The following is a 122,676-nucleotide window of genomic DNA, read 5'->3' as shown; positions in this document are numbered from 1 at the left end:
AACCTGACCAACATGGTAAAATCCCACCTCTCAAAAAAATACAAAATTTAGCCGGCCATGGTGGCACACACCTATAGTCCCAGCTACTCAGGAGGCTGAGGCAGGAGAATCACTTGAACCCGGGAGGCAGAAGCTGCAGTGAGCCAAGATCATGCTGCTGCACCCCAGCCTGGGCACCAGAGTGAGACTCTGTCTCAAAAAAAAAAAAAAATTAGGAACCATTTTAGGCTGTTTATGCGTATTGTCAAATTGTTTTCAAGGAAAAGGTGCAATAAGTTTATATTCTCAGAGGTAGTACAACTCGGTATCTGTCATCAGCAAGGTCTGGGCTCAAATCCTACCTTTACAAATTACTAGTTGAGTGACCCTGGGCAAGTTACTTAATTTTCCTGAGCCATGGCTTCCTCGTCTGGAAATGAGACAAATGTTACTTATGGTTTTGTGTAAACAAAAAAATAAGATATTTGACTACATATGTACTTGAATACATAGGCCAAGTATTTAGTATAGTTCTTGACATATGACAGGTATTTAAATGTTTGTTTCTATTATTCTTGCCACTAGCAGAAGAGAATGTCAGCCTCATAGCAGATTCATCAGCACTGGATATATACATGCTCCTCCAACATACACTTAATACGATGGTAGCATGATCATAGGATAACCACTATAGACCCGCCCTTGGATATATAACATAATATATACCACATATATATTATATATAATATAATATTTTAAATAATTATATCATTTTAATAATTTTAATATTAAAATATGTTTTCATATAATATTTAATAGTAAAAATATAAAGTGCTGACTTAAAAGGTAGAATGTTGTCTTGTTTTAATTTTCATTTCTTTGATTTCTTGTTCTAGTGAACTTTTTAATTTTCATATTAATTTTTATTTCTAAGACCACTTTATTGAGATATGATTGAGATACAAAAATCTGTACATATTTAATGCGTACAGCTGGATTCTGGATTAATTTTTATTTTTAAGGCCACTTTATTGAGGTATGATTGAGATACAAAAGTCTGTACATATTTAACATGTACAGCTGGATTCTGGAGCTCTCCTATAGCTATTTTTATCTGTGGATGGTGGTTCAGTTGGAGGTGGATGGACGGCGGGGACCTCCTATTTTACCATCTTGTTGACCTCATCACTCCCTACTTACTCATCTTTTTATTACTTCTTCTCTGTACTCTGTTTGTTTATTTATTTATTTATTTGTTTATTTATTTATTCGTTTATTTATTTTGAGACGGAGTCTCGCTCTGTCACCCAGGCTGGAGTGCAGTGGCCGGATCTCAGCTCACTGCAAGCTCTGCCTGCCGGGTTTACGCCATTCTCCTGCCTCAGCCTCCCGAGTAGCTGGGACCACAGGTGCCCGCCACCTCGCCCGGCTAGTTTTTTTGTATTTTTCAGTAGAGACGGGGTTTCACCAGGTTAGCCAGGATGGTCTCGATCTCCTGACCTTGTGATCCGCCCGTCTCGGCCTCCCAATCTCTACTCTGTTTATATTCTTTGTCTATGCCTGTACAAGAGTTCTTCATTAGAAATGTAAATCTTTTCTCATACTTGTTGCACCTATATCCTCAATATTTTACTTTTCCATTTTATTTGTTAGACATTATTTTGACATACAGAGTTTAACATTTTATGTAATCAAGTATTTCCTGTTGTAATTACTTCAATAGATTTTTAAAAACCTTTATGAAATAATTCACTATTTCAATATTCAATTATTTGCTCATTCACTGGTTATTTTAGTGTTATCGAGGCCATTGATGTTATGTACAGAAAAGTGCACTGATCATTCGTTCACAGCCTGATGAATTTCCATGAAATGGACATACTTATTGTATTCGTTTGCTAAGGCTTCCATAACAAAGTGCCACAAACTGTATGGCTTGGGTAACAGAAATTTATTGTTTCACAGTTCTGGAGGCCAGAAGTCCAAGATCAAGGCATCAGGAGGGTTAGTTTCTTCTGAGGGTTACAGGGTCCTTTTCATGCCTCTCTCCCACCTGCTAGTAGTTTGCTGGTCATCACTGGCCCTCTTTGGCTTGTGGATGTGTTGCCTCACTCTGTGCCTTCATGTTCACAGGCCGTGCTCTCTTATATGCATGCCTCTGCCCACATTTTTCCTTTATATAAAGACACCAGTCATATTGGATTATGTCTCACCCTAATGACCTCATCTCAATTTGATTATCTCTGTAAAGACCCTATTTCCCAATAAAGTCACATTCTGAGGTACTGGGGGTTAGGGCTTCAGCATGAATTTTTGGGGAGAAACAATACAATCCATAACATTCATGAAACTAGGACATAGATCAAGACAGAATAGTACCAGCTTTCTACAAGCCCCCCTCACATGCCCTTCAGCTGTCCCTCCTTGCCTAGGTTACCACTCTCTTGATTTCTCACACTATAGGTCACCTTGTCCTTGAACTTCCCATAGATGGAATCACATATACAAATTCTTTTGTGTCTGACTTTTCTACCTGAAACTTATTTCTATGAGATCCATTTGTGTTATTACATTGTTGCGTGCAGCAATAGTTCATTCTTTTTCATTTCTACGTAGTATTTAACAGAGGAAAAATAATACAATGTATTCATGTTATTGCTGATAGACATTCAGGTTATTTCTAGTTTTTAACTCTTATGAATATGTTGCTATGAAAATCCTAGTGCATATCTTTTGGTGAGGACATGATCGCATCTCTGTTGTTTGTGTATGGAGAGTAGAATTTCTGGGTCATAGAATATATATATATGTTTAATGTTAGTAGATGATACCTAATGGTTTTCCAAAGTGGCTTCTAACCATATATGAGAGTTTTGGTGTTCCACAACCTCACTGGTACTTTGTGTTATTTACACAAATATGTTTTTGATAAGAAGGTGATGATGACGATGATGATGATGATGATGATGATGATGATAGCTTCTCATTGCTACTTTTATCATAAAAACTAGGCATTTGGCTGGTCATTTTTTCTCTAGCTACTCATTTAATCTTTTAAATTACACTTTAATGAAACTAATAGCTTTGTTTTACAGACAACAAAACTAAGCATAAATGAGGTTAACTAATTTGCCCAAAGTAACAGTAAGTAACAATTCAGGGTTTGAATCCAAATTTGTCTGATTGTTAATCCCAGACACTTTCTAGTACAGATAAAATGTAAATTTGGTTGCCATAAAAAAGAAGGGGACGTTCTAGCCTTCATGGGTAGCATGAGGGGATTGGTGTGTCTCTTGCAAAGGAGCCAGCTTGGTAGTAAGAAGTGAACATAGCTCCAAATCTCCACCTCAAGGCTAGTTTGTGCCACACTATTTTGGGACATTAATCATGAACATTTATTATTAGGGTAAGTTCTAAACATTGCCCAATGAATGATTATTGTTAAGACTGTCTCTAGGAAGAGATTGATGTAGTTCATATTCTAAAATAGAGTGACAGAAGCCAGTTTTGGGGTATAGAGTTAGAGCTAGGGCTCAAGTCTGAAGCCAGGGAAAGAATCAGTAGTAGCAGGTGTGTGCTGCTAGTCTCATGACTGATATGGATCGGCACTCTGTAGCCCTTCAGGCTTCACCTTCCCAGTTCTGGTCTCTGGGTAATATCAGGAACATTTGCCCTTAGTATATTGTACTTAGAAAAGCTTTATTTCTATTATAATAGAAATAAATGTCTATTATTCCCATGTCATAGTTGTGGGAATTGAGCCTTGGTGAGGTTAAGATAACTGGGTGAGGATACAGTAAAGGAAAAAGGCAGTATAATAATGGGTTTCCTCCAGGTACACAAGGCTGGTTCAACATTTAAAAGTCAATTAATGTAATTAATATAATTAATTACATCAACAGGCTAAAGAAATAAAATCACATGATCATATTAATAGATGTAGAAAAAGTATTTGACAAAATGCTTTTATCATGCCCTCTTTTATCATGCCCTCTGCTTGCTTGACTCTGGGTAGTAGGGTAGATATCAGTGGGGAAAAATATTTCAGGGTACAGGGAAAAAAAAACCCCCCATATTGCCAAATAATCACCCATCTGCCAAAGATACTCAGTAGAAGCAAGTATTGGGAGGCTGCTTCAAATCAGGCAGTATGCTGGTACTTCCAAATATATCATCTTAGTCTTCACAATGACCCTGAAAAAGAAATAAATGTCTGTTATTCCCATGTTATAGTTGTGGAAATTGAGCCTTGGTGAGGTTAAGATAACTGGCTGAGGTTATAATAAAGGAAGAAAGCAATATAATAATGGGTTTGCTCCAGGTACACAAGGCTGGTTCAACATTTAAAAGTCAATTAATGTAATTAATTACATCAACAGGTTAAAGAATTAAAATCACATGATCATATTAATAGATGTAGAAAAAGCATTTGACAAAATCCAACACCATTCATAATAAAAACTCTCAGTAAACTAGGAACAGAAGGAAACTTCATCAACTTGATAAATAATAACTACAATAAACCTACAGCCAACATCATATTTAATGGTGAGAAAATAGAAGCTTTCCCACTAAGATCAAGAACAAGGCAAGGATGTCCTCTCTCACCATCTCTTTTCAATATTGTACTGGAAGTTCTAGCTAATGCAATAAGACAAGAAAAGGAAATAAAAGGTATACAGATTGAGAAAAAAGAAATAAAACTACCTTTCTTTACAGATGACATGATTATGTAGAAAACTCAAAAGAATCAACAAAAAACTTCAAACTAATAAATGATCATAACAAAGGTGTAAAATACAAGATTAATACATAAAAGTCAATTTGTTTCCTATAAGTAAACAATGACCAAGTAGAATTTGAAATTACACAATACTATTTACATTAGCACCCAAGAAGACATAGTTGTAAATCTAACAATTTTTCAACAAATGGTGCTGAAACTGGACATCTGTATGCAGATTTAAAAAAGGAATCTAGACACAGATCTCACACAATTCACAAAAATTAACTTAAAACTTGAACGTAACCAAGATATCCTTCAGTAGATGAACAGATAAACAAACTGTGGTCACCCAATGGGACATTACTCAGTGTTAAAAACATATGAGCTATCAAGTCATGAATAGACATGGATATTAAATGCATGTTACTAAGTGAAAGAAGCCAGTTCAAAAAGACTACATACTATATGATTCCAATTACATGACATTTTGAAAAAGGAAAAACTATGGCGTAGACAACATAAAGATCAGTGGTTGCCAAGAGCTGGAGGAGGTGGGTGGGAAGGGATAAATAAACAGAGCACAGAGGATATTTAGAGCAGTGAAAATACTCTGTGTGATACTCTAACAATGGATTTGGGTCATTTTGCATTTGTTCAAACCCGTAGAATGTACAACACCAAAAGTGAACCCTAGTATAAGCTATGAACTCTGGATGGTGGTGATGCGTCAGTGTAGGTTCATTAATTGTAACAAATACACTCCTGTAGTGGGGGGTGTTGATAATAGGGGAGGCAGTGCAGGTGTGGGGGTGAGGAGAAATGAGGTATTTCTGTACTTTTCTCTCAATTTTGCTGTGAACCTAAAACTACTCTAAAAACATTAGGTCTTTAATTTCTTGAAAATCAAGATAAAATTAAAGGAGCATTGATTTTTATATCTTAAGCACAAGCATGAGATTATCAACACAAAGTTTTAGATCTTTGACCTATTGGATGGCATCCTCATTTTGTGTACATTCATTTTATTTTAAAAATACCTTTTCAAAGCCTTTGACAAAATTCAACAGCCTTTCATGCTAAAAACTCTCAATAAATTAGGTATTGATAGGACGTATCTCAGAATAATAAGAGCTACTTATGACAAACCCACAGCCAGTATCATACTGAATGGGCAAAAACTGGAAGCATTCCCTTTGAAAACTGGCACAAGACAGGGATGCCCTCTCTCACCACTCCTATTCAACATAGTGTTGGAAGTTCTGGCCAGGACAATCAGGCAGGAGAAAGAAATAATGGGTATTCGATTAGGAAAAAAGGAAGTCAAATTGTCCCTGTTTGCAGATGACATGACTGTATATTTAGAAAACCCCATTGTCTCAGCCCAAAATCTCCTTAAGCTGATAAGCAACTTCAGCAAAGTCTCAGGATACAAAATCAATGTGCAAAAATCACAAGCATTCTTATACATCAATAACAGACAGAGAGCCAAATCATGCGTGAACTCCCATTCACAATTGCTTCAAAGAGAATAAAATACCTAGGAATCCAACTTACAAGGGATGTGAAGGACCTCTTCAGGAAGAACTACAAACCACTGCTCAACGAAATAAAAGAGGACACAAATAAATGGAAGAACATTCCATGCTCATGGATAGAAAGAATTGATATCGTGAAAATGGCCATACTGCCCAAGGTAATTTACAGATTTAATGCCATCCCCATCAAGCTACCAATGACTTTCTTCACAGAATTGGAAAAAACTACTTTGAAGTTTGTATGGAACCAAAAAAGAACCCTCATTGCGAAGACAATCCTAAGCCAAAAGAACAAAGCTGGAGGCATCATGCTACCTGACTTCAAACTATACTACAAGGCTACAGTAACCAAAACAGCATGGTACTGGTACCAAAACAGAGATGTAGACCAATGGAACAGAATAGATCCCTCAGAAATAATACCACACATCTACAACCATCTGATCTTTGACCAACCTGACAAAAAAAAGAAATGGGAAAAGGATTCCCTATTCAATAAATGGTGCTGGGAAAACTGGCTAGCCATATGCAGAAAGCTGAAACTGGATCCCTTCCTTACATCTTATACAAAAATTAATTCAAGATGGATTAAAGACTTAAATGTTAGACCTAAAACCATAAAAACCCTAGAAGAAAACCTAGGCAATACCATTCAGGATATAGGCATGGGCAAGGACTTCATATCTAAAACACCAAAGCAATGGCAACAAAAGCCAAAATTGACAAATGGGATCTAATTAAACTAAAGAGCTTCTGCACAGCAAAAAAAAAAAAAAAAAAAAAAAAAAAAAAAAAAAAAAACTACCATCAGAGTGAACAGGCAACCTACAGAATGGGAGAAAAGTTTTGCAATCTACTCATCTACAAAGGGCTAATATCCAGAATCTACAAAGAACTCAAACAAATTTACAAGAAAAAAACAACCCCATCAAAAAATTGGGCAATGGATATGAACAGACACTTCTCAAAAGAAGACATCATCACTGGCCATCAGAGAAATGCAAATCAAAACTACAATGAGATACCATCTCATGCCAGTTAGAATGGCAATCATTAAAAAGTCAGGAAACAACAGGTGCTGGAGAGGATGTGGAGAAATAGGAACACTTTTTATACCTTTGGTGGGACTATAAACTGGTTCAGCCATTGTGGAAGACAGTGTGGCGACTCCTCAAGGATCTAGAACTAGAAATACCATTTGACCCAGCCATCCCATTACTGGGTATATACCCAAAAGATTATAAATCATGCTGCTATAAAGACACATGCACATGTATGTTTATTGCAGCACTATTCACAATAGCAAAGATTTGGAACCAACCCAAATGTCCATCAGTGATAGACTGGATTAAGAAAATGTGACACATATACACCATGGAATACTATGCAGCCATAAAAAAGGATGAGTTCATGTCCTTTGTAGGGACAGGGATGAAGCTGAAAATCCTTCTGAGCAAACTATTGCAGGGACAGAAAACCAAACACCACATGTTCTCACTCATAGGTGGAAATTGAACAATGAGAACACTTGGACACAGGAAGGGGAACATCACACACCAGGGCCTGTCATGGGGTGGGGGGAGGGGAGAGAAATAGCATTAGGAGATATACCTAATGTAAATGACGAGTTAATGGGTGCAGCACACCAACATGGCACATGTATACATATGTAACAAACCTGCATGTTGTGCACATGTACCCTAGAACTTAAAGTATAATAATAATAAAAAGAAATACGAAGAAGATTATATTTTTAAAAATACCTTTAAAAAAAAAATCAGAAATTCCCATTCTCATGGAACTTACTTCTAGCAGGATGGATGACAGAAACAATACATTTTTAAAAAGTGAAGAAAAACAAAAAATCAACACAATTGTTCCACTACAGCCAAAGATGTAAAAATAATTTGAACCTCTCTGAATTATGAATATATATTTAACGAATCTATAAGAGTACCTGCACACTTTTAGTTTTTAAAACAAGTAAGCCAATGAAAGGATATTAAATGTTTTCCCAGTGAACTGCTGAAAGCTTATTTTCTGGACAATTCAAACTTTAGAAAGCAGGTTCTGGTTTTGTGGATCAGCAGCCCTTATTAGGTGCCATGTAACAGGTGGCTCCAGGGACTCATGTCCTATAAAAATATCACATTGATGAGGTTCTAATCAGTTCAAATGTTGTCATCTTCTAGTTTGGTGCCAGTGTAGTTATTTTAAAAGTGCAAAGTTTCCATTTTTAATTGGTGTTCAGTTTGTCTCTTAAAACATTGGTTTGGTTTTAAGTTAAATGCAAGTTAAAATGAACAACCTGGGCTCTGTCCTGGCATCAACAAACTTGTGCATTATTTTTATCCTGTATATTATTCTGTTGTTAGTTTAATTGCCTGACCAAGTCACAGACCTAGGTGTTCCACGTGTGCATATGTTTTGCATACAATACAACCCAAGCATTGTAGCCAGAGCAGAACAAGAACCATGCGGGAGGGGGCAATGGGCTCACACTCACAGGGTACAATTCACAGTGGGGGCTGATCCTGCTCCAGGCAGCGCTGGATCTGGCCTGACTTCTCAACAGAGAAACAGCCAGTGAAGAGGGAAAACACAATACACTCAACTCCCCTGCTTCAGCTGCAAAGACTAAACCATCAGAGCTAGTCCCGAAAAACCCAAAGCCCTTCAAGTACTGCTTAGGAATCTTTCTTGAAGAACCAGCGGCCTCCCGTCCCCCCACCAGCCCTGTTCTGGGGAGCAAGGACAGGTTTGCAGTCTGAGGACTGGAATCCCCTCTCCCTGTGCCAGCACAGAAATGTGCTGCTAGCATTTGCAGAAACAAGTAAATGATGTGGTGTGTGCATCCTTAATCTCTCTTTTAATGTCTCCAACAATCTAGTGGTTAATTAGCAATTTGCTGCCCACCAATATGCAAATGAATAACAAGCAAAGGTTCTCTGCATCTGTAATTATTTTGCTGATTTACAAGCCTCTTTCCTCTCAGTGTAGGTTTTTCTGTGTGTGTGCATTCATGCATCAGGGATTTCATTATTTTTTGAAGCATAGTCTGTGCATTTGTATCCTTTAATACTTTCAGACTTCAGTGATCACAGTATTTTGAAAAAAAGAATATACATATATATGTGTGTGTGTGTGTATGTGTGTATGTGTGTGTGTATTATATATATATATATATACACACACACACACACACACACACACTTCCTTCCACCCCTCAACTCCAAATGCATTTGTCAGGGATTCTTTTCTTTGATAAAGAGTGGAGAGTAAGATTTATCAAGGGGCTGTAATCCAAATTGCAGAAAGTCAGAACGCAAGATTGAAAGATACACATTTTTGCTGCTGCCAAGTCCTTATCTGGAATCAGAGTCTAGTAATATTTTATTTTCTCCCAAGCAGCTCTGGTGAGTCGAGCCACGATCTGCGTTATCCATCTGCCTACTTTGGAGCGGGGTGTTGTACTATTTGGCGGCTTAAACGCTTTACGTTCTTGCCAGGGCATTAAGAAAGGCTCTCATGTTAAATTAAGTCAATTAATAAATGGAGACACATTAAGCAATCAATTTTGTCAGCCTATCTCCCCAGCATTAGGTATGGTTGGCTGTAATCACAAGATAAATGCAATGTGCTGATCTATGGTAATGTTCAATAATACATTCTCCGCCAGGCTCAATTCATCAGGGAGTTTCGGTAGGCAAGGCATTTGTTATTGGCTGTCTCTGCACCTCAAGGATAACATTTCTGTCCTTTTGATTGGCCGCCTCACTGCTGCAAGATTCTAACCGTCTTATTTTGATGATGAATATGAAGGCGCGCTAAGCCGGGCTGGCGCGGAGTGTCTCAGAGGCTGCGCTCCTTCCAGAGCCCAAGGACTCACAGCTTCCTCCGCTGCCTTCCCGGGCCAACAACCCCCCAAAAGTTGTGATGCTTTTCTTTACCCAGTGCTTTGGGGCTGTATTAGATCTCATTCATCTCCGATTTCAGCACTACAAAGCTAAACGGGTTTTCTCCGCTGCCGGGCAACTTGTCTGTGTCGTCAACCCCACTCACAACCTAAAGGTGAGTCTCTGTGTCATTTTATCTTCACCGGGCTCAGGTTCAAGTCGTTTCTCGGAGGCGGCAGCGACCCTCCGGCGAGCGCGTGCAGCCCTTTGCAAAGCCGGGTCGCGGGGGCTGGGACTGTGTCTGGAAGCCGGCGTGTTTGCCTCGGCTCACTCTCGCTCTCTAGGTGGCTGGGTGCTGTTAGTGACCGAGTGTTGTTTCCCCAACTGGCAGGAAAAATTGGATTGATGGTCTGGTGTCTTTCCCCGACGCTGTCAACCCGAGAGTGGCGTGGGGGGCAGAAGTGAGGGTGGTGGCGGGAACAAGGGGGCGTCCCTATCGCTCCCCCTAATATTTGTGGGCAAGTGCTCGGGAGACAGGATTTGAAGTTAGCCAAATTGCTCTCTGTCCCATGTGTTGGGAGAGGTGGTCAAACACGAGGATTTTAGACGCTACTGCGGGGTGAGGAATCCTGAAACAGGGACCTGGAGGTTGGTGGGGTTGGGGGAGGGTTATTTCTGCAAAGTGTTTGTACTTGTCCTCAGACGTGTGTGTGTGTGTGTGTGTGTGGTGTCGGAAGGATTTTGGCTTATTTCCTTCCTGCTGGTTAGATGCGCTCCTTGTACTGGAGCAGGATTTGCCTGGATTGTGTAATAATGTAATCAGCTCCGAGCTGCTGCCGCGGCTGCCTGGAGCTCCCTAGGCAGCTGGGTGCTGGGTTCCTCGTGGCTGCCTAGCTGCCCCGCGGCCTCTGCATTTGCACCCTCAGGTCAGTGCCCTTTTAGAGACCAGACAAAATATGAGGTCCGGCAGAGCCGCTAAACATCACAGCCAAGACTGACCGGGAAAGGAACGCTGGGCCACGGGCTAGTGGTAGGGAGGAGGGGAAGTCAGCGGAGTGGGGGCTGGGGAGACGGTGAAGCTGAACTCCCCGGATGGGAAACTCAGCACCTTGCCTCTCTCCTAACATAAAAGGTGGACTCGTTGGAAGTTCCTTTCCTGTCCTCCTGTGGAAGGCAGACAGGACTGAGTGCCGGGGGGAGGGGCCATGTCTGCAGCGCCCGTGCCCGACAGTCTCTGTGAGGATAGATCTGTCCCTCTGACCACTGCTGTTGGGGAGGAAGGGCACTGCCTGTTGTCCATTACTTTATAAACTCCTACAGTCAGACTATCCTCAGCTGGAGCGCCGCAGGTCAGCGCTGATGGGTACCCCCACTCCTAGAAGTTCCGCGGAAAGACAGCTGCCTGGAGCTGCTGGGGCTACATGCCAAGGCCAGTCCTGGTGGTGGAGCGATGGACTGTCCTGGGACCCCTATGGTGCACCTGACCTAGGATCTGACGCTCTCTGGTACCCCAGCTGTGACCAATACCATCGCATGCAACTGTTCACACCTGCTCTTGCTTGCGAGCTGTTTCCTCTCATTCCGCTATTTCTCCTCTTCTTGTATAATTTAGTTTTATAAATAAGAATTCACACCAGCATCCTTGGCAAAGCAAGTAGATAGCATACACATTAAAACATAATTCTGAATTCCATTTTATGGCCACTTTTGACTTTGCATTAGTTAGTTCCCTGGGGCAAGAAATTTTGTTTACTTCTGTTTTGTATTTTAATACCTTTAAAAATTGCTTATGAGACTTTAGCATTTCTGAAGTTTGAATTTATATGGTTCATTGACTGCAGCTGATGGTGGAGAATAGCCAGGTGTTAAGGTCTCTGTGTGGAGCCAGAGGAAACCACTTGTGTGTATTTCTCAATGATGTCTGCCTGGATATTGACAAATCATCTTGCCGCCCTGACCCAGGAGTTCAGAGTTAGGGTTGGAGGCCTTGAGTCAGCTCTGGCCAGCTGTGTGAAATTGAACCCCTCCTGCACCTCTTTGAGCCTTCCCTTCCTCACCTTTTAAATGGGCTTATGAACATCTGCCCTTTCTCCGCCTCAGCTTTTGAGACTGAAGAGAGGTATCAGAGGTGTTTCATAACTCTCCCCTAAAAATAATGTATGTTATTGTATATATAATTTGTAGAGTTCCAATAGCAAATTCAAAAGTTGTCGCTTAACACATTCAGGCAATTTAGAAATCATATAATCAGTAACATAAAAATGGATGACATGCTTTGAGAGGCCAGGGCTCACTTTTTCACTTACACGCTTATCTGGCTTTTCATTTCCCATAAAAAAACACTTAGGGACTTTTGCTCAGAGAAACATCACCCCAGATAAAGCAAGTTGAGTGCTGCTAATGTCCCCAGGATGTGGAATGCGGCACACAGGATTTGGAGAGGGCTCCAGGTAGGGAGAGACCTGGAGGGTGCAGGTGGCCCCCATCAGGTAAGTTGTACCCCCTTCTCAAACCTAAGGGCTAATAGTCATTTGCAGAGCTTTAAAAGGACTAACTCTATAGGAGCGTCATTGCCCCACTGCTTGTATTAAAAAGCACATGTAACCTCAAAAAAAATCTCTTTCTAAACACTAATTTCCATAAACAGACCACAGAAATATGCCTTGGATGTAATAAGCTGTGATCTATGTAATGAGGAGGAATGTCTTTTTAGAGGAAAAAAAAAATTCTGTGGCAATATTAACCCAGAATAGCTATTGATCTGCCGTGCTTCCCCATACTTTGTATGACAGGCCAGTACATGAAATGGTGACCAAGGACAGAGAGACTACAACCTTGCTTTCAATTTTCTGGGTTGCGTGTAGCTACAAAGAGGGCTGGGAGGCTTGTATTTTTCTTTGTGGAAGCATTTATGTGTTTTATCCTTTCCTGGGCTTTCCTGAGAATTCGAACCAACAGCATTTTAGAACCTGAGGCAAGTGCTGAGTTATAATCAAAATTCACTTACAAAGCAAAGAAAATTGTGTATTTGCCATGCTTCTATAGGTCACCTTCATTCTCAATCTTATTATGGTGATTACTCAGTAACCTGGGATTCCTTCAAGCAAGCTGATGCCTTTCCTTCTAAATGGAAGGCAGAGCCTTCCCGGGGACATCAGATCCTCTGGTTAAAGCCATTACACCCCTGAAGCTCACCCTAATTAAAAGGGACATTTAGAGTAGCCAGCCTTGAACATAGGAGACCTCAGCTTTCAGTGAGTGCCAGGCAGTGGAGTGCAAACAAGACCTTTTCCCTCAGTCTCAGTCTCTGTCTCTGAGGACCACTTGCACAGATTAGGGTTCCAAACGGTGCCCACCCTTCTTTCCACCCTGTGAAAAGTGACCGTCAAGGAGCCAGCTCTCTTGGCCGGCTGCCCTCTGCTTCCTCATTCACAGTGGTTATTGAAATGTGGCGAGCAGGCTTCAGGCTGGCGCTCATGAGGACGCCTGCTCCGGGTCCTGATTCAGCACTCCTCTCTCCCTCCTGTCCTTTGCTTGTTTCTAAACGAAGAAAGCCTTTCTCTCCTGGCTCCACTCCCACTGGCACTAGCTGCTTCTACAGTGTCCTGCCCTGGGCGGCCCTGCCTTGTTTTGCACCATCTGCAGAGGTGCCCTTTGAGGGGAGGATCGGTCAGTCCCTGTGCCCAGGTTTTTCCAGAGAAGGCTCTGTAGTGCTAGCCAGAGCCCTTCTGGCGTCGGTCATGAGCACTTCCCAAGCAGGCAGTAGCTAGGCTGAGGCTGGCTGAGTGGCTTCCTCCTCTTAACCACAGCCTTTGATAAACAAGTTTCTGAAAGAAGAATAGCAAAATGCTTTCTGGCAAAGTTCCATGAGGCCCTCTCTGATACCTCCACACTGTGCCTGCACCACCCCAGACAACCCCATTAACCTTGGGTTACAACAGAAACACACACACGAACACATGGAATGGGAGGGGCATATGGGACAATCGTGGTTTTAAGTGCCTGACAGATATGAAATCTAAAGCTAGGGCACTTCAGTACCATTTGTTGATGCATCCACGTGCCTTTCATTCTAAGACCGACCTGTGTGGATAAATGTGTATTGAGTGGCAGTGGGGAGGGTGGGAGCTGTAAGGAAGAGGAGGAGGCAGGACCAGGAAAGGAGAGATGTGAGATGTGTGCCCGCCTTTGCCATTTATGGGATAATCTTTGGAAACCCCGTGCTGCACCGGGCTTTGCTAACTCTGTTTCACACAGCACAGCAGGCGGCTGAATGAGAGGTAAAGACCTGAGCATTGTCTTTAGAGATTTAGAGGTGGCCTTTGGAGTGTTCTGCATGAATACCGACTTTAAAGCAGTTAAAGGCTTCCTACGAGATTGTTTAATAGCTGCTATGTGGGTTACTCAGTTCCTCTCCACACAGTCACCTCTGATGGTCCCATTCCCAGAGCTCTGGGCATTTCACAGTCTTCTTTCTCTGTCCAGCCTGGAGTCACTTTGCCAGAGGGGCTGGAGAAAAGGGTAAGGAAGGGGACCCCAAGCTGGTGGGGGTCACTGTGCAAGCGTTATTCTAAAGGCTTTGCAGCCGGAATAACGGAAGAGGCTTTGCAGCCCCTTCCGGCCCATGGGTTTCTGTGAATATTGTATGACACTCCACTCTGTGGGCTCAGAGCAGTCGTGCGGCTTTTCTGGTTAATAGTGATTGCAAATGAGGCTCCTGAGTCACATAACGGGGAGGCCCAGAGCCCGGAGCAGTAATTTGGTTAGCCGTGTGCCAGTGATTGAGTTGTAGGGGAGGCTGAAGCTGGCGGCTGTGATGAGGTGAGCCGATTACCTCTGTACTACATTTATCCAGCAGCCTCGAAGCAAATTTGGTGGAATTCTCTTCACCGTGATCCCTCAACCTGCAGGGACTGTTTGGGAAAATTAGAAAATAGATACTGAAAGCTTTCTTTGAAATCCACAGAGAGGTCTGAGTCATTTGGATGGCTTCCCTGGGGTAAGATGGATTATTTTCCTAGCAATTAACAACAAGAAAAAAAATTAACTGTCTGTGGAGATATCTTACCCTTAGCAAAGTCATCTTCATCCACTAGCTCTGTTCCTCCAAAGGGAAACAGTGACCTGGTTAGACACGAAATGTCCAGTGGAAGGAATCAACCCAAAGAATGGAGACCTTACTGACAAAATTGAGACTAGAAGTTAAGTCTTCTAGGTCGGGTGCGGTGGCTCACAGCGATAATCCCAGCACTTGGGAGGCCGAGGCAGGTGGATCACCTTAGGTCAGGAGTTTGAGATCAACCTGGCCAACATGGTAAAACCCGGTCTCTACTAAAAATACAAAAATTAACTGGGCGTAGTGGCGGGCACCTGTAGTCCCAGCTACTTGGGAGGCTGAGGCAGGAGAATCACTTGAACCCGGGAGGTGGAGGTTGCGGTGAGCCGAGATCGTGCCACTGTACTCCAGCCTGGGCAACAAGAGCGAAACTCCATCTCAAAAAAAAAAAAAAAAAGAAGTTAGGTCATCTAACATCAGATCTATATTCCTACACTGCCCCAGGTTGCCTTCAAATTATGCTAAGCTAAAAGTCCCTTCCTCCAGGTGCATGGTGTGAGAGGGAAAACTTGCAAGAGTCCCCTTCCTGTACGCTATCTCCCCTCCCAGGGCCAGCAGCATGACACCCTGGGCTGCACCACACACCTTCCCATCTCCCCTTTACCACAGCCACATTTTCTTCACGAATTAGAGCTTCTAAGTCATCATCCTTCCTTAATCCCTCACCCCTTCTATGAGTTTGGGCCATAATTTTGAAAGACACAATCTGAATGTTGAAATTGGGAAAGATGAAAGTCCCAAAAATATAACTATGGAAAAAAAATCCTTTAAATTTTAAGACCTTTATTTACATTTTTAAGAGAAACATACAAAATACAACAGAGTGTTTTATAGGCCACTTAACACCATAAAAGAGGCAGTAGTAACATACATATTTTTGCAAGCATAAACACTCAGATATACTAACAACTGTAGCATGGGGATAAGTTAAAAACAGACAAACTATATTCATAAAGAACTAGATCAAGAGGGAAATGTATAAATGCATATTACTATGGTTGGTAATTGTGTGCACCCAGCTTTGTAACTGTGGCCATCTGAAACACTGTGATGGACAACGTAAATCTTTTGATGGATGGCTCAAAAACCAGCGAGTCACCATTGCATGTGCAGTCACCCAAACCGCCGAGATCTCAAGAAATTGTATCTTTCACAAATGCAGATGTACAGAAAGGACAGCTGTTTATTCACTGAGGAAGTTTCAGCGTTTTTACACACACGCACAATGCCTACACACAAGGTCAACATTGTGATAATGCACTTTCCTGGAGTCAAATTTGCAGGAAAAAAAAAAATCCACAAAACAAAAGAGAACTCTCTAAAAGTCTTTACACAATGTATACATCTATTATTGGAGACAATACGAAGATTAAATACATAGCATAGTATATTGGCACTATGTGTGAAAGGGCAGAAGTAGTACATGATTAAATAATTTGGCAGGGGAGTTTTTTTTGTGTCTTTCACCTCCATTTTCACTTCTTCTAGAATCTTTAAAATAGTTGCCACACTTGTATTTGGAGAGTGGTTGTGGTCTACAAATTGTACAAGTGTATGCTGTCCACTTGAAAGTTTGGTTATTGCTGGGCCATTGCAATTAAGTGATTTTCTGCTATCATAGCACCAATGTAATTAGCTTTTAAACTTTTACCTTTCACCATTAAATAGCTTCATACACTTAACTAATCACAGCATTTTTGTGAGGGGTCAATTTCACAGATCTCTTCCATTGTGTTGTAAGGAATGTATAAGAATGAATGATATTCGGCTTCCCCAGTACCAAATCTGTATTAGTCAGGGTTCTCCAGAGAGCTAGAACCAATAAGATAAGTGTGTATATGGATATATGAGAGGGGATTTATTAGGGAAATTGGCTCACACGATTATGACTGCTTAGTAGTCCCACGACATGCCCATCTGCACGCTGGAGACCCTGGGATGCCGGTAGCATGGCTCACTCCAAGTCCGAAGGCCTTAGAACCAGGGAAGCCAATGGTTAACTCTCATTTAAATGTGGTTGCTGGTGTAAGTCCTGGAGTCCAAAGGCTGGTGAGCTTGGGGTTCTGATGTCCAAGGCAGCAGAAGAAAAATCTGTCCCGGCTCTCAGAGAGAGATCGATTTGTTTTCTGTATTTGTTTCTCCCAGCCATCAGCCAATGAGATGGTGCCCACCAACACTGAGAGCAGCTCTTCCCCCAGATAACCCACTCATACTCACACACTAACCTCCCCTCACAGAAACCTAACCCTCACAGAAACACCCAACATAATGCTTTACCAGATTTCTAGGTATTTTTAAATTCAGTCAACTTGACACCTAAAATTTAGTTCACAAGTCCACAACTTAGCACCCGTAAGCATCTCCTTAAATCATACTTAATTTCCACATAAGACAATAACAAGGTAATAGTTCTGCCTAACACAATACAACTAACATGGTGCAGTTATCCTGCACACAACCTAAATGTACGAATCCTTTCTCCAGATTTTGACTTTCAGAATTTTAACATTTGGGATTTTAATCTTTTGGGAATGAGATTTTTCAGGATTTTAGACTTTAGGGATTTTGATCTTTGGGGATTTCAACTTTCAGGATTATGATGTTTGTGATTGCATCTTTTGGGATTATGACCGGCACCAATTGTTAGCATTGTCATTATGATGAAAGCAGCTACTCAAAGCTGGCTTTGACTCCCTACACGCCCCACCTGGCTGTCTTTCTCCGCCTTCCCTTCCTCTCTGCAAACTTTGCTGCTTGCTGTTTCTTGGTATTTTGTGAGTTATCTTTGGCCTTGAAGAGAATTGTGAATAGAACAATTTTTTGCCTCATGTGAAAGTCAGATTTGTCCTTAATGTTTAGCTTCAAAGAAAGCATGGAACCCCGTTGGGCTCTGAGCCTGGAAGACAGGCTGGGTCTCAGGAAGACACTCATGCCTGCAGTGGGACAGGAGCTGAACGAACTGGGGCCTGTCATTCACAGAGCCGGGAGCCATGCAGATAAATCCCCTTCTCTGCTCATCCTGAAAACGTGCCCCTCATGACTTATGCATTCCTTCTTTTCATTAGCAGAGGCTCGAGTAAGCACGTGGGTAGGTGGCTCTGTGAGGGGTGTCTGATTTGAAGGGTATATATCTGCAGGCTCAGTGACACCACTCTGAGATTCAGCAGGGTAGAGAGACAGATGGAGGCAGAAATTGCATGTCCCTGTGAGGTTGTACATTTTCTCTCTGCCCTGCAGTTCGCTGCACCTTGAGGACATAGCTTCCCTCTGAGCGGGGCATGGATGACAAGGGGGATGATGCTCAGTCCAGGCTGCAGCCTCTGGAATCAAGGAAGGGCAAGACAGAACTCCTAGATCCCACTGTCATCAGAAAATTAAACATTAATGAGCTAAGCCCTAGGCCTGAGTTCCCTACACTCCAACTTGAGTTTCTACACACACACACACACACACACACACACACACACACACACACACACACACACAGAGAGAAATAATGGCAATTCTGAGATGCTCCCCTGTGTGGGCCCTGAGTGGTCTCTGAATAGAAGTGTAAGATCACAGAATTCAAAGCCCAGTGGGTGGGGAAAACTGGCCCCTAGCACAGTGGAAGAACAAATAGAGATAAACAAGACCCTTCTTCCCCACCCAGTCTGTAACCAACCAGCCTCAGGAAAGAGGTAAGTGGAGAAAGTGGTGTCGGGAAAGAAGAGAAATGTTTTAGCTGAGGACCTAAAGTATGAGTTTTGGAGTTAGATCTGGGTTTGAATCCAATGTTGCATTCCTTGGATAATATCTTTGGCCTCCCAGAGTCTGCATGTCCTCCCCTATAAAATGGTTGTTGTTGTAAAGATTAAATAATATGATGTACAGTCCGGGCACGGTGGTTCATGCCTATAATCCCAGCACTTTGGGAGACTGAAGCAGAAGGATTCTTAAGCCCAGGGGTTTGAGACCAGCCTGGGCAACATAGTGAGACCTCATGTCTCCAAAAATATAAATATTAGCAGAGCATGACGGCCCACACCTGTAGTGTCAGCTATTCAGCGTGGAGGAACTGAGGTGGGATGATCGCTTGAGCCCAGGAGGTCCAGGCTGTGGTGAGCCATGATTGCACCACTGCCCTCCAGCCTGGGTAGCAGTGCAAGACACTGTCTCAAAAAATATACATACGATTTACATAAAGTGTTCAGCACAGCACCTGGCATGTTATAATTACTCCATTAACAGTAGTTATCATCATTACTAGTAGATGAGTCCCGCAGAGATGTTACCTGGTGCACGAAATGTGACCCAAGTTCCTTTGCCTAAGTTTGGGTGACCAAACTTTTACTCCAACTGTATGTTGGAGGGAAGGGGGAAGGCACAGCAGTAAAATGACATACCTGTTGAGGACCATGCTTTTGAAGCGCACAGTGTTTAAGCTGAGAGCCAGAATAATGTTCTAGTTCAAGGACCCGGTCTAACAAATGTGGTTCAAGGGGATGAAGTGACTTGCCCCAGGTTCCCACGGATGAGGCTCCAACAGAGCTGGGGATGGCACTTTGGTTAAGGACATTGACTCTGTAATATGTCCCCATGACAGTGTTGGACCTCTTCCCAGAGGGGTCTTGTTCTCAGGACCTTGCCAAGGTATAAACCAGCTGGACAACAGCGGGGCATTACAAAGGCAAATGTTCCTCGTGTCTCTAGTGCTGGCACAAATATATAGTGAGAGACAGGGATGAGGCTCCAAGTGAAGTCACCAAACCCTTGCAGCCATCATCCCAGACCTTCAAACAGCAGGACGGATCCAAAGACTACATATTCAACTTGACTATGGCACCATCAGAAAACAGATCAGAAACAAACATCATGTTTTTACCAGAAGAACCGGGTCTTTGTGGATAATTTAGAATTGTGGTCTAACTGGAAATGTCAGTTTTACTTGCAAGATGCTATATCCTGTAATCATTTCTTGGCCCTTTAATGTATTTTTAATCAAGCATAAATCCATGATAAGAAGGGGAATGCACGTTGCAGAGCTGTTTTCAGCTGTGGCACCAGCACTCCAGCAAGGAGAGCGTAGCCTGAGAAAGGAAACGGTAGGCCCTGGCTCCCCAGGATGAAAAGTACATGATCTTCTGCAGAAGAGATGGGCCACTGCAGCCCATGCTTGGAGAGGGAGGGCAGGGTTAGCGTGGCATTAGGAAGGCCCCATAGAGATGAAACCAAATGCAGATCAGCAACACAGATTTTACAAGAGACTGGTCAGCAAGACTTGCCACCTGCCAGCTTCATAACCAGACTTCATGGCCCCTCGGATCTAACTGCTACGACTCTGCCAAGATGTGCCAGGGAGTCCAGGGCAAGTGGCCACTTGGAACTTTGGGTTCCCGCTGTGTACTTTAGGGATGTATGATGACTTATACTAGGCCAAGGCGGCTACACATCCTGAAACCCTGACAATAGTTTTCTACTGTATTAGTTACGCACACAATAAAAACAATAATGATAATAACCACAAAATGCTACATCGAGGAACTATGTTAAGTGCTATTACATTTAATCATCACTGGGAAGTAGTATATTATTATCATTCTCCGTTATACAGAATATCAAAACAGAAAAAGGTTGAAAAGCTTACTCAATGTCACCCAGCTCTTTGTGGCAGAACCTTTTTTAAAAATTAAAATTCTGTGCTTTAAAGCATGTCTTGATATGTCATCCCTCAGAGTTACTTTTCACGACAAACAACTGAGCCGACCTGCTTGGCCTTAGGATTAATATTGAGTATATTTCACTTTAAAACGCTGAGCCGGGACCCTGTCTTATTCATTCTGTGTGTATAAACGCACACAGAGATGCTCCGGCTCTGGGTGGGCCATCCTGGTAGCATCCTCTGTGCTTCTCTATGCTGCCTGGTGGGATGGAGTGCCTGTGGCCTGCAGCAGTCACTTGTTCCCTTCCTCCTGCTTGCTGGAATAACCTCCCAAATTTACCACTGCATCCAAATTCTTATCTCGGGCTCTGTTTTTGGGGAACCCAAATTAAGACTATGTGTATATTTTTTAACTGCCTAACATTTATTGAGCACTTACTAAGTGCCAAGCACTGTACTAAGTGATTTACCTGAATTGCCTTTTAAAAAATCCTCAGGATAATTCATTAGTCTATTTCCAGTTTACACATGAGGAAGCTGAGGCACAGAGAGATGAAGTAACCTCCCCAGAACCCATTCCATGAGCAGCAGAGTTTAGCTCGTGGTTTTGTTTGTTTGTTTGTTTGTTTGTTTTTGAGCCAGAGTTTCCCTCCGCCACCCAGGCTGGAGGGGAGTGGTGCAATCTCCACTCACTGCAACCTCCGCCTCCTAGGTTCAAGTGATTCTCACGCCTCAGCCTCCCGAGTAGCTGGGATTACAGGTGCACACCATCACTCCCGGCTAATTTTTGTATTTTTGGCAGAGATGGGGTTTCACCATGTTGGCAAGGCTGGTCTTGAACTCCTTACCTCAGGGGATCCACCCACCTCGGCCTCCCAAAGTGCTGGGATTACAGGCGTCGGCCACAGCACCCGGCCTAGCTCTTGCTTTTAACCTTGATGTTGAGCTAGCTCTCTTCCTGATCATAGAATTGGTTGTCTGGAAGCTTCTACAAAGAGCTAAGCCCTCCAAATTCAGGCTTGGTAAAAATTATGATTTTTGCTTGTTTGTTTGTTTTTTGAGATGGAGTCTCGCTCTGCTGCCCAGACTGGAGTGCGGTGGCGCAATCTCGGCTCACTGCAACCTCCACCTCCCGGGTTCAACTGATTCTCCTGCCTCAGCCTCCCGTGTAGCTGGGATCACAGGCGGGTGCCACCATGCCTGGCTAATTTTTTTTTTTTTAGTAGAGACGGAGTTTCACCATGTTAGCCAGGATGGTCTCGATCTCCTGACCTCATGATCTCCCTGCTTTGGCCTCCCAAAGTGCTGGGATTACAGGCGTGAGCCACCGCACCCAGCCTAAAAATTATGATTTGTATACAATATTTCTGGAAAATCTTTGCCACAACTTTATGTAAATGCCCAATTCAAAATTATCCTGTAGGAAAGGAAGTTTGTGCTCTATGACCATGTTTTTTTAAGAAATGAGTTATCTGGTGTAACAGGTGGACAAAAATGTCTGAAACTGGGACTGATCTCCAAATCTGGGCCATATGATTGTCTTGTCATTATCTAACAGTGGAAGCTGGTTGACCACATTGGAAATGCAAATGCTCTCTAAGCATCCACATACTATGAAACAGGCTGCTTTTTCTCTAAAAAAAAAAAAAAAAAAAAAAAAAGAAAGAAGTCTATTTATACAAAGCAAAAATGGCCTTTAAGAGAACGTGGCTTTTAGCATGTAACACCTGTTCTCTAAGAGATCCACAGGCCTTTTGAAATTTCCTTTCTCGTTAGCAGTCACACTCTATAACTAAATTTTTTTTTTCTAAAATCAAAGAGGAACGAAATTTTAATGACCATTTCCTACCTAATTTAACTCAGCTTCTACCTTGGTTTCTGGTAAATGCTTCCCCTTATGCCCTTCCAACATTTTCTTTTTCAAATACTGCTGTGAGAAGAACCGAGTGAAGGAGGCATCAGGGTGAGAGGTGGGTGTCTGGAAGGAAAGCGGGATGATGCCTCCAAGCCATGTGTCCAGGTCGAAAGCCAGAGAAAGGAGGCACTGTGTCCACACTGACCCTAGAAAGCGGGAGGAAAACACTCAGGCAGGGACCAAGGAGGGAAAATCACCAAAGGAGGTCTCAGAGCCACCTCATTAAACAGCACTGATATCTGGGAAAAGTCACCAAGGGGTGCAGAAGGCTCACAGGACAGACTGGAATGGAAGGAATGAAAAGGAAACCTGAGGAAAGGCCTCAGACATGTGCCAAAGTCACAATTCCCTGTCCTCCATGATGTCTGCTTGTCACAGTGTCCCCCAGGGTGGTGGCCTGGGGGCACTGGGGCAGGCGCTGGCACTGCAGGAACCTGACTGTTCTCTGCCACCCCCGTGCCCTGTGCGAGCCTCCCTGTAAGCAAGAGGGCTGATGAGCACATCAAGAAGCTGCCTCATTGAAGCCAAAGTGCTACATCTGTTTATGGTAATTAAATAAATGCCAGTTGGACCCTTCTCAGTGTGCTTACTGAAGCAAGTGCCAGAAACGCGCTGCTCTCCAAGAATCGGAGAGAAATTAGAAACAGAGAGGCGAGCTCCCAGGCACTTACCACCCACTCCTTGAAAAGACTTGGCCAAGGAGGTTTACTCAGAATCAAGAGGCTAAGCTTTCATTTGCAGTTCTGGCTTGCTTCCTTGTGTGGTCTTGAGCAAGTCGCTTAACCTTGGCTACTGAATCTGTCAGATGAGATGATGACACTTGCCCTTTACCTCCCTCCAAGGTGACCTTGGTGTGCAAAGATGAGTCTTTACAATTGAACTGATTTACAGGCTGCCTCTTTTCGAAAAAGTTTGAGGCAATTTACACCAAAATGTGGGGTGATGTGGTGAATACAATAGACATAAAATGGAGAATGCAAACAGGTTAATTTTATGAGTTTAACCCATTTATCGCGGGTGGCAGAAATTTAATAGAAAAGTCCACAGAGGTATTTTAAACACTTATCAATGTGTGGGAAACATCACGGACTTTGGACTAGGATGTGGCTTCAAATTTAGTTCTAATATTCATATCTATGAGATCCTTGGCAAGTTACTTCATCACCTTGAGCTTCGTTTACCTTACCTATAATAATACATACAATGTGAGGCTAAAGAAGAATTAATATGGTAAATATAAGCAAAAGCACCTAGACCAGAGCCTGGCACACAGTAGTGCTTTCATAAACATTGATTTCTTTTGGCCTGTATGCATTCCTTCTTCCCTCCCTCCCTCCTTCCCTCCCTCCCTTCCTTCCTTCCTTCCTTCCTTCCTTCCTTCCTTCCTTCCTTCCTTCCTTCCTTCCTTCCTTCCTTCCTTCCTTCCTTCCTTCCTTCCTTCCTTCTTGTCTTTCTCTTTCTTCCTTTCTCTTTATTTTTCTTTCTTTATTTTTCTTTCCCTCTCTTTCTCTCTCCTTCCTCCTTTCCTTCCTTTTTTTCATTCTTCTTCAAATTTAAATAAGGAAGTCCCCAAAAAGCTCCTCACATTGTTTGATGAGTGAGTTAGAGAAGAACCTCTGGGAATGAGAAACAGTTTGAAATTAGGAAAGGAAGTGAGCCTTGACATGCAGAGAAGGGACACATTTTCAAAATGAGTGATGACTCTATGAACGAATCCAAAGTCACCAGATGAGTCTCTTAAATTCTCTGAGTCTTATTTTATTGCTGGAGTGTAGAATTAATAAGTTTGGTTTCCTCCTTTGCCCACTGGATCTCTCCAAAAGATTTGGGAGTAGAAAAGGGAGAGCTGGGAAGATGTTTTCTCCACGTGAAGCTGAGGAGACGAGGGCCACTGTTATGGTGTCCCTAGGGGACACAAATCCAGCTAGACATGAAGCTTCAGTGGGAAACACGGGGCTGGCACTAGGGCGGCAGATGTCTACACATTTACCACTAACCAATTATAAAATAAAGATGACAAATGCAATTCTCTTTTACTCTCTGAGGTCACGTGGGTATGCCCAAGCAGGCAGGATGTGGTGTGTAAAAAGTGACCACTGGCAAATATTACAGGCAACTGGGGACATCCAGGAACGTCCAGGAACAGGAAGCAGGGTCACAGCCACAAGGTTATTGACTGAGGCAGGATTTCTTTTTTTCAACTTTTAAGTTTGGGGTACACGTGCAGGGTGCGAAGGTTTGTTTCATAGGGAAATGTGTCCCATGTTGGTTTACTGCGCAGATCATCCCATCACCCAGGTAGTAAACTCAGCATCCATTAGCTATTCTTCCTGAAGCTCTCCCTCCCCCCATCCCCTCACAGGTGGCCTGTGTGTGGTGTTCTCCCCTGCCATGTGTCCATGTGTTCTCATCAATAATCAGCTCCCACTTATAAGTGAAAACACGCTGTATTTGGTTTTCTGTTCCTGCATTAGTTTGCTGAGGATAATGGCTTCCAACTCCATCTATGTCCCTGCAAAGGACATGATCTTGTTCCTTTTTATAGCTGCATTGTATTCCATGGGGTATATGCTCTACATGTTCTTTACCCAGTCTATCACTAATGGGCAATAGCCATGTCTTTGCTATTGTAAATAGTGCTGCAGTGACCATATGCGTGCATGTGTCTTTATAATAAAATAACCTGGCAGGACTTTTCAAGACCTAGTCTCGCCTTCTCCTCCTTTCCTGATAACCCTTGACCCCCTCTGTCTGCCTCACTGGTTCTCACTGATTTTAAGCACAAAGCTCAGATTCTCCGCACAAAGCTCAGACTCTCCACGCTAGGCATTCACTTGCATATCCGTGTCCCTATCAGATGGTGAGTTCCCCAAGGGCTCTGTATCCCCAGGCCTGGTATAAATGACTGGCTTGTATAGTGGGTGCATAGTAGATGTAGGTCTAATTAATAAATAAAGGCTAAGAACTGCAAGAACAAGGCAAGGAAGTGGGAAAACTAAGCATGTTATCAATACAGAGGCTGAAGAACAGGGAAAGAATCAGGCATCTCCCAAAGCGTGCTCTAAGGCAGAAACATGATATTCAGAGAGCTGCCATGTACAAGACCAGAGCCTGAGGAGCAGTGAGACTTGGTCCCAAGCTCCGCAGATCCCTCCAGCCTATGGAGAGTGTTAAGTTTCTGAGCCAGACTGGGTCTGAGCTCACAGCTGGGGTCGAAGATATAGAAGGTTTAGCTTAATGCTAAGTGCTGGTCTCTGGAGTCACACTACCTGGGTTCAGCTACTGCCTCTACAGCTGCCAGCCATGTGACTTTGGACATGAGTTTTAGCTTTTTGGGGACCTCAGTTTTCTCATCTGTAAAATGGGGTAATAATAACTGCCTGCCTCCTCCGGTTGTTCTGAGGACTAAATGAGTTAATATAATAAAGTGCTTGGCACAGAATAAATGCTATACAGATGTTAGCTGCTATTATTACTATTGTTGTTGTTATTATTATCATTACTAGATGTGAGGAGGGAACCCTTAGTTCATAGGTCCTGATGCTGATGCAGTGAAAGGAGAGAAAAGAATCTAGTGTGTCCGGCTTCCATTTACTGGATTGTAGCTGCTCTAACTTTGACTGATTAGTAGTTGGTAATCTGAAGACTAGTTCTCTACATGCTATTGAGAAATACTTTAAGTTTCATTTTTGGAGAGCCTGGGAAATAGTCACTATCACAATAATACCAAAGGTTGACTTTTTTGAACAATGGGTTTGAAATTTGTTTGTGGGTATATTCAAATAAATCAGGGAGCTTTGTGGTTTGGGAGGCGGTGGGAGAGAATCAATCTTCCTCTTTCTGCCTTTCTAGTCTATCTTGTGGCCTCTCACACCTGCTGAAGGGAACAAAAGAACAGGAAAAGGCCCTTTAATAAAGAAAAGTTTCTATTTACTTGTCTTTAAACACACACTTATAAAGCACTTACTATGTGTTAGGCACGCACTGTTCTTTTTTTTTTTTTTTTTTTTGAGACGGAGTCTCGCTCTGTTGCCCAGGCTGGAGTGCAGTGGCTGGATCTCAGCTCACTGCCAGCTCCGCCTGCCAGGTTCACGCCATTCTCCTGCCTCAGCCTCCCAAGTAGCTGGGACTACAGGCGCCCACCACCTCGCCCGGCTAATTTTTGTATTTTTTAGTAGAGACGGGGTTTCACCGTGTTAGCCAGGATGGTCTTGATCTCCTGACCTCGTGATCCACCCGTCTCGGCCTCCCAAAGTGCTGGGATTACAGGCTTGAGCCACCGCGCCCGGCCGGCACACACTGTTCTAATTACTAATATTAACTTATTTGATCCTCAAATAACCCTGTGAAATAGAGCTATGATTATATAGATGAGGGATCTGAGGTCCAGAGAGGCTTAGCAATGAGTCCAAAGCCACACAGCAGCAAGTGGTGGAGTCAGGATTGTGAACTCAGGAGTTTCTCCTGCATCACCTCCAGAAGGCGTAAGATTAGGTACCGGCACAAGACGGTCAGCACACCTCTTCTGGCCCAGAGTAGGTCGGTTCGCGGGCCTGACTCTGGGTGGCCCAGCTTTGGAGGGGAGGTGTCATGTCCCACAGACACTGAGCTGGAAGCCCAACGGGACAGCCTCCAAGAGGACCGGGATGCTGCTCACCAGCCATGGACCCTGAGCTCCCAGGGAGCACTGCCCTGGAACTGAGGCCTCTCTGCTGCATCTTCCCGTTGGTTTCCTATTCCTTAGTCTCAGAAGGTGCTCACTTCTGAATTTCAGTGAAATTTGAGGCCCAGGGGATACTCTCCCTTTTTTCCAAGCAAAAAGAGAAAGCCCCAGGGAGCCCATCCATGTCAGTAAGCAGCTCTGTGTGATTGCTGGGCCTTCACAATTGGACAGCCTTTTCTTTCCCCCGATAGAGATAAATGTTGATAACTCAATGATGATAAAAATATTGTAAAGTGTCAAGCACAGCATGTTTAGTTACAAAAGCTAGGAATAATTGCTTCAGCTTTGCTGCTAAGAAAACCAGTTGTTGAGTCCAGGCTAATTCTAGTAAGAAATTGGCATTCAGGGATTAATTATTTGGAAGGTAATGACTGCTACAACCCAAACTAATGAGAACAGAAGGCAGTTTCCAATTAGAATTCCGGGAATGAGATAGGCTTTGCCAGGCTGAATGGTACAGAATGGAAGAGCTTTTTTTTCCCTTTTGTTGTTGTTGCTGTTGTTGTTTTTCCTTTTTGACCTCAGTATTGGTTGGGCAAAAAATAAGAAAGCATTTTGCAAGAACAGCTTCTGAGAAGACTAGCCAAAAGTCTGTGCAGATGCCTCGGGAAAACTCTTGATTGATTGTTAAAAGCCTGGCTGAGCTCCTCCTGGAGGCCCTGAGCAGGCTGGGGGCAAGCAGGCCAGGGTGAGTCATCACCATGGTAGGGAGAGGGAGCCAGCTCTGGGCATGGAATCAGACCTGTCCCTGCCGCTTACCAGCTCTGACCTTCTGCAGGTCACGTCCCCTTTCTGAGTCTGTCCCCCTGTTGCAAAACCCGAATGGATAGCAGCACTTACCCTGCCAATTGCAATGGTTTATCGCAAGGATCAAATGAGAAAATATCTGACAAGGTGCTCTGCAATCTAAATCACAATGTGCATAGACAGTATCATTTGGACGAACCACCCTCTTTCTGTTCCTTTTATTTGTGTGCTTAGCCCTGCCTTGTTCTGAAAAGGACTGCCTCTGTGTGTGTGTGTATGTTTGTGCGCACACGCGCGTGTGTGTGTATAATTTCTTACACACACTATGAGCGCCATGTAGAATAACTGTCATGGCAAGCAGTTGGTCAGTACCAAAAAAGACCCAGGGTGGTTGACTGGGTCCAGCTACACAATAGCCTGACGGCCCTGGGAGGGAGTTGATTCACTCTAAGAGAGTCTAAGATGTCTGACCTTTAGCGATGCCCTTGTCAGACCTGGATCATGGATAAGGGAGGAGAAATGAGGAAAAGAAGCGGGAGTAGCTTTTTCATTCAAGTGTTTATTTATTGAGCACCTACTATGAGCATACATTTATTGACACCTGCTGTGAAGAGTGGTGCTGTAATGGAGAGAAGAAAAGAATCCTTAGAAGATGCCCACTATAATGGGTACCTCATGGGAGAGGTCCCAAATTTGTCACCTGTTTCCCAGTTCCTATCCAGTTCCCCCCACCTCCGTCTCTGCTTTCTGGCTGTCGTTGGCAATGGGGACGCTGAACAGAATTTCCCTGAATTATTTCAACTACCCAGAAGGCACATGCATCAAAGTCCCACCACAAAATAAAGAGTCTTCAGATTGCCAACAGGACTTGGATGATCAGAGTACGTTCTGAGAGAGGATTTAGACTTGATGCTTTTAAGATAAATCAAAGTCAACAGAAAAATAGCAAGATGTGGGGGAATTGAAACCCTTGTGCCTTGCTGGTAAGAATGTAAAATGGTGCAGCTGCTATAAAAAAACAGTATGAAGCTTCCTCGAAAAAATTTAACATAGAATTACCATATGACCTAGAATTATACTTTGGGGCATATACCCAAAAGAATTGAAAATAAAAAGTCAAATGGTTGTTTATTGCAGCATTATTCACAATAGCCAAGAGGTGCAAACCGCCCAAGTGTCCATCAACAGAGGAATCAATAAACAAATGTGGCAGATACATAGATTGGGATATTATTCAGCCACAAAAAGGAATGACATTCTGACATCCCACATGAGTAAACCCTGAAAACATTATGTTCAATGAAATAAGCCAGACCCAAAAGGACAAATATTAGATGATTCCATTTACATGAAATTTCTCAAGTAGGCAAGTCCATAGAGACAGAAAGTAGATTAGCGGCTACCAGGGATGGGGGAATTGGAAACAAGGAGTTCCTGCGTCACGGCCACAGTGTCTCTCTGGGATGAGGAAAGGTTCTGAAAATAGATAGTGGCGACGGTCACACACATTGTGAATATAATTAATGCCACTGAATTGTACACTTCCACATGGCTAAAATGGAAGATTTTATTTTAGATATGTTTTACCACAATAAAAAATATATATACTTGGCTTAAATCAAAACAAACAAAAAGGCCAAGTCCCCAGGCAGAGTTGGGCATGGCAGGACCCTTGCCCACCTGGGTGGCCGCACCCCACACCTCTCTTCCCTCCTCCCTAGGCACTTCCAGCTGGCTCTCCCTAGCGCTCATCTGGCCCTCCCACTGCTGGTTTGGAAATGCTCTCCCGCCTTCCCAAAGTCCGTCTTCTCAGGCCACCCAACCAAGGTGGGGTTCCTTGGCTGTATGCTCTCAAGGACCCATGATCCTTCACTCCAGAATATGCAGCTTAGCAGTGGGATATCTGAATGGTGTCTGACTCCTCCATGAGACATGAATGCTGTGAAAACAGGGTTTTGGTTTCATCTCTCCACTATGGAGACACTGCCCATAGTAGGCCCTCAATAAATACATACCTGTTGGGTGAAGAGACACATGAAGGAATGAGCTGTTCCGTCTTCTCTCTCATGTCCCCTCCTTCCTCTTTACCCCATTATCCATTACCCACAGCACTCACGGCTGTCTGAAACAGTGTGATGTCTTCATTGCTTTATGTTTCTGTGGTGTCCCTGCCTTCTGATTAGAGTATAAACTGCTTGAGAGGAGGGACTATTTCTGCCTTGCCCACCGTAGCTTCCCCAGTCTAGAACAGTGCCTGGCATATTGGAGGGGCTCAACAAGTATCTACTGAGTGAATGCATAGCAGACCTTCATTAACTCCTTCCCCGATTATTTTCTACTCCATATCAGTGCCAGAGTTGTGGTCTACAAATATCGATTTGCACATGACCCCCTTCTACTGAAAGCCTCAGTGCCTCCCCCACTTCCTGGAGGTAATAAAATCTGTGTTCCTGTTGGTGCATACACTGGCCTCTGCTGGCACCCCCTCGTCACTGATCAGACCTTCTCACTGCTGGAAGGCTCAAGGCTCATTACAGAGACCATTCTTTTTTTTTTTTTTTTTTTTTTGAGGCAGAGTCTCGCTCTCTCTCCCAGGCTGTAATGCAGTGGCCCGATCTCAGCTCACTGCAACCTCCACCTCCTGGGTTCAAACGATTCTCTTGCCTCAGCCTTCCAAGTAGCTGGAACTACAGGCATGCACCACCATGCCCGGCCAATTTTTGTATTTTTGGTAGAGACGGGGTTTCGCCATGTTGGCCAGGCTGGTCTCAAGCTCCTAGCCTCAGGTGATCCGCCTGCCTCGGCCTCCCAAAGTTCTAGGATTACAGGTGTGAGCTACCATGCCCCACCAACATAGACCATTCTTAACTCATTCTGTGCTCTCTCCCCAAAACGCCCTCCTCTGCCTTTTTTTTAGTACTTTCTTACCTTCCAGGGCCACTCAGAGGTCCTCTCCTGCTGGGAGCCCTTCCTCAAACCTCCTATGTCTGTCTCTAACGTGATGTAAAACTGCTACCCAGCTGGGTTCTCCCATTAGACTGAGGCCCTGAAGAGCTGGGAGCAAGTTTAGTTCATCTCCATGCCTCAATGCCCGGCAGATGGTAAGCACCAGTGAAGAGGGCTTTAACCAACCCCAGCTCTTCAGAGTGAATTTGGAAATGAAGCAAGTTGCCTCTTGACTGAGATAAATGACCTCAGTGTTGTAAAACCACCCTTAGGCCAGGCAAGTGTGCACCCTAAGCTCTGCAGGACCCACTTGGCCTGCCTCGGGCTGTGCCCCCACCCCACGCCTTGAGGAATGTGCAGTCTCCCCTGAAGGTCCCCACTTGTAGCTCACACTTCCCTTGCTAGGCCTCTCTCTGGGTGCCCGGGGCTTGCTTGTCTTCTGTAGGTCTGTCCTCCTCCCAAGAGTGCACAGTGCCACCAGCATGCATGCCCCTGACAGGTATCCAGGCTCACTTTTTATAGAGACTTCAGACAGAACTTAGATGTACAGGCTCAGGTGGCCACATACATCAGGTGTGGGATGGAGCCAGGGATGGGAAGAGAAGCAGGTGGCTGCCCCTGGAGCTACAGCTGACTCTGTCCAAGGGACATATTCCAGAACTCTAAGGAGTCCGAGCCCTCTAATTCAAACCTGGCTTTCTCGTGTTATGAAGATGTTCATTTATCAAGATAGGAAGACAAATGGACTGTATTTAACAGCCTATTGGCTTAGTGTGTAACTCTGAAACATTTAGACAAATGGTTCATGCTTCTTTCTGTGACCCTTGCTCAGGGTCTCGCAAATGTTAGAGGCAGGCCTGCACCGCAGCCAGACAGGAACACTGCACCCCGGGACAGAAGGCTCCTGGGGTGTGGTTCATCATGGCCTCGAACCCAAGTGCCTCTGAAAACAAGATAATTGCTGCGCTAAATAGGAGTGAGATTTATTAGAAATTAGAAGCAATGCTTGGTCTTCTCAGAGGGAAAAAAATACAGAAAGGGAAACAAGCAAGACTGTTTTGCCTCAAACTAATTGATGGAGATAGATGTCAGAACAGGGGTTATCTCTGGAGGTGGGAGCGTGGGTCTGCCTGGGAAGCGGCATGAGAAAACCTTCTAGGATGTAGCAAGTGTTCTGTATCTTTTGAGACAGGGTCTTGCTCTGTTGCCCAGGCTGGAGTGCAGTGGTGTGATCATGGCTCACTGCAGCCTTGACCTTTTGAGCTCAAGCAATCCTCCAACTGTAGCCTCCCAAGTAGCTGGGACTAAAGGTTGACACCACCATGCCCGGATAATTTTTTTATTATTATTATTTGCAGAGACGAGGTCTTGCTATGTTGCCCAGGCTGGTCTCGAACTCCTGGGCTCAAGCAATCCTCCCACCTCAGCCTCCCAAAGTGCTGGGATTATAGGCGTGAGCCACTGCACCCAGCCACGTTCTATACCTTGATCTGGGTGGTGGTTACTGGGTCATGTATATGTTAAAATTCACCAAGCTGCACAGGTAAGATTAATGCATTTTACACACAAGCAGTTTTTGGAGTCAGTCAGCTTGCTGACTTTTGCTAGCTCTGCCCTTGAGCCAAGTTACTAATCCTTTGAAACCTCAATTTACTCCATGGCAAAGTGAGTAAAATCAACACATCTACCTCACAGCGCTGTGGTGCTGATGAAAGGTCTTGGTGCTCAATCAGAGGTAATTCTAGATTAACTATTATTAAATTAGTTATGTAAGGTATTGCTTATTAAAATGCTTTGAAACTTTGAAAAGGGTGGATTTTTTAAAATGCACTTTTTCTGCAAAAAAAAAAAAGAAAAACAGAGTTAATTCTGTTCAAAACTCTCCTCCCTTCTAACTATTCTGTCAGTACCACTTGTTTTCACTGACTGATTCCTTTTAAACCACATATGGGTCAGATGCTGACTTTTCTGCATGGTAAGCAGGTTTCCCCTTCACCATCAGGCATGACAATGAGACCGGAATTCAATCCTAGAGGAAACCAGAGCACACTGTTGAAAATGACTTATTGAAAGAGACCTTTATTGTCATGGACTTCACCTCGGGCCCCCCAAAAGAGGCTTCATCTGACTGCATTTGATTTCTTATGGAAATGTCCTGGCTCTAATCTAATTCCACATGGAAGCTCAGCCTGGATTGAGAGGAAATTTAGACTATCTTTCATTAGATGAGCTGGGATAGCAGTTTTTGAGTCTCACAAAATAGTGAATTATGCCTTCCTTATTATACTGTGGTTAAATTTTGCTGTTCCCAAAATGCAACTTCAAAAGAAGAAGTGGGCTTCGACACAGAATCCTAGCAGCTTTCAGAGTAGCATTCGTTCATTTGTCAAACCTTTACTTGGTGCCTGCTAAGGACAGGCACCATCGGGGTGAAGATCATTGGAATAAAGATCGCCACGCCCCTCAAAGAGTTTAGCTAGTTCATCTCTAAATGAGGCATCAGGACCATGAACTTCAGCCATGGAAGGGTATGAACCAGTCAGGGTTAAATACTCAAGAGGAGAAGGGCAGGAGAAGAAACCTGCACAGAGCACTCCCATAGGCCAGTCATGGGGGGGATGCTTTGCTTATGATATCTCATTTAGTCCTCCCAACAACCCAGCAAAGCAGTTATTATTATTCTCATTTTACAGATGAGAAAACTGAAGTTCAGAGGAGCTAAGACATGGCCGTTAAGTTGCTAAGTCCATTAGCGGATGTGGCACGGGCTACCTAATTTGTGGGGCCCAGTGAAAAGTGAAAAGTGGGCCTCCTTGCTAAAATGTAAGAATTTCACAGCAGTGACAGTAGTGCATTAAGTTGGGGCACTGTTGGAACTGCACGGATTGGATGTCCATGAAGCCAGTCTTCAGTGGAGATGCTACAAAGAATTATGGAAGCAGACAGGAAGGAAGAACCGAAGTTGACTAGAAAGATAAAATTAAAAGCTTTATTGGTAGAGGTGGCAGGGGCCTGGAAGGGGAATGTGGCTTTGGTATCATGTAGTCTGGACACAAGGCTACCCTGCTGACTGCTTTGACTGAATTAATCAGAGCCTGATGTAGCGGGGAGTTGAATGAAGTATCTCCTGAAGCCTATGGGACTCAGAAGTCTGTCCTGGGAGCAAACCACCTACACTGAGGGAGGAAAGGAATCCAGCTCTAGGGTTCATTTGTGGCTGTTTGGAACTTTCCCAACCCCCTCTGAGAACTCTGTGACCTCCTAGACTGGCTCCAGGCCTGGACTGGACATGTCTGTAGAGTTCCATATTAGTTAGAAATCAAATCAGTTATAAACAGCAGAATGGTCAAATAACTGGCTTGAACAAGTAGTGGTTCGTTTTTCTTACAAATCACAGCCCGGGGATAGATGGTGTCTAGCATGAGTCCAGGTGCTCAGAATGTCAGGATTGGCCTGTCTGCTCTTCTCTTGCCCTTTCTTTCGCATTCGCCGCCTCATATTTGTGAGACACTGGCTGCAGCTCCAGAGTCTCGACTGCATTCAAGACAAATGGAAGGGGAAAGAGTGACACTGTTTCATTTTATTAGAGAAGCAAAAGCTTTCTCAGGATCCTGTCCTCCAAAAGACAGCTCTTAAGTTTCACACACCAGAGCTGGGTCAGTCACACAGGCACCAGAACTGTCAAGAAGGGCCAGGGAAACAAAGAATAGTGATTGGCTCAGACCTAAGAGTGGCCACTTAGCTGCCATGAATGAAACTAAAGAGCTGTTCACCATGAAGAAAAAAGGAACTGGTGGTGGGCAGGCCATTAAAACCATGGTTTACTCGAGAGACTAATCTAGCCCGCTGAGTTCATCACAGTTAATGTGCACATCTCCCAGAGACAGTCCTAGGGGATCCCCAGGTCAGGGTTGGTCTGGGCGTCAATCTGGAGATGTTTGTCACCCCAGAATGTTGGAGGGGTGCCAGCCTCTGCAACCCACAGCCCTCAGCCCTCACATTATCTCTTTATTTTAGGGCACCCACAACTCACACGTAGAGTTTAGATCTTTCTGAACATGCCCTACCTTCCCTCCTGGACTCTAAACTCCTAGAGATTTTCATGTTCAATTTGAAGAAATATGTTTAACATGTCTACTATGCTAGGAGCTATGATTGAGCTATTAACGTGATAAAGGCTGCAACATGACAGGAGGCAAGTGATAAGATAAAGCATGGAGTGTAATAAATAATAAAGCCCCGAGAGTGCAAGGAGCGCTTGCAGAGAAGGCTATTGATTGATCCATCCACCCACCCACCCACCCACCCACCCACCCACCCACTCATCCATCCATCCATCCACCCACTGACCCATCCACTCATCCATCCATCCATCCACCCACTCACCCATCCATCCATCCAAGCATCCATCCATCCACCTACCCATCCACTCATCCATCCATCCATCCGTCCATTTAAATGTTTATTTAGCACCTACTATATGCCAAGCATCATCCTAGACTCTCAAGATGTATTAGTGAATGACATAAACAGGTCTGATCTCACAGGGTTTACAATCCAGTCCAGAGAAGAAGAAAATAATAGTAAGTAAATAAATACATCAAGTAATGTTAAATGCTTTACAGAGAATTAAAACAAGCTTCTATGGACTGAGTCATCCAGGAAAGCTTTCTTTAAAAAAAAGTCACATGAACTCACATTTGAATGAAAAGAACATGCACGGAACCAGCCGTACGAGGCTCAACGGAAAATGCCTTCCAGAAAGAGACTAAGGAGAAACCAGGAAACAAAGACAGAGGGCTGGGGTGTTGAGGGCCGGGAGAGGAAGGCAGAGATCTTTGAATGCTGAGAGACTTGGGTTTTGGTCTTCATGGTCAGGGGAGGGAGTCTTTGGAGGAAAGCTGTAACTCAGAGAACAAGGCCTAGGAAGCGAGGGAGCTGGGGAAGGGCCATCCTCCAAGACGGAGAAATGTCGCAGGCACAGAGGATGTAGCCAGAGCGTGTGTGATATGAGGGCCCAGACACAGGGAGTCTTTGAGAAGGGACCCTGCCCTAGATCCTCAGAAACTCTCTGGGAGGAGAGTGAACAGGAAAGGCATCATCAGGGTGTTAAGCTCAAGGACCACCTAAGGGAGAGGTGGCTGGAGACCTGTTAAAGGCTGTGGCAAAATCCAGAAAAGAAATCAAGAGGACTCACCACAGAAAAGGCTAGCAGGTGGGAAGCACAGAGCTGATCTGGGAGATAAGTGGGAAGCAGAAGTGTGACCCGGCCTGCATCGACAGGTACCTTACCTACTGTAGGTGTGCAATGATGCTCTTGAATGAACGAACAGCTGAGGAAGCTGCTCAGAGCTCAGGAAAGCAGTGACAGAAAGTATTGTCCCAAGGAACTTCTTGCTCACCAAGTTGTTTCCTAAGAGACACAGCGTTTTACATTTTTCCCTATGGTTACCTTCTGCAGAAAAGTGAGCTGGGAAAAGTGGATCCTCAGGAGGACTACTTCACAAAGCTGTGAAAAGGTCAGTTCAGATGTCACTCCCTCCAAGGTGACACTGAGCACACGCCCCAGGCAGGGCTGGGGGCTGCGCTCCTGGCTTGGGGGAAATCCGTTTTCTGGGGAAGAGTATGGTGTGAGGTCTTTTCTCCATCACCCACATTCCCATCTGTTAACGGAATGCTCCCAGAGTCGAGATAATGATTTAAAAGCTCTAATTCTGTTACATTCTGAATCCTGTCTGCCATCAAGGCTGATTGTAATGAGATTTGGCCAGGAGCTTGGCTCTTAGCTGGGGTCAATTTATCTTTGGGAGAAAGTGCTCCCATCAAAACGCCCAGGAATTATTAGCACTTAGAGGAAAGCTGAAGAGACCTATTAATGCAAGATGCCTAGGGAGTCCTGAAGTGTGAGGTGCAATTATATTTCTTATTTATTTCCCCCAGCTTCATGTTTAAGGGTGAAGAAAAGATGGGTAAGTAAGATCTCATGGAAATCGATAAATATGTATTAAGCACCTAGGATCCCATCATGCTGCCGTACGTTTGCATACCGCTTTTGCACTCACAGCGGTGAACACATCAGCACACGCGCTGGTTCTCTGTCACTTCTCAGCACAGCCCTGCAGAGTAGAGGATGCCTTCTTTTTTGGTTTTTGTTTTTTAATAAATGAGGAATAAGGCTCAGAGCAAATAAGTCCCCTTCTCTGATAAGCGATAGAGATTTAAACCTGGATTTTCCAATTCCGATGCGCTGCTTTAACAAATTATACCACAACACATTCTTTCTGTGCCAGGCTGTGTGTGTCTGGAGGTCCAAAGACATTTAGCACTGGTCTCTTTTCCAGCAGTGGTTTTCAACTCCACCTGCATGTTAGAATCATCTAGGGAGCTTTAAACCAAGGTGAAGGGCTAAAACTTGGGTCTCAACCCCAGATACTCTGCCTTCATTAGATGAGCTCAGGCCCAGAGCCTTCCAGCTTACAAAGGGGAGAAAATGGCCCGTGACAGGTGAGGGGTATGGAGGCTACCCCAGACCACTTTGGGTATTCTGTTATTGCTTTTGTTAATAGCAGCGCTTTATTGACAGCAGCAAGGGGCAGGTCCTGTGCCTGCTGTTGGCCTGACTACATTCTATCTGATTTATAACCCTTTGAGGCGGCTAACGTTACTGACACTCTTAGGGAATTCAATATGGCATTGTGGGACAAATAAAGGGTTTGGCACTAAAAGAAATTGACTTCAGAACCAAGTTCTGCCAGTTTTTACTTGTATAATTTTTTAACTTAAACTGAAGTTCACTTAAACCTAAGTCAGATTTGCCTAGTATGTAAAATGGGATATAAAAATTGCCCTAATTATAGAGTGGTGAAGATGAAACAGATGAGAATGTGTATTTGACCTTTGTAAGGCCTACAGTGTAGACTATTGGGTGCTATGTTCACTGTTTGGGTGATGGGTTTACTAGAAACCCAAACCTCAACGTCACTCAATACACCCATGTAATAAGTCTGCACATGTACCCTTGAATCTAAAAATAATATTTGTAAAAAATATAGTCCCAATGTTACTACAGAGGAGAGAGCTGAGGCTCAGAGCCAGTAAGTAATTTGCCCAAAGTCACAGCAGGTCACAGCCCGGCTCTTTGACAGACACCGTCAGCCCTATAGGACTAAACCACCAGATTAACACTTGCACAGTGCCTGCTGGCCCTGAAGGCCTTTGCATCTTTTGACCCTGTCTTAAAGAGAGGGTAGGATAGTGCTGGGTGATGAGAAGCAGGACGGGCTTCCTGGTGTCTTTGGATAGCAGTTTTGAGACCAAAATCTTTCAAGTGCTTGGAGAATCACAGAATACACAGAGTTCTCTAGGGCTGAGAGTTTACATTCAGATCACTGGAGAGTTTTAAAGCTGAAAGGCATATCAACGGTAGCTTTCACAAAGAAAAAGAAAATTGGAAAAACTCCAGAAGTAGACTAAGATTTAAGGTTTCTGAAGTAATGCTATAAAAAGACCTGCCTGGGAAAATAGGGCAGACTCGCCTTGCCTATAGCGGTTCTGAGGATCAGCTGACATAGTGCCCACGTGCTTTAAAAACTCGGAAGCAGCAGTTCTCAGCTCTGGCTGCATATTAGAATTGCCTGGGGAGCTTTTACAAAACTCCAGCTGTGGGCGCCCACCCCAGACCGATGAAGTCAGCACTCTAGGGTTGGGCCAGGCAGTGGTCTTCGGTAAACGCTCCCCAGGCAGTTCGATTGTGCCGTTACAGTTAAGAAACCACCACTCTAACGCGTCATGAGAATACGAGTTGTAATTATTTTATTATTCAAGCAGACCCAGGACTATTATGGAATAGGATGCCCCCCTTCTACTAAGGTTCAAATAAGAGCTAACAGCTTTAATCTGGAGCAGAAGTGACAGGTTAGATCTAAGGAGAAGCTTTCTGTCTGGAGAGGGAGGGATTCAAAGAACTCCTAAAGTGCTTGCCTCTCTCCAGGGTGACGCAAGGACAGACCTTGGGACGACTTCATGGCCTTTGTTCTTCGTTTCCTCATTAAGAAAGAAAATAAAAAGAGCCTCATGGGGATCACTTTTTAGGCTGGGGAGGGAGGCCCTGGGGCAGGCGGTGAAGTGCAAGAACACGGCACTTCAAAACCAGCTTGTTTCAGGACAAGGATGAGTTTCTGTCTTCCAGGCCTGCGGCACACCCAGCTCCCAAACAGCAAACACATGTCACCTATGCTGAGGATTTCAAGTCCTTTACAAGTAACATTTTTCTGATGATATAAAAAATAAGTGTTCATTTTCAAAATTAGGAAATCGAAAATATAAGAAAATAAAATCACCTATAATCCTACCACCCAGAGGCAATCATTATTAATACCATTTTTGCCTGTTCCCTAGTCATATATATATATATATACACACACACACACACATATATATATTTGATAATGAAAATGTTAGCTCACTTTTTCACAGCATTGATCACTCAAGTTAGTAAATTTGTAACTGGAGCTTAGATCAGAAAAGACTCAAATTCAAATGCAGTTTAATTATTTTAAAAGTCCTTTCAGCTCAGTCTATTTTCAAATGGTCCAATATACTGTCTTCCTATACTTGGAAAAAATAATGAATGATTGCTAAGAAAACATGTTCACCTCTAAGAAAATTATATTGGAGCTGAAGAACAAGTTCCCAAATCACATGCCAGAAAGACAGCAATTTTTCCGTTCTCTGTTCCCGAATCATGGCAGTGGGACACCATATAGGTCCGCATTGAGACCCCAGTGTCTTCAGAAAATCTCCGTGTTACACCAGCTAAGTGAGTCTCAGGGATGATGCTGGGGAGTTTGGACTGGGAGCGCCAAGGAGTCAGATTTCTCCGAGACACCCTGGGTCCATGTGTCACTTGCAGCAGGGGACACATGTCACAAGAGCAAAGGTGTGTAGTCCTGCTGGGGACACACAGGTGTGAAGCATTCCCTACAACGGCCACTGATAACCCTCATAAATCACTCCTGGCTGGTACTCAGGCCCCTACCCCTGCTCTGTGGAGGGTGGTGCTGAAAGACAAGAAGCAGAGATCAACTGGGCACGTGAAAAAGAACCTCCAGATATTTCACAGTGAACATTTGTTCTTGTTCTCTCTTCCTACCCAACTTGCTGAGCAACAAACTGTCTCTTGACTGCCTTTTGGCCCCACTCTCATTGATTTTCAACCCAAGAATTGAGCACAGTTATTTCCTAGGGGCCATATCTAGGTAATGATATAATTAAGAGGGCCACAGAGTCATTTGCATAACACTTGCTCATAATTAGCATCTTTGTTACAGTTAATTAGGACAATGGTTAAAATTCTCTATGGTGATTTTCCACCTTGAAGTCTAATTATTTTTATGACAGCAAATTTTTTGATGGCCTACTATGTGTCAGGCACTCTATTGGGCCATGAGGCAATAGATTCAGGCCCTTAAGAACTGATGGCTTTGCTGGGGAGACAAGAAATCAAATTCATGTGACAGTGTGATTGGGTGACTAGTACCTGTATTTGAGTCCTAGAGCTGCCACAACAAAGTATCATGAATTAGGTGGCTTGAATAACAGGAATTGATTGTCTCACAGTCCAGGTGTCAGCAGGGCTGGTTCCTTCTAGGCTGTGAGGGAGAATTTGTCCCAGGCCTTTCTCCTGCCTTCTGGCAGCCTTGGGCATTCCGTGGCTTGTAGGTGGCATTCTCCTTGTGTCCACATCATCTTTCCTATGTGTTGATGTCTGTCTCTGCCTCCAAATTCCACTTTTTACAAAGACACCAGTTGTATTAGATTAGGACCCACCCTAATGACCTCATCTTCATTTGATCATCTGTAAAGACCCTATCTTCAAATAGGGTCACATTCACAGGTTCACAGGTACTGGGGTTGAGAGCCTGAACATCTTTTTGGGAGACTATTCAACCCATAATGGTACTCATACATATGCAGAAAGGACTGAGGGGAACACAGAGAAGGAAACAACAGACCTTGGTAGGACAGAGTCTGTGGAGGAGGGAGGTGGGGAAATTCCTGGAAGAGACAATATTACGTGCAGAGGGCCAGAGGGCAGGCATCAGCCTCCCGGAAACCGGAAAGAGTAACACAGCAGGAAGCAAGCCTCAGGAGCTGCCTGGTTCCCTGGTAAGGCCAGTAAGTTCTAAGGGCCCCAGAACCTGGGGGACGAGGGGAAAGAGAAGCCTCAGGTAACCCAGCAACTTGCAGAAGCATCCAGGCAGAGTCTGTTTGCTCCGGGAAGGGATTTCGGAGGCTGGTGGAAAAGGAGGGCTGGGGTGGTGGGAGGAGGGCTGGAGGGATTGCTGCTGCTCGATAGTCCTCCGAAAGTGCCTAGCTCTTCCACCCACACTGTACCATATGTCTGCACACTTCAGAAGTAGAAATCAAGTGAACAAACTCTTAAACAAAATATGTTCTCCCCTTCTACCTTTACAAACATAGGCCTTAAACAATCGGGAAGACCAGGTTCCAATCACAATCCCTAGATTCCGAGGAGCTCCTCACCAGCATGTAGTGGTGTGAGGAGACGCAGCCCCTGGCCTGCAGCCCAGTCCCTTCTCGTCCCATCTCTGGCTCCATCCCCACCACAGGAGGTTCACCTGCATGGTATCCTGGCCCACTCATCAAAGCTTCATGTATCTCCTGGCCAACAGAGCTTCTTGACCACCTCTTGGCTTAGGGGTTCGCTCATGGTGCTGTGAACCATCTGGGGAAGTGCTGTGGTTTGAATGTGTCCCCTCCTAAATTCAGGGGTTGACACTTAGTGGCCAATGTGATGGTATTAAGAGGTGGGGCCTTTAAGAGACACAGAGGTCATGCGGATTCTTCCCCCCTGAATGGGATTAAGGCCCTTATAAAGGAGGCTTCACACAGCATTCGGCTCTCCTGCCCTTCTTCCTCCTGCTATGTGAGGACACAGTGCTCCTTTCCTCGGAGGATGCAGCAGTGAGGCACCATCTCGGAAGCAGACTGCAGCCCTCACCACACTACTGAACCTGCTGACTTCCCAGCTTCCAGAACTGTGAGGAACCCCTTTCTGTTCTTTAGAAATGACCCAGCCTCTGGCATTCTGTTATAGAAGCACAAATAGACACAGACAGGAGGGCAGAAGCCCTGCAGGCCCTGGAAGTGGGTTTGGGGCTTTGAGGAAAGAGACCAGGTCCCCGGAGTGACGTCCATCTAAATCACAGCCCTGGAGACCCTGCCCCTGAGGCGGGCACAGCCAAGGCAGCCAGAGCCAGCCCTCCGACATGCAGGGCTCATTTTACCTATAAGCACAGAGCAACCAGAAGCTATTTCTAAAGCCCACGTTGTGTGGCCACCCAATAATTATGTTCCTCCTGAATGCCGATTTCCACCACAACCTCCTTTTTCTAATTTTCCAAAGTCTGATTTCCTCTTTGCCATTTGTTTCTTAATTTGCAGTTACTGGTTTCTTGTAGAGGCCATAATGATCTGACTCTTCCTCAGCGACCACCACTCCTTCCTGTCCTTCCACGCAGCCATGCCCAACACTGTGCAGCCCAAGGCCATGGCTGCCTCCTGGCTCTGTGAATGGGTGCACACTGTTCTTCCTTTTTTCCTTAAGCGCTCTTCCCATCCTGTGTCTGTTAGAAGTAAAGTCTAGCAGCAAATAACAACCCAACAAAACAACCAAAAACAATGACTCACGTAAAACTCATTATGTTGCTATATGAAAGCAATCTGGAGGCAAGTGGTCCCTGATGGTTTGGGGACAGCACAGGGCCATCTGGGATCAGGCTCTTTTGACTTTCTACACTGGCCTCTCTTCCTTTCTCTGTGTTGTGCATGGTCAGAAGCTGGTCCTGGTGCTCTGAGCCATCACATGCACACTGCAGCCAGAGCCCTCTTCATGGCTCTGGGTCAGCATCTAGCCAGCACCCTGTAAAGGTGGGTTTCCTTGTCCATCTCTCCATTAGAATATGAGCACCTAAGGGACAAGGACTGCCTTTTATTCATCTCCATACCCCTAACACCCTAGCACATGAAAAGGATTAAGAGTGAAATTGTTTTGCATGAATGACTATGTAATCATGGTAAACTCTTGATGGCCCCCACCGCTGTCCACCTCCTAATCCCAGCAACTTGTGAATGTGACCTTGTGTGGCAAAGTGTTTGTAGATATGACTAAGTTAACCATCTAGATATCTTGGATGATCTGGGTGGGCCCTAAATGCCATCACAACCGCTCTTACAAGAGGGAGATCTGACACAGGCACATAGAAGAGAAGGTGATGTGAAGACAGAACAGAGAAAGATTTGAAGAGGCTGGCCTTGAAATTGTAGTGATACAGCCACAAGCCAAGGAATGCCAGCTGCCACCAGAAGCTGGAAGAGGAATGATTCTCCCCTAGAGCCTCTGGAGGGAGCACAGTTCTGCTGATGCCTTGATTCTGGCCCAGTGATAATGATTTCAAACTTCCGGCCTTCAAAACTCTGAGAGCATACATTTCCGTTGTTTTACGCCACCAAGTTTGCAGTAATTTACTACAGCAGCCATAGGGAAAAACAATGATCTCTTTAGAAGATCTCTTTACTAGATGCATGAAAATAGCAAATATACGTATCTATGTATAGGTATCTTGGCTTGAGTTCTTCTAGGAAGAGACCCTGAAACAAGGACATGAACACAAGTAGTTTATTTGGAAGGTGACCTGAAGAAACACCAGTAGGGGAATGAGAACATGAGATACAGGTAGAAAGGAAGTCATGCAAGGTGCATGCTCAAGCAAGTTACCACTGCGGGCAGGTGGGCTGCAGTCTCCCTAGGGACCCTGGGAGGTGATGTAGGATACTTCAGAGTCGTCCTGCTCAAGAGGAAGCATCTGGGTATTTTCCTCCAATTTCTCTTCATCATTTGTCAATAGCTGCCTCTAGGGCACAGAATTGCAGGAACTTGCAGTAGGAAGGCATCATTGAATACAAAAGGGATGCAGGCTGGGCCCCTACTGTACCTTCTGCAATGTGGATAACAGGCAGGTGGTCTCTCCCCACACATACAATAGACAGCAAAAGGGCACAGCGAGTAAGAGGATAGGTTCAGGGCTCTGACAGACCTCAGATCAGATTTTCATCTCTAAAATGGGAATAGCAATGTTGCCTGCCTCACGGGATTGCTGGGAAGAGTAAAATACATATATATATATATATATTCTCTCTATGTATAAGCTCTAAGAGAGATTCATCCTTTGCATCTTCCAGCTTTGGGTGGCTGCTGGCATTCCTTGCCTTGTGGTTGTATCACTCCAGTCTTCGAGGCCAGCATCCTCACATCTTTCTCTGCTCTGTCTTCACATTGCTTTCTCTTCTATAGGTCCCTCTTCAAAGGTCCCTCTGCCTCCCTCATATAAGGACACTTGTGATGGCATGTGGGGCCCACCCGGATAGAATCCAGGATATCTCCACATCTCAAAATCCTTAATTTAATCACATCTGCAAAGACTTTGCCCATCTAAAATTGTGTGTTGTTCACAGAAATACGTTCTGAGAAATGCATCAGTAGGCAATTTTGTTATTGTGTGAACATCACAGATTGCACTCACACAGACCTAGATGGTCTAGCCTGCTCCACACCTAGGCTATGTGGTATAGCCTCTTCCTCCTGGGTTACAAACCTGCATGGCATGTGACTATATTGAATACTGTAGGCAATTGTAACAACGGTATTTGTGTATCTAAAAATATCTAAACATAGAAAAGATACAGTAAAAATGCATTATTATAATCTTATGGAACCAGCATTGTTTATGGCCTAAACACTGTTATGCAGTGCATGACTCTGTGTGTCTGTGTGTACGTTTACAATTATCCAGGCACTAGTTTAAGTGCTTTTAACAAATTAACTCATTTAATCCTCACAGTAATACTAAAAGGCCAGTGATATTATTATTCCTATTTTACCCAGGTGGAAATTAAGGCATTAGCTAGTAAGGAGAGGAAACAGGCTGCAGGATGCATCCCATTGCCTAGTGCAAATTTCTAATCATTACCTAGTACAGCCTTTTGTCAATGAAATAATAGTACCTGGTTCAGTGAAATAATAACCTGGTTGGCAATAATCACTCCATATATTATTGTCATTACTACTGTTCATTGCTACTACCTGTAGGCACGTGTAGTTACCGTGGGCCCTCTCTCCCCACGGCCGTCATACTCTGAGCTGTCACACTGGATTGGCTGTCTTGGAGCAGGTGAGGGGCAGTTAAATGCTGCCCAGAGTGAAGAGAAGAGACCCTTGCTGAATGTGGGTGATGTCAGAGGGCAGCCTGAGCGCAGCAGCAAGGCGGCCAAGGTGCACAGCGCAGTGAGCCTCTATCTGGGGGAAGTGTGGTTGTGGGGCACGCCCGAGGGGCTGAAGTTGTGAGCACTATGTTGACATTTACATTTGAATGAATGCCATTCCTCAGGGTTCATAACTCAGCTGTTGTAATTTATAACAAGGCTTTTAAAAATAGATGCATGTTATTTTCCAGTCCATATGTCAGTGGAAATAAGTGGCTATAAACACCCTGTCTTCTTTGGCTGGGATATCGCTGTGTTTTTCTGGATAAACCTCACTTCATGTCTTTATTCCAGTTCAGTCATCAGGATCCTAAGATGAAAAGGCCGTGGAAACAGGGCCTTGAGGGTACCATTCTCTGCAGGGCACCATTCTTTGCAGTCCTTGTGAATAGAGGCAAGGGCTCCTGGAGTTGCACAACACAGTGGCACAAAACAGACACATCAGCAAGGATACAGCTTTGATGTCAGCTCCTTCAGGTCTCAATCAGGCCTCACAGAGCAGTGAAGCAGAGGGGCCCAGGCCAGCTGCCTGGGGCTCCAATCGTACCTCCATCTGCCCGTGTGCGCCTGAGCATGGCAGCTACATTTCTCTGTGCCTCGATTTCCTCACCTGTACAATGGGTGATGATGTTCTGTAACTCGTGGCTTCGCTATAAGCATTAAATGAGATAGACACAGCACGTGCTTCATGTGGGCCTTGGCTCCTGAAATACATTATAATACAATTTGCTGTGATTTTTGTTGTGAGGATGCTCCATACTGCCATGTCACCTTACCAGCCTCTGTCGGCTGTGTGGCAGATAAAGAAACTGAATTCTGGGAAGTTAATCCACGTATCTAGACTTGAGTCTTATTTCAGGCTGAGGCAGGAATGAAATTTTGTTTTGTGTTTTCCTACCCGGCCCTCTCACATTATGGAGTGAACAACTGTATCATCAGGAAGATCCGGGAAGCACGGTCTTTCCTAGTGGATGAGATGTAATGCTTTCAGATGAGTCCAGCAACCTAAAGGGACCTGGGTTTATGCATTGTATTTGTCATGGTTCTCCAGAGACCAGAATGAATAGGATGTCTATATACACACATACATACCTATGCACACACACACATATAGAGAGATTTATTTTAAGAAATTGGCTCATGTGAGGCTGGTAAGTTCAAAGTCCACAGGACAGGCAGGCAGGCAGACTGGACACCCAGGGAAGAGCTAATGCTACAGCCAGAGCCTGAAGGCAGTCTGTAGGCAGAATTCCTCTTTCCTCGGGAGACCTCAGTCTGTTTTCTCTTCAGCCTTCAACTGCTTCGATGAGGCCGGCCCACTTTATGGAGGGCCATCTGCCTTACTCAGAGTCTTACTGACTTAAATGTTCACCTCATCTAAAAAGCACCGTCACGGCAACATTTAACCTAGCACTTGACCAATTATCTGGGTACCATGGCCCAGCCAAGTTGACACAGAAAATTAACCTTCACTTCCAGAAAGATGAAATACCCCTCTCTAGCAAGAGCTGGAATTGTTTGAAATGGTTGATTAAAAAAAAAAAAAAAAAGAAATGAAGGTCTGTTAGGTTGGTGCAAAAGTAATTGCAGTTTCTGTCATTTAAAAGTAATGGTAGGCCGGGCGTGGTGGCTCACACCTGTAATCCCAGCACTTTGGGAGGCCAAGGCAGGCAGATCACTTGACGTCAAGAGTTTAAGACCAGCCGGGTCAATGTGGTGAAACCTCATTTCTACTAAAAATTTAAAAATTAGCTGGGCATGGTGGCACACACCTATAATCCCAGCTACTCTGGAGGCTGAGGCTGGAGAATTGCTTGAACCTGGAAGTGCGAGATAGCGCCACTGCACTCCAGCCTGGGCAACAGAGCGAGACTCTGTCTCAAAAAAAAAAAAGTAATGGCAAAACCCACAATTACTTTTGCACTAACCTAATACTAGAACTCTGGGGGCAAATAAACTCGTGACTTCCCCAGCAGCCCAGAAAGACCTGAGCAGTGTGGGGTTGTGGGGAGGGGCTGAGAAGCTAGACTGGTGAGAGAGAATGAAGCTTACTTAGGGCGGCAGCACCTCACATGCGCTGTCTCTTTGGCTGCAAGCCTGCTCCCCTTGTTCCTCTTTGCCTGCCCAGCTCTTGCTCATCCTCCCAGAGGTCACTTCTAAGAAGCCTTCCATGATTCCCCGAGATGGTGTTGGTTTTCCTGCTAAATATCTCCTGATACCGAGTGCCTACACCACGCCCTGGCACTTTTCCTGAGTAATGTAATTGCCAACTTGCTTGTCAGTTTCTCCCGTTGAACTGTCAGCTCCCTGGTGACTATACTCCAAAAACACTTCTTGAATAGATGCATGAGTGTTATGGACTGTATTTTTGTATCACCCCAAGATTCATATATTGAAATCCTAACCCCCAGTGGAATGTTTTTAAGAAGTGGGGCTTTGGGAGGTAGTTGGGTTTAGATGAGGTCATGAGGGTAGAACCCTTATGATGGTATTAGTGTCCTTATAAGAAGAGAAAGAACCTAGATCTTTCTCTTCCTCTCTCTCTCTGCCATGTGAGCACACAACAAAAAGGCAGCTGTCTGCAAACTTGGAAACAGGCCCTCACCAGACACCAGATCTCCCAGAGCCTTGGTGATGGACTTCCTCGCCTCTAGAACTGTGAAATATTAGGTTGGTGCAAAAGTAATTGAGTATTTTAACATACTTTTAGATGGTAGAAACTGCAATTAGTTTTGCAATGACCTAATAAGTGTCTGTTGTTTAAGCCTCTGAGCCTATATTCTGTTACAGTAGCCCAAACTGACTAAGATGGATGATAAATGAAAGAATGAATGACTCTGTAATGCTGGGCAAAAGCGCTTGTGGTCACCAAGCTGGCCAAGGGGGCAGAGCTCTAGGGACAACATTCTCCAGGCTCCCTCTCACCAAGTCTTGGGCTTTTCCTTTTGCTATCTTTGCTCTGGGGAGGCCAAAAAGCCTCTTTCCCATCCTCCCTCTCTCCTTATTTCAACTGCATAACAGCATCACAGACTGAAAGAGCTGAGTGCAGCTGGTGCCAGGACTCAGTACTGACACAGGCTCGCCATGTTCCCACTGGGTCCGAGACTCAGTACTGACATAGGCTCACCATGTTCCCGCTGGGTCCAGGCAATCGCCTTCTAAGTGTGAACAGTGCAGACAGCCAGGACAGGACACCCCCTCACTTCCCTGCCATCCAGATGGGAGCCCAGAAGGCCTGGATGGGCTTCAATACACTGGCTTCCTTCCCTGGGAAGACACCGTCTCCCATTTCCAGCCCAGGAGGAGACTAGCACCTTTATTTGCTTCCTGCATTTGAGCATGTGAAGATATGCAAAACTTTCTCCCATTGTCTTAACTTCCCTAGTGTGTTTTATCTGCAAAGCCTTTTATGTCACTAGTGCAACAAAAAATCCTAAGAAATTCCTGTTTAGTCATGCTGGGATCTCAGGTTTCATTCTCAACACTTAGCGAAAGCTTCCTTACCTGGTTGCTATTTGGAGTGTGAGTGTGTGTGTGTGTGTGTGTGTGTGTGTGTGTGTGTGTGTACGTTATATATTTATGCACCCATATGCATCACAGGAAAGCATGGCATTAAGGAAGCTGTACCCCGAGGTCCTAGTAATTCTGTGTCATGATAGCAATCATTATAATCATTATAATCTTAGCCACCTGCTGCTCCTGAATGAATGTGAGGATTAATGGGATGCTATTAATAATGCTCCTTGAGTCCATAGGGAAAGCTCTTTAGCAGGCACTATTTTTTAACCTCTTTCGAATGAAAAGAAAAAAAAGGATGAACTGGCAATTGGACCACATCTCAGCCTCTGCTGGCTGTGTCCTAGCCTGGGACCTTGGAACAGTCACGTAACCCTTCTGATTCTGTCTCCTTGTCTATAAAATGGACTCACAGGGCTTGTCTGTCTCCTTTTCTGGGGTTTGGGTGAGGATGAAACCAGATGGCATCAGTGAATGTCCTTGAAAACTGGAAAGCATGGGACATAGGAGCACACTTGGACCTACATCATCAGCCCTCAGGCCATGTCTGCATCAGGCAGCGTGGGCATCCTCTGGAAGTTCTTCTGCAGAATTCCCCGGGTCCACTCCAAACATGACTCACTTGTTTCTGCTCCATCTCCACCGGTGCTGGGAGGCATCCTTTTGGTGAATGGCATTGGACGAACAGGTGTGCATCGGGGAGAGTGTGACTGGAGGCTCTGAAAGTTCAGAGGGAACCTTCCCATGGGATTCCAGTAGCAGAGCATGCCCAGACCAGAACCCTTCTCATAACTGCACCAGGCTGAAAGTTGTCTGGTTCTTCAGAGACAGAATTGCCTCCCCTTTGGTAGACTCTTTCTCTAAAATGACCTGCAGTCCCTAGGTCAGTAGAGGTGAATGCACCCAAGAGGCAAAAATGAAGAAGCCTGGCTGAGGCATACTTGGAAAGAATAAAGTGAGTGACCATGAACATGACTATCTCCTGCCCTGAACTCTGACTTCAGAACACTAGGATCCTGAAGTGGTTTCCTGAGATGTAAAGAAAATATCATCCATGAGTTTCATTAGAAGCGCTTTACCAAATACAAAAATTAGCTGGGTGTGGTGGCATGCCCCTGTAGTCCCAGCTACTTGGGAGGCTGAGGATGGAGGATTGCTTTAGCCCAGGAGGTCAACGATGCAGTGAGCCTTGATCATACCACTGCATTCCAGCCTGGGCAACAGAGCAAGATCGTGTCTCAAAAAAAAGTACTCTTTCAGGCAACAGCAAAACCATGTCTCAAAAAAAGTACCCTTTCAAAATGTTCTATTACATATCAACAAAGATTAATTACAGAGTTCTCAAAGTGTAGTTAGCCTAAAAACATTCATTTCTGTTGGGAAGTGTTCATTGCCCTCACCATGGCCAGAGTACCAACATCACCACCTCTCACCCTCTCCAACTAGTACTGCCTCACTAAGCTCAAAGGAGAAGAGTCACCACCATCATTACCATCACCACCACCAACACTGGTTACCAACTACTGTGTCCCAGGCAATGTGCCAAAGTTTTAAATGAAATTCTTTTTAATTCTTGAAATCACCCTATTATTGTTCTGATTTTACAAATGACACTCTGAGAGGTTAAGTAACTTTGCCCAGGTTGCACAGCAAATGAACAGCTGAACCAGGACTCAGCCTCAGGGTTCCAAAGCTCATTCTCTTAATCTCTGTCCTATTTTGCCTCTCTCTCAGTCATACCAGAACAATCCTTCAACCATATGTCCATGGAAGCCAACCAACAGATATGGGTATGCAAGCAGTACATTCTCTTTCCTTCTCGCTCTGTTCCTGCTTTCTGCAAAGTTCACCCCAGGCATTTCCAGGCCCCAGGCATGCAGACGCTCCTTCTCACTAAAAGATCCATGGAAACAATGAACCAGAAAAGCAGGAGATGTTTGCCTCTTCCTATCTCTAGAGTCATCCATAACTGACCAGTAGCGACAATGCAGAGCCGAATTTTAGCAGTAGAATTTGTTCAAACGAAACGTTCTTAAGAGTATGAATTCTAGACCCCCATCAGTCACACTCATACTGCAGTACCTTGTTTCTCAATGTCTTTGTCTCTGACTCTAAGCTCAGGAGAGGAGAAACCAACCAGCCTCAGGCAAATGCACTGGGACAAAATTCCAGTCTACATGAGTCCCTGTCACCGCATTTTTCTATTTCCAGAGGGTGATTGGCTCCAATTCCAGAACACATCAATACCCCCATATATAAGCCACCAAACACCAGCTGCTGGTAGCAGAGTTTGCAAAATACCTCCTGGATTTTAAGTATCCAGAGTGGTTTGCAGCAGCACGATAGCAGCCTGACAACCACACACACAAGAGTCAAGATATATGTGAGCTTCTGGTGCAGACCATTCCTCACCCAGGCACTGGTGCTGAACGGGACTTCATCCCTCCGTTCAGCTGACTAGCCATGATGGAGTGTCCCAGTGCATGACGGATAGGACTGGGCCACTCGTCTTCGATCTCCTTCGGGTAGTCAAGGTGGGATTGAGCATCCTGAGGAGGCTGGTGTCTCCTGCAGGAGGATGGAGAGTTCAGGGTCCAAAATGTTGGCTTCAGGCCCTGTTGTCTAAGCCACCTTTGTTGGACTGTGCCTTCAGGTCGCAGCCCCAGGACTCTGGGCTGCTTTAGGAACTTTGGGAGCTGGGACTCAGGACTAGCTCGACCAGGGAGCCCATGGCAACCTGACAGTCTTCTGCCTGGGCCACTGAAAGTAGTTCTAAACAGAAGCGGATTTTTTGGTTTGGTGTTGCTTTTGCTTTGTTCGTTTTGTTTTATGTCTCCCCCTTGACTACATTATTCTTAAAATAACATTTAGTTTTTAAGTTATAAAAGTAGTATTTATTCTGTACAGGCATTTGTAAAATATGGAAAACCACTGAGAAAAAAACTGCCTATAATTCCACCCAGAGACAACCACCATTATCTGGCACTTTTGCTTTCAGTAATTTTTTAAGTGCAATATATTTGATTGTATGTTTTATAAGAGCATTAAATCATATTATGTATATAAGTTTTACCTTGCTGTTTAAAAAAGCTATATCTTGTAAACATTTTACAGTATCAGAAGGAAGGTAGGGACTTCTTGGGTAAGCAGTTTGGGGACTTCCCAGCCCAGTAATTTCTGATTTCAGTCTTAGCCAGGCTTGGGAAAGAGGGCCCAAATTATTGATATTCTCAACTGAAACTTTCCTTATGGTAGCAAAGCAGACCATTCTGCCCTGGCAATTCCTCCATGAGGCCCGGCCTCTCAGTCTCTGATCGACATATGCGATTTATCTGGGGCATCTGTTATAATGTCCAGAGATTCTGATTCTGCAGATTTGTGGACACAAAAAACATGTCTAGCACGTGTAATGATTTCCAAACCACAGTCTATAAATTTCTGGTGTAGCCTTAAGGGTGGAAAAAAATTATAGAGTCCATTTAAAGATTTCAGTTCTGCAAAGCCCCCAACACACGCATTCTCCCCACCTTAAGTCCTAGAGGCTCAGCCAATTACCCTAAGGCAGCAGCCACTGCAAGTTCAGAGGTTATGCAGGGCAGTCTCAGGATTTATGTCCACTTCAGGAGTCATTGACCCACATCAACTTCTTTTATGAGTCAGGACCAGGCGGAGATCATCAATATTGTTACAATAGGGTTGGAAGCCCACTCATTCACTGTGTGGGACGCACTGCCGGAGGTGAAAACGGAGGCCTCAGAGCCTCCTTGTTTAGCTTTTAGGTTTACTGTTAGGTTTGCTTTGCCTTATCAGATGCAAAATGGGTACAAGTCTTAAACATATTCATAATTTGAGTTGTGCAATAAATATAACATTCTTTTCTCTATAACTGAATTTAATATATATTCTGGGTTCCCATTCCATCAAGAATGGAATCTTAATTTTAACCAGGATGGAGATTCCCTACTCTGCCCAGTGTTGAGTTCAAGTTTTGAGGGCCTATGAAGTAATGTTCTGGTAGATAAGAAAAGTATGCATGTACATAAGGACTTAAGTTTATTATAAATTTTACTGATATAAAGTATGTGCAATACAATTTATAAATAACAAAATACACAATATTCTTTATTTTAAGTTTCATATAACCACACAGAATGTGTTTATTGGTTTTGTTGAACTCTTGTACCTGTAGCCAACCTACAGTTACAATTCAGCCATTGTTTGACAAAATTAGACTCTGTTGGCTATCCAGTTCATGGAAAAAGTCACCATGTCATTGATGAATGTGTGTGACTTAAATATGAATGTTGGTTGATGTTTTCTTTTATATTAACAAGATAAAAGTGAAACAACAAAGATAAATGTCAGATTATCACTAACTGCTCAGTGACATGAACTATTTCTTTGCTGAGTTGGATAGTAGTTTTAGGATACTCAAAGACTATTTCCATAATTTTTTGTGCTATTTAACACAAAGTAACACCTATATACCAGGACACTTTTAGGTTTAGTTTGCCCTTATTAACATTTTCTTCATCACTTTCTTCAGTCTACCCTAGAAAATCAACAAAATAGAAAATCAAGCCCTGATTTATAGCATTTGCCAATTTCCATGGTGTAAATATTCCCACCATGACTAATTTTAAGCTACCAACACAACATCACTGTACATGAAGTTGGGAAGAGGTTTTTAGTATTTCCACCTTATAGATACAATACAGATCTGCAGATATGTAAGCAACCTCAAGAACATATTTCATAGCAAAATATAATAAAATATTTAGGAAGTAATGAGCTTTGAGTATTTACTACCTGGGTTGTTAATGTAAGTTATTTAATTCTGTTTAATTTTAACAATGGCTGTGTTTAACTATCAGCTCACAAAATTTCTAAAACTTCAACAATTAGCTCTTGTGAGCTAATACACTACTGGGCATATGTAATGTCAATGATTGGATTTGGAGGGCATTCTTTCTAGCTGTTGTCATCTAGCCGTACTGACACCCACTGAGAGTCCTTGCTGCCATCTGGTGTCCAGTCATGGGTCACAGCAAATTGCTGCTGTGTCCTGACTTTTTCACATACTGAGTCTTCTCTAGGTCCCTAAGTTCTCTCTTGCTTCTATGCCCCTCTAGACGAATGGGGATGCAGATTTTAAAACTCAGTAGGAGGGTGGGGGGATTTTTTTTCTCTAATAATATACAGTGCTGAACATCCTGCTCTACTAAATCTAATAAATAGAACTATATGTATTTGGGTCTCTATGCTGTTCTATCAATCTGCTTTGTTTTCTCATGCACTCGAATCACCATGTTTTAATACTGTAGCTTTATTCTATGTTTTACAACTTTATCGAATAGTCTCCTTCATAACTATTTATTTTTCAGCAATCTGACTATAATTGCACATTTATTTTTTCATACAAACTTTTTAAATTACTTGAGTTTTTTTAGTATTCTGGTGTATTTATTACAATCTTGTTAATTTTAGGGAATGTCAACATATTTGTAACAGTGAACCATCCTATTGAATAGATGATATTTTTATTTATTCAATTCTTTCTTAGTGTTCTTCATTAGCATTTTACGTTTTTTCCTTATAGCCTATGACTGTTTCCTATACAATTTATTCCAAGGTACTATTTTTAATATGAACAGCTACTTCTTATTTGAATGTATGATAATTATGGATTTGTATTTACTAAATTTGCGCTTTACTGAATTCTTCAAATTTTATGTTTTTTTTCCAGTTGGTTCTCTCATTTCCAAATTTTTATACCTTTTATTTCTTTTTTCCCATCAAATTGCATTGGCTACTTCCTGTAGAATGCTAAATAACAGTAATATAGTGAACATTCATGGTTTGTTCTGATTTCAGTGACGCTTCCAGAGTGTACCCATTAAAAATGTCAGTCTACTTGTTAAGGAAGTTTCTGTCTTTTACTATTCTTATAACAGTTTTATTGAAATAAAATTCACATACCTTTACGTTTTCTATTTATTTTCGTCAACTTTTAAGTTTAGGGGGTAAATGTGCAGGTTCGTTACATGGGTAAATTGCATGTCACTAAGGTTTGGTATATGAATAATTCTGTCATCCAGGTAGTGAGCATAGTACCCAATAGATACTTTTTCAACCCTTGTCCTCCTTCCACCCTCCCCACTCTCGTAGTCCCCAGTGTCTATTAGTCCCATCTTTATATCCATGTGTACTCAATGTTTAGCTCCCCGTTTTAAGTAATAACATGTGGTATTTGGTTTTCTGTTCCTGCATTAGTTCGCTTAGTATCATGGCCTCCAGCTCCATCCATGTTGCTGCGAAGGATATAATTTCATTCTTTTTTATGGCTGTGTAGTATTCCATGGTGTATATGTACCACATTTTCTTTATCCAGTCCACCACTGGTGGGCACCTGGGTTGATTCCATGTCTTTGCTATTGGGAGGAGTGCTGTGATGAAAATATGAGTGTGTGTATCTTTTTGGTAGAACAATGTCTTTTCCTTTGCATATATGCTCCATAATGGAACTGCTGGGTTGAATGGTAGTTCTGTTTTAAATTCTTTGAGAAATCTCCAAACTGCTTTCCACAGTGACTGAACTAATTTACATTTCCACCAACAGTATGTAAATGTTCCTTTTTTCACAACCTCATCAACATATTATTTTTTGTCTTTTTAATAGCCATTCTGATGGGGGCGAATGGCATCTCATTGTGGTTTTAATTTGCATCTCTGATGATTAATGATGTTGATGATTTTTTCATATATTTGTATGTCACATATGTCTTCTTTTGAGAAGTGTCTGTCATGTCCTTTGCCCATTTTTTAATGGGGTTATTTGGTTTGTTTGTTGAATTAGGTTTCCTATAGATTCTGGACATTAGACCGTTGTCAGATGCATAGTTTGCAAATACTTTCTCCCATTCTGCAAACTGTTTGTTTAGCCTGTTGATAGTTTCTTTGGCTGTGCAGAAGCTCTTTAGTTTAATTATGTCCTACTTGTCAATTTCTGTTTTTGTTGCAATTGCTTTTAGGGACTTAGTCATAAATTCTTTGCCAAGGCCAATGTCCAGAATGGTATGTCCTAGTTTTCTTCTAAGATTTTTATAGTTTGAGGTCTTACATTTCAGTTTTTAATCATCTTGAGTTAATTTTTATATATGGCGAAAAGCAGAGGTCCATTTTCATTCTTCTGCATGTAGCTGACTAAATTATCCCGGCACAATTTATTGAATAGGGAGTCCTTTTCCCATTGCTTATTATTGTCAACTTTTTCAAAGATCAGATGATTGTAATTGTGCAGCTTTATTTTTGGGTTATCCTGTTGCATTGGTCTATGGTCTGTTTGTATACCATTATCATGCTGTTTTGGTTACTGTAGCCTTGTAGTGTAGTTTGAATTTAGGTAGTGTGATGCCTCCAACTTTCTTCTTTTTGCTTAATATTGTTTCGCTATTTGCACTCTTTTTTGGTTCCATATAAATTTTAGAATAGTTTTTTCTAATTCTGTGAAAGATAATGTTGATAGTTTTATAGAAACAGCATTGAATCTGTAAATGGCTTTGGGCAGTATGGCCATTTTAACAATATTGGGCATAGGAAGCTTTTCTTTTTGTTTTGTATCATCTATGATTTCTTTCAGCAGTGTTTTGTAGTTCTCCTTGTAGAGGTCTTTCACTTACTTGGTTAGATGTATTCCAAAGCATTATGTGTGTGTGTGTGTGTGCGCGCATGTGTTTGTGTATTATAAATGGGATTGAGTTCTTGATTTGACCCAGCTTGAACATTATTGGTGTGTAAAATGCTACCAATTTTTGTACATTGATTTTGTATCCTAAAACTTTACTGAAGTCATTTATCATCTCCAGGATCCTTTTGGTGGAGCCTCTAGGGTTTTCTAGGTATAGAATTATGTCATCAATGAAGGGAGATAATTGGACTAATTGTTTTCCTGTTTGGATACCTTTTATTTCCTTCTCTTGCCTGGTTGCTCTGGCTTGGACTTCCAATACTATGTCGAATAGGAATAGGGAGAGTGGCCATCCTTGTCGTGTTTCAGTTCTTAAGGAGAATGATTCCAGCTTTTGCCCCTTCAGTATAATGTTGGCTGTGAGTTTGTCGTAGATGGCTTTTAATATTTTGAGGTATCACATACCTTTTAAAGGATATAATTCAATTGATTTTAGTATATTCATGGAGTTGCACTACCATTACCACTATCTAATTTTAGAATATTTTCATCACCCCAAAAGAAATCCTGTATTTGTTAGCAACCACTCCCACTCTCCCCTCCCTCCAACCCTTGGCAACCCATCTTCTTTCCGTATCTATGGATTTGCCTATTCTGTGTATTTCATATAAATAGAATTATAAAATATGTGGTCTTTCACCACTGGCTCCTTTGACTTAACGTAATGTTCTCAAGGTTTATCTATGTTGTAGCATGTAGTAATAACAATATGTTAATATTAAATATATTGACAGAATTAACAGTAACAACAAACTTGCCTAAATAATTTGTAGCTTTTATTTTTAAAAATATAATATGTAAAATAATTATTTTTGTAAAAATTCCAATCGCAGTTTACTTTTTAGAAGTCAATGTGCTTTCAGTGTACAATTGTATGTATCTCTACAAATTGATTGTAGGTAATTGGATAAAAATATGGATTTTGTAACTGCTACTATCCTTATATCGTTTTTTATGTCTTACCCCCACTACCTGGAATTTTTTATTAGGAGTTTTCTTATGTCATCCTTGTCCATATCCCCCTTAGAATCCTTGAGTGGCTCATCAAAGCCTTGATGACGAGACTCAAACTCCTTATACACAGCTCAGGGCCTCTTCTGTGTAATTTCTCATCATTCCCACCTACTTAGACCTCAACTACCCTGACTTTCCAGGATTACTGAACTATTTGTAGCTTTCAGGGCTGCTGAATTGTACGTGTCCTTGCTTTTTGTCTACCTGAATGTTCTTTCCTTCTCCCTATAAATGGTCCTTTCCCAGGATAATTCCCATTCATCCTTCAAAACCCAGCTCACTTACCACCTCCTCCGTGAGACCTTCCTTGGCCAGAGTTTTCTCATTGTCTTTCCTCTGTGGTCCCACAGCTCCCTGGGCTTATTTCTGTCATAGCATTTATCACACATTTCTTGTAGTTGTCTATTTTCCAGCCAACCCCCATTAGACTGTACATTCTTTTAGCGACAGATACTGGGTATTATTTATCATTTTGTCACCAGGATCTGGTACATGATAGAGGGCTGATAAAGTTTGATGAATGAATGAATGAATGAATGAATGAATAAAACTAAATCCATATACTCCAGCTTTAGGCATTTGAATAGGGACTACCTGATCACTTGCTGTGCATGCACCTGTGACCTAAGACAGAGCTATACAAAATGCAGGACTCCCTTTCAAACTGGTGAAAAGATTAAGGCACTCCTGCCCACACCCTACCAAGCAGGCTTTCAAGCCTGCAGTTGCTTTTTTTTTTTTTTTTTTTTTTTTTTGAGACAGAGTTTTGCTCTTGTCACCCAAGCTGGAGTGCAATGGCGTGATCTCGGCTCACCGCAACCTTCTTCTCCCAGGTTCAAGCAATTCTCCTGCCTCAACCTCCTGACTAGCTGGGATTAAAGGCACCCGCAACCACGCCCAGCTAATTTTTGCATTTTTAGTAGAAATGGGGTTTCACCATGTTGGCCAGGCTGGTCTCAAACTCCTGACCTCAAGTAATCCGCTGCCTTGGCCTCCCAAAGTGCTGGGATTTTGCAGGAGTGAGCCACCACGCCCGGCCTCAAACTTTTTCTTTCTTCTTTTTTTTTTCTTTTCTTTTTTTGAGATGGAGTCTTGCTCTGTCGCCCAGGCTGGGGTGCAGTGGCCGGATCTCAGCTCACTGCAAGCTCCGCCTCCGGGGTTTACGCCATTCTCCTGCCTTAGCCTCCCAAGTAGCTGGGACTACAGGCGCCCGCCACCTTGCCCGGCTAGTTTTTTGTATTTTTAGTAGAGACGGGGTTTCACCATGTTAGCCAAGATGGTCTCGATCTCCTGACCTCGTGATCCGTCTGTCTCGGCCTCCCAAAGTGCTGGGATTACAGGCTTGAGCCACCGTGCCCGGCCCAAACTTTCTTACTCTGTAACAGTCTTCCAGTTGATTCTCCTGTGTAATATCACAGTTTCCAGAAAGGGCATTTTCCTTTCCTGCTACCCATGTCCTCCAGTGAATAAGCATGGACAGGCAGGATTTCCACCAAAACCCAGCCCTGCTGCCCCTTGATCACGTCATCCGCTTGCCTAGACCAATGCCTGGAGCATGCAGAATATCAGCCAGCAGATGTTATTGCCCAGGTAATCAAAGCTCTTGACCTTACCTATATTCAAATTTACATGAGGTACTAGGTATGAAAACACTTTGTAAAACACTGAAATGATGGTTCAAGGTAATAGTTCTTGACCAGAGAGATGGCATAGGAATAATGTAACATGTTATTAAATATATGTTGACACCCAGCTGTGTGAAAGGCTGTATACACACACACTTTCACTGTAATTTTTAGTCCCTAATATTGTAAAACATATCATATTCAATACAGCCTGCAAGTCATGGTCACATATCCAGGACATGGAACCAATCAAGTGTTGTGAAACACCTTCTGTCCTTCTTACTCTCATCTTGCTTTCAAAGCTCTCTGTGATCTGATTGCACCTTCCTTACTTAGCCTCGTTTCTCCTTTTCTGTCAAGGCCTCATCAGCCCATGGAAAGCACAGGTCCTCCCTGCATTTGGGGATGTCCTCCTTCTTCCAGGAGTGCTCGCCTCTCATCCCTCCACTATCCAGAGTTCCTCTATTGTTTCTGACCCACTTCAAGTGTCACCCCCAACACAAACCTTTCCCTGCAACTCAAGCCATTTGGTACAGAGGGAGAACATACCCTGCCTCACTCCATGCATGCGTATATTGCAAAAGCATATGGCTTCACAGATGTCAGGCGCTGGCGAGCTCCCGGAGGCCAAAATAGCAATGTCTATAGCCATGCTCCCCCCATCACTTCACACAGTGTCCAGTATATTCTAGTTGCTTCACAGACATATGCTGATGGATAAGGATCCTGGTAGAACATGACCCTGAGCCTAAAATCAAAGGTGGACACAGGCAGAGTCTACCCTTCTCATGGAATCATTGTGGAAGTGAGGTTTCATCCCTGTCTCTCTCGTGAACATGGCGCTAGGAGAGGTCGCCCACAAAGACGATGTTCTATCTCATTACCAATTCAGTTCCCATGGAAGCCCTTGCCAGGGCCCTTAATTTCTTGTGTTAAAACAACAAACGAGGTGGCCCAAGCACAATCTCTAATAGGTAGCATGGGTCAACAATTATTCATTTGTACTAGTGCTTTTCGCATGATGGGCTGGGATGAAAATTTGTCCTCTTCCTAGCAAGAGCTATAAATTAGTTTTATGCCACTGTTAAACCCAGAGGCAAAAAAGGAAGGGATTGGAAGTGGGGGAGGGTCAGCGAATAAGGCCTGGCTGCTTCCAGCAACAAAGCAAGCTGCTTTTTGGGCCATGCGAACAAGGAAGGTCGGGGGCGGGCAGCAGAGGTCAAGAGATTGGGCCCAAAAGAAATTGATGTAGTGACTCTGAGAAAAGACAGCAAATTCTTTGAGGCTCTGAACTACATTTTATTTTTCTTTTCATCCACAATATCTGGCAGGTTTGCTGAATCAATGAACAAATAAATAATTGGATGCATGAAGCAACTGTGTCTCTCTTAGCTAGGTTTGAATAAAACCAATTATGCTACATTCATATGAGTTCTCCAAGGCCAATGGAGCCACTAAAAATAATGGTGTTCAGCTACATCTCTTGATGCGTATTGTTCCACAAGATATCAAGTAGAAAAAAAAAAAAAACAGTTTACAAGACTACAAGTGCAATATTTAGTCATTTATGTCGAAAATAGCATTGAAAAAAGAACACGCCAAAATGTTAACAGTGGTACTATCAGGATGGTGCTATTCTGAGGGTTTTCTATTCTCTTCTTTATACTATGCAGAATATTCTAAATATTTTGTGAGAATACATGATCGCCTAATCAGAAAAAATTAAGTTTAAAAACAATATGTCATCAACCCATAGTTATCTGCGCTAGAAAGAGAAAAAGAGAACAGTGATGTGGATCATCTAGAAGATGGAAAAAATCACCCATGCTTGACTTTGGAATATGTTACATACATTTTCCCCCTAGAAGATTTATCTTCCTAATTATGCTTTGCTCTTTACTTAATATTAGGATTAGTTCTAACTCCCTGAGCTCCCCTGCCAACTAAATGAGCTGAGCTGGTTGGCAGGGAAAAGTCAGCTTGGAATGAAATGAAATATGAGCTGCAGAAATCCACATGGGGATAATTGAGTGCTGGCTGCTTGCAGGGAGAGGAGCGGGGAGCCTGGGGCACAGCGCCCACACTCTGCAGCCAGAATCTGGAGAATCAAAGCCCACCTCCCCTACCACCAACCCCCAGGCCTTGGGAAAGACCTTCCTCCATCCTGCACTCCAGTGTCCCTGGGTATAAACTGCTTGTGATAATGATGCCCACCTCCTGGAGGTCACATGAGGATTAAGTGAGATGAGGCATGTGATGTGCTTAGAACAGACACTCAGCAGGTGTCTGTCAGAACCATTCCGTATTTCAAGCATGCTCTTCCATGATTTGCATCCATATGATACTTTCTTCCAAATGGATCTCACCATTTAAAACACATTTTAACGCATTCCTCCTATTATCCGGGAGGGAGGCAGATATCATCGTTCTTATTCTATCGACATGGAAATTAAGGTCTGAAAAAAGTGAAAGGAACTATCCTTGGTCATGTAAGGAGTGGAAGACCTGGACCCATATCTCCATTTGTCATGCACCTTCATGCCACGTGCCCCTGCCCCAACCCCATCTGTCTCTTTATGCCTCAATTCACTGTCTTAGTCAATGCAGGGAAATTGAAGTTTCATCCTGAGGCCTGTCTATAAAGACTTGTGAAGATTACCCAGGGAATTACTGTTAAGTGCTTGGCCAGGATCTAGTGCTGTGGAAACTCAGAGTTCTGGCAGTGGGGAGGATCTGAAGAGGCCCTGGTTCATTCTGACTACTTGTCGTGAGGCTGGTACATTAATAGATCTGGGATGGAGGACTTGTCATTTCCATGTTTACAGAGGAAGGCTTTAGTGCCATCACCAATTTGTCTTCCAGAAGAATTAGTCGCCAATATAAGAATCACGGAAGAAGATAGGACAATTTGCACTTGGACCAGTTGAAAGATAAACTTTGGTACATCATAATTTTTCAAAATGTATTTGTGCACACAGCAATTCCTGAATCAGGAAGCTCCAAACCAAAAGTGGTTCGGGGCTTTGCTGGAGGTGACTGCAGGGAGAGCTTCTATAGGGCCAGTGCCGAAGTGAGCAAAGCCATGATTAGACTGGTTACAGTTAGAGCATTGCCTCATCTGGACAGTTCCAGTGGGAAGTTCAAGACAATTTAACAAAATACCAGTTGGCTCCATGTGATTGGTAGTCTAAATTACCTCACCTTTGATGACATTAAAAGACCTCTCCAAGATACCGGACAGGATACCATCCTGAACGTTCCCCTACAAAGCCTGTCCTGACTCCCGGGAGCAATTCCTCCCCCTACTAGAAAAGGAAGCTCTCTGAGGATAGGGACGCAACAAATCACACAACAAATACAAATTCATCACTCACTGTGTGCTCTGTTCACCATTTTATACCCATCATCTCCCATTGCACATAGTGAGTGATGAATTTGTATTTGTTGTGTGATTGATTGAATGAATGGATTTACTGTGTAACAGCAGAATGGGATGGAAATCAATGGGCCCTGCTGAAAAGCATGATATTTATTTGTTTATGTATTACTATTTAAAACTAAAAAGAGGAAGCTGCTTCTAAATTCTGAACATGAAAACCCAATTAAACTAAATAGTAGGGAATTACGAGTAGCCATAAAAATGGAGAATTTATTAATTAAAGTGAAGCTCTCTCTTAACAAATGAATTTAAATACTGTTAAAAGAAAGAAGATAAACTTCCCATTTTCTGCTTAAGAATTTCCTCGCAGCTCTGCTTCCCCTCTGCCCCCAGTGAAGTCCTGTGTTACCAAGCTGTCTGCAAGGTGACACTGCATGACTAACAAATCAAGGTGTTCCCTCCCCGGAATAGGGCAGCCCTATTACCTCCATCATGAAAGTAACTATGGACCCTGCAGGGACTTGTTGTTAAGGAATCAGTGTTAGAAAGAGATGTCTGAGGTTATTAAGAATACGCTATTGGATTCCTAAAGGGATGTTAGGGCTTTTGTGAAGGAAGAAGGATGCCCGGCATAATGGCAGTGGGCAAGGACAAGTGGATCTAGCTGCTTGCCCTTCACAGTGAGGTCTGTGACCCAGCAGCTCTGACATCCTTGAGAGCTGGTTAGAAATGCAGAATCTCAACCCCATGCCAGACCTGCTGCATCAGAGTGTGCTTTTAACAGGATACCCAGGTGATTTGCGTGCACCCTGCACAGCTTTTGAGAATTGTTGGTCTAACCCTCTCCGCAGACTCATGAATGGAGAGTTTCGTGGCCTGTGTAGCTGCAAGGGAAGTTCTGAGAGATTTCTCCAAGTGCAGGACAGAAAATCAAGTGCTTTGGATCCGTTGAAGCTGTGTATGTACCTTCCCTTCTACAACATCCCCTTAGAGGATGGGGAAGTGCAGACAGAGAGGAAGAAAGTCCAGCCTTCAGGATGATCCTAGAGGTCACCCAAGCTGCAGGCATTATGCAGGCTGGAGCAAACCTGGTCTGGGAGAAGACTGAGCTAGAGCCTGGGGACTTAATCTCCTTCCCCTTGGGCTAATTGGAGAGCATGGCACTCCTGTAGCAACTGAATACCTCCAATGGGGGAAATAGGAACAAAATAGAACCAATGTTGAAATGTAGTCATGGTGAATTGTGTTTTAAAAAAAAAAAAAAAAAAAAAAAAAAAAACCCTACATGGAGACTATTAGAATTGCCTTGAAGTAGATTAGGCTAATTATCTTAGCAGACACTAATAAACTTGTTCCTTAGAGATACTCAGTGACTATAATAACCCAAAGATGAATATTGGATGAATGAATGATTAGGGACTGGCCAGCCTGCCAGCCTCCCAAGCCCTGGGGGCAGGAATTCTCCCTTCTGCCTTCCCATCCCTGCCCCCCAAGCCTAAGATTTTTATTAAATATGTACCCAGCTACTGGCAAAGACTGAGAGTCAATAAAACACCTGCCCCCACCTCGCTTAAGGGGATTTACTTGGAGCTGTCAGCAGCTTTTTGTGGCTGCTGTGTCCCTCAGTTTGGGGTGAGGAGAGCCACATTGCAGAGAGGAGGAGCCATTCATTCAGCGAGGCATTTACACAAAGTTAGCGTGCACCTCCTGTGACACTACAACCAGGCCATGGCACTAGTGTCGGTCCATAGCCCCTGAGTCTAATCTCAGAGAGGAGCTTTCTGCCTCTAGGACCAAAGGGCAAGGCCTGTGCCACTCCAGGCATGGCATGAACACCTTCAGCACCTTATCTTCTGGTTTCCAGGTCCTGTGTCTCCCTGGGAGTGTCAGCCATGACCCTGCATTTCTAAGCCAGGGAGCTTATGCTCCCTGGGCCCGTCCCTGATCTGACTCTCATCCCCATCCTCCAATCCCCCTGGCTACTGGTATCACAGGCAACCTGATGCAACCAGACCTACAGACGGGCCAAATGAACAAGTGAAATAATGAAAGAAAAGACTCCCTAGGGTTCTTGAGTCCCATGAAATATGTCCATTTAACGCTGACCTGAAGGCAACGGCCACTTACATCCGTTCTCTGTCTCTCTTTCTTTCATTCTATTTTGTTTTTCGATGTATAGCATGCAGTGAAGTACACAGATCTTAAGTGTATTCCTCGATGGATTTTTACACATATATATATAAATACATATATACATATCCACAGAGCCACCACCCACCCAGACCACAAAGTATAACATATGCAGCCCTCAGGGGCTCCCTCAGGTCCCACCAAGTCAATATGTCCATGCACAAAGATAACCACTGTTCAAGCTCTGTCACTATAGATCAGTTTTACGTTTTTGAACTTCGAACAAAATTCTTAAACACGTACTCTTCTGTGTCTAGCTTTTTAAAAAATTCAACATGTTTTTGAGATCCATGTTGTTGGGTATAGCAGTAGCTCATTCTTTTTTTATAGTAGCATGATATTCCATTGTGTAGATATATCACAATTTACCCATTAGAAGAACATTTAGGTGACTGGTAGATTTTGGTTATTATGAATTAGTGCTGCTGTAAACATTCGTGTGCATGTTTTCTGATCACATAATGCTCATATCTGTCAGGTATTGATTACAACTGTGAAGGGGCTCAGATCTTACCCCGCTACTTGCAAGCTCACAGGGTGACCTGCTACAGTTTCATGGATGCTGGTAGAAGACATGAGACTCCTGCATCAGAGATGAAGGGGTGCAAAGTGTCAGCTTGTGCCAAGCAGCTAGCCCTGACAGGCTAGGAACTCAAGGCACAAATGTACAAGCAGTATACTCTTTATGTGACCATCCCAAGCTGTCAGGGGAGTTTATCTTAATAAACAGGCCCCAGACTATACAGAGGCATTTGTTATCTCAACCTCTGTTGCCTGCTGAGTGCTGGGAAATTCTCATACTAGTATCACCTGCTTGGTGTCACACATTAGCAGGTCTGTGACTGGAGGCATCCCACATGGTGCCATGAGGAATGTGGGTGACTGAGATGCTGTTCACATAAACATCATCTTTAAATGCTTGTGGCAACAAGGGTCTCTGGGTTTCTTTGTGTATCTCTGGGAGTGAGCTTCTTGGATCATGGGGCTCACATCTTCTGTACCCACTCTGGGAATGCCATAGTGTTTTCAATGGGAAAATTACCTCTGGGTTTCTCCATGAAAGGCTTATTGGTTTGAGTCATGTTTGGAATAAATAAATTAGCTATATTCAAAAGGAAGATTTTTTAAGATGAGCTCTCATTCTAAACAACTACTGGTTATCTATGGAAAGATCAAAATAACATTTTTTTAAAAAGGAGAGACACAGTGACCTATAATGACTAATCTTAGAAACTTGCTTAGCAAGATTTTAAAAAAAAACAAAAAAACAAAAAAAAACATGGTCCTGGTGAGAATTGCTAGAAGGCCTTAAGGGAGACATGGAAGGACATTAGTGTTTTTATGATTTAATCTTATTCATACATGATCCTAGAAATTATGGAGAGTGCATTTCCTTAGCTTACACCTCAATCAGCTAGATGTGTATATTAGTTCATTCTCTCACTGCTAATAAAGACACACCTGACACTGGGTAATTTATAAAGAAAAAGAGATTTAATGGACTCAGTTTCACATGACTGGGAAGGCCTCACAATCTCAAGGCAGAAGGTGAAGGAGGAGCAGAGGCACGTCTTACATGGTGGCAGGCAAGAGAGTGTGTGGAGGGGAACTGCCCTTTATAAAACTATCAGATCTCATGAGACTTCTTCGCTATCACAAGAATAGCATGGTAAAAACCCATTCCCATGATTCAATTACCTCCCACCAGGTCCCTCTCACAACATGTGGGGATTATGGGAGCTACAATTCAAGATGAGATTTGGCGGCGGGGGTGGGGTGGGGACACAGCCAAACCACATCACTGTGCAATAATGATGACAATGATAATAACATCTACTGCTTATGCCTTCTTGCTCTGGACTAAGCACTGTACAATGTCCTTTGGTATTAGCACATGGGTATAGAGTTGATAATCATCCTCGGAAGGACCTATAGGCTACATCCATTTGTGTGTAGACTCAGTATTTCCTGATAGCAAGGCCATTCCCAGTCTACAGTGCCCGTAGTCCCAGCTACTCGGGAGGCTAAGGCAGGAGAATCACTTGAACCCAGGAGGCGGAGGATGCAGTGAGCCGAGGTCACACCACTGCACTCCAGCCTGGGCGACAGAGTAGACTGTATCTCAGAAAAAAAAGTGTCAGGAGGGCCACACAGCTTCTGAAGGTGCTAGGGAAGAATTCCTCCTTGCTTCTTCCAGTTCCGGTGGGTCCAGGTGTTCCTTGGCTTGCAGCCACATCACTCCAATCTCTACCTCCATCTTCACATGGCCTTCTCCTCTTCGTGTGTGTCTTCTTCTCTTCTGTCTTTTCTAAGAACACTGTCCTTGGATTTAGGGCCCAGCTGAACAATCCACAATGATCTCATCTCAAAGTCTTTAACTTAGTTACATCTATAAAGACAATTTTTGCAAATAAGGTCACATTCACAGGTTCTGGGGATTAGGATGTGAACACATCTTTTGAGGGCAGTCTTCTAACCTATCATAACTACTTAGAAGGCTATTGTGTAGCCCAGAGAAGCAATGAGGGTGAGTGCTGTCAGATGGTGAGAAGTGGTTGAATTGTGTTAGGGTAACAGGTCAACGGGGAGGAGTCATTTATTCATGCTCTCCCCACATACTTACTGGGTACCTACCATGTTCCAATCACTGTGCTGATACTTCAGATACAGTGGGGAAGAAATACAGTACTCACCCACCTGGAGCCCTTGTTGTGGTCCAGCAGGAAGACTAGATGTTGAACAAGTTTGTTGCATGTTTTAAGGGAGCATGCAACATACAGACCTGTCCTAGTCAGAATAAGGAACTCCTGAAGGATGAACACAACTTAATCTGGGGATAGGGAACACAGCGGGCAGAGAGTTCTGGCACAGAGAGCTGAAACTGTGGAGTTCCTGGTCATGACATTTTTGAAGAACTCAGAGAAATAAGGATGGCATGTGGCCTGGAGGTATCAGATTGTTTCGGGCCACCCAGGACACACCTCTGCCCACTTGTAAGCTGCTAACACATCTGCTTCTGCAGTTTGCATTTGCATGTGTAACCATTTGCAGCAACCTGCCTCCTCTCAAAGGTCACGGCACTGACTCCAGCCACAACAGTGTGAGCAACAGTCTTGCCCACAATCTGAGGTTATCCAGATTGGCGGGACAATCTCTGGACATGGTGTCCAGTCACCGCTGTAGTTCTAAAGTCATCCTAAAGAAAGGCTCATAGTTAATGTGGCTTTGGGTAATAAAAAGGTTAACCTTTAAACTGCTCACGCAGGCCCCAGGTTTCACTTGCCAATTACGGATATGAAAGTCTAACTACACAAAAAGTTGCTTTGACGAAAAAGTCTTTCATCTACAAGATTGATTAGATTCATTAGCATACTCAAAACCCCACAGATGAAAAGCAGAGCCAAAGAATAGAGACAGGGCAACATTCCTCTTTGTGGTTTGACTGTAAGCCTGCCCCCAAGATTTGCAAGACGGGAGGCAAAAGTACACATGGTGGTCCACATACTGTCTATATAAACACTCAAAAAGAAAAAAACAAGGTATGAGACTCTCAAAATACATTCTGTCCTCCTACCTTAATAATTATACCTTCATGGCCAGGCATGGTGGCTCATGCCTATAATCATAGTGCTTTGGGAGGCCGAGGCAGGAGGATCACTTGAGGCCAGTAGTTCGAGACCAGCCTGGCCAACATGGTGAAATCCCGTCTCTACTAAAAATACAAAACTTAGCCGGGCATGGTGGCACCTGTCTGTAATCCCAGCTACTTGGGAGGCTGAGGCAGGAGAATTGCATGAACCCAGGAGGTGAAGGTTGCAAGGAGCCAAGATTATGCCATTGCACTCCAGCCTGGGGGACAAGAGCGAAACTCCATCTCAAAAAAAAACAAAATTATACCTTCATAATGAGTCGCATGGCGGCAGCTCCCAGGTAGCAACCTGTCTCACTTTCTTCCTAACCCGGCTTCATCCTGGGTTTTGATGAGTCTCTTACAAAGGCAAGCAAACACCCCAGCCCACACATTCAAGCTCTGCTTATACCCCCACCCCCGAAATCGTCACCCATTGGCCATATCTCCCACATCTAATGGTCTGCCTTCCAGAATATGGATCCCAGAAAGAGCACGGGCTGCAGGAAGCTGACTTAGAGACACTGGGTAGGGAATTCCAGCATCCCACTTATGCGGAGTGTGGTCTAGAGGGTGGGCTCTGGGGTTCTGTGTGGGTACAACCCATTAGCTCCTCATCTCATGGGTAGGGACAACTAGAGGAGCTACGGTAATCTTTGGTTGGGTTAAAGTTACCTCCTGGTGATTATTGACAGAAAATGGATAAGGAAGTGAGACGGCATCCAGCCTTTTTAGCTCAGGGGTCCTGCCGAGGTGCAGGAGGGGAACATGGGCCTAGAGCAATCTGGGAGGTGGCCAGATTGATTTGCTGAGTTAACCCAGCAATCTGTCCTTCCTAAATTGGGAGAAGCAATTCATTACTGAAAAAGTAAATGCCTGAGGCATCAAGTAATCTCAGTAAAAAGTAAAAGCAAAGCAAGTACCTCTCTGGCAGGAGAAATTTCTTCTTCAAAGTTTTTATCATACTTCTCACACTGGCAGCTGGGCACGTGTCAGTACCCTCCTCTTGGTCAGGGTCAAATGCAGCTTCTGTGTCCCATCACTGTTGGATTCTGGGTGAGGAGCTGCCAGGGCACTTTCCTGAGGAGCTCACAGTCATGGACACTTGGCCACACGGACACACACACACCGTATTTCTATAGCACCTGAAATGGAAGGGTAGAGGACAGAGCCTCTGACTGAAGACAAACAGCCTTTCCACTGATATGGTCCAAAACAGGGATCTGTTTATGAATCATTCATTCATTCATTTAAGCAGCATGTATTAAAAGTAATGGCAAAGACCGCAATTACTTTTGCACTAACCTAACATTTATTGAGAGTCTACTACGTGTCAGACAATGCAAGTCCATCACTGCACTAAACACTGGGCAGACTTAATACAACCTCTGCCCTCAATGACTTCCAACCTAGTTGAGGAGAAAAGGCTACCAATTAGTGATTTTCTTTTTTTGTTTTTCTTTTTTTTTGAGACAGGGTCTCACTCCATGCTCAGGCTGGAGTGCAGTGGCATGATCTCAGCTCACTGCAGCCTCAACCTTCTGGGCTAACCTGATCCTCCCACCTCAGTCTCTGAGTAGCTAGGACCACAGCTGCCTGGCTAAGTTTTGTATTTTTTGTAGAGACGAGGTCATGTTGCTCAGGCTGATCTCAAATTCCTGGGCTCAAGTGATCCGCCCATCTCAGCCTCCCAAAGTGCTGGGACTACAGACATGAGCCTCTGCGCCTGGCCACAACTAGTGATTTTCAATGCAAGTTGAAATAAGTAGTGAGTTGTGTGGACAGATCTTAACGGCTACTTAACTACTTCACAAGTCAGGTAGGGAGGCAGCATTCCTGTCTTACGGCACCTGATTGTCTCAGACAATGCCAGGTGGGACAGTGGCTGGCACACCTGAATAATATAAAGGACAGAACCAGTGTGATCTTCATATTGGAAGCTGTTACTAATGCATTGATCTGTGCTATGAATATGTGGCAAGCATACATCACATGTCGGGCACTGTACTAGCAGTAAGGACACACGAACAATTAGTCCCTGTCCTGAAGGCACTCAGCAAGCAGGAAAATATTCATGGATAAATCAGCTAATGCTTGCCAGCCAAGGTTAAGGATCTGGAAACTAAAGGACCCTAGGATCTCAGGGATGTATTTTTCTCTTCAGTGTCATCCACTTATTCCTTCCCATGTGACTGGCAAATGTGTTTATAAGAAGACCAGCTTGGTCAGGCGGCTTTTGAGATCATAGGACCGGTGTCTATGAAGACATCTGTATGGACCCTTGTCATCTGCATGGACCCATAGGTCTTGGTTTTAAATAATTTTGTTCACAAAGTTGTCATCTTTTCAAAGCCACAGCCTATTAGCCTCTTTTCTAGCTAAACAATGGCATAGATAGGTCAAGACTCAAGGCTTCTGTGTGTATTAAGCAATGTCTCCACACTCAAGTTACATAATTTTGATCACCAGTAAAGAGAATTTGTGTGCAGTGGTATTTCAGAGGCAAGATGCCAATACAGTTAAGACGTGGCATCAGAGCACCAGAAGTCCTGACTCAGCAGCTGGACACAGGATATTTAGGCAACCAGCTTTCAAGACCCATTCATAAAGTGAGAAATCTCTCTGCACTATTTTAACTAATCTTTACAGCTCGAAAACCACTAATTTCCTCAACTAGAGCCCACTTCTAGCATCTATTATGCTGATTAACAAACTACTAATTTCACCAACCAAAACATTTGTGGAAGTGTTAACTAGCAGCATCTGATGTGAATCTGAAATATGGATACTAATTGAGGCCATTGCAGTCATTATCTCAGATATGGACTTTTCCAATACAATGTTAGGTGATTACCTTGATGTTGAATTCCCGATTCAGGAATTGACAGGCCCTAGAGTATAGTTTAAAAATGCGTACGTTTAGGCCGGGTGTGGTGGCTTATGCCTGTAATCCCAACACTTTGTGAAGTTGAGACAGGCAGATCACTTGAAGTCAAGACTTCGAGAGCAGCCTGGCCAACATGGTGAAACCCCGTCTCTAATAAAAATACAAAAATTAGCCAGGTATGGTGGCAGGCACCTGTAATCCCAGCTACTCAGGAAACTGAGGCAGGAGAATCACTTGAACCTAGGAGGTGGAGGTTACAGTGACCTGAGATCACGTCGCTGCATTCCAGCCTGGGTGACAGAGTGAGACTCTGTCTCAAAATATAGATAGATAGAAGGATGGATGGATGGATGGATGGATGGATGGATAGATAGATAGATAGATAGATAGATAGATAGATAGATTGATTGATTTATATCACATTCTCTATACTAAAGTATTTTAAAGGAAATTGCAGAGATGCTCCTACTGTCCACATGAAGATCTCCTCCATCTACATAGCAAGAGCTGAATCTGGTATGGAGGAGAAGGAGTATAAGATACATTTTCTAATTAAGATGTTCCTGTCCCATGTGGTAAAAGTCTTCCTGTTGTTTTCTCTCTTGGCTTAACTTATTTCTTACCTGTTTGGAAGCATCTAGAGTCCTCCTGAGTTTTGTGTGCAGGGCACAGTCCTGGAGCAGTCAGTTCTTCTCCCTTCCTAGCAGACCTGACTCCCAACTTGGCTCAGACGTGGACTTTACCTCAGTACACTGATGCCTGCCCAGAAATGTTACCCTACCCTCCACCCCAACCTGCTCATTCTCCCTTTGTGTGAAATGCATCGATAGCATTGCTGCCTTCCCCACTTCACCCAGGACTAAAAACTTCAGTTAATTAATATTCACAAATAAGGGCATGAGCAAACTTGAAGCAAGTGCCTGCCACGTAGAATTGGGGGCAAAAGTCTCTTTCAGCTAAAATGCATGGCAATGTTCCTGGAAGCAAGTGGAAAGGAAAAGCAATCCTCTAAGTGAGTTTGCTGACCCCAGGGAGCAGAGGCCAGAGAAAGGGTCATGGGGTATTCCAGAGGCAGTTTTCGCCTTCACAAGCCAGGATTTGGAGAGCCATTACCAACCATGGGAGTGTGGCTGATCAAATTAAGGAATGTGTTTTTAAATTCAATTACACCCTCGGTGGAAATGGCCTCACTAATACATAGAGAAAGTAGTATCCCCAGCCTATAAAGCCTAACATTGCTAAACCCAATTTTGCGCATTATTCTAAAGGTTAATTCAAGATCTCTCTTCCAAATGGGAAGTTAAACACAGCCAATGGAAGAAAGGCATCCACTGACTGACTGAGGGGTTTATCAGTCTGTAAGAGTTCATTAGTTTTAATTAGTGTAATCACTAATGTTGCATTAACAGTTTAGTGAAGGAGAGTAATTACTCACACATCCACTGTATTAGATAGGAAGATTGGAATTCATTTTCTGAAACAATTAGCATTTTGCCAATTAAAAGAATTCCCTCTCCCTGCCAGCAGCCCTGTGACCTCACTCACCCAAGGATCGTTTAAATGAAACGTATTTTGCATCAGAAGATGGAGCAGGAAGAAATAAAAAATTAAGGTTGCATTTATTCTGAGCGCCTTCCCAGGGCACAGCAAGTACACAGGTCTCAGAAAGTGTATCACGTTCCACTCTATTTGCATAGTTATTCACTTCAGCCTCTTTGGATTATACCCTTGGCTGCTTTGTAACATGGCAGCAATTAAAAAACAAAAAGCTAGTGGAAGATGAAGCCATAAGGAAGCATTGGGAGAGTCCAGGGGAATGACTGTTGCTGGGGTCTGCTGGTTAGACAAGGGTTGGGTCTTGCTGCTGGCCCCATTCTGAGCAGCAGCTTAGAGCAGGCTGTGCTGCTGGGCGTAGGGGGCATCGTGCTACCCACAGGAGCTCCCTAACGCACATAGCTGGGTCTCTTGGATAGTCCTGCTAATATCCACCGTGCACTGGGTGCCATCTCAGAGCCTCAGCTTGGCTTACAAGGCCTGGGCATGATGACCCAACATCTCCTCTCCATCTCCACCGGATTCCCTATCAATCAGCCACTTGGGACTTCTTGTCACTTCTTGAACATCCATGTTCTTTCATACCCAGCTCCTTCAAACCTGCTGTTTTCCCTGTCGGCGAGCCCTTTGCCTATTCTGCTAGAGAATTCACCCTTCACGCTTCAATTAGTTTAAATGTCACCTCACACTGGCTAGAACAGCTGCCTCCCCCACTTGGTGCTCTCAGAGCCCCTGGCGTACCCTGCATTTCTGCATTGCTTTCACACAATCACAGTGAGCTAGTGAGGCAGGAACAAGGAGCTTATTCTGTTCAGTATTCTCAGCCCCTCGCACATGATGGTGGTGTGTACGTGGATGCTGAATGGCTTAATGAATTATAAGACATCTGTGTCTCTCCCCCTGCCATAAGCCCCATCAGAACTCAGCCCAGGAGCCCCAGCCTGTTCAAACCAGCAGCATCACATAAGATGCTACAAGATATTGCAAGTGCAAATATCTCCATTCACCCATCTTCACTCATCCGCCTGACCCAGTACCACTTTCAAAGGGAGCCAACCTTTGCTGAGTGCACCTGCTGGACTCCCTTTGCTGGTAGGTTTCTGCTTGGGTTTCACCAGTGGAAGGCACTGGCAGGCGGAGAGAGGAAGATCCGGGTATTTCTTCCCACTCCCTCCCTACTACTTTGACCTCCCATCTCTGACATTCGCTGACCAGGTCAGGACAGAGAAGATGGAAAATAGATCTGAGGAAGAATATGGAGAAATGGCAAAGAATAGGGGAAAGCCCAGAGGTTATTTGTAAATGGGGATTTCGGGACATTCTATCTGTCCTCACAGGTCAGCGCTGGGACTGGCGGTCCCAGGCCAAGTGTGAGACTGGGCTCTCCAGGTTTTGTGGTGGCCTGTGCTCAGCCCAGATTGCTGCTCGTGTGTGAAAGTGAGTTGATCAGAATGGAGACAGGCAGGCACAGACTGCAGTGGAGGGCTGTCAAGTCTTCACCCAAAACCACATCTAAATGGAAATGCCCTCTCGAGGTAACACCTGATAAAGTTTGTAATGCCGTTTTACAGGGATGCTCTCATTTGATCTTCTAACATGCCCTTGAGATAAAGATTTTGCCAATAAGAGAACTGACTGAAGGCTGCTGGCCACGTAAACAGTGAAACAGATTAGTCTTTTGACCTCCAGCCTGTGATCTTCCCAGTCTACGATCTGTCACCGTTCACTGATCTGGGCCCCGTTCCCAGCTGCAGCCCTTATGAGCTGTGTGACTTGGGCCAGCGACTCAGTCTTTCTGTGTCTCTGTTTGTTCATCTGTAAGACACACATAAAATGTTTCTCTCTTGATTGTTGTAAAGACTGGGAGAGAGGGGCCTTCTCGGAGACTGGAAGAGGGACACCATCTGGGTTTTTCATGAGAGCCCAAGACCAGGTCCTCTTGAGTACAGGAGAAGTTGCCTGCCTACCGGGCCCGCAGACAGTGGGAAGGTCCATGGGAGGGTCCTGATCCTGGCTGATGGAAGGTGTGGGTCCTGGACTTCCTGCATGATCCCAGGAGAAGGGAGAAACCCCCCCAACCCAGTCACTAAATGGCCCATGCCACCAGCAGGCAGGTGGGGACAAAGCCAGATTTTTATTTTTTAATAAGGAAATAGATCTTTTCTGTGAAAAATTAAATGAAATAATTATTTAAAAAATACCTCCTTTCCATAGCAGCTGACACTTAGAGATGCTACATACTAGTTAGTTTCCTTCCCCATACTTAACACTGAGGGGTAAGCCAGACTCATCGCTAGCAGGATTTTGGAACACAGCTTGTTCCTTCATAGCTGAAGACACACTGTTCCCCTTGGGGAAGGGGAACCAGGTGGAGTTGCAGGATGGAGGACAGCAGACTGCCCAGCAGCTCCCATCCAGGACAGGACAGGCACTACTGAAAGAGCCCCTGTAGAACACACTTCTGGGGGAAAAATGCAGAAGCCAGCAGATGGAACTAACAACCAGAGAGGACAGCTGACCTTGCCCCCGCCTCCTCCAGGTCACCTCCATCACTAGGGTGACAATCCCGGTGCACCGTGTGGGGGGTGTGTGTGTGCACATGTGTCCTGAGCATGTGTGCGCATGCATGCATGTGTATTTCGTGCATGACTGTGCATGTATGTACATGTATGTGTGTCCTGAATGCCCTAAAGAAAGGAAGCTGGCTGGCTCACTATGAGCCACAGGGAGTCAGCGGAGACAGAAACTCTGGCGGCAGCAGTGGCTGGGGACCTTCACCCCTGTCCTCTGTTCTTCGGGAATGAACTGAAGCAGGGTGAGGAAGCAAATGCCCAAAGGCATCTGAAGTCCAGAAAGCATTTGGAGAGCTAGGGCAGAAGGGACACTCCCAACCTGAGGACAGCCTAGGAAACGGCTGCAAGGTGAGCGACTCGTGCCTGGAGCGCACTGCAGAGCTGCCACCTCCCCTGTGCGACCTAGATCATGCAGGTTAATTACAGAAAAGAAGGACTCCGGAAACGGAGGAGGGAGCTGAAGGCAGGCCTCACTGGATGGGGGTGTGCTCCTGTGCTCAGAGTCAGGGGGCGTGAAAATGAATCCCAGTCTTTCACTTACCAGTTTTGCAGGCTCTGTCACCTTATTACTGAAGCCGCTTTCTTCAACTGAAAAATATGAATCAAGGTCTTCATGTCACATGCAGGACCTCTGTCAAAACTGTAACTAATTATAAGTGTAATAATGTCTGTGCCACCCACACCAAGAGACACAGTATCTGTTGTGCTCACAGCTGTATCCCTGCAAGGGCCTGGCCACAGCAGATGCTCAATAAATGTCCACAGACACCTGATCAGAAGGTGTCCTCACAGCTCTTGGTGTTTTGGGGGGCACTTGTGGGCACACCGCCATGATGAACAGAAGGTGGGGGGATTCTCCAGGTGGAGGCTGCCTGGTGATGAGGCTCTGGGAAGCTACTCTGGGGCAGAGAGCTGGAAATAGGGTAGATGTGTGCCTGGTGCGGTGGTCTCAGGAGTCACAGCGGGGACTCTCTCCTTAGGGACTGTAGTCCCATTGCACACAGTCAGCTCTGCATCCCACCAGATGCCTTAGGACGCAGGAGAAGGGCGCCCAAGACAGATCAATCCCTGGCTACACTAGAAGGACAAATGGGCATTATGTAAATTTTGTTCCAAAATTAATAACTATGATAAAATAGAAAAAAAATATATTGACCTCCATTGCCTGCACAAAAATATCAACAATATCAAAAAAAAAAAAAAAAAAAAAAAAAAGGCTGTCTTTGTTCTTTATGATTGATGACCATCCTACTGCATGTTACTTGAGGAGGAAATTGCCCATTTGCTTGTGTATCTTATTAAAGAACCAGAAAGGCATAAATACTGCATTTTCTTGGACTGAGTTTTCAGAATCTCAACACCCCCCAACCCCAAGGTGCCCGCTCTGCCTTTGTTTTTTTGTTGTTGTTGTTGTTTAAGAAATGAATCTTTCTCAGCCTGCACTGGAGGATCTGCTTTTAACACTTTGAACATCGGGGAGTGGCGGCCAGGGAGAAATGGGCCTCACCCCGGCACTGACGTTCTTCTCTTTCCTTACAGTATGTGTCCAGTCGGCGCGCCGTCACTCAGAACGCTCCAGAGCAAGGCAGCTTCCACCCTCACCATCTCTCCCACCACCACTGCCACCACCGCCACCACCACCACCTCCGCCACCACGCCCACCCCCACCACCTTCACCACCAGGAGATGGGGCTGCACGCCGCCCCGGTGACGCCCTGCCTGTGCATGTGTCCCTTGTTCTCCTGCCAGTGGGAAGGCCACCTGGAGGTGGTGGTGCCGCACCTGCGGCAGATCCATAGTGTTGACATCCTCCAGGGAGCTGAGATCGTCTTCCTGGCCACGGACATGCACCTCCCCGCGCCGGCTGATTGGATAATCATGCACTCCTGCCTCGGCCACCACTTTCTGTTAGTGCTGAGGAAACAGGAGAGGCATGAAGGTCACCCCCAGTTCTTTGCCACCATGATGCTGATTGGAACCCCCACCCAGGCCGACTGCTTCACCTATCGCCTGGAGCTCAACAGAAACCATCGGCGCCTCAAGTGGGAGGCCACCCCCCGGTCTGTCCTTGAGTGCGTGGACTCAGTGATTACGGACGGGGACTGCCTCGTCCTCAACACCTCGCTGGCACAGCTCTTCTCTGACAATGGCAGCCTTGCCATTGGGATTGCCATCACTGCGACAGAGGTCCGACCCTCAGAAGCTGAAATGTGAGGCCAGGAGCCACGGATGCTCCCCACACAGCCTCCCTAGGAAACACTCGGACCTCCCAATGCCAGGACTCCAGACTCCTTTTTATTCTTCTCCTTCCTTTCTTTTCTATTTTATTTTACTTTATTTTATTTTATTTTATTTTATTTTATTTTATTTTATTTTATTTTGTCTCAGGTACTTTGTGGGATTTAGTTTTTGTCTGCCATGGGCATTATATTATGTAAACATCCTGTAATTTAAGATCTTGGTGTGACGTTTGTCCTGTCTTGTTGGTGTTGTTTTATGGAACGTTTGTAAGATTTAATCAGAATAGTTTTTTCCTGTCACCTCCAATTCCTTTCTCCGCTGCATTCGAAAGGATCAAAACACCATCAAGCAGACTGTTGGGGTTGAAAGGAGGCTTAGTGTGAGAATCATTTCTTGTTTCTCTTTTCAGTCTATTTCAGAGCAAGCTAAATCTGAACCTGTGCGTTCAGCAGGTTGGGGAATGGGCCCAGCTCAGAGATGGATCACATTTCAGACCAACCAGACATGACTCTGACACCTTCCCAGGAATCTCAAGGTCAAAGCTGAGCTACCCGGGCACGAGGAGATCGTGTCTCCACCGCAGGGCTGGAGACTGGCTTAGAGGTGTCATTGTGTGCTGAGTGCTCAGGTTGATGCTGGGGTTCAGGAGAGTGGTCAGAGGCCCACCTTCCTGTGACGGGCTCTTGTCACCTTGTTCCCAGGCTGTGCCATCTTCTCCTGCTCTGGAATCAAAGTCCTCAGATTTTTGGTGCTTTCTTAAAAACCCCTTTGCCCTCTGTTGAGCAAGTAGTAGAAAAGAATAGGCAAGAGGGGGTGGGGATGAAAAGTAACAGGAAAAAGAGAATATAAAATTAATCTCCCATCTCTGAGAGGGCACTCCCTCCTCAGAGGGTTTTATTATCACGTTATAAAATCCATCAGTTCCTCCCTAGGGTGCAGTTCTTTCATATCATGCAAAAAGCAGAACCAGGACTCAGCCTCAAATGCAAAGAACTCAGAGGGCGGCACCCAGGATCTCTGACCTGGCAGGCTGGCCATCACTTACAAACCTGAGAGGCTCTCTTCCCTTTCCTCACTTTCTAAAATGCTCCTACCGTCCCATTCAGCACACAGATGTGACCACGGCTCAAGTCTGTATTCAGCACCTGTTGCAGTGTGAATGACACAGTGTCGGAGATCCATATTGCCTCTGCGCAGGCTGCTTTCTCTTATTTGGTTGTCAGAACAAGTCATCAACATCTTCTTGTAGAAGTCTCTCGTGTATTTGAAGAAAGTCAGCATATTTAGTCAACTTTGTCTTTTCTAAGTTGGACACCTTTAAGCCTTCCCAGTAGGACCTCTTCTAGCTCCTTTTTATCGCATTTGTCCCTCCCCTCTGGCTGCTCTCCAGACACTGCAGAAGCCAGGCACCCATCCCCAGCACATCCTCATGACAGCCCAGTGGAGCTCTGGCCAACCAGACATTACTCTCCATGCCCTGTTCCTGCACCTCACCCCCTCAGCTGGGTCCTGGCGGGCCTCCAAGTGACTACTTAAGTTTCAGGCAGATTGCCCTGGCTGGCCATCTACAATCTTTTCTCCACCAAAAATAATTGATCCTGAAACAGAACACCCTTCCCCCAACAACTGGGTTAATGGCAGCCACTTTTGCTGCCAACTTACACCCCACGCCCCAGAAGGGTGGTGCCAGTCAATAGGAGATTTAATAACAGAGGCTGCTCTGGTCACACAGTAATCGCTGGGCCCCTGGGGCCGAGACTGCATTCCATCAGAGCCCTGAGAGGGGCAAAAAACATCGCCACAGATGGAGGCGCATGTCAGATGCTGCAGTCGCAAGGAAAGGATTGGGGCCTGCTCGTTCTCTGAGCGCTCAGATGCTCTGCCAGGGCACCAGCCACTCCCCCCCAATCACACAGATGCTCAAGGATACCTGCGGCTGGTCCGTCTGCGCGTGGAGAGACTGGCTGTCTTCCTTCTCACTGCATCCCCAATCCCCTTCCCAGAACCTAAGACCCCCTTGGCTGTAAGTCTGATGCCTTTAGAAGCCACTGGTCCTCTCCTGGTTTTTGAGACTCAACCACTTTGAAAGCATTTGTGTAGCATCACAGGTGCTCCAGATCAACAAACAAAACCTCACCAAGCATATAACTAACATTCACAGGGCCTTAGGGCTCCGGCAGACATCACCTTTGCCTTCCGGTTGTGCCAAGTTACCTGAGCCACACTGGGAATGACTTCAGGTTATTTTCACTGCACACAAGACTGTATTATGAATAAGTGATCCCAGATGGGAACTCTTATGTTGGTTCCTAGAAACCTTTAGGACAAAGCATGGGAAATGTATTATTCTCTTCCAGCTATGGTGCTCCCCCAAAGGCCTTTCCATGTCCATATGTGAAGAATTGGAGAAGAAGGAGCAAACTAGCAACCAAGAATCGGGAATAGAAAATGGTAACAGCAGTTTGTATTTGAGCTTCATAGTTTCTGAACGGTTCTTTCATTTGAGTCTCAGGTTAATCCTCATTAGCATCCTCAATATACCAACAGAATAGAGGTTCTAAGACATGAAGTGATCTTTTCAAGGTCACACATCAAGTGGTTAGACCACAACCAAAACCCAGATCAACTGACTGCACACTTGGTGTTCTTAAAGCTTACTTCAAGACTGACCCGAAATATTCAGCAGTCTTGCCAGCTCACCAGTGGACTGAGGACCTGAGAATCAACTGAGTCTTGGTCCTGGGATGGTTGAGGGAGCAGGGAGAGAAAGACTGGAGTGGATTTGCTTTTAGAAGCATCTCTGCTTTAAGAACTAGGCCAGGCATGGTGGCTCACATTCATAATCCCAGCACTTTGGGAGGCCAAGGCAGGAGGATTGTTTGAGCTCAGGAGTTTGAGACCAGCCTGGGCAACATAGCGAGTCTTCATTTCTACAAAAAATAAAAAAACCAGCTGGGCATGGTGACACAAGCCTGTAGTCTTAACTACTCTGGAGGCCAAGGCAGGGGGATGGCTTGAGCCCAGGAGGTTGAGGACACAGTGAGCTGTGACTGCACCACTTGTAACTCCAGCCTGGGCAATACAGTGAGACCCTATCTCTTTAGAAAAAAAAAAAAAGCACTAGTCCACCTGGAAGCAGGGGGCCCAGGAAGTGGGTGGGCTGCATATGGAGGTTTCAGTGTGCCAAGCCCTTTCTGAATCCCTTTGCCCACACCCAGGTTTCTCATCTTAGAGTCCCAGGAGTCCCTGCACAGAACCCTGGGATCTGGTTGCCTCATTCACACCAAGGTGCTAGAGTTAATGACTCACTCTCTAAGGAGTAATTACCTTTTAAAAGAAGGCCTAGAGAGACAGCAGCACTTAACAGTTACGAGTATCTGAACTTCAGGCATCTGCCAGAGGTTTTTTCAGGAGGTGTGGAGAGAGGAGCATTCCTCCCCTTGAGGCTGAGCCTACATACATGGTTGATGCCGAAATGGAGGTCAGGCCACATGAAGATTGTCTTTAACAATCAGTATCTGCATGAATCTGTACCTGGTGTACCCCATCACTAGCTGTGGCTACTCTGGACATTTTAGGACTAGATCAGCATAGTAATCATAATAGTACTCATGGCTACCACTTATTGAGGCTTTTCTATATGATCCAGTAGGCTACGTACTTTGAATATAGTAGCTCATGTAATCCCCATAACAACCTTAGCAAGCAGGTGCTCTTTATGTACTCATGTTACGGGTGGGAAACGTAAGCTAAGAGAATTTAGCCAACTTGCTTAAGGTCACCCAGCTAGCAAATGGCAGAGCTGGGCCTGGGACCGGACACGTATGGCTTCTGACCAACAGCAACCATGTCATTTCTATAAACATATGGACCCAAGGCTCAGATGGACCGAGTCATAAAGTGTGAATGGCATAGAGGCCTTTTAGTGCTTTCATACTCGATATGGCCTTTCAGCTCTCCTTTTTCTCCTTCTTTTTTCAGCCCAAGACCTAGTGGAGTACTAGAGTTGGCTTGCATTCTGGTTGTTAATCTTTCAGGAATTTTGTAAGCTGATTGTTATTTAAGTACAGTCAGTATTAAAAATGATATACATTTACAATTAAATAAATTATATTTAAAGCAAAGGTTGAAAGTACTTAAAACTGATCACTTCCTAATTATTTCACTACTCTTTTTATCCTCTATGCTCTGGGGGTTATTTACATCTATCACATCTGCATGATGAACATACGATATAATAATATGCTGCACTGCATCTTCCAGCTCCACATTGAGTGACGTCATGGTGATTGCTTGAAATTAGCCATGGTGGAAGTATTCACACCATGGAAATTAGCAAATGCAACTAGATAGGGATTTTTCTCCCTAGAAAGCCAGCTGTTAAGCACTTAACAGTACAATCATCCCTCAGTATCCTTGGGGGATTGGTTCCAGGAATCTCGTGGACACCAAAATCTGAAGATGCTCAAGTCCCTTATATAAAACGGCATAGTATTTGCATATAACCTACGCAATCCTCCCATATACTTTAAATCACCTCTAGAGTACTTACAATACCTAACACAATGTCAATACCTAAGTGTATTGACTGAGGTGTACTGTAAGTGCTGTAAGGTGTACTGTAAGTACACCTCTAGAGTACTTACAATACCTAATACTATGTCAATAGTTTTCATACTGCATTATTTCTTATTGTTGTATTATTTCTTTTTATTTTCCTGAATATTTTTGATTCACAGTTGGTGGAATCCACAGGTGTGGAATCTGTGGACACAGAGGGCTGACTTAATACCACTGCCTAGATGTTACTGATGAGCACAGCCGGGTGGGAGAGGGGACTTTGGAAGGAGAAGCAAGGCCCTGGAAGGCCATACTGACAAGGGCATAAATGATAGCCAAGTCAGCGGAACAGCAAATTGTTGGGAAAACACAAACTCTTCTGGAGAAGGGACTCTGAGGCTTAAGCAGCTTCAAGAGCATTTTCTGCCAAAGAGCACCCTCTGCTCTCCCGCCGGACACTTCCCTATTGCTGTTAGTGTGGAAAGTTCTATTTGGTGGCTTTCACGGAAAAATTGGGCTCTGCAAACTCAGCCTATTGGCTATCCCAATCCAAAAAGCAAAACCAGCTCTATAAAGCTCAGATTTCCTATTATTTGTTCTTACAGGTCACCCTCCCTACTTCTTTCTTACATGCTGGCCAAAACCTAATCTAAAGAAATGTTTTACTTTGAAGTTAGAAATTGGAAATATCCACCATTCAAGAGACACAGCAAGCAGTGGTGTCAAACACCACATAAGATATATTACCACAAAAGTGGGACCCCCATAAAGCATGACACTGAGGGACGGAAAACGTAATGAGCCAAGGAACGTCACATGAAGAACAGGGCCCAGGGCCTTGCTTTCCTACTTGGCTACTTCACTTTATTGCAACCCAGTGAGGACCCTGTTCACAATCCATAGCCTACCCAGACCAATACTCTTTCTAAATCCAGTGCACAGTTTCCACCAGGATAAGAGTCACTGGAAACTCCCAGCTAAGTCCCTTGAAGCAGGCAGAATCTTCAAGGTCAATAGTGCATCAGTTACTCTGATCCCAGTGGTTTCAGTGGAAGAGATGGAGAAGTGAGGGCTGCTAAGTTCCTACGTGGATGCATTTCTAAGGGAAAGGGGAAGAGATCGTGGGTGGGACCCCAAAGAGTTAGACTTTGATTTTCAGCTGCAAATAGCATCATTAGTGGCATCTCCTAGTCAGATTGTTAAATTTCAGAATTTTTTTTTATGAAGAAAATCATAAGATTTTTTTTATGAAGAAATCATAAGATTTTCTTCAAGAGTTGGTGAGTTCCCCATTGTGTTCACCTGGAAAATAGTCAGCTGAAGAAAACCTTCACTGAAAGGAGATCCAAGAGATCGAGTGTAGGCAAACATTAATTTCCCCCCAAATCAGGTCATCACATGAACTACCCACCTGGGTTAGAATTAGTCTTTTCCAATATTTTCTGAAAGTATTTCACCTTGGCCGCTATACTATAAATACTCCTCAACCTTTTTCAATCTTTTCTTTTAGGGTATTGAGATAAGAAAGAGAAAGGAAACTGAGAAGCATTTTACTTGCCCTGAATTAGTGTAGATATAATTTTCTAGGCTTTCTTATAATGTTAAAGACAATAATTTGAACAAACTCGAACTGCTACTTCATCTCTGCCCTGTCTCTCATAGAAAATGTCATTAAATTGCATTGGATATTGTTTCCTTTGACCCTTTGGAGTTGTTTCTGTGACGGGTTTCTTTTCCTTCCACAAGCTGCTGTGCAGCATGAAGGAATAGAAATGAAATGCTACGAGGGAAAGTGCAATTATCAGGAAGTTGCCAGCTGCCACATTTGACTTGTGCTTCATTATCTTCCTCCCCTGTTCTTTTCTGCCTCCATTTTAAAGTCATAATTGAATGTAAGGAAGAAAGTGCTACCAGAGGTGAATTGAAGCCCTGGCAACTAACCTGCCCCCGGAACTATTCCAGCATATGGCACTGCCCTGAGTGGAGACACCAAAGCCTCTTGCTGGATTGTAAAGAAAGAGACAGGGCTTCCCTCCCACTCCAAGCACCCCAGGGTCCCTTATCTTTGCTCTTCCCTGCCTCTGCCTGACAAGGCTGCCCCTGAAATTTACTTCTGGGCCTATCAGATCAGTTGTCAAGGCAGCCTTCATGGTTTAATTCTTTAATTTCAGGCCACTGTTAGTTACTGGCAAGATCAGGATTGAGCAGAGTTCTAATCCTATTGCCTGTCAATTCACTTTAACCTCAATCTTCTTCCCTGCCTCCTTACTCCCAAGACCTGTTTCCTGCTCTCACAAAGGCTTATAGCAAATGCCTTGAATTGATCTGAGTGATCAAAAATGACCGCATGGCCAGCATTAATATTCATGAGGCAGCATACTATTCAGGCCAAGTCCTTTCTTGGGGCCATTCTGCACCCCTATAGTGTCTTAGATATTCACCTCTTCCCTCAAAATACCCTCAAAGACCTGCACCATGATTGCTGAGTGCTGGAGAGAGAGATTTCCCTGAAGGAAGGGAGAAAGTGGCCCTCCTGAAACTAAGCAGGGGAAGAGAAACCCAGCCCAACCCCAACCCTGGGATCCAGGGTTTTGGTTCTCAAATGTCAGTGTGCTTGAGAATTACTTGGAGAACTCGATTTCTGAGCCCCAGAACTAGAGATTCTGATTCAGGAGGTCCAAGTGGAGGCCAGCATTCTGATTTTTAATAGCCTCCCTTGAGAGATTCTGCTGGGGGTATTTGGATGAACGTTAGGTTCTTAAATTTAGAGCCAGGCGTCTGGTGAGACAAGCGTCCACAAGGATCAAAGAAGTAGGTAAAGTCACCTGAAGAAGAGAGCTGGTGCTTCTGCAAGAGAGAGGAAGGCAGGAAAGTGACTGGAAATGGCCACAGTTGCATTCTGATGGAGAAGCAAGAAAATCTTAAATAGAGTCCAGAGAAGATAGCAGAGTAGTATTAGGTAGGAGGTCCCTGTCACCTGGTGCTAGAGGGAACACTAGACTTCTGTCATTTGGATATAGGAGGGGAAGGCGGAAGGGACAGAGGAGCAAGGGGAGGTCGTCCTGGCAGATCCAGACACAGGACCTCATCAGTGTGACAGATGTACTGGAGCTGGCTGTGAGGCCAATGTGGTGCAGTCCCACTGCTGAGTGTCACACAGTCACAGTCCCCACAGCTTGGTGCTGATGAGGTGGCTGTGTAAATCTTCCCGTGAGCACAAAAGGGGCTCATTCGATAAATCCCTGCCTGGTTGGGATGGTAATTCATATTTAAATCTCTGCCCCCAGCCTTGACAGGGAGTTACCTAGCAAATCCCTGGGGAGGCATTTATTCATCCTGCAAATCTCCCCTGGCTGCCTGAGCAGGGGGCCACCATTTCAGGGCCCTCCGAGGGGAGTGGGAATTTTCAGACCTCTTTCTCTGGCAGCTCAGAGCTAAGCCCCACGTAAGCCTTGCCTACAGGGTGAGGGAGAAGGAAATCCCTGAACTAGTTCCTTATTAGCCTAGAGGTAGACAAGATAGACTCTGTGCACGCTCTGCAAGGGGGCCAATGGGAAAAGCGTATATTAAGTATCAAAGTTGGGGGCTTTGATTACCACCCATTTAGGAAGTAATTGAATCTTCCATTCTCTCTGCCTCTTCCTTGATTCCAAATCAACTTCCATTAGTACACAGGAGGTAGACATTTCTTGATTTTTAGATCTGACTTTGCAAACAACTCTGGGAATTACAGATTTAAAAAATGAAACACAAACAGAAAAGCAATCACCCCAAAACACTGAAATGCTTCCAGGCCATTCCAAGGTGAGCTCACCATCCACCTCACGGTCCTACAAACAGTGACAAAATCTAGGCCAATCAGCAAAACTCAAGGAAGCTCTCCTGAAAGGCTGTGCGTATTTCCTAAACATCCAGCTCTGCACCTTCACCAACCAGGAAAGGTGCTCTATTGAAAAAAAAGAATAAAAAACCCATGACCATGGCCAGGCGCAGTGGCTCACACCTGTAATCTCAGCCCTTTGGGAAGCCGAAGCCGACAGATAACCTGAGGTCAGGAGTTCAAGACCAGCCTGGCCAATATGGTGAAACCCCGTCTCTACTAAAAATACAAAAATTAGCTGGGCATGGAGGCTAAGGCAGGAGAATCGCTTGACCCTTAGAGGCAGACGTTGCTGTCAGCCAAGATCGCGCCACTGCACTCCAGCCTGGGTGACAGGGCGAGACTCCATCTCAAAACAAACAAAAAACCCATGATCACAGGAGAGAGTTTAGAGAAGTGGCCAGATCTGAGGATGAGGCACAGTTGAGGAATGGGCTCTAGAGGAAAGAGGGCAGAGAATAAGCTTCCATGGTAAAATACAGGACACCTAGTTAAATTTAAATTTTAGATAAACAATGATAACAAAACTTAGTATAAATATAGCCCATTAAATATTTGGGACATATTTATACTAAAAAAGCATTCAATATTTATCTGAAATTCAGATTTAACTGGACGTCCTCTATTTTTATTTGTGGAATGTGGCCAACCTAGGAGAACAATGTCCACAAAATGCATTGGTTTCATTGTGGGCACAAGTGGCTATCTGAAGCAAGCAGCAAAAGGGAGAGTTCCCCCTGCTTGCCAACTCTGCCCCTAACCTGGGGAGCTAAGTGTGTGGCCAATTACCTCTAGCCACAAGACTGAAATGCTATAAGCCTGTTTTCTGTGTGATCACTGGTGAGGTGGAACTTGACTCTGAATCTTAACAAGGCCAGGATAGGTTTAGATCCCAGAGTTTTGGATAACACGGACACTTGTGCAGAGGGAAGCCATGGCAATTTAGAAAGTAGTTCCAAGTCTTTGTGCACCATTAAGAAGAGAATTTCAGGACAGGATGTATCCTTGAGCAACAAAACATTACTGAACGCCTACTGGATGTTGGGCTTGCTGGAGGATCCAAAGAAAAGAGAAGATTGGTCCCTTCCCTAAAGGAGCTTCTCAGTGCACTTGAGGAGACAAAACAAATGCATTTATACCTGCATCAAGCAACTATCAAGTGGTCCATCAGTTCCTGAGCAGCAGCCGAGTAGCAATAGTTGGGCTGGTTTGCACACTTCCATAGATTAGGCCAGTAAGCAGAAAATGAGCACAAATGTATTTAAACAGCTTATTGATTTAGCAACAGAAACATTTTGGTGCAGGTTCGCAGAGCTCCAGTTCCAACAAGACAACACAACAAGGTCTGGGTGCTGCCTGCACATGCAGTGGATGGGCATTACAGACAGCACAAAAATCCTGAGACTACAAAAGAAACCCTGATATTATATGGAGCTGCAAGCAAGCCTGCATCTTATCCTGTGGAGAAAGAAACTATTTTTATTACCCTGGAATATAAGCAAATCTCTCTGAGGAGGGAATACTTCTATCTTTACTATTCTCAGATAAATAAATTTGCTCCACAGTGAATCACTGTTTCCATGCTTATACAAACATTCCTGAAAAGATAGCTCTGGAGCAATTGATTGCTCATGTCTAGACATGTAGAAACATGAGATTCACGGACAATTGTCTCCCAACAGCAACACACAGCCTTATATAATGAAGAATTAATGAAATGATTAAGATTTTAACTGATATGGTTTGAGACGGAGCTTGATGGCAGCTATTACAGTTAAAGAATGCTTTATCAAGAAAGAACTTGAGGTTGTCCCTGAAGACCTTGTAAATAATGTCCAATATTACCAGCCTATTTTATCCACTAAAACAGGGGTCAGCAACTGTTTTCTGTAAAGGGCCAGATAATAAATATTTTAGGTTTTGCAGACTATATAGCCTCTATCACAACTATTCAACTCTGCTATTATAGTGTGAAAGCAGCCATAGACAATATGTAAATGAATGAAGGTGGCTGTGTTCCAATAAAACTTTATTTACAAAAACAGGCATAGTCTGGATTTGTCCCATGGGCTATGGTTTGTCAACTCTGCGTTAGAACTTACAGCAATTAACGTTCAAACAGATGCAACAGGATAATCAATTGTAGGAAATGGTAGAAGGAATTTATTTAAGGGGACGTTTGGATAGCAAGGCCCTGAATAACAAAAAAAGTAATAGAGAAAATACCTTCATGAGGTTATTCCTAGGGTTCTTTTTCACTCTGAAATTCCCTAAAGGTTTAAGGATTGGGTGAAGTAACTACAAATTATAAAGGCATTCTGGGCTTTTTCCCAAATATAAGAATAAAGTCAGAGTACTGTGGAAACTTAATCTATGTATTTGTATTCAAGATTCTACAAGAGTAGAGCAGGCTACAGAATCTTACTCATATGGTAGCACGTAGGTTCCCTGAAATCAATGATAAAAGAGGCTTTGAGGCCGGGCGCGGTGGCTCAAGCCTGTAATCCCAGCACTTTGGGAGGCCGAGAAGGGCGGATCACGAGGTCAGGAGATCGAGACCATCCTGGCTGACACAGTGAAACCCCGTCTCTACTAAAAAATACAAAAAAAAAACTAGCCAGGCGAGGTGGCGGGCGCCTGTAGTCCCAGCTACTTGGGAGGCTGAGGCAGGAGAATGGCGTGAACCCGGGAGGCGGAGCTTGCAGTGAGCCACGATCACGCCACTGCACTCCAGCCTGGGCGGCAGAGCGAGACTCTGTCTCAAAAAAAAAAAAAAAAAAAAAAAAAAGAGGCTTTGAGTCTGATGGCCCAGGACCTGTCCCTAACATCCAGATGAAGTTATCATAGCAACGAGGAGGAAGGCATCATAGCAACGAGGAGGAAGGCATTGCTGGGGAATCCTGCAAGTAAATTTCCTGAGACAGAAGACAGTCAAAATGTCAGGGCTCTGTCTCGGGAAATCCAATTCATGATAAGAGATAAACACTTTGGAATATGATACTATGTGGTGAGATGACAGGCATGGAGATGTCCTCTTTTAAAAGAAAAGTTTATGACTTACAGTTTCCAAGAGGAAGGGGCATGTCACACCATGTGGGGCCACACAGGGAAGAACGAGGCCAATCAGGAAGCAGAAGGATGAGGAAAAAGCATGGGCGAAACCTTTACTGTTGTTTTCACAGAAGGCATGGGTGAAAGAGTTAGCAGCCGGGCAGGCTGAGGATTGGATAGTTTCAATAACTTTGGCAGGCTCTAAGCTATGGGGTGAGCTCTATTTTTCTGGTTCCTGGCCCTGAGGCGATTTAGGGCAGGGGGACAGCCTGCAGGAGCAGATAAAGTAAAGATGGTGAGGGTGTGAACTCAGAATTGGTTGGTTTGCATACTAAATACATGCTCTCAGGTAAACTGTTTGCTCACTCTAGCAATCAGCTAACCCTGGGATGGGCAGTATGCCCTCTAGGTCTGCAAGGCCCCAAGATGTCAAAGCCTCATAAAATATGGAAAATAAAATAAATGATTAATATACCCAACCCCTCAAAAATTTTGTTCTAAGAATGTGGACAAAAGAAGCAATATCCCAAAAGAGCTTAATCTCTTGGAGGTCTTGTGGGCTGAAAGAACTGTGATCTTTGTAGAAATCTCTTCCTTCACACTCACGTGGAAATAGAGGCCCAAACTAAGGCAGTAGGAGCAAAAAAAGAACTTAAAGAAAGAAAGCAGCCTTTCAAGAGGACAGCAGTTCATAAGGCAATGTTGGTAAGCATATGTGAATGGTGCCTCTGGATTGTACAGTGCACTATCTGCACAACTGTGTACAGTAGTCCTGAGTCTGAGTGCCCAGGACACACAAGAAAGGGAGGTTATATCAGTCAAGGTTTTTAGTTACAAACAACAAAATCTACTTTAGCTAGTTCAATCAGAAAATATTAGGTCATTTATAGCATTGGGGCTCAGAAAACAGTACCCCAATATATGGTGCTCTGACATGCCAAGCACTCGGAATTAAAGAAAATTGGAAGGTCTTAGAAGCTGCTTCAGAATTAGTCTCTTATCTTGTTTTTCCCCCAAGGGTAGGGAAGGGATCTCTCTCTCTCTCTCTCTGTCTTTCTCTGAAGTTTTGTTATTTGACTGAGGGAAGTTTTTCCAAAAGAAATACAATTGTCTTTAATCCCTGCCTGAAATCTTATTAACCAGGGAGAATTAATCACCAAAGATGAAAACAAAGGTCATCACCACACCCCTGCCCAGACAGACTTTTAATCTATTCTTGTGAGGGATAGTACCTGAGAGATTTTATCTTCATTGTAAGACAACCTTTGTTCCCAGTGCAGTTCTGCCCCTCACCTTCCCACAACTTGTCACCACCTCCCCACTAGCCCAGAAGAACTTTGTCCCAGGCTATTATTTGTTTTTCAGGCCTATCTTATCCCCTGGAGACTATTCACTCTTCCTCTAAAATTGCCTACACTCCCCACTTCCCTCTCCCCTAGGAAGCAGGCATGTAAGCTTTAATCTGGCCCTTCTTTGAGTTTCATATTTTGTGTGACTCCCATGTGTTTGCATATTAATAAATTTGTATGCTTTTTCTCCTGTTAATCTGCCTATTGTCAGTTTATGTCAACAGACTCAATTATCCAACCTTCAGAGGATGGAGAGAAAGTTCCCTTTGCTGTGACCACAGAAAGGCTAGAGAGTGACAGCCAGGGGCAAAGCAGCCAGAGGAAACACCCAGCTATAGCACAGAGCTATTCTAGCAGAAATGCCACTGCTGCTGCTTTCTGCTGCTTGGCACCTTGATGCGAGAGACTGAACTCTAGGGGCAGAAACTCTACCCCAGCTGCCCCAGAAGAACCAGCTACGCCTGCCAGAAGATTAAGTCTCTAAATCATGTGAGGATTCTTAAATGCCAGGGAAACTGGGGAATATGGATGTCAGCCTTTAGGCACTCTAGCTCAGGCAGGCAAATTAAAAGGGCACTGGAACCTGGGTTAAGTGAGCCAATTATGCTATCTGTCACAGTAAAATATTAGAAACTTGGAGTTTCAGGAATAAAACTGGGGATTAGAGGCAACTACCACTGGGAGTTTTACCTGAGTACTTGACTGTCCTCATGCCAGCATGAGCTGGGGAACAAAGGCTGAAGCACCTGAAGTAAGAAGCACCTGAACTCTTTAAGTAGACAGCCTTTTGCCCATAGACACATTCCCGAAACAATGAACTAAATCACATGCTAAGTGCCACATATAATATTTATCACTTTAAGAATCCCATTGTGAATTCTTTTGCAAAGTGAATAACCATTCTCCTATATTTCTTTCCTGTGAAACTGGATTTAATATATTGAACTTTCTTAAATCAAGGTATACTGTCCCACTGGAGCCTTTTAAAAGAACAGAACATCAAAAATCTCATGACAGGAGGCTATAAAAAGTCACAGTTTTGACATAACAGGCATCACATAACTGCACATGGAAACTGACAACTGTCGATGCCATTGTTCAATTTCCAGCCTTCCAAATTAAGAGCTGGAACTCATCTGTTTGAACATAGAAGGAGAGAGCTGCGTGATCCTCATACCTGGCCATGCCTGCAGAGTAGCTAAAGCCCTCAAAGGATCAACTCAAATGTAGATCATGGGCCCCACATTCACATGTGTACTATAAATACTCACCATGGTGCCACTGGTTGGGAGGAATGGGTAATCAATGCACTTATAAAAAGCAGCAGGCAGATGGTAATTAACACCTCACACCTTCCTTCCCCAACATGCAAATTGTTACAGTGGCAGCAGCACAGAGAGGGGTGTTGGGCTTCATGGCCAAGCTTTTGCTCTTATTTATTACCTTAAATTTTTTTTTTTTTGCCCAGAGAGCTGGAGGCCAAAGCAGCACATTATGAAAGATTTCTCTGCCTGCTCACTCAAATCTCAGCTCATAATGGAAGTTGGTTCTCGTTAATAGATTCATGTACTCCTTCCCCAGTGCCTTGTCAAATAATAGCACAGTCAAAGCCATAGCAGAGTCCACACTCGCACATCTCATAAGCCCAACAGGAGGAGGGGGCTTGTTTATTGCACTGTCTGGAGCAGAATCAAATTATTTATGGACCATTTAGATGCAAATGTATCACTCATTTAGCAAACATGCTGCATATGCAGACAATTTAGCCAAACAATGGATCTATAAGGACATCCCCGCTAATCTCTGAGTATCAACTGTGCCTTTTCAAAGGGGATTTGGATTTTCTGTGAAGTGATCAAACTTGACAAGTAATTTCTACCTAACGTTTAGGCTAGCCTCTTCTCTCTTCACCATCTGCAGGTGAAAAATCCTATTTTCTGCTAGTGACGAGGTAATGCAAAAGGCTACAGATGCAGGTTAAGGAAGAGAAAGAGATTTCGTGCCCACAACTATGTTGCCACAGAAAATAAAACCATTCTGAAGGATCTATTCTGTTTGGTTGCTTTGAAATTACAAAACATTTTCATTCAACACACGCCCCAACCCCCAACCCATTTATGCTTCCTGAGCTATTGCAGGAGAGGAAGCTGTGAATAAATCTAAGCCATCTTTGCACAAAGAGAGTGATCTTGCACACCCACTCAGAAGAACGTCTGAGTCTCTGCCTGGGAATTATAAAAAAGCCTCGACTGCTCCAGCAACTCTCGGGATCAATGAAAACCATATTAGGGAAAGAGACACCAAATTTGAAAACTCCACTAGTCCTGGAGTTTATTATCAAAATGTCAGCCTGATTCAGTTGTGCTAAACAATTTGGTGAATAGGAGAAAGGTAACATAATAAGCACAGCAAGTCAGGGAGGTAAAATGGGATTAGGTGAATTTTTCTGCTGCGGGCTGGGAAAGAGGGGCAGAGGGGCTGTGCCGCCTGAATGAGGTCTGGGGATCAGGCTCTAAATATTTTAATTTCACAACTAAAACCTACATGCATTGCTGCCTGGTGCCCATGAGTAATCTTTTTAAAAAATCACATTGTCCTTTTCCCATGTCTAAATGGAGAAATGGTAACCTGTGATTTGTCCGTCACCTCCTCAAGGAGATTTAGCCCAACAGAAAACTCCAATTGTTACCAGGGGGTCCTTGCTCCCAGAGCTCCCAAGATGGCGGCTGCTGCTTCCAAGATGGTGGCAAGCCTCGTGTTCTCTGACTTGGGGTTCTTGGCCTCACATATTCCAAGGAATGGAATCTTGGGCCATGCAGTGAGTGTTATAGCTCTATTAGAAGCCGTGGGTCACAGGAAAGAACCATGGAACCCAGTGACCAGTGTTCAGCTAGATTAGGATGAACCCAGGCACTTAGCCATGCAGGAACAATGGCAAGCCTTTACCCCCATCGGGAGCGGCAATGGGCACCTCACTGGATCAGGAGCACAGCGGACACCCTGCCGGATCTGGAGGGATGGAAGTCAGAGGCAGGTCTGCGACTGCTGCAAACAGCAGTGGTGGACGGCAAGTGAAAGCTCAGTTCCAGCCGTAACAAGCATGGACCAGAAGAGTGCAGTTGCAAGATTTAATAGAGTGAAAACAGAGCTCCCATACAAAGGGAGGGGACCCAAAGGGGTTGCCGGCACTTTGGGTTTATATCCTGATAGAATGCCTGGGTGTAAATCCCGATCATTGTCTGTCCCGCTGTGCTCTCAGGCAATAGATGATTGGCTATTTCTTTATCTCCTGTTTTTCACTAATTAGCATTTTAGTGAGCTCTCTTTACTATCTGATTGGTGGGTATGAGCTAAGTTGCAAACTCCATGTTTAAAGGTGGAAGTGGTCACCTTCCCAGCTAGGCTTAGGAATTCTTAGTCGGCCTAGGAAATCCAGCTAATCCTGGCTATTGCAATGACCACAGGTGATCCTTTGGCCTGGTCATTGGAAAACAATAATCACATTTCCAACACATTCTCTAAGTTACCTCTTGTTTTACTGAAAGGCCAACCCAACGCGTGGATTCAACTGACAAGTGACAAAGTGCCCGTGGCGTGATCCAGGAGCGCTTGGCTAGGTGCCTCTTAAACTTCCTAAGAAAACAACAAAACCTTCATATGGTTTTCTATTAATTCAACAGATTTTGTAACTAGAACTCATGTCAAATGCATTGTAATTCATCCGCATCTACCCTACTCTATATCCCCATTAGTCTCCCTCCCCCTGCTCCCACCACACACACACACAGTACCCACACTCATTTTCTACTCTCCAGTCCTTACAAGGAAATCTAAGGAAATCCAGAGCCTGAGGAAATCCAGAGCCTGATGGTAGTTAAAGCGGTGAAAATAGATTTTACTGAAGAACAATTACAGTAGAAGAAAAAAGACCTCAGTATAGAACTGGTCTCAATTCTGAATACAGCCATGGCACGTGGGAATTTACAGCCAAGGAGCAGAGTGGGGAGGGGGGTGGTAGATAGAAAATTACTAAGAGGAGACAGCAAGGCAGGGGAATTCTTGCCAAACTGACCTAACAGGGGCCAGGCGCGGTGGCTCGCTCCTGTAATCCCAGCACTTTGGGAGGTCAAGGCAGGTGGATCATTTGGGACCAGGAATTTGAGACCAGCCTGGGCAAAATGGCAAAACCATGTCTCTACAAAAATTCACAACTTAGCCAGTTGTGGTGGTGTGTGCCTGTAGTCCTAGCTGCTTGGGGGGCTGATGTGAGAGGAAGGATCATTTGAGCCTGGGAGGTGGAGGCTGCAGTGAGCAGTGATTGGACCACTGTATTCCAGCCTGGGTGACAGAGCAAGATCTTATCTCAAAAGATAAATAAACTGACCTAACAGGATTCTTGCTCAAGGCAGGCCAGGTGGATCAGGTGCATCCCTAGGGGATGAGGAATTTGACCAGATATTGAGGGTGATCAAATATCAAGGGTGAAGAGTTCTTCCTAAACTGACTTAGGAGGATTCTTGCTAAAACTGGGTGATGCAGGCCCCACAAGGACAGTCACTGAAGCCTGCAGTTGAAGCCTTGTTGAGACAAGACCTTAGAGAGCCTAACACAGGTTAGGTCAAGGAGGAAGTCTGTTACCGCAATCCTGGTTGTAAAAACCTGCTGCTTGTACTTCATTAATGTAAGGTTTTCTCTTTGTGTGTTCTAGCTTCATTCTTCACAACTCCACTTTCTCAGCTTTTTCAAAGTCCTGAGCTACCATATTTCTTTGTTGTTAAATGTCAGTGGACTCATCTCAGTCTTCGTTTTCCTCAAGCTCTCTGCCACATTGGATGCTGTGGGAGCTCATGGGTTTCCAGGAAGTTCCTGAGCGCTACACAGAGAGACCCACTGGGCAGCTTGAACCCAATAACCTGAACCAACGTTTACCTGCATGCTCTCACTGGCATTAGGGCCTCCCCACCTAACCCTCCACTCTCGAGCTCCCTGCTCTGGGGAGGCCACGCTTTCCTCTCTGCATCTTAAACCCCTCCTGCTTTCTCACCTCGCCTTCAGGGCACCTGGTGTCCCCTTCATTCTCTCCGTCTTTGCTTCTCCACATTTCAGACTTGTCAACATTTCAGAAAAACCACATCGTACATGGCGATGTCTCTCAAGGTATTTGAAATGCCACATAAAATATCCTACATTATATCACGTTGTATTTGCAGTTGTCACCCTTATGATGATTTTAGTGTGGGTGAAAATATCTGACTACTTCACATTGAAATGCATACTTTGTTATTGTAAATAGCTTTCTTTCTGCTTCTTCTGTATATTGCACTTATAATTTCTGAATATTACACTTATAATTTCTGAAATTATTAAGAGTAGGCTCATTATACTATTTGTAAAATTTATTTCAGATGGGTTGATAATACTGCTCTCTTTTATACCTTGTGCTAATCTTTCTTTTCCAGACCCACTCCTCCTTTCTAAAATCTTGCCTAGATTCCAAAATTATTATTTGCCAGCCCCCACCCTAATCCTTACATTTCCAAATTCTTGCCTCTTCAATTCTCCCTTTGCACTGCCGGAAAGATTATCATTATGTAGCACATATCAGACCATGTCACTCTCTCCTATGAAGTCCACCATGGATCCCTAGTGCCTCCTGCGGGGATTTTAACTCTCGAGCCTGGCATGTAAAGCCATTGCCATGGGGCCTCTGCTACTTCTCAAGCTGCATCCCCCCAGGTGTCCACTCCACATCCTATGCTTCTATGGGAGACTGGAATATGCCATCCCAAAATATGAAGGATTGTTGAGCTGAAGGCAATTAAGAAGAAAATGTAGGAAAGCTCTCTGCCCTTCCTCTATTTGCCTAAAAGCAGAACATAGATTTTCGAAGACAAAAGCTAACTCCCTCCAACCCCACCAGGGAGAATAAACATTAACCACTAAAAACGACTTTGTACCCTGAGTAGAAAAAACAAGCTCTGTTTCTCCCACTATATTCTCACTAGATGAGTGACTTCTGACACTAGATAAGTGGGGATTTCTACTCACACACCAAGTAAACAATCAATTTTGCGCAGGCTGCAGCTGGGTATCCTCTAATTCACTTCAACTCTGACACTATCTACCTAGAGATAGTATCACATCACACTGGTTGAGGACTCAGTCCCACAAGACATCTGCCCACTTCCATTGCTGACTGCAAGCACCAGGTTGTTTTGACTGTGCTTCTGAGCAACCAGCTATAAATTGGGGATCCTAAGACCCCCACCCTCTGTTTGATGAATTTGCTAGAGCAGCTCACAGAAATCAAGGAGAGTTACATTTACTGGTTGATCATAGAAAAAGGACTCAGATGAAGAGATGGATGTGTAAGATGAGGTATGGGGGAAGCTCCAGGCGTGCTACCCTTCAGGAACCTCTGGAAGTTCACTGAACCCAGTCTTTTTGGGTTTTGACAGGAGCTTCATTATGTAGGTATGATTGATTGCATCATTGGCCATTGGTAGTCAACTTAACCTTCAGCCCTTGTTCCCTCCTTAGAGGTTGAGAGTGGGGCTGAAGGTTCCAACCATCTCATCCTCCCTTTGTCTTTCCAGTGACCAGCCAACAGTCAGTTCATTAGCGTACTTTGGAGATTCCAAGGGTTTTAGAAGTTGTATGACAGGGCAAGACCAAATATGTATTTCACAGTATCACAGACCCTTATCAACCCAGAGATGGTACCAGAGAAATTTACATTCACAAGCTTTCCCAACTAGTTTTTCCCACATTTATTTGCCTTCCCACAATTTACTGCCCCTAGAGACTCAAAATTCTTTTCCTTCGTCTTGTCACTTCTCTAAAAATGTACTGTTCTTGGTTGAAGATGCTATATAAGCTGGGATTCTCACCTTTTTGAGAATTGCTCATCTCTGGATGTCTCCCATATATATATGGGATATGTATGTTAATACGCTCCTTTTTTTCTCTTACTGATCTGTCTGTTGTTATAATTTCCATTCCAACTAATAAGTTGAGACAGCTGAAGAAAAAATTATTTTCCATCCCCCACGCTTCAGTAACTGGGATTTACTCCTCTAGACCCTTGTGTAAACTGTTCCCTCTGCTGGAACTCTCTTACCCTCCTATCATGACAGCATGAGCCCACAAAGCTCAGTACAAGGGTCACCCCTCAGTGAAACCTTTCCTGCCCCAGGTTCCATTTCCCCCATTTATCCTGGACACTTTATTTGAACTCCATGAGAGAGAGCGTCCACTTATTCCTCCCAGTACCAGATTTGTTGTTTCCACACCTCTCCCTAACTAAGGTGCCAGTCTCTTGAGCCAAGACAGTCTCATTCATCTTCATAACCCCCTCACTATCTAGCACTTTGACATAGTGGGGCCTCAAGAAATGCTTACTGAGTTGAGTTAAAATGGCAAATCCTGCTAGAGTTAAAGTTGTCAGAATCAAAATGGAGTCACCAATGTTAAGAAAACCTTGACATATAGACTCCAGGAAGGCCGTGAAGAGCAGGTTCTCATGCTTATATGCCTGATGACAAAAGAGACTACAAGAACCACAACCTTGAACGAAGGCCATCTCAACCTTACACACAAAAAATAATACTTCTGCAAGGACATCTGCCCAGCAACTGCCTGTCCAACCTTGAGCTGGCATCATCCTTGTTATTGATCTTTGTAGCCAAGGATAATTATTTCAAAACAATTACAGAATCCTCCTTATTTATTCCTTTAAAAACCCTTGTTTTCCTTTACCTCCCTGAATACGCATATAGTTAACTGTGCATGCATATTCCCATCGCAATGCTGTATTCCAAAATAAATATCATTTTCTTTTAGAAAGCCTCTCTGTGTTTGTTATTTAAGTTGACAAGCTCAAAGTATTTCTGGAGAAATATGGGTCTGGTGAGACTGAGGAAAGGAAGACAGAGTTGCTGTCTCCATAGCCCTATCAATAGAGCTAAATTCAGGGCTCCCCCAGGAAAAGTCTCAGACATTTCCCTCCTAGTATTTTAATTAAAATTAAGAGCACACATCAATAAAACAATGAGAAATAAATGCAGCACTTTTTTTTAATGCCACACAGTGATGCTGACTCAGCTCCTAGAGCTGTGCTTCAAAGTACCTCTTCTCTGCCCACCACCATGAGTTCAGCCCCAGAGGTTCCTGCCAGTGGTACTACTGGGGTCAGTGAGACTCTACTGCCAATGTTCTTTCGCTTAGAGTGGATTCACACCACTCATTCAGCAGTGGGCCTGGGGCCAGGACGCCCATGGGGGTCATCATCCCTACAGGTACTGGTCATGCACAAGGGACTGCAGTGCCCAGCACTCAGCACTGCCCTTCACCTCTTTGCAGCCTCCATAGTCATCTGACCCTGTCTGGACTCTGCCCAGTTCATGCCCCCAGTCTACTTTCCCTTCTGTCTCTGCCAGCTCTACCCATGTGACCCACTCTGACTCTACTTTCTACATTATTCTCATTTCACCCACCTTCCCTCACTCTCTGTTCTCCTGCAACTCTGACCATCTCTCATGCCCTGGAATTTACTCTGTGTCCTATTTCTTCAGTGTCTGCATGTTGTCTCCTCTGCTTGCAATGCTCTTCCTCCTGCCAATTCCACCTCCGTTTTTCTGGATAACTTCTACTCCTTCTTCATGCCTCAAGGAGACCTTTCCTGACACCTTGAAGTCTAAAGTGTGCACTGGGTTAAATCCTTCTGGTTTGAGCTCCCCGAATCCTGTCACCCTGTAACACTCATCACTCTTATAGAAGCTTGTGTTTTGTTTTTTTGTTTGTTTGTTTGAACCTACCATAACTTAATTGGGGATTGACTTGGCTACAATTATTACAAAACAAACAGACTACAGGCAATTGTGATCCACTAGGAAGAGGTAACACATATCCACAGCATCTGTCACTCATGAATGAGTGACATTATGTTCCTGAAAAAAACAGCTGCACCATGTGATGGTAAACATTTTATTGTCAGTCAAATCATATGGGTTGGTTTTACTTGATTTTAGTCATTTTTCTTCACTCTATAGCAGAAAGGCCAGAAATTTTACTTTCTGTTTACTTTACTTTACTTTCTGTTTACCTTTGCATTTTTGCTAGTTTTACGTTTGTTTTCTCATATCTGTATCTGTTCACCAGGTCCCCATGGCCCAACACAGGGTCTGGCACACAAAAGAAAATCAGTAACTATTTGCTGAATTGAAATGAGTTGCCTGACTGGGTTGGTCTGCATATTTCATGTGAATGTCAGACCACATGCCAGAAGTTGTTCCCCAAGTGTTACAGGAACAGCCCTGAACAAAGCAGGCAGAATTCCTGCTGTCAAGGGTCTTCTGTTCCAATGGGAGGAGACAGATTTTAAAAAGACATAAAGAGATGACAAAATAATATAATTACGTCCAGTAGTGATATGTTTTGAAAAAAGTTAAAATCCTCCCCTTCTACATTGACCTGTTAAGCTTGCCAAAATTACATAAGCTCCAACTCCCTTGAAGCCCATGATAACCCAATACCTGGACAAAATTAGAATGATGTTAATGAGAAAGAAGCAAGACCCATGGCTTTTGGGTTAACAGCCAGGGCATCTGCCACCCTCCCTCATGCTGGATCCATCACTCCTACCACCTCTGTGTCTACTCCACAGCTCCAGTTCAGGCTCTCTTCAGTTTCAGTTATTGGCAAATGTCTCCCTCTCCATTTGTGAACAAGAAGGCAGGGACCACCACTTCTTCAACCCTGCACACAGCCCAGCATACAGTAGGAGCTCAAAAAACATTCACTACTTTCAATGAAGTTGAACTTTAACTTATGTACAGAGAAATAGAGCCAACAGCAACTTGAGTTTTGCAAACTCTGAAATAATCATTCTACATGAGTCACCTCTTGGTCTTTCTGATAGTATCCACTGGGTCCCTGTTGACAGATTTGGGGATTGGCTGATGTGACATTGGTCAAAGACCCTGTTCTGTTGTCACTCAGCTCTCCCAGCAGTTTGGTTCACCGAGCTTCCTCTCTATGCCTAGCCCCAGACCTCCCATCACTTATGTCAATAACAGCTTCCTCTGGGGCTCACCAGAAACAAGCCCCTACTCATGTGGAAGTTGGCAAATACAGTTCCACAAAAGTTCTCACTGTCCCTGTCCAAGTCAGAGCCAAGCCCAATGGACTGGGGACATCCAGAATGTGAGGCGAGGCAGGAGTGTCTTGAGAGCCTGGATTGGAAGGTGAGTAACTTTTCAAAAGGGTGGCATTGAATTGCCCATTCCTCTGTCCCATGGGGGTGTCAGAGGGAGAGTGAGAGGAAAAAGAGTGCTAGCTGGTGTCACCGAAGGGAAGGGGCAGCGCGTAAAGAGAGGCGAGATGGTGGCACCAAGGGAAGGGCAACACAACGAAAGAGGCGAGATGGTGGCACCAAGGGAAGGGGAAGCACAACGAGAGAGGCAAGATGGTGGCACCAAGGGAAGGGGCAGTGCAATGAGAGAGGCGAGATGGTGGCACCAAGGGAAGGAGCAGTGCAACAAGAGAGGCGAGGGAGGTGTTGAACTTGGGAGGGGAGACAAGGAGAGAATCAGGACAGATCAGTGCTTCTCATGCTGTAAGGGTGCCCCAAACCACCTGGAGAGCTTGTTTCTGTTTTATTTTATTGATTTATTTTTAGAGATAGGATCTCCCGCTGTCATCCAGGCTGGAGTACAGTGGTGCAATCATAACTCACTGTGGCTTGAACTGCTAGTCTCAAGCGAACCTCTTACCTTAGCCTCCCAACTAGGTAGGGCTACAGGTGTGCAACACTAGGCCCAGCTAATTTTTTATATATATATATATTTATATATATAGAGAGAGAGAGAGAGAGAGAACCTCTCTATGTTGCCCAGGCTGGTCTTGAACTCCTGGCCTCAAGTGATCCTCCTGCTCGGCCTCCCAAAGTGCTGAAATTATAGGCATGAGCCACTGCGACCGACTGGAATCTTGTTAAAATGCAGATTCTGATTCTATAGGGCTGGGTAGAGTCTCAGATTCTGCATTTCTGACAAGCTCCCAGGTAATATTCATGCTGTTGGGCCTCAGATCACACACTGTATAATAAAGAACGAAATGATTTTTAAGGCCCTTTCTGTTCTGGGGTTGAGTCTGATTCTCTGAAGGGTCACCTACTCTGCCCCATTTATCAAGTGACCTGAAAGGCTACCAGTTTTAAGTGGGTTCCAGAACAGGAGAAGGCTCTAGAAGTCCAGGCTGCTGTGCAAGCTGCTTTGCCACTTAGGGCATATGACCCAGCAGATCCAATGGTGCTTGACTGTCAGTGGCAGATAGGGATGCTGTTTGGAGGCTTTGGCAGGCCCTCATAGGTGAATCATGCAGAAGCCTCTAGGATTTTGGAGCAAGGCCCTGCCATCTTCTGCAGATAACTACTCTCCTTTTGAGAGATAGCTCTTGTCCTGTTACTGGGCTTTGGTGGAAACTGAATGTTTGACTATGGATCATCAAGTCCCCATGCGACCTGAACTGCCCGTCATGAACTGGGTGCTTTCTGACCCACCTAGCCATAAAGTAGGTTGTGCACAGCAGTATTCCATCATCAAATGGAAGTAGTATATGTGTGATCGGGCTTGAGCAAGTCCTGAAGGCACAAGTGAGTTACATGAGGAAGTGGCTCAAATGTCCATGGTCTTCACTCCTGCCACCCTGCCTTCTCTCCCCCAGCCTGCACCTATGGCCTCAAGGGGGGAGTTCCCTATGATAAGTTGACAGAGGAAGAGAAGACTAGGGCCTAGTTCACAGATGTTTCTGCACATTATGCAGGCACCACCCAAAAGTGGACAGCTGCAGCACTATAGTCCCTTTCTAGGACATTTCTAAAGGACAGCGGTGATGTGAAATCTTCCCAGTGGGCAGAACTTTGAGCAGTGCACCTAGTTGTGCACTTTGCATGGAATGAGAAATGGCCAGATGAGCGATTATATACTGATTCATGAGCTGTAGCCAATAGTTTGGCTGGATGGTCAGGGAGTTGGAAGAAACATGATTGGAAAATCGGTGACAAAGGAATTTGGGGAAGAGGTATGTGGATGGACCTCTCTGAGTGGTCAAAAACTATAAAGATATTTGCATCCCATGTGAGTGCTCACCAACAGGTGACCTCAGCAGAGGAGGATTTTAATAACCAAGTGGATAGGATGACCCATTCTGTGGATACCACTCAGCCTGTTTCCCCAGCCACCCCTGTCATTGCCCAATGGGCCTGTGAACAAAGTGGCCATCGTGGCAGGGATGGAAGTTATGCATGGGCTTAGCAACATGGACTTCCACTTATCAAGGCTGACCTGGCTAGAGCCACTGTTGAGTGCCCAGTTTGCCAGGAGCAGAGACTAACACTGAGCCCTTGATATGGCACCATTCCTTGGGGTGATCAGCAAGCTACCTGGTGGTAGGTTAATTATATTAGACCTCTTCCATCATGGACATGGCAGAGTTGGTCCTCACTGGAATAGATGCTTACTCTGGTTATGTGTTTGCCTATGCTGCAAATAATGCTTCTGCCAAGACTACCATCCGTGGACTCACGGAATGCTTTATCCATTGTCATGGTATTCCACACAGCATTGCCTCTGACCAAGGCACTTTTACTTCACAGTTAAAGAAGTGTAGCAGTGGGCTCTTGCTTATGGAATTCACTGGTCTCACCATGTTCCCCATCATCCTGAAGCAGCTGGATTGTTAGAACAGTGGAATGGCCTATTGAAGTCACAATTACAATGCCAACTAGGTGACAATACTTGGCAGGGCTGGGGCAAAGTCCTCCAGAAGGCTGTGTATGCTCTGAATCAGTGTCCATTATATGGTACTGTTTCTCCCATAGCCAGGATTCATGGTTCTAGGAATCAAGGAGTGGAAGTAAAGATGGCACCACTCACCATCACCCCTAGAGATCCACTAGCAAAATTTTTGCTTCCTGTTCCCACAACATTTCATTCTACTGGCCTAGAGCTCTTAGTTCCAGAGGCAGGAACACTGCCACCAGGAGACACACACACAACAACAATTCCATTAAACTGGAAGTTAAGATTGCCACATGGACACTTTGGGCTCCTCCTACCTTTAAGTCAACAGGCTAAGAAGGGAGGTACAGTGTTGACTGGGGTGATTGACCCAGACTATCAAGATGAAATCAGTCTACCACTCCACAGCAGAGGTAAGGAACAGTACGCTTGGAATACAGGAGATCCATTAGGGCATCTCTTAGTATTACCACGCCCTGTGGTAATACTGTGATTACAGTCAATGGGAAACTACAACAGCCCAATCCAGGCAGGACTACAAATGACCCAGATCCTTCAGGAATGAAGGTTTGGGTCACTCCACCTGGGAAAAAACTATGACCTGCTGAGGTGCTTGCTGAAGGCAAAGGGAATACAGAATGGGTAGTAGAAGAAGGTAGTCATCAATAGCAGCTACGACCACGCAACCAGCTGCAGAAACGAGAACTGTAATTGTCATATGAGTATTTCCTCCTTCTTTTGTTAAAAACATGTTTGCATATGTAGACATTTGTACTAAGAAAGTATCTTCATTCTATTTCCTTTCTCCTTTATCAAGTGACATACATTTATTGACTTCACATCAGCATTTAAGTATTGTTAACATTATGCAATAGGATTTGGTTTGGGGATTGGTGTGTTTCTGGTTGTACAAAGGATAGTTTTATTATGTTAGGTGTAATTATGACCTTATTATTGTCTTTATTTGAAGATTATGTATGACCTCAGAAGATGTGTATGGGTTCAAGTTGACAAGGGGTGGACTTGTGATGGTTAATACAGAGTGTCAACTTGATTGGATTGAAGGATACAAAGTATTACCTGGGTGGGTTTGTGAGGGTGTTGCCAAAGGAGATTAACATTTGAGTCAGTGGGCTGGAAAGGCAGACCCACCCTTTATCTGGGTGGGCACAATCTAATCAGCTGCCAGCATGGCTAGAATATAAGCAGGCAGAAAAATGAAAAAAGAGAGAAACTGGCCTAGCCTCCCAGCCTACATCTTTCTCCTGTGCTGGATGCTTCCTGCCCTTGAACATCAGACTCCAAGTTCTTCAGTTTTCGAACTCAGGCTGGCTCTTCTTGCTCCTCAGCCTGTAGACAGCCTACTATGGGACCTTGTGATAATGTGAGTTAATACTTAATAAACTCAAATATAGATACATAGATATATATATGTAGATATCCCATTAGTTATGTCCCTTTAGAAAACCCTGTCTAATACAGACCCTGTCTAGAAAGAAAAAGAAAGAAAGAAAGAAAGAAAGAAAAAGAGAGAGAGAGAGAGAGAGAGAGAGAGAGAGAGGGAGGGAGGGAGGGAGGGGAGGGGGAGGGAGGGGGAAGGGAGGGGAGGGAAGGGGAAGGGAGAGAGAGAGGGTTAGGCTTTGTGTCCCCACCCAAATCTCATCTTGAATTGTAATCCCCATGATCCTTATAATCTCCTCGTGTTAAAGGAAAGACCAGATGGAGATAATTGAATCATGGGAGTGGTTTCCCCCATGCTGTTCTTGTGATAAGGAGTTTCCACAAGATCTGGTGGTTTCATAAGGGGCTCTTCCCCCTTTGATTGGCACTTACTCCTTCCTGCCGCCTTGTGAAGAAGGTGCCTTGCTTCCTTTTTGCCTTCTTCCATGATTGTAAGTTTCCCAAGGACTCCCCAGCCATGCAGAACTAGGTCAATTAAACCTCTTTCCTGTATAAACTACCCAGTTTCAGACAGTTCTTTACAGCAGTATGACATCGGAGTAATACAGGAAGTGAGGCTTAGGGAGGCTTAAGCAATTTCCCCAAAGTCACCTAGTTTGAAAATGGTCAAATTAGATTTTGAATGCAGTCTGAATGCAGTAGGCTGAACTGAGGGTCAGGGTTTGTAATCAATTTGCCATGGCCAGGTGTCTTGAGCTTAAATGAAGATTTCATACCTTCCTGGCTATGTTCTTTTGAGCATATGTTAAGTGTTCAGTAACAGTGGTGATTATTGTTAAATGAAATAATAATGAAATGAAAGATTCAAAGTTATTGAGACCATGAGGGAGGTTGCCTGTGGGATTTAGAAAGGAGGAGGAGGAAGAGCCAGGTGTGGTGGCTCACGCCTGTAATCCCAGCACTTTGGAAGGCCGAGGTGGGGGGATCACGAGCTCAGGATATCGAGACCATCCTGGCTAACATGGTGAAACCCCGTCTCTACTAAAAATACAAAAATTAGCCAGGCATGGTGGCGGGCGCCTATAGTTCCAGTTACTTGGGAGGCTGAGGCAGCAGAATGGCATGAACCTGGGAGGCCGTGCCACTGCACTCCAGGCTGGGTGACACAGCGAGACTCCATCTCAAAAATTAAATTAAATTAAATTAAAAAAAAGAAAGGAGGAGGAGGAGGAAGAAGAGAGGGTTGCTGGGATGCTACTGAATCTCCAGTTCAAATTTAACCCTGTTCACACAAAGCCCTAAACCAAGAAGTGTTATCCCAATTATTTGCCCTAAATCAGTCATTCCCCTCCCAGAGGCATCAGACACTCAGTAGGGAAGTGACATGTGAGGCAAAAGTTGAGCTCAACCTCAGTCATCATTTTCATGACATGCATCTATGAGGGTTGGGACACATTTACTGAAAGAGGACCAGAGACACATGGCCAACTGCTCAGTGGCCTCCAGAAGAGGACCAGAGACACATGGCCAACTGCTCAGTGGCCTCAGTGGCCAACTGCTCAGCTCATGCAGTACAAAACAGGCAAAATAATGGATTGCAGGTGGCAGTGAACTAGAGAAGGCCTTGCAAGCTGGCATAGGGCCAGAAATACTATAAGAAAAGTGAGTCACTTGCTTCAGGCACAAAATTTAAGGGGATGTCAAAGACTTGTCATCAAGATAAATTGAAATAAATAATATTTTAATGCAATAAATAAAAATCAAATAATATTTAAATAGCAATGAATGAATATTTATATTCCCCCTTCCCAAATGTGTGTGCTGAAATCCTGACCCCCAAGGATCAGAGGAAATGGAGCGGTGGTTAGGAGGAAGAGCATTCATGAATGGGATTAGTGTCCTTGTAAAAGAGACCAAAAGAGTTCCTTTCCCCACTCTGCTCTGTGAGGATACAGTGATAAAACAGTAACCTGTGAGGAAGCAGGCCCCCACCAGATACCGAATCCACAAGCACCTTGTTCTTGAACTTCTCAGCCTCCAGAACTCTAAGAAATACACCTTTATTGTCTGTAAGTCACCAGTCTAAGATATTTTGTTATCAGAGCCTGACTGGATGAAGACACAATATTTTTTAAAAAGTCAAAATTGATCCCTAAAAAATCCATGATGAAAAGGTATCGAAATTGTAAATAAGAATAAACCTGATCCTGTACTTTGCATAACTTTGACAGTGAGTTTCTCATTCACTTCTTGTCCGAACCTTGATTAGCTGCACATGGACAGGAGACTTAGTCCCTGGTATGCAGTGTAGGGATGAAAAGACGGCATGTGGGTCTCGCCCTTCAGGAACTCACAGGTTTACCCAGGTGAAGCTAGGGAGGAGCCATAAGAATATAATTGCTTGCCAGGCCTAAGGAGGTTGGAGCAATATTTAAGGAGGTTAAAATGGTAGTATTGGTCAAAACCTCTCAGAATATTGTCAGAGCTCTGAATATAATATCCCAAAATATGGCACCTTGGCATACTAAGTATTTTATACTAAGGAATGGAGGGAACTGTAGAAAAAGAAGTCCACTCTCTGACTTTCTTTCACCTTTCTCCCCTGAAACATGGCCCCAGAGGAATTGTCTGATTTTCCTCCTCTGAAAGTAGGTGCTAAGACCCTCATATAACAGTTGTCCTGCTCTACACCTGAAAGTCAAGAAGACCCTGAACAAGCAGGCCTTGCTGACTTCCCCCTAGTTTAATACCATTAGATCATACCCCTTTTTGTCCAATCATGTATCTCCACAACTCTCCACTTCTTTCATCAGACTTAAAATAAAAATACACAGCTTATCCTGGGTCTTTGGGTTTTCATTTCTGAAGACTTCCTGCATCACATAAAACTTTGGTTAAATAAACATGTTATGCTTTTCTCTTGTTAATCTGCCTTTTCTTATAGGGATGTGTTAGGGCTCAGAAAATGATCCCCCAATATATGGTGACTTGACAGCTAAAGTAGAGAAGCAGCTTCAAGGTCTCTCAGACTCTCCCACCCCTGCCTCCTGTCTCTCAATCCTCTGTCTCTCCCCAAGCACAGGATGGAGCTGTTCTCTGAAGTGCCCTTATCTACCTAGAAACCAGACCCCCTAGTTTAATACCATTAGACTTCCTTTAATTCTTTCCCTTAAGTTTTACTAACCGGAGGAGATTAAAACTCAAACCACAGAGAAAGCGACTACAAACGAAACACCACACCTAGAACTCAGATGAACTTTGCACTTTGTCCCAAACGATTGTTCTTGGGTCCCTTCAATTTCCAAAGAGAATCATTCACAAGCAAAAGTTTGCCTCTCGAATCCATTTTTCCCTCCTAAAATTATTTATTCCTACACCCCCAACTCCCGTTTCCCTCTGAAGAAGGTTACATAAGCATCAGGACCCTACTGGGCAATCACTCTCCTGTGATTCCTCTGGGCCATGCACATATATACATTTCATATGCCTTTTTCTCTTGTTAGTCTGCCTATTGTAAGTTTATTTTCAGTGAACCTTCAGAGGGTGGAGGGGAAGCTTTTCTCTTTTGGCCCTGAACCTTGCAATGAGTAAGGAAAAGATAGTACTTTTTCTCCCCTATAACACAAATGGTTTTTAGACCACTTGACCATCCTGACACTACACAAATGCTTTTTAACTCAGCAATTCCATTTCCAGAATGTTACTTAAGGAAATAATAACAGATATGTAAAAAGATTGCACAGTTTATATGAGAGAGAGATTAAAAACCCCCTAAACGGCCAATAATAAAGAATAGTTTTAAAAAGAATAACAAGATATCCATATAATAAAATATTATTCTGCCATTTAAAATTATGCTGTAGAAAAATTGTTAATGATGTGAGAAAAAGCTCATGGCACACTGCCAAGTGAGGAAAGTAACTTAATATGTATCTATGAAAACTGTCACTAAAGGGCTAAAAATGATTACCTAGTAGTATATATTCTATTTTGTATTAATATTTTCTAAAATGAATTGCTCTTCTGATCAAATCTTAACATACAATTTTTTTTAAGAAGCAAGTTCCTATTTATAGACTGCTCATGCTCTAGAGTCCTGAGAGGAAGGAGGTTAGTGTAGGATGATGTCCTTGAAGTGGAAGAGCTGGCCCAGTGTGGTAGCTGCAGAGGGAGGTAAGGAGAGCTTTCCAGGGAAGGTGATGAGCACAGGCAGAGTGGGGGGGCCAAGGGGACACAGAGGTGCAGGAGTGGAGGAAAGTTTCACTGGGCTCAAAGCGGGAAACAGCCAACCACAAAACTGCCAATTCCAGAAAGCCCTGATAATCTCAAATCCTATGAGAAGGATCCGGTGACCTGTCCCATCAGAGGATGGAAGGAGCCACGGGTACAATTCAAAGGCCGTGATGAAAGTTCCAGCAGCTCCTCTGATTAAAAACCACAAATCCGCATCTCTCCACCTAATCCCTTGGTGAAAAGGGGAGATTAGCACAAGTCGCAGCCCTGATAACTCCTATCTCTTTAAGTTGCGTGTAAAATTTCAGGCATCTCCCTGGAGATCCCAAGCTGGCCTATTGCCATTGCTCTCCCACTAATTGGAAAATTGTAATAAGAAAGCAAACATTGCCGATTCTCTAATAACCTGGATAAAGAGCAGCCTGCCTTGTGCTCCCTGATTACTAAATATTCTTGCATAGCTTGAAAGGATGAATGATGGGGGCTATTGTAAGCCGCTGATGTCACTGCATTTTTCATTATATTAAAACAATAACATCTGAATTGAGGGAGATCATTTGGTCCAGAAAACCTTTAGACTCCCACGGGTTGGGATAGAGGCTTTGCAAATTTGAATGCCTCCCTTCGGGGACATAAAGCCATCCAGCTTTCTTTGCCCACAACTGAATTACTAAACCACAGCAGGAGAAGGAGGCAGCATGAACACAGGTGCCTTGGTGAGGCTGTCACTTCTTCCTCCCTTTTGTTCCAAACCATTTTACATCTGGAGTCTGCAATGTCTTAGGAGGCTATGTCTGTGTGGGGCAGAGGAGGCCGAGGACCTGGGGGTGGGAGAGATTGGAGCGCTTCCGCAGAATACATGATGTGGAGCCCGACTCTACTACCACCCAGGCACTGCCTCCCTGACCCCCTGGTCACAAGGTCCAGAGAGCTCCGTAGCCTTAGTCTGCCTACGGCACCTGGGGAAGACCCAGTCACCACCCACTACAAGCCACTGAGGAAATTGCCGTTCAGGCAATTCTTGCAGGAAAGGAAAGAGATGCCGTACAGTCCCAGTTCTGGGTGGTCCTTCTCAGCAGAATGACAGCACAGGAACCCAAGGACCCCTAATGCAGGATCCATTGATTTCCTGATGTTTTCCCAGAACTTGCTCTAAAGCTCTCTTGCTTGAAGTACTGGTTTCTAGAGAGTTAGCAAGGTGTGGGAATGGGACAGGGTATGCAAAACACTGCATCAGAATGTTTACTTTAGTTCAACCATTCTACATTGCTTTTTCTCGCATTAATTGCAAAAAGATATTAAAACATTCTGAAGCTATTAAAACAAGGGACAACATGAAAGGAAGCTTAATAGAGTGATATGCTTTCTAAAGTATCAAATTTAAAACACTCAGAGAAGACATTAATGAAATTTTAATGAGAAGTCAGCTTGCTGTAATTTTACAAGTAATGATTATCTTAATTCCAAAAACTGTCTGATTAACTGTCACCACAGTGATGCATGTAGTTAACAAAAGTATGTATTACTAAGAAAACCAGTCCACAAATAGACCACAATGGTTATTTCTGCTTAAGAGTAGTAGAAGTGTTAACTGGCGAATCTGTCTAAGGCTTTACACAAAGGAATGCATTTTTTAAATGGGTTCCTAGTTTGGGATAAAATTGCAGGTGGATTTTACAGGTGTTAACAAAGGAGAATGGGCTGGGCACAGTGGCTTATGCCTGTAATCCCAGCACTTTGGGAGGTTGAGGCTGGTGGGTCACTTGAGGTCAGGAGTTCGAGACCAGCCTGGCCAACATGGTGAAACCCCGTCTCTACTAAAAATACAAAAAAAAAAAAAAAAAAAAAAAAAAAAAAAGATGGGCATGGTGATGGACACCTATAATTCCAGCTACATGGGAGGCTGAGGCAGGAGAATCATTTGAACCTGGGAGGCGGAGGCTGCAGTGAGCCAAGATCGTGCCACTGCACTCCAGCCTGGATGACGAAGCGAGACTCCATCTCCAAAACAAAAACAAAAACAAAGGACAATGCCTCTGACAAATGCAAAGCAACTTTCCAGAATACTGCAGATAATACCATTTCCCTTTACCTGGACTAAGCACTGGGTGATGAACAACACTTAACTGCAGAGAGCATTCAGGCCCAGGAATAAACCAGGAGCCATGTGGTAACATGTGGGTGTTTGCCTGCAAGTCACAAGAGAGGAAGTGCTAAAGGATGGAGTATATAATGCAAAGGGAAGAGAAGAGGATGTTGCTGGACAAGTGTACAGTGGCATGGCCCCCGGCATTGTCCTTCAGTTGGCCTAACTCCTAAGTCCATGACATTTTAAAAACCCTGCATGTTGGGACTGCACCAATTTTTTAGGAACATGTTTTCCAAATGTATGACAATGCTCTTCCACATCATCATACTAGTTAAGGCTTACTAGAAAAGCAGGCTTTCTCCAGTCTTAATAGGCATATGAATCATCTGAGGATCTTATTAAAATGCTGATTCTGTTTTGGTCACTCTGGGTTGGAGCCTGAGATTCCTGCATTTCTCACTAGTTCGTGGGTGTTGTAGATGCTCCTGGTCCATAAACAAGGAGGAGCAGTGTTACATAGCATTACCATGAGCCAGGCACTGTTATGAGTGCTTTTTGTATAGCGTTTACTCATCACAATACACTTCTTAGGTAAGTACCATTATTTTTCTCCCCTTTTGTGGATGGAAAAAGATAGACATGGAGAGGTTATGTAACTCACCTAAGGTCACATAGCCAATAAGGAACAGAACCAGGATTTGACCCCAGGCAGTGACTGCCAAAGTCTGGGTCCCTTTGATAGCTGACTTTTAAAACATCAGATTTAATTCTTGTAGATACAATTTCTCATACTCCCTTATCCCACTGTGAAGTCATCCATGCAGGCCCAGCTTTCTACTCGTAGGCATTTCTTCACACATTTCTTTAACAACATTGATCATGCGACTACTTCGAACTGGCCCTGGGCTAAGCTCTAAGTTTATAAAGAGCAGAGCTGTGCTGAATGGAGCTCACAGGTCAGGGCAAACAGGCAGGGTGGAGCGAGAAGTAAATCAACAGCTCTAATGCAGGCTGACCCACATGGGAGTCACGAAATGCATCAGATATACTTGCATTTCCAACGTGGACATAACTAGGCTATTGTTTTATTCTTCCTTAAGTGGAAGGAAAGAGAAGAAAAGGAAAGTTAAGATTTTTTTTAAAACTCTTACATAATAGGCTTTGGACATATTACCGCATTTAGCCCTCATATCAACCTGAAATACAGGTTATATTATCCCCTTTTTAAAGCTGTATCAGACACTCTCCAAGATCACAGAGATAGCCAAGTGGGAGTTGGCATTTGAATTGATGTCTAACTGACTCCAAAGCTAGTATTTTCCAAACACATCACTGTTCTAATAATCTGTTACTGCAAAACTATCCCAACACTAAGTGGCCTATAACATCTATTTCATTATATGCAAAGATTCTGTAGATCAGGTATTCAGAAAGGCCACAGCTGGGAAGATTTTCTGCTCCAAGATATCTGGGGCTTCAGCTGGGGTGACTCAAAGGTGGGCAGAAGGTAGAGAGAGACAGGTGAGGCTGGAGAATCCACTTCCAAGGAGGCTTGCTTACTCACCGTCTGGTACCTGGGTTGGGAAGGCTTAGGGATATGTGTATTCACCTGGAATTGTCACTTGGAGTGCTTCCATGTGGCCTCTGCAGCAAAGCAGTCTCAGGAAAGTCAGGCTCTTCACATGGTGGCTCAGGGCTCCTAGAGTGAATTTTCCGATAAAGAAGATGGAACATACATTCCACCCTTGGAAGTCAGGTAACATTACTGTGCTTTCCTCTACGGTCCATTCATTGGTCACAGAGCATACCAGGTGCAAGGGCAGAATGCAGCCCCCATCTCTTGATAAGAGATGTGCCAAGGAACTTGTGACCACATTTTAAAATCACCACATCACTGTCACAAGAACCAACCTAATACGTAGTTCTTGCCTCTTAGAACCACATGGAAGCCTTTCAATAATTCAGCCCTTTTAATAACAGTCAGAGGACATCCACAGTCCAACGTGGGTCTACTTGGACCCCATCCAAGAAAGTGAGTTACTGAGTGACTGAAAGATATCAACAGAGTGAGCTCCCCTCTAACCCACCCTTGGGGAGTGCTCCAAGAACTGTGTTTACAGCGAATCATGGAACCAGCACTGACCCAGATTCTCCCCCATTAATACCCAGCCCTGCTGGCAATGCTAATGAGAAGATATTGCTGACAAGCAGAAATAGCTTCTGACCTATCTGCATCTTTCTTGGATCCATCTCCAGGCCACGGGATCAGGAAGAATGGAATGAAAGCTTCCACATCAGGCCCACACAAGCCAGTACTCCCAGGAAGGCCTGCTTTCTAGGGGACGCCTTCAGTAAGGACAGTTAGTCTACAATAAAAAGACTCTCTCAACCTGTATTTAGGTTAGAATTTCCTTCTGCCTCACCCCAGAACTTCATGTCACATACCCCATAGCTCTGAGAGCCTGAACAGAGCTGGAGGAAGCCATCCCCCATTCAATATGGCTGACAAATGAGAACATAGATAATAACTGATGGAGAGCTGATTAGGCAGGAAGCCATTTAATCAATCTGTGCAGGTGCTGCAGACCACTCATATAGATTTCAATCAGAAACAATCAGTGTGTGAGAAATGCTTCCTGTACCAGTTCTCAAAAATTTGGTTCTCTTTCCTCTACTCAGCATGAATTAATGTTAATTTCAGTTTAACAACCTCTATTCCAATATTTAGGACTTCCTAAAAATGGAGTCCCTTCCCTCCTTCTTTCTTTCCTCCCTGCCTTCCTTCCCAACATTGACTTAATAGTTTAGGCACTAGAGAAATAGTAAACAAAACAGACAAAAAAAATCCCAATCCCACTTTCATTCTGGTTGTGAAAAAACAAGACCAATAAGCAGAATAAACAAGAAATGTACACAATATGCTAAAATGTGGTAAAAAAACTGAGGGAAAATGAGGACTAGGTAAGAAGATTACAAGCACTGGTGAAATGGTGAAGTTTTAAATTTAGTGGTGAAGGATGCAATTGCTATAAAGATGGCATTTGAGCAAAGATGAGAAGGAATCAAGGGAGTTATTCACTGGACTCTTTAAGAAAAATACAGAGAACAGACATCCTGGGAAGGGAGTGCCTGCTATGACCATTGAATAGTCAGGAGGCAAATGTCTCTGGGGCGGACTAAGCAAGAGGAATAGTGGATGAGGTCACAGAGATACGGAAGGGTCTGATTATGGATTTCAGTTTTTATTCTGGGAGAAATTGAGGGATAGAGGGGTGGAGAAGGATTCTAGCATGCTTAGCAACAGAGTGACATGATCTAACTTGATTCAAAGGATTCCCTGGGCTGCTGTATTGAGAATAGACTAGAGTGAGGCAAGGGTGAAGTCAAGGAGACCACTTACAAGGCCATTTCAGAACTGCAGGAGTGGAATAATGGTGGCCAAGACCAAGGTGGTATCAGCCCAGGGGTTGACATGCAGTCAGATTCTGAATCTATATTTAAGATGGATTGAGCAGAATTTGCTGCAGATTGGATATGGGGTGCAAGAGGAAGAATGGCATAATAGGCTGCTCCAAACTTTTGAACCTAAGCACCTGGAAGCCTGGAAGTGTCACTTCCCAAGATGGAGAAGGTGGTGGGCAGATCAGAATGGAGGGGGAGGATGAGGAGTTTTGTTCAGGGCATGTTGAGTTGGAGACTTCCATTGGACATCTGGGAGGCAGTTAGGCAGTGGGCATTATCTATTGCAGAAACCATCTGAGATGCAGCCATTCTGGAGTCATGTCTGGTAACTGCCAGTAGGAGCAGCTTTCCCTAAGGATATAAGGACATTCATCAAAATGAGATAGGGAGTCAAAGGTCAGCAATCAATGAGCATGTGTTTTCTGGGCACCTGCATGTGGCATCACAGTTCCAAGCACACGAGGGATGAAACAGGAGACTCAGGCAGGCACATCTCCTTCAAGATATCTTTAAGTTCCCGGCTGAACTGACCCTTGAGCTGCACCCATATCAACACATTCATAGATATCCTTACACTACAACTTATGCGCTGGGCAATAGAGGAAATGCAAAGAAGTGCCAAGACAGCCAGGAGTCATCTGTAGTTAGAGGGGAAAGACAGAGACTTATAAAAATGTAAGGAGAAATCCATGAAAAATCACTAGAAAGGCAAAGAACTAAGGTAATATAAAAGTGAGAAAATCCCAGGCAAATGACTTGTTTAGGATGCTTATTGGGGATGTGTGTATAAAATCTCAGAAATGGGTAACTCTTTGGATTTTAGGATGCTCTGTCCGTGGTCCAGCTCCAGAACCATCCATCTCTGGTTTTTGTAAGCCTTCCAAGATGTAATGCTCAGGCCAGGCGCAGTGGCTCACACCTGTGATCCCAGCACTTTGGGAGACTGAGGCAGGCAGATCACCTGAGGTCAGGAGTTTGAAACCAGACTGGCCAACATGGTGAAACCGCATCTCTACCAAAAGTACTAAAATTAACCCGCATAGTGGTGTGCACCTGCAGTTCCAGCTACTCGGGAGACTGAGGCAGGAGAATTGCTTGAACTTGAACCCAGGAGGCGGAGGTTGTAGTGAGCACCACTGCACTGCAGCCTGGGTGACAAAGCGAGACTCTGTCTCAAAAAAAAAAAAAAAAAAAAAAAAGATGTGATGCTCCTCTTTGCTGATAATGGATTTTAGGAATCATTTCATACATGGACAGTAAGTCACTGGTTTTCAAACATCGGTGTTTTAGACCTTGTAAAAATTCAGGCTCTTAAACCACATCTCCAGGAATCTTCTTAATTCATTAAGTGATTTTTGAGAAACCTTTCTCTAGGCATTATGGTCAGCATTCCTATGGTGGTTAATAAAAAAGCCTGATAGACTAGAATCCAGTCTCTGTTGAGAGTAAACACCCTCCAGGGAGGTGTTACCCTAATAATAAGTCACTGCAGCCACAAATGGGAATAAGCAGGAGGCTGCCAGGTCCCTGAGGATTAGATTTAGGGAGACGGCAGTCAACAGAATTTAAGAGGCCTTTGCTTTGGTAGCAATCTTATTCTTGGTGTTGATTTTCTTAGAACTCATGGGCCTCTATTTCAACCACATATCATTATCATGCTTTCACTCGAATGAAATAGAAAACAAGAAATATGGCTTACATCCATTTTCTGGAAAACGCAATGGAGTGTACTCACCCAGCACTGAGGCGTGTTTCTCTTCAATAATGAAGAAATAAATGTAACCACCTGGGTCGGACTCCCTTCCCTTCCTGCTTTTGATGCCTTTGGATGTTGTCATTTTAAAAATCAGGCTGCTTACTACACATAAGATGACAATGTCTGTCTCCATCATGGACTATTTTGACATCCTTTTCCTTGGTGATCTCCATGTATTTATTGGCCCCCCTAGAAATGAACCACATGTAGAAATATGTTAATTATGGTTCTCTGAAGACTGAGAAGGCAAATCTATGTATGCATGTGGACTCCATGATTGAACCTAAGCAGAGCTCATTGCCACTGAAATGAGTTCATTGCTATCGAAACCTTTGTACAGTCTCTGGCACGTCAGAATCAAAGACTACTGCTTTCCTTATTTGATGTCTGTTTAAAGAGACCAACCTCTTGAGCACTTGTTGACAGTGAGTTTACAAAGGGTGAAGAAATGGATCTACCCAAGATCACGGGCTAATAAGTGGTGCCTTCAGAATTTGAACCCAGGTCTGTGTGACTCCAGAATCAACTCCCTTTCCTCTTTTTCCTTGTAGAGAGCAGACCACGATCAACCATGTTTTCAATTCAGCCTTTTCCCCACAATCAGTCAGACCAAGAAGTATTGACAGGTCTCTTGCCTCCTCTTCCCTAGATCATCCAGAATCTAATTTCATGGGAAGTCCCTGTTTGGTGAAGAACTGCATCTTGTACACACCAAAAGTAGTACAGACAAAACCAAGTGATTCTATTGCATAACAGGGAGGAAAGGAGTCCCACAGAGCTCCCTTCTGTAAAAGCAGAGTCAGGAGATGGTACATAAAATGTTTACAAATATATTCTTGTTCTTTACCCTTTGCAATCATGGCTTCATTCAACCCTTTAAATTACTACAAATAAAAATTGCCTCATGCCAACATAACAGCATTACAATCCCGGGACCTGACAAGTGGATGGGGGATAAGGGAAGGAGGGAAGCAGAGAGAAATGGACGGAGCAGTCACTGAAATCAGGAAAACAACCAGCTAAATTGAGGATTTTCTAATCTAATGCATTTAAGTCAGACTCAGTAAAGCTTGACACTGATCCCTATTCACTATGCTACCAGGATCTCAGCAGATTCAGATTAGTAGAGTGCTTTCTTGCTTTTCTTTTCTTTTTTTGTTTTTGTTTTTGTTTTTGAGATAGACTCTCTGTTATCCAGGCTGGAGTGCACTGGCGCAATCTCTGCTCACCGCAACGTCCACCTCCCAGGTTCAAGCGGTTCTCCTGCCTTAGCCTCTCAAGTAGCTGGGATTACAGGTGCCTGCCACTATGCCCGGATAATTTTTGTATTTTTAGTAGAGACAGGGTTTCACCATGTTGGCCAGGCTGGTCTCAAACTCCTGATCCATCTGCCTCAGCCTCCCAAAGTGCTGGGATTATAGGCATGAAAGCCATCGCATCGGCCTTGGGTGCTGTCTGAAATCCTCTTTCTCACAGTTGTTCAGACTGAGCAAGGTAAAGATTGATGCTTATGGTTTACCAGCGATTGCTTGCTTTTGCTCTCTTTGGGCACATGTTAGAATTATACTTTCTGTTCTCCTGTGGTTGAGTGGGCAAACTGGGTCACCAGTTTGGACCTATGGATTTTGTGCTACTTTAGGGTGTACCTTTAATTGCAGATGCAAGAATTTCCAGAGCACTTTTCCTCTGGCATGGCAGCTGCCCACTTCAAGATGATAGCTTGAAGGCTGCTCTGTCATCCTGGGCCTTTGAATGATTGCTATAAGTTGAGACCCCTTGGCAACTTGCAATAGGCATGTAATATGTCACTGTCTGTCTACACACTCACAAGCTGTGGGCATGTAACATGCATGACAAATAAACCTTTGTTGTTTTAAGCCGCTAAGATTTGGCAGTTTGTGTTACTGCAACATACTCCAGCCTATCCTAACTGATTCCACAAACAAGCTTAATCCCAGCTCCATTATTTACTAGCTGCACGCTCTATGGGCAAATTGCTTAGTCTCCGTTGCTTCCATCAGTAAAGAGGAAATAGTACTACTGCCTACCTCATTGGATTGTTGTAAGGATTAAACAAGTTGTTAAGTAAGGAAAGTGGGAGATTTGAGATTGCAAGGAGCCTTTGCCAACCATCACCTTTAAGGAATTATGGATACCCTAAGACTCTGGGTGTTTCCTGAGGACCACCATTTCTGGAGAACTGCAATATGAAGATCCTAAAGCCCCACTAAAGCCTTTTTGACTTTAAGGTCATCTCACAGTTCTGAAGGGTATGACTTTCGGGACCTGATAAATGCCACGACTCCCTGCAGAGATACTCAATAGACACCAATGCAGACTGAAAAGCAAACTGGGGCAGAGATAATGCTGCCCTTCCAACTGTGCTCCCTCCTTTAACATGGTTTGGGGTTATAAACATGCATTCTGGAGCTAGACTGATTAGGTTCAAATCTCAGCTCCATTATTTACTAGCTGCACGCTCTATGGGCAAATTGCTCAGTCTCCGTTGCTTCCATCAGTAAAGAGGAAATAGCACTACTACCTACCTCATTGGATTGTTGTAAGGATTAAACAAGTTGCTAAATAAAGAGCTTGGACCAATGCCTGGCACATAGAAAGTATCATGTAAGTATCAGCTATCATTACTTTTTGGTAATATCATTAGTTCACTTTTCCTTCATCAGTGAGTATCTTTTTTATTAGATTGGCAAACCTGAGTATGCATATAAATTTTTTTTTCTAAACCATAAAAAACATTTTCAAGTGAAAACGTGGATTTTGGATATATTTTTTCCAGTCCAGAGAAATTTGGTGGCCATTCTGCTGCCAACATTCAGATGACAATCCCTTGGCAGACGTCTCTGTAGAGCACCATGCTGCTACCCATGGCACACGTGCATCGAGCCCTGGTGCTCTGTGATTCAGGAAGCAATAAAATGGCCATTGTTCTTGGCTCTAGATGCCGTCATTTTAAGAGGTCTCCCTGCTGCACAATGCCCACAGATCCCCAGGTCTATAGGATGTATTGAGATATGCAGACCTTTTGAGACAGATACTTGATTTTTGACTCTTTGTTGAACTCTGCTCCATTTTGTTGAATGAACCATAAGTTTAAGAGTTGTAGGGAAGCTCAGGGGGCAACCAAATGGTGCGTCAACATTTTTTAAGTAACCCTGGGTCCCACTTGACTTTCCAAGTGCCTGTTGCTAAAGTATGTAATACACTCTGGAGGGACTCCTGGAGTTCAGTGAATTCATAGACACAAGACACCAGCATGCATCGAGAACATCAAGCGTCTCTTGCTGGCCCTCCAGCTGCTCTCCAATGTGCTAGAGACCTGTCGCATGGCACTTAAAACATGGAGCATTGACGGTCTGAGCTGTACTAGGAAGCTTTGGCAGTCAGTCATCCCTGCATCCCTGGTCCCACTCGGCTCCCCCCAGCTTTGGTCTCTCACCCAAGTGTGAGTCTGCTCCAGGGAAAAGGGAAGAGAACAAATTAACCATTATTTAATCCTTGGAAAGTTTGGGACAGCTCTGTTACTTATTTTTAAGTTCAATTTATTGAGCTGAAATTTCTACAGTGCAATATCCGTTTTAGGCATACTAAGCTTTCACAAAGTACACAGTTATTATGGCTGTGTTGTTTTTTTAATCCAAAGATTCAGAAACTTCTTCTCATGGGGTCCATGTGGGGACACCAGGGAATCTGCTTAGGACCACAAATGCAGCTCAGGCCTCTGACTTCTAGACTTGCATTCTCACTATTTAATACCCCAATGACAAGTGACAAAAACCACTTTGAACACTTACCAGTAAAGGGCACATAAGCCCCAGTTTTCTAGGCCCTAAGAGACTGAAATGGCACCTTTCAACTCAGTGGAGTCATTTATATATGGATTAATCATGCCTTTTAATTTACTGTCTTTCTGATGCTTTGACATGTGGGGCCTCGCTGACCCTGGAGAGACAGCCATAGAGATAGCAATTTCTAGAGATTACAAAGAACAGCTGCAAGTGTACCTTTCATATGCAAACTAACCAATGCAAAGCCCACATCTTCACCACCTCCTCTATTGGGCTTTAACAGGACTTTCACACTCCGAGCCACTATCTCTCTGCCCTAATGACCCCAGGGCCAGGTACCAGATACTACCTTATACCACAGAGCCTGCTATGAAATTATTCAAACTAGCCAATCCTAAGCCTGCTTACCCTGCCTCGCCTGTTCCTCCCCACAGAAACCACAATGAAAGCTCATGGTCATGCTTTCTTCCCACTTCTCTGCCTCCTGTCGGACCTTGGTGCCTCCCAAGGCGGCCTGGTGTGGTATGACATGCCCCCTCCTCTTGGGAACTGTGAGCAACAAACTGTCTCCTCATCAGTTAGTTCATCTCCTGATCTGTTGGCTTCACCATACTTGAATAATAATAAAATCTACATTCTAAAACAATGCACATTCACATATTATGCACATTTTACAATGTACAAGTCCGACTAGCTACTTGGAGGACTCTCATCAAGAGGCACATTAGTGACTATCCTCATTTTCTTCAATAACAGCGGACGCATGGGCCAATTCTGACTCTCAGTCACAGCATCACTAAAAATATAAACAACTTAGGAATAGTTTTGTGAAAGTTAATGTGAATTCATTCCTTTAGATGGCTACTGAGCTATCTACCATGTACCAGGTAGTACCTATCTGGTTCACAGGTATTCAAAGAAGAATAAGTCATGATCAAGACCTCTAAGAGCTTCTACTACTACAAAAAAAAAAAAAAAAAATAGTACCTGTGCATCACCTTATGGTCTATAGAGAGTGGTGGGCAGTCATTGTGCTACTTGCTTCCCAGTGATGATGTCACAAGCAGTGGGGGAGAAGAGCTCAAAAGACTCAGCAATAAGGCAGCCAAAAAGGAAGCTAAAGGTGTCAGCAAATGTAAATGATTAATGGAAAATCCTTCTGCTTGGTATTCCAAGCAGAAGGTATTCCTCCCCTTGCAGCCTTTGGGCCACCCAGTTACCTCCATTTGTTAGTATTTACCTCACAATTCCAGGGATTTCTTACTTTTTAAAAAAGAATGTGGCACTAGCATCTTCTGGGTCATTGACTACAAGATTTGGCATATTTGTCTTCCACTTCTCATGGCCAAGCAAGAATGAAGTCAAGCCAACACTGACTGCTAGTCCAGGAGGTTTTCATACCAGAGGAGGGACCACCCTCTCTGGCATGAAATGGGATGTCCCAGTGAAGGGCAGTATCAGCTGAGTAGGGTTTAGGGGTCATGACTGCTGTACACCAACTGTTCCCGCCTCTCCATGTTAAGGCACAAGGAAGAATTGCCCTTGCTGGGGTTGGGTGGAGCCATGTGATCAATTTTATCCAATGAGTTGTAAGCAGAAGACATATGTGTTGGCCATTGCTAGATTGAACACGTAATTGTTGAAGTGAAACCCTAGAGATGCACTATCCAATATGGCAGTCCACATGTGGCCACTGTGCATTTGCAATGTGGCTGATGCAAATCAAGATGCACTGTAAGCACAAAATACTCATACTGGATCACAGAAACTTAGTGCTAAAAAATGTGTGTGCACATATGTGGTTTGCGTTTGTGTGTGTGTGTGTGCATGTAGAGACAAATTCAAATTTTTAGATTGATTATATGTTAAAATCATAATATTAGGTTAAATAAAATACTTTATTAAAATTAATTTTACCTTTTTAATGTGGCTACTAGAAAACTTGAACTTATATATGTGGCTCACATTTGTGGCTCACATTACATTTCTATCACACAGAGCTGCCCTACAGTATTTTTTCCCTCTGCTGTAGCAACTGGGAATGTGCCAGATAAGGTCACTTCTGACAGCCAGAGTCCTGGGGTGAGGATGACAATGATGTGGAGAGAGACCCTCAGCTATCCTCAAAGGACATGCGGCACAAGCACAAAACACCTTTGATTTGTCTAAGCAAATGAGAGTTGGGTTGGTTCATTACCGCAGCATGACCCAAGCTAACCTAACTGATACAAGAATGAAGACACAAGGAGCCAGTCTTGGGGGGAGCCGGGTAAGACATACAATGGGAAAAGGACACAGAGGAGTAGACATTACCTGTATCATGATCCTGCCTATGATCATTCCTGCACACACATGCACGCAAGTGTAC

General features: G+C 44.1%; 1 protein-coding gene across 1 annotated transcript; it reads left to right on the top strand.

The window, feature by feature from the left end:
• Positions 1 to 10,052: 10,052 nt before the first annotated feature.
• SIAH3 (siah E3 ubiquitin protein ligase family member 3) lies at positions 10,053 to 82,056 on the top strand. The gene is made up of 2 exons (XM_050766234.1): positions 10,053 to 10,311; positions 77,220 to 82,056. The coding sequence occupies exons 1-2, from the start codon at positions 10,177 to 10,179 to the stop codon at positions 77,892 to 77,894; spliced, it is 810 nt and encodes a 269-aa protein (XP_050622191.1). The 5' UTR covers positions 10,053 to 10,176; the 3' UTR covers positions 77,895 to 82,056.
• Positions 82,057 to 122,676: the final 40,620 nt, after the last annotated feature.

Source organism: Macaca thibetana, chromosome 17 (assembly GCF_024542745.1).
Source record: "Macaca thibetana thibetana isolate TM-01 chromosome 17, ASM2454274v1, whole genome shotgun sequence".
Classification (NCBI taxonomy): Eukaryota; Metazoa; Chordata; class Mammalia; order Primates; family Cercopithecidae; genus Macaca; species Macaca thibetana.
This window is presented reverse-complemented; position numbering and strand designations above follow the sequence as displayed.

Coding starts and splice junctions, on each gene's coding strand:
- SIAH3 (XM_050766234.1), top strand. CDS start 10,177: ATGCTTTTCTTTACCCAGTGCTTTGGGGCTGTATTAGATCTCATTCAT. Junction 10,312..77,219: donor ACCCCACTCACAACCTAAAG/GTGAGTCTCTGT, acceptor CTTTCCTTACAG/TATGTGTCCAGTCGGCGCGC.